The sequence below is a fragment of the Excalfactoria chinensis genome, chromosome 13 (genome assembly GCF_039878825.1).
Source record: "Excalfactoria chinensis isolate bCotChi1 chromosome 13, bCotChi1.hap2, whole genome shotgun sequence".
Lineage (NCBI taxonomy): Eukaryota > Metazoa > Chordata > Aves > Galliformes > Phasianidae > Excalfactoria > Excalfactoria chinensis.
In genome coordinates this window covers 3,039,654-3,171,432 of record NC_092837.1, presented here as the reverse complement: position 1 = coordinate 3,171,432, position 131,779 = coordinate 3,039,654, and the positions used below count along the sequence as shown (strand labels likewise).

Genomic DNA, 131,779 nt, shown 5'->3' with positions numbered 1-131,779 from the left:
ACTGCATTTTGGAAAACAAATAAAGTTACTGAAAGGAAGATTATTTCAGTTTTTGAAGGGAAATTCAGTTTTAGAGGAAAATTTACTAGAAAACTCCAGAAGACAAAGATACTGCTTAGAAATGTCATACCATAACTGATGCCTCTATAAATTGTCAAGAGGGACTCCAAAATAAAAAAAAATAAGATTTTGTTTGAATTTGCACTTGTAAGATAATCACGAAATTAGCAATGACTCATTATAAGCTTTGTCAATGAGTCAGTCAATAAACTTTAAGATTAACTTACCCCCTCGTGTGGCAGAAAAGGTGCACTGCAGCAAGCTTCCTGCTGAAACCTGGACTTCAGGGAGTGACCATACGAGTCATCTGCATCTTTTAGGTGTAGATTCTGCACTTTACTTGGAGGGTTTTAGTTACTTCAGCATCAAACTGCATCCTTGCATTACACAGTGAAGAGGGGGATGTTTAGAACGTACAAATAATACATGTATCATACCACCAACACACGACACTGAAATCTAATATTAAAACTAAAATCCATCATTAACCATATCCAGTGCTACCAAGTAAACTCATATTTCACATGAAGACTAATGAATCAGTTTTGTTGATATTATCAGTCAGTCCTCCTTATTCACATCATTCTGAACAAATATACCAAAAGAAATCACCACATTAAGATTTACATCGCTAATAAACACAAACCCATTTTCAAGCTTGGAACAAGCCAACATTAGCAGCTTCACAGAAAAGCTGCTCCAGTAACAGAGAAAGTCACAATACTCAAAAAAGCATTTTAAATTTCCCCCTTCATGTTTCATTTCTGTATATAACCACTAGTGACTCATACCTCACTAATTCCATTAGGTTGGCTACAGGGACAAAAAGGACTCTAGAACTTCTCAACCCTCTCAAAGATTTGTCAGCATATCTAAAACTCCACTCTGAGGCATAATGTGAAAGGATGATTACTAATTCCCTATAACTTAAGCAGTTCCATTACCTCTCTAGGTTTATCATGTTGGAAACATGACAAAACTCAACCTAAAGGGAAGACGAGCAGTGCAACAGACAGATAAGAGTCTAGGATGAGTGCAGGTATTAGATCAGTTTATTATGTTTACAGTTAAAGCAAATCACACATCTTAAACCAAGAAAATACCTCAGTCTTCTTTTCGATCCCATGACTTACAGAAGCAAATGCTTGGGTAGTAAGTGCTAGTAACCAGAGCCAGATGCTTCTTTTCTTAATTGTACAACAAGCAATAATACATGATTGATTTTGACGAGCATTATATATTATTGGAATTCCTTTAGCTTATAACTGTGAACAAATCTGATCAAACAACAGAGGTTTAAGCCTCTAATTTTTTTTTTTTAACTGTAGAAAAGTATAACTGTGGAAGAAACTATCTGACATTATCAGATGTGACAAATACCACCAGTAACTTAAAAGTAGACTTCTTATTACAAATAGGAATATAGAAATGCAGCATGAAAAAAAAATTACAGAAAAATCTGTATACTACACATTTCAATTCACAAACTGTGCAAAACATTATCACAAAAAAAACATACTCTACTTCACATCAACTCACTATTCCTTTCCACTGTAAAGAAAAGAAAAAAAAAAATCTTCATCAAAAAAGCAATTAATAACAAATATTAAACAGTCTTATATAATTCTTCCCAAACCAAAAGTCTCAGCATCTCCTCCAGCAATACATACTCCAGAAATCAGGGCTTACGGCACAGCTCTATACAAGAAAGGCAAGACAAGACTACAGACATTCATTTCAGCCTCTATCTGGCAGTTCCTTGCAATGCTCTAAACCCTTGACTTCAGAAAGCAATTAAAGACAATTGCATTCCACCTGATCCTTCTTTTCCACTAGCCACATTCATGAGATTCTTATCTCTTATAACAAGAGCATAGAACAGCATTCAGACGTCAACCTTTGTAATCAAAGATACGAACTCTCAAACTCAGAAGTGCTTTGTCATTCTTCCAAGCAATCAATTTACTTTTTATTTTGTTAACTTTAATGCAATCTCCTTTCTATCCACTTAATGCAAAATATAGAAAAACAACATACTGTACAATGCTGTCTCTATAGTTTAGCTAATCTGATAAAGTGACTTAAAGTGCAACTTAAAATCTGAAAGCTTTTTTTGTTGTTGGAGAAACTCATTTACAACAACATTTTAACATACTGTCAGCAGTTGAAGCTAGATTATATTTGAATAACCTGGGCTGGTGTTAACTATTTTTATGTACAAACTTTTACATGTGTAACAAGGATGTTTTGAGAAACAACTGCATACAACTTCATGACAAATAAAAGTCTTAATGAAGTCCAAGTTATACCCAGCTTCCCATAAAGTTTGCTTTACTCAAGGAGAAAAGTTTCTCTTGTATTATTCTGACCACAGTAAAAATACTTAAAGACAGACATGGGGAAAAAAAAAAAATCTTCAATTTGAATGAGACATTTAAACTGGAGCTCAGAGAAGCTCAAGTTGACTGAAGTATGAAGCACTTGTAAACCAGACTTATTTTCAGTGTTAAGTACACTTAATCTATTTTCTATTTGATATATCATTAATATTCTTGAATATCTTCCTGTCTTGCTACTAGAGGTTCTCAAGATAAAAAAAAATCAAATATGAAAATAATTTTTCACATTTTGTTTTAAAAAAATCTTTATTTGCATAGAAAGTAACGCCCTGATTCTACTTGTTTACCCATAAATGAAGAGTGTTTACCATGTTGGCATCATATCAGGAAACCACATTCTTCCAAGGTGCTTGGACACTTCCAAATGAAGTCGATCTAAGCTATAATCATTATCTGGAATCAGTACCTCCTCCATTATAGAAAGCTGTGTGAGCCTACCTCCGCACACCTTCACAAATTCAATAAAACCCCTGCAAGTTACTTCACATTCCCCAAGTCCCATTGCTGTTAAGTTCTTACAGCGCTGAGCAATCTGAATAAGTTCATCATCCAAAGGTTGAAGTCCATTAGCGCACACAACCAACTCGATTAACCTTGGGCAATTCAGGCCAATACGACCTAGCATTGCTTTGCTTACTGCACGACCAAAGTAAAGGTGTGTAACAGGGGTTTCCTCTCTGAAGAAAGCATCAAATTCTTCTTCATATAGGAAAAAATACATCACAATGTTGACTTTGGGGGAGTGTTTAACAAAAGCGTCCCAGCTTTGCTTTTTAATAGTGTGAAATTCAACCTGTCCAGGATTTTCACTCACAACATCTATGCGAAGGTGTTCAAGGTCCACGTGTTTTTCACTTGAAAGCGCCAGCAACAGTTCATCACTCAGTATGTAGTAGTTCAAAGCCAGCTCCTTAAGTCCATGACACTGGTCAGCAACGCAAAGAACTCCTGAGAAACAAAAAACAAACTACTCTGTGAAACAGAAAGTGAACATAAGCACAGTAATGTGCTGCAAAGCTCAAGCAAGCACTATGTCTACCGGCTTGAATGCTCATGCCTATAACAAAAAAAAAAACCCAAACAACAAAATATGATAGAAATTCAGAATGTCCTTTCATGGGGTTCTGGCCACAAATAGTTAACAGCAACATCAGGTAAGAACCAGCCAAACTTGCCACTGTTCCCTTCCCCAGAGCTCATTCTTCCAGCACTTATCTGAGAGCTCTATTTAAATGAACGTCAGCAGCTAAGTTTAACAGCTAAGCTATAACAAAAACTTCCTCTGAGCTAAGACAAATAACACACCACTCTTCATCTGCTGGAACAGGGTTCACAGATTAAATTGCCTTTTGTGGCTGCTGGATACTGAATACAGGAAAAAGACTAAATCAGCATTCCCCTTACTTTGCTACAGGGTTTCAGGAGAAAGGAAATTGAGAAGGGACTCAAAGGTCCTTTGAGCTTTCCATCAAGCCTGTATTTTCTAGAGCCTTTCAATAGACTCAACCATTTGCCAAACAATACTTAAATGAGCAAATTCATGGAACTAGATCTGGATACAGAAGGACACTAAAGAAACTGAAAGACTTTCACTCTTTTACTACTAGTTTTGAAAATTTACTTACTCCTTCTGTTTTTATCAATACAACTTTAAAACGTTAACATTTTTTCTTGCTCAGTAAGTTAAACTCACAGCACTTTGTAAAACAGTTTGTTTTCACATCCCTCAACCCATCAGTAACTAATACATTCATCTGGAATTGTGCACATATATTCCCACAAAACGTCAGTTAAATTTACAAGGTTGCACATTCATATAAACTGTCTATATATGGTACATAAATAATTGTTTCAAAAGTAGGTCTTAACTACTGTTTTATGTTGCTTTTCTACTATATTTTTCATGCATATTTGCTACTCACCAGCAGGTGATACGTGAGGACAGCTGCTCATTTTAAGCAGTTTTAGAGTATCGCTGTTGTTAGCAACAAGAACCTTCAAAGAAGGATCATCAAGTGGTGTGTCATCTATCTTGATTGATGATAATGACTTGGAGTTTACAAAAACTACTGTCAGTGCTGAAGCGAAGTGAGCCTGTTTGGATGAATTGAAAGAGGGGGAAAAAAAAGTCCTATAAAAAACTTCACCAAAACTTTAGGTTTTTCAAACATAAAAACATCAGAAATAATTACTACTTAGGTAACCCCTTTATTATGTAAAGAATATTTGCTCATCATTGTTTAAATTATTTTTTCTTGAAATATGGTCTCCAAATTATGCCTTATTAAAAGCAAAAGAATAGAGTACCTTAGAGACATTCATGAAGCTTGGTTTTGCTGTAGAAATCAAACCCAGTGTCTTGATAGAACAGTTCACCAACTGAGAAAGGATGTTACAGGCTGCTTCTGCTGACTCAGTACTACTATCAACCTATAAAAGCAATTTAAAAATCATGAAGTCATTCTTTGCTATATTTCAGAAAATAGCATCACTGACAGCCAAGAACACAAGGTCCATGACCACTCAAGCTGCACTGCATCAGGCAAAGACAAGAAAGGAACAATAGTTAGAAATTCCAAGACAAGAAAGACTTCAGGAAGGTCAGTAGTAAACAAATATTCCCAAGTATGATTTTAGCTGTTCACAATACGAACAGACAGCATAAATCCAGGCTTTTTTATCAAATAAGCTCATGCCTATCCAAATAACTGTAACTAGTACCAGCAGGATCAACAACAGTACATATGTATTTTAAGTACAATTTCCAGAGTTTTAGAGCAGAAAAAATGTTGCGAAGGTCTAGGCATCCTCAGCAAACTAAACCATTTTGCCTGCATGGGGGAAAGCTTTGCATCTTGAGTAATGAACTGATTCCCCATTCATCTGTAAGATCAGTGAGGAACTTTGGACAAATCACCATTTCATCTCGCGTTCCTCCTTTTTAATAGTTGAGATGACAGACAGCTTCAATACCTGAAGAAGTGAGATGTACTTTTAAGTGCCTGGAAAAGGGCACAAGCTGCAGAAACAGACATTAGATTGCCAGTTCATTATCATCTGTTACCCGATGTGCAAAAGTAATAGATATTTAATAACTTATCATCCACGGATCTCCAAATGTCAAACTCCTATCACTGCTGATAAAACGCAGCTTCAGATTTCTATTCAAGCTTAAAGCATCAGTTCTTTCTTCTGCTTTTCCTTCACAGATACGACCACCTCCTCTTAACAAGTGGCTATAAACTATTAACAAAGCAAATGCAATTTCAACTATTATCTTCTCATATAAATTATTAGTAAACCAACGACAAGTAATCAAATTAAATAAGAACAAGTTTATGCAGTCCTGAGACTACTAATATAACCTTCCTTTAAACCAAGGTTACTGTTACTTCATTACATCCTTACTTATCAAGCACATGAGTACCTGAGTATACATGGATAACATCTCTCCCCTGCTCAGATGAATTTTAAAATCTCAAGTTGTTCTTCACAGTACAGACAGTTTTGCAAAATTACACACATAAGGCTTCAGTTCGCTACCTCCAATTCATCATGTGTAAGAAATGTTTATCCACACAACAAATCTGCTGAGTTCTTAAAACTGCCACCTACACTGGCACAGAGAAACTCCACAGTATATTCTGAAAAACATAACTCAATCTTCAGTGCAGTACCACATAACGTTAGATCTTTCCTTACTATGTAGCGACTAGAGTGTAGAAATCAGAAAGAAACAGTGAGCATGTGTGAAAAACAAGTTGTCCCAGCAGCTGTCTTTTTAGATATAACACTTTCCAGGAATAACACCTGAATGAAAAACACATCTGACTTGATTCTCTGTATGCAGAGAAGCCGCATACATGATGCAGAGCAATGTGACAAAACAAGCTTCCATTCATCCAAGACATTACCTTGAAGCTGACATACTGCAGATGATCAGCGTGCCTCTTGATAATCTGCTGAATTAGATCAGGATGAGTAGACTTTAAGTAAGAAGTAGCTGGCTGGTTGAGTTCAAATTCAAATCTCCTCCAGAGATCTGGGATGTGAAAAACTTCATTCCACCTTCGACAGACGGACGATGCCCTTGCTCGATCTACCAAAGGTAGACACTGGAAAATGCGCAGAATAACATGGTGTGGAAGGCTTCCCCAGTCTATTGAGCCATGGGGGTCAGACTCACTAAAGGCCGACCCATAGAAGCAAGTTTTCTGTTTTTTGTTTTCCTGTGATGTTTGAGGAACTGCATTTTCAACCATAACATCCTGCCTAGCTCTCTTCATCATGAAGGTTTCAGGCACTGAACCAATCCAATGTATTCAAACTGTACAAGTCTCTTGAAAGTCCTCACATATAGTAGATCTCTAGAAAAATAAAGAAATTAGGGAAGACAGACAATAAAGACAGGGAAAACACAAAAGATAAATAAACCATGTTACTAACCTACCATTTCTGCCACTAAAAACTCATGTCCATGTGTTAATGTCTAGCATATAGACGTGAGCAAGGACCTTGCTTCTCAACACCAATTGTTTGCACAAATTATACGACTTCATTCTGTTACAAACAAATTAAGAAACAAGTTTCCTAATTTTGTAGAAAAAGTATTTAAGAGCAATTTACTTTAGTAAGAGCAAATTACATACCTTGAAGCTAATCTCAGACTACAAGAACTCTATCATCTACAGAAGCCAATTCCCAAGAACTTCCTATAAGCAAAAACAAACTTTATAACACGTGTGCCTCCAGAAGAATTCAGTTCAGTAGTTTTGCTCACCTCCTTCACAGACTTCTTAAAAGACAAAAAACCAAAACAGCTGCCAAACACAGAAAAGGTCTGCACAACTAATAGCAAAAACATACTGCAGAGGCTGCTCAGCAAAACAAGAAGTGAGATTCCCATGCTGGCTTTTTTTTGGCACATAAGACAGTGATCTCACAACACAGCAAAGTGCACTACTCCACCAAACAACCTTTGTCATCTGAACTGAAACAGAGATTAGAGAAGAGCAGGAAGAGTTTTGATTTCTTATTCTGACACCAGGCAGCCTACCTAAATCTATTCAAGACTGAATTCTACTCTGCAGTTAATCCTCAATAACAGTTTTAACTGTTTCAAGAGCTGCTCCAATTTACACTGGGGGCTGAGGACCCTTCCGCAAAGGTTCTGCTAATTACATGTTCAGCCTGATCTCTATTTGCAACCAGTCTGAAGGGAAACTTTGCACTACTTTATCATGCATTCCTCACAAATCAACAGAACACGTCTATTTCTAATTGAACTGCCTTTCTATGACAACCCTTGCAGCATGCTTTCTCTGGGATTCAACTCAATGTTATATCTCCCCTCTCTTTAAGCATTAAATAAAGAAACTTTAAGAAATAAAATTGGTTCTAATTCTTATTCCAGTTCATTCAATTTTTTCCAATGCATTTCCAAACATGCCCAGCAGAAAGAAAAAAAAAAAAAAAGAGCAGCAATAAGAATAAAGATCTGGTAAATTTCAAATATTCACAAATTCAGTCTGATGTTCACATTTTGTTTTATTCTATCCCTCGTCTTGAGTTCTTTGGTTTGTCACAATTCTCAGGCAGCTGTAAAGTCTACTGACCTCTACTGACCTGCTCCACATGGCTTACATACTTTTTTGCTCCTAAGGGCCACACATCACAGCATGAGTGAGGCCTTCAGAGATCGCCGCTCCATGCACACAGGAAATATCCATCTCATAACACTACACTAACCCTTGGCCTCTACCCAATGCAAGTCTCTGCTCTCTCTGAGAGGATATTAGAAATCCCATATACCTGCATTATCTTGTGCTTAAGAAGAGTACAAGCATTTGTTCTTAGCTCTTAAGAGAGGGCAACTCAAACACTGTTCTGACTCTAGTATATTAAATACCCAAAATGTAGAAGTTAGATGCACTGCATGTATTTGAGATTGAGGGTGGAGGTTTTTAGTATCTCATATACTATGAGTATTATGACAGGAAAAAATAACACAACCCAGGAACACCCACCAAAAGCCAGACCACCTTGTCAAAAATTCTGCTATCTTCCACAGCTGACACATCCTGATCTGTAGGCTACAAATACAAGTGTAACAGTCCACTCTTATGAAAAGAAAGCACATGCCTCCTTCAAGAAGTGGGGAAGGAGAACCTACACAACTTAGAGCTGTTTATATGACCAGCTTCTCTAATACTTGACCTAACAAACCATCTCAACCACCAAGGAATTTATTCCAGCAGTCTTCAGAAATTTTCACCTTAGTTTCTTCACGGCTACATTTATGACAGAAGCAAGGAATACCCACAGAGAAATAAGCTACTAACACTGTGTTTTATTTAATAACTGGATCTGTCCTTCCCTGAATAGACACATGCTTTACATAACAACTGGGAAAAGGCTGCAACTCAGAAAGTGATGAGTGGCATGCATACATTTCAACATACCCTGCTTCAAAACAAAGCAGTATTTCTACATCAGTACTGCTTATGTAATGAAGATGAAAGCTCAGCATGAATAAATACTTTGCTACTATCTAATTATCATCTACATGATAATTCAAATTGCTGTCTATGTGACAACATTTTATGACTTTTGAGATCTTTAAGTCACACAGAGAACAGGCATTCCAAAGTATTACAAGTGGATGTAGTAATCAACAGTTACATAATACATACTCTCTCTTTCAGTTACTGGTAGCTGAGCTAAGTTTAGTTTGAGTCAACTACCTTCTAATTTTTTCCCTCCTCTCTCCTTTGAAGACAGTGAAAAGAACAGCTACTTTCTAAAACTGGGGCAGAGGTAAAAAAAAAAAATTAAACAAATACTGCTGCCTAGAAGCATTTCTATGCTTCTGCTATTCTGATGCCTATCTATAAGATCTCAGTAAAATGTTAAGTCCTGAAAAGAAGAAATAAGTTCACTTCCTTTTTAAAAACCTTTTTGAGCATCACAAGGTGCAGCTTTAGCTCCCACAAAGAGGTTCTGACATAGGAAAACTCCCAGAAATGCCACCACTCCCCCAACCCAAAGGCCTGACTACAGATGAGATTCAGTATATCCAAAGAGCTAAATGATGTGACAAGGTACAAACGGTACACATAATACACATATTCTCAGCAACAGAAAACAGCCACAATTTGTCCTTGTCACTACATCCCTTTAAAACTGGTAATTCTGCAAGTTTTATTTTTAGTACTGCAGTACTTTTTAGTACAGCAAAATTGCATCTTGCAAAGTAGGACAACGTAAAGTCAGCAAGAAGTTCCACGAGTTATCTACAACAAAGTTTTCACCAAACACGAAGCCCTAACATTCACTGTGAAGTTGTAAATGCCCATTTTGTTCTGAGTACCTGAATGAGGAAAAGTATGTGAGATTATGTTTGTTTCTATTTCAGAACTTAATTGAAGTAAATAATAGCTCCACGTGACAATCGGGATGGTAGTCAATGAGACATTTACATGCACACATACCTCCAAAGAATGTGGAAGTTCCTGTCAAGTTACCAGCACCTTTTTGGTATCTGAACATCCATCCCACTGTTGAGTCATCCTGTATGTGTGCAAGGATTCCTTAACCAGAAGGCAGGGATGGGTCCCAAAAGATGAACTGACCTGCGAAGCCATTGACCAAAGAAACAAAACTGTTCTGCAAAGTTTGGGAGACCCATGGGAAGGACTACGGTCAGTTTTGGAACCAAGACTGAGAGGAATAGTACACTTTGTGCTGTAAGGCAGATATGGCAGCAGAACAACAAAAGTGGAAAGGAAATTAGTTCTACCAAAGGTCATCTAACAACTATCATTTAACTAATGGAAAGATGCATGTGTTAGCATAAATCTAGATTTAGCAGCACCTACAGTTTTAGCCACATCAGTGTTTCTATGCAGCAAGAAAACACTTCTGAATTCTTGATTTGTATATTTTTGTAGGAAGTTAGGCATCTAGATAACAAACATTGTGGTGTTTTTTTTTTTCCAGCTGTGGACAATAACTAAAGATATAACTCTCTAGCACTGTAAAAGTTAAGGACTTTTGGTTTCAAATGCTATTCAGTTGTACCGCAAAAGTGTGCTTACTGCATCAATGTAAACACAACAGTAAAGTTATCATGGCTAATTAAACTTTATATGCAAAAAAAAGACACTGATGATGTATGAATATACTCCCATCTGCTCATACAAAAAAGACACTCTGAATAATAGTAAGAAAGAGTATCTTGGTCTGCTATAGGAAGGTGTACCCAAAACCTTCAAAACCTTTTATCCATTGGACAGTATTTGAAGAAATTTCAATGGAAGGTCATAGGAACAGCTACACCCACTTGGTTGAACTATGCTAAGTTTGAAATGAAAATGCAGATTTAAAAACTGAACAACGTTACAACTTTAGGATGCTTTTGAAGTTGCATCTTCAACCAAAAATGAGATTCCTAGTAGATTTTTAATGCTAAACTTTCTAATTGTTATTAAAAAAAGAGACATCAGGCTTTAGATTCTCCTGAGTCATAAGTAATAACATCATCTTTTAAAAACAACAGTTAATATCAGCCTTATAGTTTAAAACAGACACGGTACATGTTCTAAATACAAACATAACAAGAGAAGCAGTCCCTATCTTTTAAGCAAAACCAAACTCAAATGCTAAACACCTTGCAAATAACGTTCAACTCACACACACAAGAAAATCAAGACCTGTATAATCATGTTTGTAATTAGAGTTGATCTACATTTACAGAAGTGTGTGCACACCTGGAGAATTTTGTAATTTACGGTGGCCTTGTATTGCACATAGATTCTACAGGTACTGCATGTACCCTGCTAAGCACGTGCCTTCTAACAACTAACCATGTGCCTCCTAACTCCGCATGGCACATACAAATCACATTCATTTGCAGAAGTGCTTTCAGTATCTAACACAAAAGGTAGATTTATAATGACATGTGAACAAAACACAAACGACAACTGAGAGAAGAAAACACTGGATGTAACAAAGATTTTGTGCAGAAGTTTAGTTCAGAGTAAGCTTATAAACCACATGGAGTACTTCAAAGTAGCTTTCTTACCTGAAGAATGCTTCCAAGTGACAACAGGCAAGAAACGAATGAACTGATGTAGCTGCAGCCATGGGGCACTCTGAACCATCTGTCTGCTTTCCTCTCCTGTCCAGATGAAATGCCAAAAAATGAAAATCTTTTTTAATTAAAACAAACAACTAATAATACATCCCATACAAATGTAATAGGAAAGTACAGATACCGATTTAAACATTTTCTTGCTTACTAGAATGGTTTCTGAGGAATCAACTTAACCCAAGGAAACTTGTCTCACATTACAAATACTGTTACTGATAGAACTTTGAGGTCAGGTTAAGCACAAAACTGATGTGAAACAAGTCTTGCAACTGCACTTTCATTGTACATTGTCAATAGTTCAGTGTAATCAGCATGCTTTCAATATTTGCATTATGGTTACTATTAATAGTGACTGACAACACTGCCTGTTATAATAATCTAAGAGTTGTGGAAAACAGGGAATAATAAAAAAAAAAAAAACAACCCAGAAAATGCTTTTTCTGCCTTCTTCTGTTTCGTGGCAAGGCTGACTATCATCCCAGGGATCCATGTGACAGATGACCTAAATGCAAGCATTCCCTTCTACCACATGGCACAGCTTCCTACCATCAACCATGCCAGCAGCATGAAGTCACCACCCAGTCCAACCCTTGGCACACAGACACACAGCAAAGAGCACTCCATGAGCTGCAGTCCATCAATAACAAATCACTCAGCCTGCATCCTCCTCCTCCCTGTTTAAAAGTTCTCAGGAAGCAGCGACAGACTGCCTCACCTAGGAGGTCTACCAACTACCATATCAGGGCATTTATTTTAACAGCCCCTTATATCCCCTCATTCTGCTTGTTTTTAATACTTGAAGGACAGAGAAGTTTGTGTTCCAGTGTCTTTCACCATAAGCAGTCACTGAAAGCTTTATACCCAAGCACTTCACAGATCTGATTCCTACAAAAACACGCTCAAAACTGAACCCTTCTCACACAAACATTTTGATCGTCATCAGGATAACAAAAAATAAAAACCTACCCTTCTATCTATGCTGAACTCTGGATTTTAGTATTCTGCATACCACAAAGATTTAAACTTGTTACTTCTAACAGCTGAATCTTTCCTACTAACTACACACTAAGTAATTGCTCACAAAGCAAGCTCCTCTCCAGCAGAGCTGCTCTAGCTACCCAAATTATTACTATAGATAAACAGCAGCAGCAGAGTTGAAATACTTGATAAACTGATGAGGTCCAGCAAGTCAAATCACACCCCACTTACACAGAGCAGAATATCAAATACAGGTGCACTCGTTTACACAGCTGTTTTCCACTATAAACTCTTCTGACTTCAATATACTGCTGTTGCAGTCAGTTGCACAGTGACATGTTATCCTACCAAAACAAACCCAAATCCACATTATCAGCAGGGATCCTGAAAAGTTCAAGTTCAATAGCTGTTTCTTCAGCTTCTCCTGGTAACAGAAGCATAAACTTCTACTAAAACTAAGACTTGCAGAATCTCCCACCATAAGGGGTCCCAAGCAGGGGATCCCAAGAAGTGGTAGGCAATGGCTCAGTTAAGCCAGCAGCTGTTCACAGTTTCCCATGCTAAAATACCAGTTGCAAAAAATAAAGAAAAAGAACCCATATCACACATTCAGGTCACAAAGAAATAACTGCTTTCTCAAATTAGATCCCACCTGCAGTTTTTTTTTTAACACCAAGGCTCAATTGGACTTGAGAAAATAAAACACCATAAAATAGATTTTTAATAAGAGATGCTAGGAATAAAAACTGGAGACCGGTTTATAGATCTACCCTTACCAGCTGAAATACCTGCCATGTTAATAAAGTCTTCTGGCAATTGATGGGAATGTGATCGTTCTCAGACCGTTGGGGCCTGCCTAGGAAACGAGAGCAGCTACTGCATGCAGGCAGTGCCAGAGAGCTGCTGAGACTGGTGACGCAGCGAAGGGCTGAACTGCTGACTACTGACAGAGTACAGAAAGGAGATCAGAAACGTATTTTAAGCCTAAGACTCCAAAGATCCACCCACCGAGTGCAGCGAAGTCCAAGATTAAGCCTTTCCTTCATTTAGGACACAGCAGTCTTTTTTATGGGTGGGGGCAGGGAGCATTTCTGCTTCTGAGCTGGATTGGTTTGTTTAATCAATCCTCATCTTTCTCAACCTCAGCTGTCTCTTCGGGGACTTATCACTTTAAAATACGCTTATGACAAAGCCTTGGAGACCTAAAAACAACAGCATTTGGTTGTATTCGAGCATCTGCATTAGTTCTAACTGGAGAAACACAGCTGTATTGCCACTTGAGCGCTATCTAGGTGGCAAAGTCCAGCTATGCGAGTTCGACTACTGCACCGCTTTAAAAATAAAGCAGCTCTCATCTGAATATCCGAACACCCTTCTTCCCAACTGCGAACAAATCCCAAAGCTTCCCTGGTTTTACTCAGCGACACATCCAGAGCCCCACCGCTCTTTACAGAGCTCTCTCCCGCAGTCTCGCAGCTCCTGTCAGGCTGCTGCAATAACTCCGGGCGGGCAGAGGGCAAAGGCCTGAATCCCACGCCCCGCCGTGAGGGCCAACTGCCGCCTGGAGACGAGGGTCCTCAGCAGGCCCGGCCGGGGACCGCTCCTCACGCCCACTTCCTTCCCCTCCCAGACGGAGTCCCCGCAGCCCCCTTCCCCTCCCCGCAGCTCACCGCCTCCTCACGCGGCTCCTCGCACGGGCAGGGTGGTAGAGCAGCCCCAAAGCTCCCAGCCAGCCCAGCGCCCTGCCCACGCCGCCGGCCGAGGAGCGGAGGGAGGGGAGGAGCCGACGCGGGCCCGGCCCTGGCACAGCACACAACGCCAGTGCGCAGGCGCGGCTCCAGCCCCGCCAAAACAGCAGCACGTGACGCAACGGCGCCATTTCAGGCCCGGCGCGCTTCGCCTCGCTGTTAAAATGGGCGGGCGGGGGGCGCTGGGGGGCGTTCCCTGTGTGCCACCTGCTCTCTGTGCTCTCCCATTTCCCACTCTAAAGCAATAGGAGTATTTATTTCTCCCAGCTGGGGGGGATACTGAGATTCCTCCACATGGAGAGACGTGGCTCCCAGAACTGACAGGAGGTGCGGCCGCCTCGCTTGAGGCTTTGGATTTCTGCTGGCAAAAGTGCCCCTCTGATTCAATACCTAAAGTGTAATAAGCAGCAGGTTTTGTTTGTGCAGATGTACAGCATCACACTAATCAGCATTCCTTCGGGATCACTGCAGCATCTGAGTTATCCGATGTTTATTAATGGCTGCTACAAAACGCTCAGGACGGATCTGGCTCTTGCACGGTGCAATAATTAAGCAATAATAAACCTCTGTAACATCATAGAGATAAGACCAAACTCTGAGTTCTGGTTCAAGTCTGTTGTTCCTGGTGTATAAACTGGTCCTGCTACCAAAAAGCACTGTTAGCTCTAGAAATACCATCTGCTGACAGTAACAGAGGATGGATTGTAAACAGAGATTAATGGGGATTTGTAGCTCGTATCTAGATCGGCCAGTCATGGGTTTCTTGGTGCAATGCCAATAGCCTTTGGGGCTGCTGCACGGGAACAGGTTCAAACATACTTAAAGATGGATATCGATAAAGCTTTGAGACTGGGTACATGAGTTTCTTCTTCTGATCTAATCTAACTTAAAACAAAGGGGTGTGTGTGCGAAGGGGGTGGGGAGTGATACAGAATCATATGCATTTTATTACACATAATTGCAATAAAATGCTTGCAGATACGTATGGAAAACGAAACACCCATCAGTTCTGGATCTGTCAGAATTGCACAGAAATGGGCGCACACCAGCAGCTTCTACCTTCTGTTTATCTTCAGGTATAAAGCAGGTGCTCTGCACAGAGCTGCTGCGTGTGTCCCCAGGTATTTCATCTCCTGCTTAAGAGGCAGGAAGGGATATATGCCCTCCTTCTCTGACCCGATGACTGAGTTGCTCACGTCATCCAACTGCTCAAAGTGGGGCTTAGCCTTCATCCTGCAGTTGTGTCTCCTGAAGGCAGATTTACAGAAAGATATTCTGCCCTCACCTCAAGCTTACGATGCTAATGGGAATATTCTCCCCAGTGCTTCTTTGTAATGTACTCTGTGGGTGCTTTAATCAGCAGCGATATTCCCCATAACCGAAGGGTAGTTATGTTTGCACGCTTGCCTTTCTGAATACTTGAAAGATCACATTGGAGGGAAAAGGCCAACAGTGCCAGGCTTTTGGTGAAGATTCACAAAACAACCTCCTTGCAGCAATAAGTAGATTCGTTTGTAGCTGCTCAGGCAAATAAGTACTGCTTTATTGCTCTTGGTTTGAAACACTTTAGGAAGACTCATGTACTGGAAACAGCTACTTTACTGCCATCCTCCCCTTAAAACCCAAACACTCAAACTTCATACAATCAAACAATGCAGTTCTAGCGATTTAAAACTGAACTGAGCAGGTTGAAGTAGCAACTGGCAATCATACTCAAAAAGTAGGTTAGTATGTCATGCTTGCTGTGGGGCTTGTGAGCTCCTACAGGACACCAGCTGCTTCACAGGCAGGCAGTGAGAGACACTGCCTCAGGAGCAGAACTTACCCAAGCTCTGTAAATGTTTCCACATTGAATCTGAAATAATAACGAAAGCAATTGCTTATTTACATAAATAGGCACAAATCGTTAGCAGCCATTATAACCATGTTATAATTCTACCTTTTTATGCTTTGAGCAATTGAAGTACGTACATTCTTCTCTCATTTTTTAATACATATACTGCTTAAACCTGTCTTTCAGAAAAAGCTGATAATGGGTATAAAAGTATCCACTATACTGCAAACAGGGCACCAGAAATCTATCAATAGAGGAATATTGGCCTGGCAAAGAGGACAGACCCTGAGCTTCAAGAGAGTGAAGTTCCAGCTGTTTAATGAATTATTGGATGAGATCCTCTGGGAAACTGTTCTTAGGGACAAAAGGAAGGGAGCAGCTCTTTAAGGACGCCTTTCTGAGGGTGTAACAACTCTCCATTCCCCAGCATAAGAAATCAAGTGGAGTAAGCAGGAATCCAGCATGGCTGAACAAGGACCTGCTGGTCACAGGGAGGGATGAGAAGGAAATATACGGACAGTGGAAGAAGAGATGCGTGGCCTGAGAAGAATGTAGGGCTACCATCAGTCATGTTTCTATTGATTCTTCTTTCTGTGCTACACAAATGGAGTAAATGGCCACTAAACAACAACAACAAAATCCAGAGCTGTAATTTAACCTGTTTCTTTGCCCTGCAGGGATCTGATGTTTAAGCACATCTCGTTGGGATTTTTTCTTCGCTGGTCCTGAATTTGGGTGTCTTTTTTGAACTTCCAGGAGCTGCTATAGCATCCCTTGGTCACAAGAGGGACGTCGTGTATTATCTGCAGGGTTCATTTTTTAACAATGAGAATTCTGCAGCCTAATAAAGGGGATGTGTTTGGTTATGTATGTGCGTGAGGCTAGTAAATGTGCTTATTAATCTGTATATGCACTTACATACACATAACTTTCAGTTACCAAATCAGGGGAATCATTCGTAGAAATAAGTAACAATAATCATAGCTTGCAGAACAGCAACAAATACCCTTAGAATGGCCTAAAAACAACTTTTTTACACTCCTGTGTGCTCACATTCACAATTTGTCTCTGTAAATCTTGAAGCTAATATTACCTGTTGCTATCAGGACTCACCCACATCATGCTCCCTGCCAACAGGGCCTGACTAATAGGGAGCTTTTTGCTAGCCAAAACTTAACCCTATGTGAAATTCACTCCTGAATTCATAGCAAACAAACATCCTGTAAAAGTAAACTGCCATGTCTGGCCCCAGGGTATGCCAGGTCCCTTGCACAGTTTCATTAAACTCTGCCATCTCCAGCACACATCCCAGTAACCCTTCAGTTCATCCCAGGTCTGTGAACCAGTGCAAACTCGCTGTACTGTGCCAACAGGTGCTATGTGACACAGTAATTTATAGTTCATAGAATCATAGGGTTGTTTGAGTTGGAAGGGATCTTTAAAGGCCCAGATCCAGATCCCCTGCAGTGAACAGGAACACCTGGATCAGAGCCACTACCTCTCTGTGTAACCTGTGCCCCTATCATAAAAAACCTTTTTTCTTATAACCTATCCAAATCTCCCCTCTTTTAGTTTGGAACCATTTCCCTTCATTCTATAAGAGCAGACTCTGTTAAAGAAATCTGTCCCCTTCCTTCTCATAGCCCTCTTTAAGACTCTCCAGGGCTGCTCTCAGGCCTTCCTGGAGCCTTCTCTTCTCCAGGCTGAACACACCCAGCTCTCAGCCTGTCATCACAGGGGAGGTGTTCAGTCCCTTGGACTGATTTTGTGTCCCTCTTCTGGACATGCTCCAACAGGTCTGTCTCTTCCCGGTAATGAGAACTCCATATCTGCACACAGTGCTCTAGGTGAGCTCTCACTAGCACAGTAGGTGGCTGTGCTTCTTTTGATGCAGCCCAGGATACAGCTGGCTCTCTAGACTGTGAGGGCACAACTGCTGGCTCATGTCCAGCTTGCCATCCACCAAGTACCACTAAGTCCTTTTCTACAAGTCTGTGGTCAGTCCTCTCGTCCATCAGCTTGTATTGATAGTGGAGATTGACACGATCCAGGTGTAAAATCTTGCATTTGGCTTTGTTGAACTTCATGAAGTTGGTTCTCCTGGGCCCACTGCTCAAGCACTAAACATTCCTCCTGCCAAAGCCACCTATATCCAATTTAGAGAGAAGGATATTATGGAGAACCATGTCAAAGGCCTTACTGAATTCCAGGTAGATTCCATCACTGGCTCTTCATTTGTCCACTGATGTAATTATACCACCAAAGCAGGCCACTGGGTCAATGAGGCAGGACTTGCCATTGGTGAAGGTATGCTCATTGTCTCATATCACCTTCCTGCCTTCCATGTGCTGTAGCACAGTTTCCAGGAGGATCTATTGCATTATGCAGTTGCATCATGTAGTCCTGCTTGGTTTGGCTTTTGGATTTGTCATATCTATTTTGCACATTTTCCTTGTTGTTCTCAGACATTGTGACTTCTTAGATGCATTCAGGTTTTCTGTCTGTACAACTACTGCCTTTCAAACGCAGTTGGGCTACATCCTGAAAAACATCCCCTCCATACCTGTGGCTGACAGCACTGATACAGATGCAGTGGAGACTGAGCCACACATCAGTGATGTGTTGCAATGAATTTGAGGCCTGTGAGAAAAGATGAGTTATCAGGCACCATAGGGCTGATTCCTAGAGCTCTATCGTAGATTGTGTTTGGGATCTGGAAGTAGATGTTTGGAGACATGCACAAGTTTCCAGAGGCATGAGTTGATTCTCTTACACTGATATTTGGACTATTCTATGAAAGGTATTATAAGCAGGAGAAGGTAGCTTTCCTAATCTAAGTTTGCTTACCGAACCACCGATCATGTGATTATCTGTCAGGTTTGATATATGGTTTTGAAACTTGTAAAAGAAAGCTACACATAATTAATCATTATCTATAATCTGCACATCTGAGTTATTAAACAATCCAATTGCACCACACCTGCATATCACTGTTGTGTTTGTATGACTTGTCAGGATGAGAAAGTTTGCACGGTCTGATATTGAAAATCATGAAAGCCTGGGACTGAACAAAGAAAAACTACAAATTAGAAGGGTAGACATCAAGCCAGGTGTACAGTGGTGAACATGCCTCGTGTTGTTAGGACAGCACTTGGTAAAGCACAAACACAGGCAGAAAAGCATCGAGGTGAAGACTTTCTCAAGGCTGTTTCTTTTCACTGTCAAAATATTTTTGGGATTTGATGCTGCTTCTGGAATTGATTTCTGGCTTGGTAGACTTTTAGATAAGCTTTACTGGTGTCTGTGTGGGTTTTTTGTTATAAATGTAGCCAAATTACGGGACTGAACGGTCCTTTTTGGGAAAGAGTATGTGGTAGGATGAAGTTGTTATTCTCTGAGTATGGGTTTTGGTCACTCTAATGCACATTTATTAATCTGCAGTAAATGGTCTTCCAAACATTTTCAACAAAGGTTGATCAGGAACTTTGGTAGGGATGATTGTAGATCCACATCAACAAAAGCAGGAAATAATACCAACACGTGGCAATAACAGAATTTCATTTCTTAACAGAGCTAGAAGGGTGACAACCATGGAACTATTTGGCAGTGTTTTGCTGTTTAAAGGACATAAAAAATGTTGTATTAGAACTCATTAAGAACTCATTACAGAGCCAACATATTTTTTTATCAGATGGTACTTCTAAAGAGTGACCGTTATGCCAGGTTTTCTTTCATATATGTTAAGAGGATTAAACATGTCTCTACAAGTGACATCTTGGTGTTGATTGAAAAGGTACCTCTAAAGAATTCACTTAAACCTGGGCTTTGTGGGCACAGAAATTGACGAGTGAAATTTCACATTTTGCTCCAACTTACTTAGCTGAGGGCACCCATGAAAGTGTAGACCTGCTCTTCTTACAGATGGAAAACCAAGGGCTATTTTTTGTTGGTCCTTTACACCTGAACAGCCACACAATTGCTGAAGCTATCTGTGTTCAAGAAAATTATCTCTGGTAGGACATGTCATTGTAATAAAACATTTCTGATACCAAAAACCTGCCAGACCAGGCTTTAGTATAGTTGAACACCTGAAGGTGCATCCCTCATGTATACATTCAAATAGAGGTATTCTTCACTCATTATTTCTCAATTCTTTGTATCAAATAAGTACCAGATAAAATCATTGCCCTACTGTCTGCATCCATGAGGCTGGCATTCACCCACACTGCTCCACTTTGCTGGTAGTTTCCTCTCATGCAAGGGGATTTCTCAGTTAACTACTTGGGAAACTGTGGTTCCAAGTTCCCCACAGCAAGGTTGTTCCAGTGTCAAAGACCTTTCCAGCTCCTGGACCTCTCTCGGAGACAGCTGACAGAGGACAGAATACACAGCAGTCATTAGAATCTTCTGCTCTCCCAATCTGTCCCAAGGATTGCCTCAAAGACAAGCAGGTGGTAAGGTCAGTTTCAAACAGTAACACTGAACAGCAGCTTCCATCTGAGCCAAGGAGCCTGCTAGATTTCTCTGAACATTTTCGCATCCCATGTGAAAGGGCATCCTATATTGAAATATTCAGAATGTGTCATCTCTATACACTGCTTTTCTTAGCTGCACACAGATAAGTAAGAGGGTCATGGCAAAAGCTGCTTAAAATTATGCTTTTCTTGCCCATCTTGTTCTCCGTGGCCCATCAATACCAGAGACTCTGCAAGGAGCAGGGATGCCATGCTTTAAAGCATTTAATTTTCCCTTTCCAGTTACCCAGAACTGTTCTGCAGCATTTCCTGCATCTTTCAGTGTCTGATGAAGGGAACTGTTGGGTCTTAAATGCTGGTTTTCTTAAAATATCCTGAGATTCACCAGAGCTCTTGGTCCTTAGGGGTTTGGGCCTCTAAGTAGATGATAACAATCAAATGCATTTTTGCACTTTTCCTCTCTTGCAAACACCACAGTCTTTATTTCTAATGGCAATACTGGAGTGCGACATGTATGGCAAAAATACTCTGTATCAACAGGAATGCTTTAGGTCTTTGTGTTTTCCTTTCTCTTACATTTTACTTAGCATTGTGATGTCAAATGTATAGGAGAGCAGAACAATGAGGCTGAGACACTTTTTCTACCATGGAACATTTATATATCTAAATGGCTGATTTATATCCTGCCTGAAGTCGGTGTCATACAGAAAATCTCTCCCACAGGCTGCTCGCAAAGTCAGAAGTAGGCTGATCATTATCTGCATCTCTTAAGTCATGATTTGCCTCTTCTTTTGTTACTTTACAATTCCAATTTTGTGGGGAGTCAGGGGAAACTCCCTTCACTCCTGGGCTTTTCATTGACCTATTACTCCTGGAAAATAGTTATTCACTCTGAAAGTTATCGAAAGAAAAGCCGAAGATATGAATGCAGTAAATAAATCTAAGACATCTGTTTTCTTGTGAAGCTTCTCGATGATGGCTACGATGACATGACTAAAAAGGAATCTCACATATATTTTACACAGATTTTTTAAAATACGTTCTTATTTGCTATCGCTTTATTCTACACTGTAGCCTTGTGTAAGTGTTGAATTTTCATAGAATCACAAGGTTGGAAAGGACCTACAAGATCATCCAGTCCAACCTTTTTCTCGTGTATTACTACACTGCTAGATTCAAGATAGCAGAAATAATTCAGACCCATTACTCTTTTGTAAACATCTTCGATTTTTAAGGGCAATATTTGAATCAGGAAGAAAAACCATTGTGTCAATCCAGGTGTTGTGTTAGGGAAGCATTTGGCCTCTCTTTCCAGCCCTTCCATCCCTTTGGGTGCTGAGCCATGCAGATGCTGAGCTATAGTCCTTTCTGTGCCCCAACAGGAACACCATTTATCTAGTATCTCTGAACAGTACTATGAGCATTCAGGAGTACCTGCAGATGTTTGTGTCAGACAAAAGACTGTGGTTTGAACTGACTCATGGTGTGCAGCTTACAGCACACGTCCATGAAGATGCTGTACTTTGTAGATAGTGACTATGTTGTTTTCGTGAGAGATGCACATAAAACCCCTGGAAATCTTCTATTCGAAATTGAGAAAACAGATCATACAAATACATAAAACTGCTTTAAAATGCGATGTAATCTACTGTGGGAAAGCCCTTGAATGGCAGCCCAGTGCCCCTCCTTCCCCTGCTATTACATGTACCGGACTTGTTCCTACAGGGGTGCAAGAGGCTTAGAAAAAAAGCCAAGATCAAGTCACCCCAAAAGTACCTTCTAAAGCTATGTTCTCCCATGCTTTGCCATTGGAGACAGCTTAATAGGTCTTTGACACTGCTAGTGTCTTGGACTTGCCTGGCAGCAGATCATGGTGCTCTGTAGAGGGTAGGACACTGAAGACAGCACAGAAGTTTTGAAACAACCGTGCTACTACATGAATACCCAGATTAAGGTAGAAATTACAGCCATGGCACTGCAGATCTTGTGCATGGGTATCTGGATGGCTGCTGTCAGCAGCAAAACCTTTCGAAGAAGGTGTTGTGCACTGACTGGTGTCACGGGACTGCAGGATTGCTTCCTGCAGGAGAATTAAGTAAGTGCTTTCAAAACAGGTTTTGACAGTCTGGAATAAGGAATTGATCTGTACATTGCCAACAGTTAACTCTAATAAGACAGAGATGCCAGAAGGAAGATGTAATAGGTTCAGAGATAAGGCAGGCACCCCTGTTCCTGAATCCTCAGAATTCTAGGGCTTCTATCTCAGAAATCCTAAAGCAAATTGGAAACTGATGGTGAGACATGGAAGCAAGGCAAACACCGATCTGCACATGTTTGACAATGAGCATGCTCTTTGCCATGGGCACCTGGATGGGTTTGAACTGTTAATTGGATGAAGAGTTCATTCCTAAAATCAGGGTTGGTTTCTCATTGTAAAATCGATTACCCATTGTAAAACTATTCAACAATGTAACTTATCTTGCAAATCTTGTATATCAAACCCCTGACCCTCTTCACCTCCACTGTCTCCATGTCACTTCCTTTCTATCAGAGAGAGTAGTACAACACAGCCTGCTAGAGAGCTGTTAGACAGAGATCATTGAGATAACAGAAAAAGCTATTTGTTACAGTAATTAAGTACCTCAATTGATCTGTTTTCTTTTGTTTTTATCTGGCAGTTTCACAACTCTGTCACAAACCAAATGAGAAAGAGAGGGAGAAGGGGCCTGCAGGCATCTGAACTTGGAGCAGAGAGGAGCTGAGCGGATAGGAGTAGGCATTCTGTAGATGCATCTTCTGATATTTTGGCTTGGCTTTTTAAATCCTTTGCAAGAGTTTCCCATTGCCATACTGCAGAAGTGATTTGACTGGACACTGGTTTGCCTTTTTGCCTCAGTTCTGTTGAGCATATCTGAGCTCATGACATTAGAAAGATCTCCAAAGCATTAAGTATGTCCTGAGAAAGAAACAGTGAGCCACAAGTTCCAAACACGTGAGCCCATTAAGAGCTTGTAGTTCACCATAGGTAATCCTCTTGCTTTGTATGTTAAGATATTCATGAGTTCTTCACTGCTTGAATGAAATAATGAAGCGGCTATGGGCAGGAAAGTCTGCAGCCTTGCCAGAAAGAAGATAAGCTGCTTACTCATGGTGCACAGATCATATCAAAAAGTAGAACTGATGTGAATAGAAAACACAGAACTTCTGTTAGTATCAGAAGTCCTCAGATGTTTTGGATGCTATACAATGGTTAGAATGAAATAAAAATGGCTCATGAGAACATTAACGTGCACAAATGGAAGCCTTGGAGTTCTGCAGCAATGAAGTACTTGAGACAGGGAGGGAAATGGGCAACAGCTCAAGTTCTTCAGAAGCACAAATGCATTTTGCTGTTCTATCTCACATGAATGAAATAGTTGGACTGGAGCTTTGCAGAAGCACTGCAACACCCACTGACACAAACTCGGATGTTCAAACCTTTGACCGAGTATGAAGCACTTAAAATGAAGACTCCCAAATCCTGCTGTTGCTCACGTAAGCAGCTTTATTGATTTTAACAGTTGTTATTTCTACCTTTGAATTTTCAGATGGGCAATAAATACAATAAATAATATTTCCTTCCCCGCTACTTGTTGCAGAATTTCACCTTATTTAACTTTCCTTTAAAACAATTAAGCTCTAGATTTATGGATTTCCTGATAGGTTTTCAGGATTTTTTCCAGAAACGTCCTCACGGTTCCCTTGGTCTTGTACTCGCATTTTTTTCCACGTGTCAGACTCTGTGGTCGAAGGAAAAATAATATCTGGGTTATGAAAGGTTGTACACAAAAAGATGAAGTACTTAGATAAAACAGCAGGGTGCAGAGCTGGGTGAGAGCAGAGCCCTGTGGCTGCTGCGTGGCTCTGATAGCATCCCCCTTGCTGAGCTCAGTGCTCGCTTCAAGGAGCTGCAGCATCAGTCTCTCCTCTGTCTCACTGAATCACTGTTTTGCTCAGAATGTAAATAAAGGATGCTTCGCTGCCTCTGAAAAGGATCCTGTGGATCCAGGAGCTTTTCTGAGCATCATCTCAAGTTCAAGGATGCCGCAGGTCGGAGCAGTGTTTGGTGCCCAAACATCCCTGAGGAAATTGCAGCTTCAATTAGAACTAATGCTCCAGAAAAGGATGTCTATGCCTGCCTGTCCTGCACCCTGAGGCTTCTGCACATTTATTCCACACTTCTACATCAATAATATCCAGGGGGAAGTTCTTTACTATGAGAGTGGTGAGGTGCTGAAACAGCTGCCCAGAGAGGCTGTGGATGCCCCATCCCTGGAGGTGTTCAGGGTCAGGTTGGATGGGGCCCTGGGCAGCCTGGTCTACTACTAAATGTGGAGGTTAGTGGCTCTGCCTATTGTGCCTATATTATGCAGGCAGCAGGGGGGTTAGAGCTTCATGATTCCTGAGGTTCCTTGTAACCCAAACCATTCTATGATTCTATGATAATTCAGTGTAGAGGTATCTTCTGAGAAGAACAGAACAAACAATTTAAAGTAAGCCCCTTTCCCATAGTTCTGTGATTAAAGGTGCTGATGCTAACAGGGTTTGGAGAAGGCAAGAGGACACAGTGGCACAGAGACCTCCTCCTTGTTTCCCATGCCAATGTTAACAGCTTTCTATCACCTCATGCCAGTTCCAGCTACTACATCTACCTCCTGCCTTAAAACAAACAAACAAATAAATAAAGTATCTTAAACACATTTTGACTTAAACAGCCGCAAAATACTCAAGTTATAAGAACCCTTTCTCTTGCAGAAGGTAGACAAAGACATATAGAAAAACAAGAAATGTCTTACTTCACAGAGGTTTCTATCCCGTTGAATCTGGAAGGACTGATTAAGCAGAAAAAGTTTTATGTTTGAAGTCATGTTGTGCTCCAGCATGTGCTCGGTTCCTTCCACAAAGCATGCCAGCTCGTGGCCAGGCTGTTAAATGAAGAACATATAAGAAATAGAGATAGGAAGTGGCTAGAATGCATTTGGTGCTTATCTATAGCAAGAAGAAATGTGTACGTCTTTACATGGCAACACACTGCACAGATATGTGACATGCTCTGGGTTATCCTGAAAACTGATAGAAGAAATCTGGGTGGCTGTAAAACACCCAATCATAATGTGTACAGTGAGGCTTACAGGAGTAGAATGGGGCTGGGAGAGACCCAGAACTGCCACCTGTGCACGGCGTCCCTGCCCTATAGGTCTGCAAAGTGTTTTGGCACCTAATCACAGCACAAGGTCTGTGGGAGATTTCCAAAGCAAGAACCCATAGCTTTGGGTTTGTGAGCCCAGGCAGGACTTTGGCCTGATGTTTGCTTCTGGCTGCAGCAATGCTAAGAGGACATCTGGCAGCTTCCCCACCACTATCCAGCAAATGCTGTGCTCAGCCACGACCAGTGTGTTAAATACTGTCCCCATTAATGAAAGCAGAAGTAAATAAGAGCAAAGAAAATAACTAAACCCAGTGGTAACCTCAGCTGGTACTGTTTTAGACACATACAGTAGCTTAGAAACCAGACTTACCTCAGGGATGGGAAGACATGAACAAGGCTGAAAATGAAAAGAGTGAGCATTACAATTCTGCACTGCTAGCGTTCAGCACACAAATACATGTTCATTTAGCTTCATGATATTCTCAAATCCAATGTACTCACAGAGGCATCTGTCTCCCTACATGGGCAACTTCCTTGAGTTTTGTTCTGAAGAAAAAAGATAACAAGAGAGAAATCAGTATGTATTATCACATGCTCTGCAAGCACAAGTCTTTGCAGAATGAAGGTGATCAGCAGCTACTTACAAGCAGACTCCTTGTATTGCGGATAATTTCGCTGACTTGGCAATTATGTGCTTGCACAGAGAGGAGCACGCAAGAGAGGAGAATGTATGACAGCATGCTGGCATTCATGTGCAAGTCAGACTGATGGGTGGCAGGAGAATAGGAGGCCACTCCTTTTAATCAAGTCTTCACAAAATTCCCATTCTCATATGGAAAAACCCAATTATAAAAGTGATACCAGGTGCCCACCTTTTTTTCCCATTAGCTTGGACAGCATTTTAGAAAAGTCAAACGTGGAATTGAGTCACCTACTGTTAGTGACTGTTCTTTAGTACTGTGGAAATTCACCAATGCTCCTCAGAAGTGATAAATATGAACACGGTGATATCACACCCCAACAGGAAACAATGGTTTAAAATCTACGAAAGCATTTTTTTTCCTCAGATGTGGCTTTTGCCTCTTGTATTTATGTAAATTGTGGTTCCATGAAAGCAAAGAAACAACTGTGTTCCGCATTGCCAACGTTCCTGAGAAAAATGGGCCGCCTGCAAGCTGGCTCTCTCCAGAGTTCAAAGCAGGATTGTCCCAAAGGAAGCTGCTAATGCTGCAGGAATTTATCAGCCAGACAGAGGAACCACTGGAGCTGTGCAGCCATGCACACAGAAGCTGTCATTCCAAATATCAGCTGCTGCATCAGACAGCCCTTAGCAGGGTCCACCCATGCACTGATGTGCTGCCTCCTTCCCTTTTCCTTTTAAGCAGAAAGAGTTGACAGATTTGAGACTTTCAGTCTTCAGACCCAGCTGGATGACTCCTAGAACTTTCTGTGGCCGCAGGAGTCTTCTTATCCCAAGAGTGTATGGCAGCCCTTTGATTTTCTCCTAGATCTGTGGGTCTGGTTGTAAAACCTCTCTCCTATTACATCTCCATCTGCTCCAAAAGCCTCAGCCTTGAGCTGCTCAGTTGGGCTGAAAGATGAGCACCGCTTTCTCTGGAAAATATCCTGGAATGGGCAAAAAGAAACAAAGGGGAAAGAAAAAAAAAAAAAAAAAAGAAAAAAAGAAAGGAAATAAATCCTAAAAGCAGTTACCATCACCGTATCTCTTCCCAACCCCACTGCTCCCTGCCTTGCTTTGATGCTCTGGCAGCGCTCTGCTTGTTGCACAAAGGTATACTGCAGGAACAGAGGGTGTGCATGGGGCACTGCGAGGCGCCGGGCTGTGTGAGCAGGGGTAGGTTTTCCTTCAGGCAATGGGCATGCTGCTCTCTAGTTCTTCAGCCAGTGAAACCCCATGGCAAGAATGGGAACAATTGGTTCAATGCATAAAGCTCCATGCAAAATAAACACTGCATAATATTTCTGGGATCCTTAGTATCTCAGATGGCTGGAAACACTATTTTTCATAGTTTCAATGGCAGAATCTGACAAGCATCTCTGATTAAGCCAAAGCTGTGCAAGGGATATGGGGAGAACAGGGTGAGGAGGTCTCCTAGCAGCCAAGCATGGCTACTGCTTCTTGGTTTTAAGGAAAACGTGTCCATTTAGCAATCACATTTTTTCCTGTAGAGGATGCATTCTGTGTTTGGAAGGATTTTACAAAGCTGATCCACTTAGCAGGGCCCACTGATGAGGCTCTTTGCCTGAGGAAAAATATTGCAATACTGCTGTCATGCCTCGTAAGCGAAAATCATTGGTGTCATACATGATATGCAAGATATATAATTAAGACCTTTCCCTCCATCAGTTGTAATTACATTTGCTAAACAGACAACTGATAAGACAGCTTCTTCCCAGGCCCGGAGAGCAGGAGGACAAGGCGTGTGTGTGCGTGTGCTGATGGGTCAAAATGAGAACTTCAGGGAATGAGAGGAGACAGCTGGGATCCATCTCCTTAATACAGCAGAAGCTATATTATATATATAGTGCCAGCACTATCTCTGCATCTCTACATCTCCCCATCTGATTGCTTATTGAGATCTGGCTCATGCTGCTGGTGCTCCAGGGAAAACAGGTCACCAGGGAAGCTGTAGCTGCAGTGAGTCAGAAATCACTGGGATTGACCTGGCATAGAAAGATCTTTGCATGTCATGACTTCAGCCATAGTGGACTGAGCACACGAGTGGCTGGTACTGATGGTGGCTTCTCTTGAGAGAGCTCAAGTGCTGTGAAGTCTGTGGTGTTGTAGTTTAACCCAGCAGCAGCTCAGCACTGTGCAGCCTCTCACTCACTGCCCAGTTGGGATGGGGAAGAGAATTAGAGAGGAAAAAGAGGAAGAATTCATAGGTCAAGATAAAGACAGCTTGCTGGGTTTTAGGTAAAGCAAAAGCTGTGCATGCAAGCAAAGCAGAACAAAGAATGCATGTGCTGCTTCCTATCAACTGGAAGATATTCATTCCCAGGAAAGCAGGGCTCATCACAATTAACAGTGATGCCATGGCTCCAGACATCCCTCCTCCCTCCTTCTTTCCTCAGCTTTTACTGCTGAGCATGGCACTTTCTGAATAGCTCTGTGGCCACTCTGGATCAGCTGTCCTGGCTGTGTCCCCTCCCTAGTCCTTGTGCAGCCTCACCGCCGTTCTCATCAAAAACCCAAAATCTGGCATCATATGTGCCTCTATGAAAAGACAAACAAACCTCAAACTCTGTTCTAGCCAAACCCACGACACCTGGAAACAAATATTTGCTGCCATCCCAGCAAAAGAACAAGGTTTGTTAGACACAATTTTCCATGCATAGCTTTCCATTTCTTATTTTGCTTTGATATTTTAAAGTTCTTCAGCTATGGCAATGGATTTTTATATACATATTGCCATCTGTATGTTAAATGCAGTCAGCAGTTTACTCGTTGTCTTGGTGGCTGATCTCCCACTGTTCCTATCCTTAAATTTCTCTTTAATTGATACAGAAAAATACAAAGCAGAGCGAAAATTCAGATTGTTTTGCACAATAAATGAAAAAAGAAAGAGAGAAATATGGAAAGAAAGCAGTAGCCAGAACGCTAACCTCAAATAGCAGCAGGTAGGAAGGTGACTATTGAGCCCACTTCCCTGCAATGAACCACAGACTGTAACCCTCAGGTGGCCTATTGCCAAAAGGGAGAGCCACCACAATTAAGTCTGGTCTTTCTGAAGCTTTTTGTTTTCCCTTTGAAGCTTTCTGGCTTCAAAATTCAAACCGAATGAAGAACTGAGTTCAAAGGCGTGTTAGCCCATAAAGAAAACTCCTACATCACCATTGGGAAACCAGAGTGGTAAGTAAGCCTCTTGTTGATGCGCAGATAAATTGGGGTATATTCTCTTCTGATGTACCTCTTTTGAAGGTGGGTAGATTGACTGAAAACGCCACACAGATCTCCAATTTCACACTAATATTTCAGCTTGGCATTTATCAACCTCCAGACCTTTTGAATTCTCATGAGAGAACCTGTAGCTCACTGTATTGTTTCCAAGAAACCCTGTGCAGGGGATACGGGGAGGAGTTGGTTTGGTTATTCTTTCTTTATGTGAATAGAAGATTCCTTGTAAATGAAAAACACTCAGATAACACATGAGCTTATTTTACATTTGCTGTGCATGCTGATCAAGATGTAAGATCTTGCAAAGACCACAAATGAAAAGATGCAATGAACAGTTTCATTTTCCAGAGACGAGCTGTTTTGGAGGTGGTTTTTTCCCCTTTCTTTTTGATAATGATGACATATTGCTGTTGGAGAAAACAAAAGCTAAATCGGGGTCATTTCAATTCCCCAGTGAAAGTGCAAACCATGCTTTAGTAATACCAATATTGCCTATGACAACGAGATGTAAAAGCCCAGATGAACTCAGGGAACACTTCGAAGTATCAGCTCAAGGGAGGCAGCCCTGAAAGCCACACACTCAACTTTGGGATGCCCTCAGGACACACATTAGCTCCTGTGGGCAACTGAACCCCTATTCCTCAATTAACTTGAAACTGTTTCAATTTACTAACCAAAACAACTCATGATGCTCAGGAGCTTTGAGAGTGAGGAGCAAACACGCTGGGGCACACCCACAAGGGATGCTGAGAGCTGGTAAACCATCCACATCTCATGCAATACTACAGCCACCAGCACTTTCCAGGGCTTTCTAACAAAGGGAGCCAAGCGTCCTGTGCTGCAACAGTGTTTACCAAGAGCTGAGGCATCTAAAAGCAGAAAGCCCAAAGAGCAGCATGCCAGCTGTGCTGGGCGTGGTGCTTAAGGCAATTGAATCTCACAACCAGCAGCAAGCAGAGGAAAGCAGGAGCAGTCAACAAATGTCACCAGATCTCTGTATTTTAAAGTTTCAGCATCCTCATACCAGGACAGAGAAACATGGCAGAGCTCTCATATCATAATCTCACTCACCCTTCCTTGCACAGTCCACAGCTGGGTTTTGCCTGGAGGAATGCTGAGCACAGGGCTTCACTCCATGCCTGTGTTTGAGCCCTCTACCCGCATTACAGCTTGCTTTCCACACTAGAAGCATTGAAAAACCACCTACTTGATGGAAAGGCGGTGATCACAACTTAATAAAGAAGTCAGCACAGCTGCTGGGTCACACCTAGTTGCGTGAGTAAGGATAGGCTGGCCCTCTTCCACAGCAGTTGGCAGGATCTTCTACACTATGGGCAAAATATTTTACATTAATACATTTTGAAACACGGGAGAACAGACCAGTGCAATCCATGAAGATGAGTTGTCCTGGTGCCGTCACAGCAGATGTGGCTGCAGGTGGGTGCCAGCCTCAAAGCACCAGGTGCTGGCAGCAGGACAGCCCCAGCTGCAAGGTTCTTGCTTCTCCAAACCATTCTCTTCATAATCCCAAATTATCCCTTGCTTTTTTAATAACCCAAGGAAGAGCTTCATTTTCATTCCAGAGATTTGGTGCTTTGCCAAACCGTAGCCTTAGAATTTCAGCTATGCTAAGTCAGCATTTCTTGTTTCATTCAGTGTTTTACATCTGCTGTTCTCAAAGCTCACGTGGTACCTTTGAAGGCTCCTTAGAAGACACTTTCGTTCTGTCGTATATCTATGGCTCTTTCAGGTTTGCTCGACTCTGGAGCTGTTGTGGATCACCCTGTTTAGCAAAACTGTTTTGGAAATCACCACAACTGCTTAAATTTCCTCACTGCATGGTTTAATTCTCTCCAGATGCCACCTCTCAACGTAGACCTTCCATATGACTTATCTAAGTTGGTAGTGAGCCATCAATGTGTTCCTATAGGAAGATGTATAGGAAGGTGGCTTTAGAGAAAGGAAGCGGTTCCTGTGCAGTCAATATTTAGCAGTTTGAACTTTTTCACACTCATCTCTTTGGTTCTCACATTTTTTTTTCCTTCACAGGCACAAGAAAAGCACTGACCTTCCTTTCTTCCACTAATTTGATGGAGTGGGAGAAAAATCTTTACCATACCAACCTCTACTACAAAAGAAAACCTCAGCTAAAGCAAGTAGATAGATGATAGAATCTGCTGTCCCCAGCAGCTGTGGGGACACAGAACCAGGGGACACGAGAGGAGGTGGCCCTCTGCTTCCCCCCACCTGAGCCTGATCCTACCTCATACCCCGTGGGCACCATGGAGCTTCTCCCAGCACTCAAGACCTTCCTGCAGCCCAGGGCTGGTGGCCAGCAAAAAGGGCTTCACTCAGGGAAATCAGTTCCTGTTTGTTCATTAATAAAAAGGAGAGTGGGGGTAAGGAAAGGATTGGAGGAGATAAAATATCGTTACCTTTTTTTCCCATTGCACTGAGTAGAATATGGACTAGGAAAAACAGCTGAACAGCCTGCACCTTGTTAAGTAATATGTGGTGTTGTGAGAGATGGAACACCACCAGCAACAAGAAAATTAAGCAGTTACAGACACACAGGTCTGAGTATTCTGTACTGCAGGCAAGAAAAGCACAGAAATAGATTATCCCTGGTCCCTCCTGTCTCCCTTCCCATTTCAGTACTTAACTGCTTTTGTGGTAGCAATGTGGGGCTCTGGGAGGCTCTGTGCACAAGCTGCCAAGCAGAGGGAATGTCCCCTACGGCCTGCGTGGGCTGGGGGACGTGCCACCAGTGCTGGCAGAAGAGCAGGTGCATAGCTGGTAATTCAGGGACAAACCCACCTAAACATGCAATTGGTACTAAAGCATGGGATGTGAAACAGCTAGAAGAATCCCTTAGAAATCCTGTTCTCTTTCAGTGGACGATATCAATATTATCTCTCAAAAAATAAAGCATTTGTGCACTGCGTGCATTGATCCGGCAGCTGAGCAGAACCCGATTCCTGCATTGGACGAGAATGCCATCAAGTGGCCAGATGCAGTCGCTTACTTCCCACTTCGCATTAAGCTTTTCTTGCTTTCCTTTCAACACGAGCTCTTTCTGCCAGCTCCCGCCTCTCACCCACAGAGCTTTGCATTGGTAAATCCTGAGCACCCATTTCAACGGTGGTTTTGCTGGAGGAAGGATATCAAGGAAAAATCGCCATGCATCACCAACACAGAGTGAGTGTCCAGAGGCACTGAAAGCCTCAAACCTGGGCAGTGTCATATAGGCACACAGCTCATAGCAAACCTCATCAGTTTAATTCATTCAACAATCCATTTCACATAAGACAGGCAGATAAATGACAGTTTTCTTTGCACTAAAAATACGGTCCCTAAGAATTATCCCTGGAGACATAAGGCATTACGCATCTAAAACAAGTGCCATGCATATACATTAAAATAGGTAGCATGGAAAACTTGACTCCTTAAATGTAGCCTGCAACAAATACTTGGGTGAAGGCTCATCAATTTTATATACACTGTTTATCAAAAGCAGTTCTTTGTGTTCTTGCCAAGCTGAAAGGCATTATGAGCCTCTTTGCCTATGAGGTCTGAGATGAAGCAACCAGCAGCTGTTCCTCATGCTTCTTCGGGCTGCTTCTGGGTGAAGCCACACTTTGGGTTGTAATTCAGGCCCCAGCAAAGAGGAGCCCAAGATGCTCTGGGTGGTCAGGGAGCCCATTTCCAAACACTGCTCCAGGCCTAAAGCCATAGGCAATTTCTGCTGAGGTCTACAAGTCCTGTGGGCCAGGTCCTCCATGCATTGAGGAACAGGGACATGCAAGCTTCTTCCTTCTCCTCCTTTTATGAAGGAAATCCGGATGGCTGTTTTTATGAACATCTGCTGGGCTTTATCCACTGCTCCAGAGAGTAGAGGAAACCCATGCACTTCCTAGAGGACAGTATTGTTTTAGATCATTCCACCATGCTGCACGCCCCTTGTGGTCCTTCAGCTCTCCTGCTGCTGCCACTAGAGTCCTCCTGGCCCAGCAGTTCTGCTTGTTCTTTTGGCATCAGTAGCTCCATGCTTAGGAAATAAAGAGTGGAGGTATTCACGAGCACAAGGAGAAATAATCATGATGTAAGAGGTCTTCAGATGAGCTGAAAGACTGAGGTAGACCAAAGAGAGACACGGGTGCCCCACAGTCATCTCTGTGGGATGGCAGCAGAGCTGGATATCTAAAGCTGGTCTTTGTATTTGAGGGAATACAGCTTGGGACAGACTTTGCATGCTGTAGAGAGACACTTCCTTCGGTGGTATCTGCTCAAGAGTGCAAAGCAAGGCAGAGTCAACAGGATTTGGCAGCTGGACTGTCCCATCTGCAAACTCAGGTGCTCTGTCAAGTACCTGCACGTGCCTCTAGCAGGCCCCTGGAGAGCTATGCAGAAGTTCAATCAATAGGCAGTCATCTATGTGAAGTGAGTCTTATTGCCTTCTGAAGAAAAGGAGCAGCTTAGAATCTGAATTTAATATCTTGATGTTCCCCAATTTAATTTGTATCTTAGATAATAAAGTGAAAGTCATATCTTTACAAGGTAATGTGTCACACTTTGGTTCAAGTGGGGAATTCTGTGATGCAAAATGGGAGCGATCATTCACACGAGTACAGCCATCTGCTTCTTTGATCCTGAAAGCAAGTTGGGATTTGATAGGAGTCCAAACCTTCCTAAACAATGCCATGCACCCAAAGTGCTCATCCCTTCTCTTTCCAGAGCAGCAGGTCCTTGTTCACAGAGAAGAGCATCATGCAAAAGGCACCAACTCAACTTATATCCTGTAGGGTCATTTTGGGTGCAGCTCATCTGTGCAGGTAAGGGAAGTTGTTCTTTTGGCTCAGTGAGAAAAACACCATTAGCAAAAAAGTGCAGCTTGCCACAGGAATTAGTAAAGTGCTCTAGACAACAGAGTGAGAGATTTACAACTAATAGTCTTTGGATTTGGTTGAGCTGGTGTAGGTTTGGAGCCCTCCAGGGTCCAAGGTTGAGCAGAAGGGAAAGCAGATGCCATCCCTGGGTGCTTCTGTAATGCCAGGAGTCTTTGGTGAAAGCAGCGAGCTCTCACCACCCCCAGGCTGTTGGTTTGGCTCAGGAAAGGAGGATGCTGGTCAAGTCTTCTTGGCAATGCTTTAGAAATGAGAGGAAAAGGAGGTTTATGAAGTATGACATAAATTATAGTAGACTGCCAAGTATAATGTGGAGTTTTTAGCTGGTTAAAAAAAATAAAATCTGTAATGAGATATTGTTAGAGCTGCTCCCTTAATCAAGGCTGGGTTAAGGAGTGAAAGTAAGACTGTGAGCTGATAGTCAAGATGCTTTGGAAAGGCTTATCTTCACCTCTCTGTGGATGGATCAAGAGAGGAAAGGATACCGTGCACAGGCTTTAGTCAGAATGATATTTCACAACTCATACAGTCTTAGACAATATTGTGCTTTCAGATGATCTTTTCTGATTCACACCAATCAGGAAAATCACAACAATCAGAATAGATTGCAACAACATTCCAGCAAATCTGAAATGAAAGCAAAATCCCATGGATACGGATTCTGGCACTCCAAATCCCACAGACCCAAATCTGAAAAACATTTGACTACCCTGGTAACATGAATATCCTTATCCATGTAAGTTACCTGACTTCCAAGGGATCTCGACAATTGTAATTCCATGTAACTAGAGGGTCTTTATGCACTGACCTGGAAGTCAAGGATTGGTCTCAGTTTGGTCTCTTTTCATTGCTTTGAGAGTAAGTTCATAACCAAGAAACATGGCTGAACTCGTTGGAAATCCTCGCACTGCATTGATAGTGATGCCCCTAAAAAAGACCTGTACAGGGGATGGAGAAAGGTTAGAGCATAGGAATATACTGGCTATTCCAAGAAGAAAACAATGAACTAAATCATTGTGGATTTCTGAAGAACCATGGTTTCCTCAGGATATATTCTCCCACTGCCAGTCTTTGCTGAAGTATGAACTGGAGGATTGAAAAGCAATGGTAAAGTGGCCTGTTTGGCATCAGTCTGCTCCATATTCATTGTAGACAGACCTCCTTCTGTATCTGTCAGCACGAGCTAGAGGCCTCATGCCACTGATAGAGAGCAAAGCTCCTAACTTGCTACAGTTCCTTCCTCTCATTGCATGCACAAGCATGGGGGTGGGATCGTGTAGACCCCAGTATACAACAAGAAAGCTGCTGCTTTTACATAACAAATGTCCAAGTTTCTGGGATTGAGTCTTGGAGTTTGGTAGATACTTGTCACTGGTCTAGTATTTAATGTGGAGGCTGGTGGCCCTGCCTGCAGTGGTTGGGTAGGAGCTTGATGATCCTTGATGTCCCTTCCAAGCCGAGCCATTCTATGATACTATGAAGACATTTGGGAACTGAAGAAGGAACAGCACGTGAGCTGCCACCATTCAGAGGCTTTGGAGTAAAGGAACAACTTGTCCTTCTCACAAAATCACCCCATTAACCACTCCGGCTAATCACTGCAGACCAAACACCAGACAAGAGAATTAACATTGGCAAGGCAATCTCCCATCCAGACCTCAGAGCTCCCACATGAGACAGAATCTAAACGTGTTCACATTTTTTAGGATGGAGTTCACAGTGTGAAGTTGTGCTGCTTGAATAGTTGGGATATTGCCTGGTTTTCCCACAGTGGGTTTTTTGGTCTGGAAAGACAGAATTTTCTGGAAGGAAATTCATATGTTATAGTATCCATACAGTAACGTGAGAGAGCCAAGTTAAGTAACAATGAAGATTTATGAAGAAAAGCCCAGAGGGGTAAATTTTTTCTCATCGCAGTGTACACACCCGGCTATAAAGAAAGAAAATCGTTATATGTACATTTCTGTGTGTGACACTGAGAATGCTGCTCCTCAGTCCCAGCACAAAAATGTTCAGGCCTGGGTTTACCATCTCCCAAAGTACAAAGTGATTTTTTCTTATGATGGAAAGGTCTTATCACACCACTCAGCCCCACTGCACGCCCTGTCCAGGTGCCAGGAACAACAGAAGCCAAACCACAAGCTGCTCAGACCCCAGGCAAGAACACTGAACACTTGAATTAACTCTAATTATTCAGGCAGGACAGCAAGCATGGAGGTGAGGATGACACTCCCTAGCAGCTCTCCAGGTGTTGTGCTTTACAGCAGTGTGACTCCCTTCATGCAGCAGCCAAAACCAACCCAAGCTGCAAGCTCCTCTGACAGCTTGTGTAACGTAGAGGCATGCTGTCAAATGCTGAAATCCCACCCGCTTGTGATTCTGTAGGTTAGTTTCCTTTCTGCAACTTGCCATTCTTTCCTCAGCGTATGAAAACTAACACTTTAGAGCTGAAAGCCCACATGACGTTTTGATGACAACTTAAATACAGATGGAATTCAATATCAGAAGAGACACCACTTCCCATAAGCACGCATTGGTGGTGCAACAAAGCTGCAATCTCTGGTTCTCTGCCACTGACATCTAATTGAGACAAGGTTTGCAGACAGAACAAACAACTTTTATTACACTACTAGATAAAGTCGGAAAAAGAATGGTGCTTTTTGGCGCACAGCTCTTCTTCACATTGGAAACCGAACCAATCCTGATTTAAGACCATTTTCTACCTCCGAATTACAAGAAGTCAAATGATTTCTGCAGTTAAGAACCATGACAACAGTGTTCCTTTAATTTAGTACCACCAAGGACCATGACCCCTGCTCACCCATTTTTTCCTATCTACAATGCAGATTATTACTCTTGCTCTTGTGATTTAGAAAGAATCCATGCTATAATTACCTACTGCCACTATTGTAATTGACAAGGAACTGCCTTTAGCTGTCTCTTAACACCACAGATGGCTTTCTAACAGCCATTGTATTTCCCAGCTAACAAGCAGATACCTGACACCCAGATTTTCCTTCAAACAGCACTTACTTTGAGACCTTCCTTCTGGTAGCTCTGCAAGATGCAGTCGAGAATCCCCTTGTATTTGTTTAGATAAACTCCATCAGCCTGGAGCCGACTTTTCACAACATCCATTGGAGTAGCCGTCCCCCAGGAAATGGCTCCTAGAAGAATACAGAAGCAAATCCTTTCTTTATCCCAATACATGTACCCGGGCTTTGGCCACGATGTGGTATATGAACAACTTCTCAGTATTTCCTCGGCTGTAGGCCAGCAAATGGCAACGTGATGCCTCACCTGCTGCATCATGATGGGGCTCTCAGGGCATTCACCCCGCTCAGGTGCAGAAACTGCATTTCTGGGAGCAAAGTTCCCTGTTGCAGAAAGAAGCACTGAGATTTTGGAGGGTTCTGTGGATAATCAAATGCAGGCAGCCCAGCAGGCAGAAAGGGACATGGTTTGGTGGAAACAGACCAGCAGAACTGCAGAGAGCTGCACTCTGGGGCCACGTCAGGAAATCTGAAGTCCTCAGACAATACCTTGAGTTGAGAATAAGAGGCTGTTTCTTCCCACACAGCCAGGGATAGGATCCATACAGCTATCTTGTCATTCCTGTACTGAAACCCTCAATTTAAACCGATTAGCCTGCAGTTAGATGGGACATTCTGCCTCTCTCAGCTCAGTGGTGCTTCCAACAGAACAGAGCTGCTACGTGTCAGTCTTGTACACGTGCAGCAAATAATCTCCAGTTGTTCCCACTTCCCCAGACACATCACGTTGTTCCCTTGCAGAGAGATGTCCCGGGTTATGAAACTTCCTTGCATGTGACTGCAATATATGGCACAGCTGGACTGACAAGAGCAAGTCCGGACCTACATGAGTGTTGGGGCATATTAGGGAAGCTGTCCAGATGGGCCATGGCTCCATTTATTTACAGTAAAAACAGTGAAAGTGGGTTTTAATCATTACTTGACCTAAAGATCAATCTGCCTTTAGGGATCTGCAACTTAGAAAGTGCTGATCAGTGGGCAGGGAGCTTATGAGTGAACTTGCACACATGGGCACGTCAGGGTGCACATGGCAGCCATCCAGGCAGGTGTACACAGGTGTCCCACAATAGACCTGAGGGGGGAAAGATCATCAGCCTTATGACCCCTCCTGACAGGCAGCCAAAAGTTGGCCCTGGATCCCAGCCCTGGGACACTCCTGTCCTTGTTTGGCCAATGCTGTGGGGCAAAAGGCACTTACCTGCAATACCCCCTGCAAGCCAGATGGAAGTAGGATTAGGGGAAATGCATCCGTCAGGGGTAATCCAACCACAGAAAAACGTGTACGGGATGAAATACAGGCAGTACCCAGGAACATCCCTCAGCAGCATCGCTCCCATGCCTCGATATATCCCTGCTATCCCTTCTTTCTGTAGCACTGTCTTAAAGCAGTGAATAGGGCCTCGATAGACAGGAAAGCCAGGAACTGTGGGCTTTAGTTTAACATCGGCTAAAAAAAAAAAAGAGAAGAAAAAAAAAGAAAAAAAAAAAGACTTTTTAAAAAAGATACAACATTTACAATATAATAGCTGTATCACTACAGCTCCTTGCAAAAGCCTCCCACCACCCAACAGACAGAGATCACTGCCATCCTCTTTGGGGAATCACTACACTGGGAAAAATCAGCTTTTGGAAAGAAGGCTTAGGTCTAGTTTTAATAGACGTCTGGATGCAACAGAACAATTTTTCTTAGATGCAATTCATGCATCCCAATGCTTATGTATTCAGTGGAACTTCCAAATGACTCGAAGGCTATGTGCCCGATTTTCATAGGTTTCCACATCTGGTGCCAAGATGCACCTCTGAACGCCTTGACCTCTTCAGAACCTGACCCTTCCAATGCAGAGGAGTGAGATGCTTTTGGAAAAGGACTAGGTTGCTAAGCTGCAAGGAAGCTTTTAAAAACGGGCATGGTGTTATTTTATCAAAGCAGCCATGGTGCTGTTGGTGGGCTCTCCAGGAGACCCGGCAACTCTGGGCAATGGGAGCAGCCACAGAGGCAACATAGTTACAAAGGGAGACATATGGATAGAAGAGGGTGCCTGTTGGAATACTGGCAGATCTGGGAAGCCTGCATGAGAGCCAAGCATCCCTGTGAAGTGCAGTTGGCATCCCTGAGAGATACATCCTCAGATACCCCCCATCTGCACAGAAACAAGAAACTGCAGCAACAGACTCATTAGTTGGGAAGGTAAAAAATTGGCCTGGAAAAGAAAAAAACTATCCTGAAGAAGAAGGAATTGGCCATAGCTATTGGTGCTGCAATTCCCACACAGCTGTATGTGGTAGCAGTGGCAGTGGAAGGCAAATCTACATCAGGATCCCAAATACACGGAAGACGTGCAGAACAAGGAAGAAGGAACACTCGCCTTCCCACCTGTGCTGTATGTCTGTGTTTGCATCTGCAGCCTGATCTTCACCAGGTCAACAGGTGTGCCAATGCCGACGGAGATGAACCCAGCCACCGTGCTGGCAAGAGCCACATCCACCAGTGCTGGTGCATGGGATGCATCCCCATGCCTCAACTGGCCCAGCAGCCTCTGAGTGTTGCTGAAGACACCAAACACCACTGAGCTGTAAACAGCAATGCTGGCCAGCGGGAACGACATGCCTTTGAAGAAGCCAGCCACCTAGATGGGAAGGGAGGAGGAGGGATGAGGGCAGCTTGGCATGGCTTGCAGCCCAAAATCTGCAAAATGCCACCAGCTTTTCCAGCATAAACAGCCAAACCAATGCAGGTATTACAGCCTGACCCACATGGAGATGTGCCATTCATCACATCTATCCCCTGCAGAGATCTGACAGCAGGAGGAGGCTGCAGACTCCCCTCTTTCATCCAGCATTGGATGGAAGCACAACAGCTTTACTGGCCTTCATGTAACCATTGGTATCAACACAGATTTTGTATAATCACTTCATGTATTTATTTACTTGTCTTTCTGCATTTCCTACCAACACGTTTTAAGCAAGATAAACTACTTACAGACTCATTTCTGTACACAGTAAGAACGCAGTTGAGTGTATTGCCATATCCTTGTCCGGCTTGCAAGCGAGTCTGCAAAACACATTCACAAAAAGCAATTAAAACACCACACTTCCAGCTGGGTGAAAGCTTGTGCTGTGTAAACAACACGTACTTTGCTTTGAGAGCGCATCCTCGCTTAGCTGTAAAGAAAACAGAGCAATAAAACAAGATATATGTGCATCCACTCCCCTTGAACTTTGCCAGAAGCCAGACTCAGCAGAAGGCTGATGCTTCCTGTAACATCTGGAAACAATGACTATCAAATCTCCAGCCCAGAACAGCCACCCCAGCATCACAGCAAGGCACTGGTGTGCAGCACCGCTGTCTGCAAGTCTGTGATTGATGGGGATGTTTGGGCACGATGTGATGTGGCACTGAGCAGAGGTTGGGGTGCATTGATGGAGGAGAGCTCCCTTAAGACACTCCCAGGGTGCTGATTTGAAGAAACAGAAAAGCCAATCGGGGCCAAATGAATGGAGCTCCATCTCAGAAATTCTTTACGCTCCTCTCAAAAGTACATCTTTGCATCATTTCCAACAAGGAGATTTTGTTTCTGGCAAGCAATGGCTATAAGCTGTCCAAAACATGCCTACAACAGCTGTGAGAAATGACACAGTCACTATCATTCAACATCCCTCCCCCTTCTCATGTGTGTATATATATAAGCACACACACATTTAGCTTTTCTTTTGCTCACAGGCTTGCAATAAAATAATCCTTACAGTAGGTGATGCATTTTGGGGCTCAGAGGCGTGTGAGGAAATGGAAACCCCATTCTGTTGCTTCAGCCATTAAACCTTTGCACAGAGATCAGAGGTTATTTTTCCTGCAGAACAACGCTTGCAGGAGCCTTATTTGGGTGTTTAAGGCCCAAAGGAGCTCGTGTGTGGGGAGAGCAGGGTGACTGAACCAACCTGGTCCTAAGCCAAATGGGCACAGTCCAAACCTGCATGCAGCCCACAGGTTCCTATTTTGCCACTATGGGCTTGTTTCTATTTTTCTTCTTTTACACAGTAACCAGGTATTCAGACGTTTAAGTTAATACATTTCTTGAATAACTGAGGGCAACTGAGTGTCCTGACCAGGTTTTCTGTGCCCCTGGATAAGCCATGAGCACCTGGCACTGAAACGCTGCTGGCATCCCTCAGTCAGCTGATAACAGCATGCATGTCCCTCAGGAAAATGCACTTTTCTGTTACATTTTAATGAGCACACAAAGGCTCTCGGGTGAAACCCAGAAATAGAACAAAGTCCTGTGGAAATGAATGCAAAGTGGAGGTTAAAAAGTGAGTAAAGGTAAAATTACTCAAGGCTTTGCAAGGCCGGAAAAGAACGATGTTGGCTCTCCACTTCCCATCCCCTACATTTGGAAAGACAGCAATTCTGCCTACTTGGTATTCCCAAGCCATGGCCCAGCTGAGCGCACAAGACGCAGCCTGACACTTGCATTTACAGGCGTGAAGGATGGGCTCTTGGCACCCACAAACACAGTGCAGTGCTATGGGATCCACTATTGGATGGTGCCAAACTCCCCCCAGCCTGGCAGTGAAGCCTGAGATGGGGATGCCAGCATGGGAGCAGAGTAATGAGAGAGTCCATAGATGCCTGGCACATTGTAAGAAGGAGAAATGAAGAAGAAAGGCACCTTCCATCCTCCTCCATGGCTCTGCATGGCAGTAAGCTTGGTTGGGGCAGGCGGTGTTAATGTCTGAATGGAGTTGTCTTCACCAGGGTTGGCAAACCATCTAGCCAGTGTCTTCTTTCTCTCTCAATCCTTCCCTCTGCTTTCCTTGCAAGAATAGTGAATGCTACCTGTCATAGTCTGGGATTCTCATTTCAGCATTCTGTTCTCACAGCATTTCCCACACTAGGAAAACATGTGAAAATATGCCTGGAACTAAAACAAACACAGCACTCTCGCTGCCCCTTGAATGCTTTTCACGTGGCAAAGTTCAACTGAACATTAGCAGAGTTGTTCGGTAAACCCAACATGATGTAAGGCCAGTTTTACTTTTTCATATCAATCCCCACCTGAGGAACCCACAGGTATAAGGCAGCCCTTCATGTAGAGAGGAAAAACACTCAGTTCTACAACAATCTTTTTACCCAGGCTAAGTTCTGCCTTGCAGCAATGGGAAAAGTGAAGGTCCTTGCAGCATCACCCTAAAGGAGGCCACCTCCCCACTTGAGACTTTTGGGGTGGTGATGTGAGAGCAAGGATCAGTGCTTTACCTTGACGGTGTCCAGGGGATGACCCACAACCACACTGGCAGCTCCTGAGGGTGAAAACAGAGAATTAGGAAAGATGCTGAAGAACTTTTTGTGCTGCAATAGGAACCAATGGGCTTATAAGAGGGGGAGGAGAGATTTCCAGAAGAAATCCCATTCTGGGCTAAGCCATAGTGCCCCTTCTGTGGGGCCAGGCAGAAGCACTTATACTTCTTCCCCAGAACATCCTCCTGAACTCATCACCTGTAGAATACAAAGGAGCAACCAGAGATGCTGCGTTCCTACACCCCGTACATGAACCACCTCCATTTCCCTTGCACTTGTATTAACTGCAAATCTCCAGCACCATAAGGGTCAGGTTGGAGTTGGGAAATACCTCCTAGTTCCTACAGCAACACAAAAGAGCCCACAGCTAATGGGGGCAGTATCTTCCCTCCTTTGCTGCTTTACTCTAAGCAGCTTCTAGGGATAACCATCAGGGAAGACTCAGATAAGAGGATCTTGCTCTGTCCCAGTCCCCGGGGTTTCATCAGCCACATTCCCTGTTTCCTTTGAAGAAACCATCTCCCTCCCTGACACCATCCTGCCCACCCCCCCACGCTGCTTGCACCCAAACCCTCTGCTTGCTTTCTCTTAGCTCCTAGAGGGTGAGTGATCCACACACCATGGCCAGGTACGGGATTCTGTGCCTCCCACACAATTTTCAGTGTGTCTGTGGAGATGGTGACTAATCTGTGCTGCCTCCACACCTGCAGGTCTCAGTGCAAACCCACATCCCCTTTGCTGGGCTAACATCAGTCCTTTAGAGACCTTGGGAAATTTCTCACCTGTAAGGTGGTCAGACTGAAAAGAGCACAATCCTGTTAGTCAACACATTATGACTTCACTCAGAATGAAACACCAAAGCATCTCCCCTGTCCCACACCTTGATCTGAGACCACCTTCAGCCCTGTGCTATACATGAAAACTCACACTGGATATTAGGAAAAACACCTCCAAAAGAGCGGTGATGCTGTGGCACAGGCTGCCCAGGGAGGTGAGGGATTCACCATTCCTGGGAGCATTCCAGAATCATAAAGATGCAGCACCTGGGGACATGGTCAGTGGGCATGGTGGGATGGGTTGGGGTTACACTTGGGGATCTTAGAAGTCTTTTCCAACCTGAATGACTCTAAGACTCAGGATGGCAGCTGAGTGCTGGTGGCCATTCATCTGTGATATCCTGCCCTGTGCTCAGGGTATACAGCAATGACACAAGACATGCACAGAGCATTCTGGCAGAGATTCTAGGTATATTAGATCGTCCTATTTAATCTAACGTGGCTGCTCGGGGTCTGTGAGCCACCTCACCCCCCTGTCCTAAGCCTGGAGTCAGCACAAGGCTGCAAATTGCTGTGAGTGCAGCACTCAGCCCCACGCCCTGCCCATCCCCACATGCTTTGCCACCTGTCACATTCAGCAGGAACGTGCAGTTCGGAACTCTCAGACACAGCACAGCGCGAGCGTCCCGACAGCCCTTTGCCTGTCCTTTCTTTTCTCTTATCTCTATTCCTAACAGCTGCAATCAGCATTTTTCTTTTTTTTTTGCAAATCGGGTCATTGCCCCGTCCCTCCCCGCTGCCTGTTTGCTGCACCTGGAGCCCCGGGGCACCGAGGGGCACACTCCGGGGGTGTGCGCGGCTGCGGAGTGCGGGTTGGCTGCGACGGGACCCGGCCGAGCACCGGCTGCTACCGGACCGGAGCCCACGGAGCGGCGTAAAGGCAGCACCGGTGTCCCAGCGTCCCACCTGAGGGTGAGCAGAGCGGCGTGCTACCGAGATGCTGCTGCGGCTGCTTGAACTTCATTACTGCGCCCACGGAACTTGTTCTTTGGGAGCAAAAAGCATTCAACTCCACCCCAACCCCCAAAATCCCCGGTCCGACGCACAGCTCCCACATGCCACGACTGCTCACCCCCAGCCCAGCAGCACTCACCGCCCACCCAGCCGGCCGCGAAGTCCTGGAGCTGGAGGCTGCCCATACCGAGCCGCTATAGAGGGGGACCCTGGGGGGGGTCCCGGCGGGGCCGCAGCGGACGGCTCGGAGCGGAGCCCGGCGGCGGTGATATCACGGCCGGGGCTTAAAGGCGCAGCGCGGCCGCCCCCGCCCTACCACGGGCCCGTCCCGTCGGGAGCGGCCGCTCCGGTGCCGCTGTCAGGGTAGGGAGAGGTGGGGCCGGGCTGGGGCCGATCCGCTCTCGGCTAAGAGGGGTCAGATCCAGCTCTCTCCTTTTCACGGTGGAGCTGTTAGTGCCGGGAGCCGAAAAAGCAGGAAACAGACAGGAGGAGAGGGGGTTTTCTTGAAGGGTAAAACCAAAGATTGTTGGGGGATTGTTCTATACATACCCCCACATTAATGGAGTTCAGTGGTGAAGAGCATCTCTCGCTGGTTTACTGTCCCTTTGAAATCTCCCTGCTGTCTTTTCAGGACATGCACCCCCTTCCCTACTTTGAGAAACTGAAGAATCTCTCCCCAGCTCCTTCCTTCTTCACAGCATTGACAATTTCCTTAGGTCCCTATTCTCCCTCAGCCCTGCCTTCATTGGATTCCAGAGCCCACCTCTTATTTTCCCTCTCTAGTTTAGCTCACCCTCCCCCAATGCCTCCCTGAGCAGAGCAACAGAACCACAGGAGGAACACAGCAGGTTTTGGTGTTTTCATCTCAAACCCTTCCCTGATCATTCCCGGCATAACTTTGACTGATACTGAAGACTGAACTCTCCTTCCTGAATGGAAGAATCCCTGACTTTGAGCCCAGCCTGGCTATTTCACCTCCCATGACATTAAAATCTCATGTGTTATGCCAGAACAGTGTCCAGATGCTCAGCAGCACTTCTGCTATCCCCTTGCTTCTAAACCAGATCATCCTTGTGCTCTCCCTCTTTCTTTGACTGCAGGGAGAATGACTTTGAAGAAGATGCTTTGGACCTTCCCCATCTTATGTGCACATCTGTCTCACCTGTGATTTATGACAGCCCGAAGTGCTTTCTGTTCTGCAGGAGTCAGATTGCCACAGATAGCAGCTCCTTGGGTCAGTCCTGGATGCTTCCTGAGAAGAATGGCATCAGGTTTAGCACATCGCCTTGCTGGAACACTACATTGTTCTTGTCAAAAAGTAGTTTTGTCTGCACATTCTGCTACGTACGTAGGTGGGTACTTCATAAACAACTCCTGAACACCAAAATAGTGTCTAAAAATATAATCTTATATAAAATATAAGGAAACTGTCAGTGAAAAAATTAGCACATGAATTTGCATTGGAATAATCATCATTTTCCACAGAAAGATACGCAACAATTCAAGCTGACCTTACAACAACGTTCCCCTCTGTGCGTGCACACTGGAAACACAATCACTGGGTTGGCTGAAGGGAGCTTTTGTCTACAAACTGCTTACAGGGATTTGATATTAGGTGTGTGGTTGTCAGCTCTGATCAATCTACACCCAAAACCTGAGATGCATCAATGTGCAGAGCACCACGTGCCCCCATGCAGGGGCTGCTCCCCATCCACCCACTCAGCTCTGGGCCGTGTAAATGTCAGAGGTAACACACATAGACTCATCCACTGTTTGTTTCTTCAGATGAATTTGCTTTCTTCCTTTGAGAAGAGATGGGACCCCATATTTGCAGTGATACAGGATATCGTCCTCCTTCTCCACGCACATTTTCTCACAAAGCCAGAACTGGCTGACTGAGCTAATTATTCAGATCACAGCAGCATCAATCATTAATCTCAGCAATTCTCTTTAACACCAAGCAACGCGTTTCCACGCCAGATTCAGAACATCTGCTATCTCAGGCAGAACACTGGACATGATCTTTGTGCTAAAAGCTTAACTGAAAGCAAATGTTAGGAGGGCATCAGCGTAACTCTCCCAGCCTGGAAGAGCAGGATGGGGTGGATGCTGGGAGCAAACAGCGATGCTCTGGAAGGTGTTCCTCCAAACAGACTCAGCAACCTGCAGGGCATTTGCACTCTTCGCAATACCCAAAAAGCCCAATAAATCAGCCCTAAAATGTACACAGTCACTTGTGCATAAGCTTGAAGTGCTTGATATTCACCTGTTACAACAATGGGCAGCTGTATATTTGTCCTCAAAGATACTGCAGGCAAGCAGTGAGCGGAGCAGCTCATTGTTGTCCACAGATAGCATCAGGATCTGTGCATGCAGCTCACAGCTGCCAGAGGCTCTGCTCGTGCTGACGGCACTGTTGTATGGAGAACTGCAAACAGAGGCAGATTTTTGCTGCTCTGAATCCCAGCCTGGCTCTGCAGGAACACTGGTTGGAAGGGGATGAGGGTAGTTTTGGGTTAGGGATGAGGAATCTTCTGCCTCCTGCCAAGAGGGGGAGCAGGAAGGTTGGGTTATCCTGGAAGTCGTTCTTCCTTCTTCCTCCCCAACCAGAAAGCTACTTCTTTGCACAGCACTGCAATCCTTTGCCCGGCTGATGTGCTTCCCACAACAGGTGCCAATGCTTGAGATAAAAGCAAGGAATCCTCCACACCCCAGATGTGGTTCCTGGAGGTAAGCAGTTGGGTAACTCTCAATCACTCCACATGTAACCGCTCATGGGAAATCAAAAGCAACTCAGCTCAGACAGAATATGCTAAAGATGAAAAGGAATTACACATTTCTTGTCCAATCATAAAGGATTTCTGGACTATGATGGATTTCACTGGAAATACTGCTGATCCAAGGGTACGTTGCCTTGAAGTATTTACCTTTTCATGACATATAGTGGCCTACACTGCCAGGCAAGATAGAAGTAAAACATGAAACCTTTCAATGGCCATCAGGGTCTGATGGCAGATTCACGAGCAGATCTGAGAGCAGCGCCTGCAGACCCCCAGGGCAAAGAGTGATAAGGGGACAGCTTCATGGTCTGCATCTGCCAGACACATCCAGGCAGCAGGAAGACAGGTCAGGGAGCACATAGTTGACATAGCTGGCCTGTCCAGGAGCTAATAACCAAGCTCATTTCTATGGGAACATGTGCAGAAGATGAATTAGGGACTGCAAAGAGCAGATGTAGGCATGGAGGATCTGCTATGGATGGCTGCAAAGCTTTTCCCTGCTCTCAAGCTGGGTACATCTTGCTAAATATATTCCCAGGAGGAATTAGGCAGCACAGGGAAGCCTTCAGTCTTTTCATCACCCATTTGCTTATTCTACTCGCTAGTGGAGGTCTCTGACAAATGCCTGATGGACACCAGCTCCTTAAGGACAAGATACCAACAGGATACTGCAACCACAGATAAGACTGAAAAAGCAGGAAGTTCCCCTGGCAGAGGCAGGCATGCTGTGGGCATACTGCTTATGAGCTTAAGTGGAACACTTTGCTCAAAGACATTCACAAGTTCCAGAGCTCTGACTGTAGAACCAACAGGTGCCTGCTCAATCTTTACCACACTCCATAGAGGGACATTTCCACCAGCAGCACCCTTACAGCAGAACATCAAGGCAGAACACTGTTGCCAAAGAAGAGGCCAAGAGAGTGGTTGATGTTCAACCAGCACAGACCTCAGTAATGTGGGCTGTACAACAGTGTGATGGTCACAGGGAAGTGACTGTCTGGCTCTCTCCTGGAAATTGTGACCCCCATGAGCTGCTCTCCTACATGTTGGGCCCTCCACGCTCTCACACAGAGAACTGGGGCATGGAAAAGGGGAACTAGAAATACAGGAGCCACAGCAGGGCTGGCTGGGGAAAGGGATCATCTCACCACTTTGGGGAGGGTTTGTCCATTCAAACTTCTCATTTCCCTTCTGCAGCTGTCAGTGCCTGAGCTGCTGATCTCAGTGGCCTCTGCAAGCAGATTCATCCCTGCAACTCAGCCTGCTTGATCCGTGTACCTGCCCTAGAGTGAGCTGTGGCTGTGAACAAACAGGAACCTACATTCACACATACACACCTGCATTACAGAGATTCACATTTAGGTCAATTCCCATCATTGGCTTCCATGTCTTGTGTTGTGCCAGCCACCAGATGAAGACCCAGCAGGTGGGACGAGCTCCAGCTTGATGAGATCACCTTCCTCCTTCTCTTGTACAGATGTGGTTCTTGGCATATGCTACACCAGTGCATAACACACAGCTTCTCATGCAGGCCCCAGTGGCGACTGAAAATGAGAATAAAAGAGTCTTTCCTGCTGATGAGAGTTGGATATCCAATTCTTTGGAAGAATTAATGCCTGCTTGGAGCTTGGCATATGTAAATGGCCTTGAAATTCTCAATAGTTGTAATCATTTAGTCCTCACATTTAGTTTAATGTGTGTGTGCATTGTCTCCAGCTAAATATAGCTTCCTCCACAATCACCCCTCCAAGCATCCTTCCACCCTTCTGCTTCTATTACGCTCTTCTAGGAAAGGGATTTTGTTACGCTGCCAAGCCCCGCTGGGCCAGGGTAGTGGAACATCATCTGGGAAAGAAGAGCAGGCTGATTTCAAGAGGTGAACACTGCCATCTGCCAGGCAACATCTCTGCCATCAATAATGCCGAGAAGAAGAACAGCAAACAGAGTTAAACTGAGGTCTTCCAAGTTGCAAATAACAATCAGAGGGCTTGAAAGTTGCAGGAAGATTTACATGAGAGAAGCAAACTCCGCTTCTTTGTGGGCAACAGTTTGACTAACCAAGCACAGTGAGATGGTCTCTCATTTATGTTAATGGAAAAGCATCCTTTGTTTGTGTTCAGTCCCACTCATTCCCTGCTCACAGTGTCCTATTTAAGCTCTATTAATTCACTGCAGAGACTTTAGGAAGAATTTGCCTTCATCCTCACTGGAAGGATTCACAGCATCATTGCCAGTGAAAGCACCTATTGCAGTGGTCAGATCCTTCAAGCCATACCGCTAAAAAAGGCTGCTTGTCCCACTTCTGGGTATCTTCACAATGACAAACAGAAGTACCGTGGCACAGCAGCACCCACCATTTGCCCCCCTCAATAATTCACAGTTATCAGTTAGAGTCTTACCACTAAAAAGGCCTTGCAATGCAAGCTTTGAGCCAAGCAAAAAAAAAGGGGGGTTCAGAAAGTCATCTTTCTCAGCCCAAGATAGGAATTCACCCTTCACCAACCTCTTTATGACAGTTATGTGGCCTTATCAGTCAGGAATACTGCAAAGTCCCACAATGAAACATGGAATAAAGCTGCACTGTTAGTCAGGCAGGATGTCTGCTTGTATGTTTAGGGTCCATAAGCTATGAAAGAAGAGAAGCCCCATGGAATCCAACAACCTCTGTGTAGCCTCCTCCTCTCACCCCAACTGGCGTTCAGTGGGTGACTATGTGAGAACCACTCACCTCTGCTGCCTGGATGTCCAAGGAAGGCAACATGCTGCTGTACAAAGCCAAGCCTCCTGCTGAGCTGCAGCAAAGCAGAGCTACAACTGTTAAAACAAAAAAAGCAAGAGAAAGCTACATGCAAAAACCCCAAACCCAGCCTAGACCAGTGCTAAGAACATATAGTTTTGCCCAGTGGCTCTTTATAGCTGCTGCAGTGCTAGCTAATTACCAGCTGCAATCAGTGCCTGATCCACACCTTTCCTCCAATCACTGAGGGAGCAGCAGCAGCTGTTCACTGTAATGCATTCCCACCAGCAAGGAGAGCTGTGTTTTGTTACCTTAGGAAGGCAGACCTACAGGAGAGACTTCAGCCAGGGCAGCAGCCGGTGACCTGGTAATATTTGGGCAGACAGTGCCACCAAAAGGATGTATAACAAACTAAGAAAAAAGAAATCTTCTTTTGGTGCTTTCTGAGCTGTTGCCGTGACAATCTACCTCCCCAGCTCTTTGCTTTGTTCCCTATCAGCTCCTCAGACACTGGGGTGCATCCATCTCCATTACAGCCCAAAAGCACCAGAGATGAGAAATGAACTGGTTGGGCCATTCTGCTGCAAAGTCCTCTTTTAGCTCAGCAGCTAAGGGACTTCCAGCCCAGGCCACACAGTCTTTTAAAATCCCTTTAAAATCCCAATGCAGAGGAGCTGTATCCTTTGAGGGGTTTAAAAAAAGCACGTTCCTCCACATCCCACAAAGCAAAGCTTTGTTCCTTGTGCATCTGATTAATGGGAATACTAACTCAGTTTTCTTCAGAGAAGGTGTTGCCAAGGGGAAATGGAAAATATCGGGGTGCTTTAGGGATCCAGACAAACTGTGCTGGTTTTATATGACTTCACTGCTGGGTGCAGCTCTCCAGCCCAGGGTTCTACGGGAGCATCACATGTGGCCCTTCTCTGTTGGGGCCAAGCAGGAGATGGACCCCCCTGCTGATGCGCTGACAGCACAACTGCCACTTTCTCTGATCTAGAAGCACGAAGAGATGTTTCCTTACATGGGGTAAGGTGGGTTCGCTATTTCCTCGATGCTGGGTTATTGGGCTCCGGGGCTGCAGGGGGAGCTCCTCTGCTGCACTTCCAGCAGCACGGCTCGGCAGGAGGCAGGAATGAGTGCTTCCCTCCTTCACTGTAATCCAAAGCTTTATCTCCTTCCACAGGCACATTCTTGCACTGAGTAATGATAAAACCAGGCTGTGCTTTCCCTTGATTTTCCCTAATTCGGGAGAGAATGCCACCAGGATGACATGCCATCACAAGGCTCACAGGGAGGGTGACATGGGTAGACAGGCAGCGCTCAGCATGGTCACCTCTCCAGCCGATAGCGCCCTGGAAATGCTTTCACAGCACTCACTGAGATCATTTTTTGGTGAGAGCTTTCAAATCCATTTCATTCCAGCATCAGATGCATATGCCTTGCTCATCATCTTGTTTATCATCAGCCACGTGATGTTTTAGAAAGCTGTTCTCTTCCCTTGCAAATCCTGCCACAGTTTTACTCCTGGATGCTCTTGGGTCTCCTCTCATCCTGCCATCCAGCAGTGATGCAGACCACCCTTAGGACTGTGATTCACAGCTCTCGCCTTGCCACACGTGTGATTATTTTCCCCTCGGTGGGTACACCAGGTGCCAGATAGCAGATGTCACTGACAGACTGGTTGGAAAGGGCTGAAGGTGGTGAATGCCCTTTCCAGTCTGGACTGTGACGCTGATATATATGAACACAAAGAGTTACCTTCTCAGGGTGTTTTTGCTTGGTTAGTCTTATTTTGGATTGTGTTATTTTCATATTATTTTCAACATCATTTCTGTGGCTTTCTGCCTCTTCCTATCAGGAAGAGTAATGTCAGAGAATCACAGAACCATTAAGGCTGGAAAAGACCACTGACATCACCTGGTCCAAGGAGTAAACCCAAAGCTGACTGAGCTTTGTGGTGGCTGCTACATGAGCTCTGGGGCAGGAATGGGCAGTGTTGAGTGAGGACCCTCCCAGAGGCAGGCAGAGCTCTGCAGGGAGGAGGCAAGTTCCCATTTCCATCCTCAGTACTGCTTGAATAGAGCATGTAGACCTGGTGTTCCAGTGGCATCTGGATTGCAAAAAGGCTGAAAAGAGAAGCAAGAATGAGAAAAACGCTCACAGGGACTTGAATGAAACACCAGATGACCACTTCTCAAACTGCCCCGGGATCATCCCACTACATCTGCTGTTGTTGCTCAATGGAAAAATGGTGAACAACATGCAAATCATATCAGAAAAGGAGACTTACAGAACCTCTGTGCATAAAGGCAAACAGAAACCTGTCAGCTTGTTTTATTACCCACTAACTGCTGCTACTGCACCGTGCTCCCTCCAGCCCATGCAACCCAGACCTGGGAACTGCACCTGGAGGTTCTGTGTCTGGCTAGGGGGACTGATGGAAACTTCAGCTCCATCAGCAGGGCTGTCCCAGCCATGCAGCACAAGAGAGCCCAAAGGGAATGAACTTCAGCCACTATTAACACAGCAGCTGCACACAGTGCAATCTGTGCCAGCAGCACTGGTGTTGGTAGCATCCCTGGCTGCTCCTCTCCTTCACAGACCCACTGCCAGGCTCCCCACTGCTCTCTCTTCTCTTTGTTTCCGTGTTTTATTAAACCTCAGAGTTCCTTGATAAGCATCATCATCCTGATTTCTGCCCCTTCTTTTCCCCATGGGACAGCAGCAGCAATATTTGAAAAGGCAAAAATAAAAAGCCCATTAGCGTTTGCCTGTTGGTGAGTCAGGAGTGCTGTGGTTTCCCCTCAGCTTCTCTGGAGTTTTCAGTAGTTCCTTCTCCTGTCCATTTTCCGTGATAACCGAGTATGAGAAACATCTGCACCCCATTAGGAGCAGCTTTGGGTACATAAAACCGAATACAAAGGGTAAAAAAATGTTTGATGGCTGAGTCACGCTCTCATCCAGGAAGCAATCTGGCAATCAGCACAGGGTCCCTGGAGCATCCAAGCTGGAAAACAGGCTCGACCCTCATTTCTAGCGCTTCAGTGACGCTACTTACGCTGTTAAGAGCCTAAAGCTGCTATGATTCATACCTTGAGCATGAGGGACTCAGCATCTACTGTGTCACTTAGTGATGTAGGCTTCCTTTTTGGTAAAAATTGCCCAGTAAAGTACTGTCACGGTGCCAACACCTGGAGAGAGGAGCTGTTACCAACTTTCTGTCTGCTGCACCGATCCCATTCACTTCTCATTTGCTCAGAAGCTGGAACTGAGTGCTCAAAATCTGACTCAGCAAGAAGCTTCAGGTGGATATGATCCAGGTAAAGGGGAGCTCTTTGGCTATCCACCCATCAGACAGCAATGAATCATGGTTAATTGAGATCTGTCTGCAGGATAGGTCCTGTCAGGCTCAGGTCACAAATTCCTGCATGGTCACTTTGTAATATTTCCTCAGAGGCCAAATGGACAAGGGATGCTCAGGCTGCTCAATGTAAGCCATGGTCATCAGCGACACCAAGAGGGTAGGATGCAACCCAAAAGTGAGCTCCAGTTGCTGCTACAGGAACCACTGCCCTGCCCAGCTCTTCATTCAGCAGCTTCAGGCTTCCTGTGCCATCACTCCAAACTGAGCATCCAGGGCTTCAATGGATAAGCAGAAATAAATTAAGACAGTGATAGACCAGAGCCAAATGCCTTGTTACATTGCATAGACAGAGGATCATGGCTTGGGAAGTATGGTGATTAATTTGTTTTCATAGAGTAATTACCAATTAAACATTCGGTTAATGATTCTGTATGAATTAATTATAAACAGACTTCAGCCTAATTATAAGGACTCAATGAGATCATTTAATTAAATGTTTATTCTTCCAAAAGTGCTGTGGAAGACTTAGCAGCTGAACGCATACACCCGACTGGAAAATGGCACGCGTTTGACATCACTAGCTGCTAAAGAAGCCTTAAATTACACCCTGCTGTAATTAGCAGCTCAGTGGTGTACCCTTCTCTGAGCTTGACCCCTGTGATCGTGCCAGTGGTTGCAGCACTCAGCCATTCTTCTACATCAGACCTCTTGTCCTGAAAATATTGGTATTGTGTTGCCGTTATTTATTTCACCAGATGAGCGGGCTTAAAATAAGCACCGCTCTCCAGGCTGACACGTGGCAGCACTTACAATGAGTTGAAAATAAAATTGCACATAATGTGCTGCTTAGAAGAACGTCCCCCAATCGCTGCATGTGTACCAGCTGCATGCAGCAGCCGAATGCTTCACAGTTCCAGCTCCCCCATGGGAGTATATCTGCCAGATGTAAGTATTAATGAAAGCAAACTGTGACAGAAAGATGAAGCTTCATTAAGCACTCTTATTACCCAGCTTCAGGTGCTAACGGGGCAGCTGCTTGGGGTGGGATGCTGTCACTTATGTACATCAGTAAGGATGCTTGAAGGAAGTGAGGTCTTCAGGAAGCAATGGACACACTGCTACCCAATGGCTTAGGGAGCAAACCCTACACAGCGACCAAGTGCTGGGTCCCCAGGAGGATTTGTGGGAAGGGGAGGAGCTGGGGCACAGCCTCACAGCATGACGTCCTCATTCAGTGCATTGCCAGCTCCATTCCCCAGTGCTTTCCCCTCTCCCCCAGACCTGCACACATTCCATGCACAGACGGTCCCAACGCCACAGGGACAGCATGGTCAGAGGAACCAGGAAAAGCTGCAGCTCTCGTCCTCCCGTGGGATACGGGAGATTTCACAAACTTTCCCATCTGACACGTTGTTCAAACGCTCTGCAGCTGTCAGAGCACTATTGTTCAGGCTCATATTGTGTTGGAGTTCGGGGTGTATTTTTTTTATCTTTTTTTGATGTCTCAACCATTGCAGAGCTTCAGATTGGGAAAGAGAGGACTGCAGCTCCGCACTGATCGCTGCCTCCCAGCCAGGCCTCTGTCTGTTCCCCCAGCACAGCCCCATCTCCTCACTCTCCAACAAACTCCCTCTCCTCTGACACAGTGCCCACTGCCCTCACCCCTTACTCCAGCTGGAGTTCCCATTGTAGCTGCTTGTATTTCACAGTGTTGCTTAGTACTAGCCCAGGAGGAACATACTTGCACCTTGGTCCAATAGCAAAAGGTTTGTTAATCCTCCCAGATGTTTGCATCCTTTTCCCCCATCAGCCTGCATGCTGCTGTGTTCTGTGCAATAGCAGTTGCACATGAATGCCATGGAGGTGAAGCACAGCCCACCCCTGCACTGCCCAACACGACTCCTCCAACACCAGCTTGGAAGAGCACCACAGACCAGGAGATCCTCTCCCAGGGCTGTCCTGGGGAATTCACGTCTCCATTTAAATTCACCAGTAGCAGAACCTTGCCCAAGGACACCAGCCTTGCTAACTAAAATACACAGCTCATGCTTTCTTTTTCCCATGTGTAAGACCATAATGGCTGCTACAGAAGCCAAAATAAAGACTGCCTAACTGGTATCAGGTGCTGATATTTCTGCCTTCCCTACACCTGCAAACCTCATCAGCACTCATTCCTGGGAAAGGCCAAAGTGCCCTGAGCAGCCCAGGAGCCTGGATGGAGTTAATGAGAATTGGTAGCACAGGGGTAGGGACAGGTAGATTTATGGGGATCACATAGGTCAATGGGCTTATTTGTTCTCTCCTCATCTGTTCCCACCTGTGTCATTATCCAGGAAAGGATTACAGGCAGGACAGCCTGCACCTTCATCTCATCACAGCTTTGCATATCTGAGTAATGATTGCTCTGGGCAGAGACCTCACTTGGATTCCACATACATTCATACCAGCAAAAATTGAGAGAACATCTATCTAGATAGATGGATATCTGTCTGTTTAGACAGATACAGATCTGTGTTTGTGGGCCAGAACACAACAGTTGCCAACACTGTGCGTATGCCGGTTCCTGTATGGGAGGTATGTGTTCCTTTACCACTTCAAGGTATCCTCTCAGTGCTCCCTGTAAATAGGTTTGGAATGGAAACCAGCTTGTTTCATGTCCATGAGTCATTTCCATCCCTGCCCATTGCTTTGCTGGAAAGGGCCCTGTGTAAGCTCCTTTGTTTAACGCCTGGCTCTGCTCCACTCTGGTAGGTGCTCCTTGTCAAAAGCGTCATCTCAAACAGAGCTCCAAGTAAAGTCATTAAGTCATATATGCCAACATAATCAGGTTTTGGAGAGGGAAGAGAGCTCAGCTAGTCACAGCCGCTGGGGCAGGAGGCACTACTGACACAGCTGAATGGTGATGAGATCATTTTCTCCCTAAAACAGCATCTGGAGGGGTTCAGGTTTATAGCAAGTGAACATTCCAGATGCTGCTTTGCACCAGGTGGGGAAACTGGAAGCCCAGGCCCAACCTGGCTGAGGCTGAAAGAGTGTTCTCAAAGACTTTAGGATGCTTTGGGTCCAGAAATTAAGGGCTGAAATGCTTGACTAGAGAAGGAACCTTTTAGCTGATTTCAGAGAAATTCCACACCCTGCGCTGTCTGTGTGAACCTTTCCACTAACTTTGAAGTCAGCTTTTCCCCAAGGGCACGCGGATTAACAAACACTGTGACTGAGTCCCATTTCCTCCTTTCCAAACGAAATCCAACACATCAGCGATTGAGAAAGAAGAACCTGCATTGTAATAAATCCCCACAGTTACGGCCATCACCGCTTTTGTTATGAAAGCGCATCTTTTGCTGCGGTTTGTTTGTTTTGTTTCATGAATTAACTTTGTGTATTCGCGAGATTAAAAGCTTAAATGGGATCAATGAAGACTACACAGCGTGCATCAAAGTAATTGCGGATTGTTTTTGCAGACTCCAGAAGAGCAGTAATATTGAAGTGCTGAGGGTTTAGGGCAATAATTATGAATTTTTCAAATAAAGAGATGAAAGGAAATACGGTGTCAGTACACTGGGCTGAACCCAATGGTTTGTTGTTTCCAGCACACTAGGACCTCTCTTGGGATGAAGGTACACCATGTCTTCTTAAAGGCAGCAATCTGATCCTCCAATCACTTTGAGGCAAATCATTTGCTGTCCGTGTACAGGATGTTAACTATGTGGAAAAGTAATAAAGCGGTGTAAGCCTCAGAGAGAATCACAGGAACGTCCAACGCTGCCTCCCATCCTTTCTACCTTGGAGCAAAGCTGTATGGAAAATATATTAAAATCAGGAGTTCAGCTCTGCTTTCCAGATGGCATCATATGATATGATATTTGCTGGCATTTGCTTAAAACTAGACTCTTCTGATCCAGAAGGGTAAAGCTTGTAATATTCTCATCTTCCAAATCCTTGATTTCAGATGTTTGTCGTTCCCATAAATTACCACGTACAGCCAATAGAAAGCAGTTATTTTCTACACAGTGGAAATAAGAGAGATTTGTGGATGTGGTATTACATAGTGTGAGCTATTTTAATATGCTGAATGTATAGCAAAGCTGAATTTAATATTCTCAGACTAAATCACACCCAATTCCAAGGCAGAATTCCTTCCCTTCTCTGCTCTGTTCAATTCAGAGAACCCCAGATATTTGGCATGACCTTCTTTCAACGCACCCAACACATAAACCTTTGTATTTAAAACCACTTCCACACAGCCTGACTCAGTTCAGCCAGAGTTTTTATTAATTGGGAAGGTGATGGCTGAAGAGAACCAGTGGCTGGATGGGACGATGCTGTGGTGTGCACCAGGCAGGGGCTGTGGATGGGGAAGCCACACCAGTTGCCTTATCTATGTTTCCAACGCAGCCATCTGACACTGGGATGTGTTGGCACCAACTCAACCAAAGAGATCCATCTGAGATTACTGTTACTGACATGTAGCCATCACAGAAGCACTCGCAAACACACTAAATAGTTGGACTAAGTGGGACCATTTTGAAGAGAAGTTGTCTGCGCACGTAGCAGGAATGGGAAAAGACGTGTTTCATCAACTTGTGTGGTGTCTGAAAGAGGTGATATAGTTGGCAGTAAGAAGAGTGTGTTGCAACGTTTCTCAATTGCAAAGAAAACACTGAGCCATGCTTTTCTGGACAGATCCTCATCTGGTGTAAATCAGTGAAGCTTCACCAATGTCAAGTTGCTCCTGGATGCTGTTGTCAGGTCTTCCAGAGTCAACACTATGGAAGCCCATAGTTGCACATATTAAAGTAATCAGGAACATTTTCATTACTGACTGCGCAAGTGAAATGAAGACAGACATAATGGAAACGTGTTCAAAAAATTTTACTGACAAAGGTTTTAAATAAAAATGCTTTTTTTCTCTTGTGTACGACTGTTGTCTAACAGATGCCATTAATACAATGGAAGGATTGTAGTGGAGGGGAGAGGAAATGTATTTCCCAATTCCTACTGGAAATTACGTCTCCGCTTAATTCCTCCAAGCAGCTTAGATTCAAATAACTCTTATTTCTTCCCGCTGGCCGTTTCCCATGGCTGCACATCCCTTCTGCATTGGCACTGTCGTTTCACAGCTGTCACACATTCCCATGAACAACAGATCATCACTGGCCCTGTACAATGCATACTGGGGGACCTGTAGGTATGGATTAAAGGTAAAAAGGACATTTTCAATTTGCAGATTATTTGCTGTCTTTGTGAGTGGATTAACTATCTTTCATCTTTGTAAAGATGGGAACTTGCTCTTCTTTATCTGTGTGGTCACCTCTCTCATTTGGTCTTGAATGCAGCTGCACAAAACGTGTATCCATACCCCAACCAGCATGGCAGAACATGGGTTCTTCAAGAGAATCAGGGATCATCTCATCATTCTGTGCCCAGCATGAGGAATTGTGTGTTACCAGGAGGGCTCACTCTGACCGAGAGGTACTGGTGGTTCCTCTGCTCTGGGCCTGGAAGGGAGCAAGTTCTCAAGCAAACCTCCATCCTTCAGGGTTAGCCACAGAAAAACACGGTTCTGAACTTCACCCTCCTCCTTCTTCATGTTTTCTAGAGCAAGTTTTCCCCAAGTCAGACATTTCCCTACTGCTTTTTGCTGTCATTACAGAGTCCAGCTCCTCACTTACTGTTTTAGTCAAAGGGAGAAGTATATTTATTCCATATTCATACAGATGCTCATGTGGCTGTAGCCAGTCTCTGCCTTTTGCTGACAAGCTTGCTGCTTTGTTCTCAGGACACCAAGCAGCTGGCACCAAAATACCAAGTGTTTTTGTCTTCTGCCCATCTTCCCTCTTCATTCTCCAAAATTTCTGTCCTGGTGGAAAACCTGTCACACGTTGCTGGGCCAATGCAGAGCTCTGCTTCTGTTCTGTAGTAAGGGACGTATCCACTGGAAGAAAAGGGCTGGTCCAGGCCTGGTGGTGTGGTGGGAAGGGAGAAGGATGGAAGGCAGCTTCCCAAGGTGCTGCCTCCTGAGAGCTGCTGGGATGTTGGCTCTACATTGGCCATGGAAGAACATGGCTTCCTCTCTGTCCCCAGAGCTGGGTGGGTGGTCTGTAACAAACACATACAGGAGCTGAAGTACAGGTACATGGAAGAGTGAGGCTGACACATTGGAATGATCATTAGAGTTATGTACCCTTCAAGGAGGGATGAATGCCACCTGTGAATGCCTGGGAATGCTGCCCAATAGATACCTACAGTCACGGGGAGAAATTTCCCTTGCAATTTACCTTCTCAGCATCTCCACCAAGCTCCGCACATCCACCTTCTCCTTCATCTTCCCAGTTGCTTTCAGGCTTCTCTCCTCCTGCATTTAAGTCATATAAGAGAGGTTGGACAAACTGCTCTTCATTTGATCTGTAATATGGAAAATATCCTGTGGAGATGGCTGAATAGTTCACATTCTCCTCCTTCTCAGAATAAACCTTGCTGTCATCAAAGCGTTCTTCTGTTTCTGGGTTGATCTGCAAGGCAAGGAGGAAAGATGGGCCCATAAAGACCAGTTCCTCCTCCCACCTCTCTGCTACAGTCTGCTTGAGATAAACAGAGAAATTTCCCATCAAAGCCATTTGTGATGGAAAATTGGGTCTTCAGCTGAAACATCTGAAAAAGAGCCTACTTGCACTGCAAATATTTGCAATTTGTTTAAAAGCTTATGTTTCAAAAACCAGTTATGATGTAAGAAAAAAGGCAGCTCTTTCTGAGTCCTGAAACACTTTCCCAGGAAGAGTTTTCAGTAAAATCCAAATACAACTTAGCCTCTGTATTCTCAAGCAGTCTTTAGTAGTTGACACAGGCTCTTTCACGTTCTCTTTGTCCTGATGAAGGGTCAGAATGAGTAGAATTCAGAAATAAAAACCCAATCTCCAACCCTTCCTGTTTGATTTTTTACTCTTGTTTGGCATAGCACAAACCATGGCCTGCAGAGACAGCACTTGTACCTGACCGGAGGTTAAATTTACCGATTGCTTGTGTTTCCTTGACAGATTCCAAACCAAAGTCATGGCACCCCCACGGTTGATTTAGTTTGGTTAATGGTCTCCTGAAAATCTTGGTAGATCAGCGGTGCTCCTGAATGTTCCAGAAATGGAAGAATATTGAAATTTCAGTAGAGTCTTAAAAAAAGTTGGTTCGACCCTCTTTTCCTCCTGATATTTTCCTTTTGGATTTCCCATGCAACCCAAAGAGGCACGTGCAATTCAAGGCCTTGACTGAGCTTGGGTTTGATGTTTCAAATCAGCTCCCATTTTATTAATTGAAAAGTCCATTTATCAAGTCATCACTATTACAAGACCTCATCTCCTTGAAAAATATGGTCATATTATAGCCACGTAGTCACAGTACAGCCATATATTCATAGAGTCTCCATGTTTTTTTTAGTATTTTCAATATAGCTTACAAATACCTCATTCAAAGGGGCCTTAATCTAGGCCCTACATCTACATCTGGGTAACATAAGTGCAGCCCAAGGGCTCCCAGGGGAGAGATAGAAGGTATTTTTATGGTTACTACGTACCCAAGAAGCATCAGAAAAGAGAAAGCCTGCGGGTAGAGCATCATCCCACACCCGTTTTGTTCCCTTGGTGATGGGGTTCCAGGGCAGCATCACAAAGTGAGTGGGACTGCTGTTCCACTCCTGGTTGCTTTTATCCATATCAGAGAGGAAATAAATTACTGAGATAACCCCTTATAAATGATCATTTTGGATTTATGATTGTATTGCATTTGTCATACACATAAAACCCATCTTTTAGAAGAAGGTTGGTTCTTTCCATTGTTGGTCTTTTTCCCATAGTTTTGGCTTTGTCAAGTGGTTATCAACTATAACTAGAAAGAAGAGATAGGAGATACACTACAAGATCCCCAGTTTTACCCAGTCAGCACATGCTTAGAAGCCATCATTTACTCTGGAAACCTTTAACATTTACACTGCTTGCTGTTCAAATTCTTAGATGAACAGCCCTCATCTAAGAGGGAAAAATGAGGAAAAACTCCACTTGAAAGCTCCCACATGTTTTAAACCACCACTAACGATGACAGTGTGGGCATTTCATTCCTTGGCAAAAGGACTGCATCTCTTGGTGAAACCCATCAGCCCGTAGCTGGGTAGGGGTGGATGGGGCTGATGAGAGCTTACTGTGGTTCTGAGCTTTCTCCACATGTTCTCTTGAAAGTGAAACAAGCACTTTTTTTTCCCCCAGGTTCCAAGAATGGTGAGTCAGGGTGACTTCACCAGCACAGAGCACAGAAATCATACGTCTGATCTGAGAGGAAATCTGTATTATGCCAATACATGTATGAACTTTATCCAGGGAATGTGCTAAATAGAGACTTCAGATAATGGGTTGCTTTTGTTTTCAGTTCCCCCTGGCTATGAAAACTGTCCTCTCCATCCCTTCAGTGACCAAGCAGCTCCTCAGGACCACTCCTCTACTGCTCTCTGCAGCCCACAATGCCCACTGGATGGGCAGCTAAAGTGATTCACATGGAAGGATGCATTTCAACAGAAGCAGCATCAGATTCAGGCATTTTTTTTTCCCCACTGACATACTAATCGCTGCAAAGGCAGTGATCAGTGTTAATTTCCTTTTGCTGTGACAGTATAATGCTGCTCTCTTTAGCTGATACATGCAAAAGGAAGAAGGGATTGCCTCAGTTGTGCCTTTCAAGGCATTTTCAAAAGCTGCATATTTCCATACTTACATAAAAGTACTTACTATATCCTGTAAATATACAGAAACACACAAAGACTTCCTGATACTTCACATTGAAATAGTTATCATCTCCTTTCCTTCATTCAGGTTGCAATTACTTTCTGCTAAATGACAGATGACTTTCCTTATTGCCATAACAGCGTGCGTGTACTTCAGTGTTTAACTGGCAAGTGTGACAAAGTGGAGCGCATTCTCTAAGAATACATTAAAAAAGCCCATAAATAACTGAGTCACTGAGAAATTCAGAATACGATTCATCCTCATATACCATTCAATCTACTTACCAAAAATTCCAGAACTCTAAAGCATAGGGATGATTGTGAATAGCCTGAATTATTATTTGTCCCATTTATTATTCTTGTTGCTGCCTGCAGAAAAACGTGGTTTATTATAATGTGATTTCTCAACTGCATCAGGGTGATATAGCAGCAGCTAATGAAGTGTTCGGGTACCGACAACCCCGGCTTCATTGGAATTCATGACCACAAAAATACTGCCAGAACTAATTGCTGTCAGGGGCTGCTTATGCATGTGCCTTAGTTCCATTGCCCAAAAAGACAGAGCTAATGCCGGTACAAGTGAACAGAAAAAAAACATCAAAGGGGAAAGGAGCAGCCCCTGAGCTCCCATCCCTGCAGGTGCATCCTTTGCATTGCGTGCCCATGGGATGTGCTCATCCCTCAGCCTGGCAGCTTCCTCCAGGAGCCGGCGCTGCTGCTGTGTCCAAAGCAGGCTGAGGATTTCTTTGTCTTTAACTGAAAGGTAGCATCTTTCTGCAGAGGAAATTCAGGGAGAACGACTGAGCAGGGCAGGGTCTTAAAGAAAAGATGCAGAATCTCTGCTGCCTCCAGCACACTCAACTTTAGGCCTCTTCTCCCAGGTAGCAGCAAGAGTACGAGAGGGAATAGCTTTAAGTTGCATCAGTGAAGGTTCCAGGCTGGGTATTAAGAAAAATATACTCTCAGAAATGATGGTGATGCACTGGCACAGGCTGCCCAGGGAGGTGCAGGGGTGGTGTCCCCATCCCTGGAGGTGTTCAGAATGTGGAGATGTGACATTTGGGGATGTATGGTGTGGGTTTTTGGAGTGGGGTGGGTTGGGTTTGGACTTAGGGATCTTAGAGGTCTTTTCCAACCTTAATGATTCTGTGATTCAATGATTCTGTTCTGAATTGCCAGTGTGTGGGAAAGGTGTGGGCTTTGGGCCAGAGAAGAACCTGGGATGTGATAGCAGAAGGCAGAGGTGAGCACCAGAGCTACCTGAAGGGATGTTCCAGCCTCTCTGCACTCCTTGGTACGCCCCACTTCCTGCTCCCCTCGCACCCACCCCCATGCAAGGCACAGATCCTATGCTCCAAAACAGATGCCCTCTCTCTGAAAAACAGACCTTCTTTCTGAGCTGGGAATGCTTCTTTCCAAAGCATACAGGAAGGAAGGGAGAGGAATCTGTGAACACAGCCGAAGTTTGTGAAGCAGGGACTGCTGGAGGAGCTTGCTGTACAACTCAATTTGCACGATGTCTAAGCACTCCTCTTTCAAAAGTCAGCCCAAGCAGATCATTTCAGATTCCCCTTGCCAGAATCCTTGGGATAGGTCCAAGGGAATGATCTTGACTGCTGCAGGTGGGTTATGGATCCTCTGGGAGGTGCCTGAGGTGTCGAGGAGTTCACTAATTATGCTCATTAAGTCTTTCAGGGGAAGGATGCTCTCGGCATAGCAAGTCACGGAGCTCAGAGCAGGACACCTTTCAGACACCTCCTGATGTGAGCAAGGTGAAGAGGGTCATTTCTCCTTGCATTTCTACCTTCTGGAGTCCGACTTTGCTCTGGAGATCAGTGGGAGGAAAGCTGTCCTTTTTTGGAGCCTTCCAGCATTTTCCATAACAACTTCCCTCCAACTTCAGACCTCTGTGACTTGGCCAGTTTCATTCAACAAAGACAACTTTTATTATCTTACTGAAAAGCCTGGATGTGCTGCTATGTCGTGCTTGCTACATACACATTTTTAAGCATTAGTCATGCCACAACATCTGCTTTTTATTGGTAATTACACTATCCACATTTTAATAAGAGGTAATTCTTAAATTTCTCATAAAATATATACGGCTCTAGGGAAAGAAGGTGAAAGGTTTTGCAAGCCTCTCACAGCCACAGGACCAAAATGAGTGGAAATAAATCCTTCCCAAGCAAAACTTGTACAACCCCTCATGGCAGAACATCCAGGGATGCCGTGTGATTTGCCGTCCCCTTTTCTCCTAATTGTTCACGCTCTGCAGAACAGACCTGCACAGTCCGTGTGCTGCAGCCCTTCTGGGTGCTATTAATTTGCTCACAAATAGAGAGCCGGTGCTAAAACTGCCCATACATGGACACCCCCTCCTGGGTGTGACCTTCTTGGAATTAGCGTGAAGGGGGTTCTGCGAGATCAGGTCAGAACTGGGGAGCAGTAAAAGTTTTAAGGCTGTTTCCGCATGTTGTAGACACCCCAGAATTGCAAATAGGTGTCTGGATTAATGAACCGAAGCTTGTTTTCTTATTTGTTGTAAGCTCAGTTGAAACAGAGTCAATACAGAATGGCTGAAAAACGAGGCACAGTGTCATGGTGCTACAGCAGAAGATGGCTCCATTAAAATCCTCCTGTTCCCTGTTTCCCCCTCTGTCTCTGCAGGTGAGTGCTGCTGTGCTGTTCTGGTCGTGGCAGAATTTGGCTCTTTGATTCCTCAGAACGTTTCCAAGGATATTATCCAGCCATTCTGGCAAATCTGACACTTGACAAACGACACTTCTGCAAGGTCATCCTTAAACCTTTGAGAAAATGGGGAGCTTTCTCAGCTGCCCCTGCCCTTCCCTGAATGCCAGCAGCCAAACCCATATGGAGCATTGTGGGCTGAGCTCGTTGTTGATGCAAATGCATACGACTAGTTTTGATTAAAAGCAAAATGCAGAATTGACTCAAACTGCCTTTTTGTTTGAAAAGCTTCAAGCTCCTCATTATCATCAGGCTTTCTTTCAGGGCAGGAAATTAGAATTTCCATGAAATAACACTGGATGGCACAGGGTAAAGTCAAAGAACATGAAAGTTCCGAACAAATGGAAGGATAAATGTGCAAAACAAATTTGGGGACACTCAGCTAAACATTTGGAGGCACGTTATGGCCCGTGGGTTGTTTAAATTATGCTATGTGTATAAATCAGCCATGTACACCAGCGGTGGACTTGAGAGCTCTTTTCCATACTCACAATTACTCATAGCTACGCAGTACATAATTACGGCATTCAATAGGCAAGAAGGGTTTGTATTGCGGTGTGCCTGGATTGAGTGGTTTTCATGTGAACAAGGAGCTCATTCCAGAGTCCAAAGAGACTTTATGCAACCCCAGGGCTGCTCAGCAGTGCTTGGGAACGCGGTGCCAGGAGGGATGTGCTGAGCACAAGCAGCATGCAGGTGGGCCAGCACCGACCTTCCTCCCTGGGATGTTCTGGCTCATCAGAAAACTCTCACACCAAGGGAAACTGGAAAGTGGCAACAGCTTTCTTCTGTCTTTCAACACCAGGATGAATCTGGCAAGAGAATCTCTTCATTTTTATGGGGCTTTAATCATAGCGAGGGCTGGCAGTGGTCCTCCCAAACGAGAGCGGTTGGTGTTTCCCAGCATAGGAGCAGGCTACTCTGTGTGCGATGTTACTGAGTGGTTTCTTAAGTTTCCACAAGGAGGAAAATAAAAGGAAGCACGTTTTTGCCAAAGACTATATTAAAAAGTTGTATTTCGGTTACAAAGAAAAGCTCCCTGGAATTAGAGAATTGGGGAATTGAAATTGCTTTGTCCCATGCTCCGTACTGCAGATTTTAATAACAAAACCAGTTATTTCCTTGTGTTTTCCTCCTGCCTTCTCAGCTCTGCAGCAAGATTGTGGCACTCAGGTCAGGTTTTTCAATGAGGATAGGGAGAAGTGGCTTTAAGACATTGTTATGCAAAGGATATGGTGTCTCTGAGCAGGTGGGAGTCTGCAGATAGGTGACCACTGCTTCACTCTGCTCACACATGGCATTACTGGAAGAGAGGTTACCTCTGGGACATATGCTTTTGATTCCAGAAATATTTGCAGAAATTAAACTCTATTAAAAAGCTGAAAGTAATTAACGAGATGCCGATTAACCCTGTAAGCCTCATGGAGGCATCAGGACCTTACCTCCATCCCCAAGAGGAAAGCACACTCTGGTTTTACCTTCAAACATCTCTTCTTGCTCTGGTGGATGAAATGGGATTCACTTCTCCCCCACTGTAAGAACAAGGAAACCAATTATTTTTACTCTGTTGTTGTTCCACCACAAACAACACATCACAGAATCGTCAAGACAGCCCCAAAAGGAGGAAAGGTATTATAGCTGTCACTACATAGGAACTCTAAGAAGCTTAAAACAGAGAGAAGAGAGGGAAGATGTACAGGGGATTGGCACTGTAAGGCTTTCTTAAAACAAACCTGACTCTGCTTTCATGCTGGTAGGTGACAGTAGAGAGAAAACTCCATGTGTGTTTAAAAACAGGTCATCTTTAAGAAATGTTATGGAAACCTTGAGTAGACACGAGCAAACAGCCCTGCGGCGGTCATTTGTCTTTGCTGTCAAGAGGAAAATTAAGGCTCCAGGGGAAATAGAGGCCAGGTTTGATGGATGCTTGCAGCAGGAGACAAGTGGGTCAGCATTCCTGTCTGCCATAAAGTCGTGTTCTTTCCCAGGAGAAAAGTTACTGCACAAAGAATACACCTGTAGGGAGGAGAGAGGGGATGGGAAGAAAAAGAGTGGAAAGGCACAAACATTTTTAAGTGTCTCTTCTGGTTTGGTACTGACAGAAATTACACTTCTTCAGAAAAGAAAACTGCATTCCATGAGCTGGGGGCTTTCTGAGGCTGGCTGAGTGTATCTGTGAGCAGAGCACACACATCTTCATTAGCTTTAGCAAACAGACCTGTGCAGCGGGTGTCCACACTGTGTGTTTTCAAAGGGATCAGTCCCAGTATGGACCGACCATAAGTGACCAAGCACTAGAGTGAGCGGGAGCACATCATCTCCTGCAGCATCCTCCAAAAGCCAAAAAGCCATCCAGTTTGTGTGCTGCTGCACAGTGAGCCAAGGGAAACACGCTGCAAGAGGAGATGATTGGGGTATTTGCTTCCAGATTCCTGGTCCTGAGAACAACACTGATGTAGTCACATCTGGATATGGTACTGATGGGTTAGGACAACCTTCCTCAGCCTAGGGGGAAAAGCCTATGGGAGACTCAAGGCAGTCAGATGGTAGCTCTGACTGGCGTGCTGCTGGCTGAGAGGGACCTCTCTGCTCCTCTCCATCCTCTTGTTAACTGTAAAAGTCCACATGACAGACAATACTGTGCTGTTTAAACCCAAAACATCCCTCAAAAAGGAAATGGAACTTCTATTTCTGTTTAAATCAAAACACAAGAAAACACTGCCTCTTAGATGTCTTCATAGCTCTTCTAGATCAAGCATCCTGTCCATCCTCTTAACACATACACTCACAGAGGACACCTAATATCACAGATCCATTTTAAAGGACGTGCACATCCAAATCAGCTCTCCAATGTATACATTTCTGCTTGAAAGCAACATTAGACTCCTGCTGGCATCCTACTTCAGCCAGGGAAGATATAGAGAATCATTCTGCTAGTTTTACTGATTTTGTGTAGTTTTGTTTTCTGATCAGATTTATTTCAGCCATAAGACATTGAATCTGGTGATCGACGTTCAGCAGATTTCAGCTGAGCAATCTATAGCCTTGGGTTAATAATATGTTTAAATATTATGTACAGATTTTGTGATAATATTCCAATATTGATAACTGCCAGTGCTGGAGAAAAAGCCACAGGAAGGTTCCAACTCTTGAGACTGTCTTAAATGTTATTAAAGGCTTTCAACTTTGTAATTAAATTAGGGTTTCTTCATCTATTTTTTCTATGTTAGCACTGAAGATGTACTGAGGTCTTTAAACTGACTTTTCTTAAGGGCTCAGGTAATTACGGGCTCTGGGAGGGTGACTTTACAAAAAGCACAGCATATAATGAGACATGCTAGTAAGCTGCAGAGTTTGGCAAGCACAGAGATCTCTGGAGAGACTCAAGGTGTTTATAGACATTTCAGCCACCATAGATCATAAGGACTCGCCTTTAACTTCTCAGTATCTGCAGCTGTTTCAGAGCAGGTACAGAAGGTTCTGGTGACACAAGGCAGGGCTGCACTGAGAGTAGTGTCTGAGCACAGCATCCTCTCCATCAGTTAATCCCCAGGAAGGGACAGGCTGCAAACCTCCCCAGCACAGCATCCTTAGAAACATTAGAAAATTAGAAATTATACTTCTGTCCATCCTGTGGCCTTGAAAAGGGAGGAAGAAAGGGAAATGTTCTTGGGGTTCCAGAACTCCTCCACTTGTACACACTCATGGTGGGCTATGAACCATAAGTTGGACCTTCTGTTCATGCTGATCCAGTTAGCCATTCCATTCGTTTTAGGGAATATATTCTCCACTTGGCATTCAGTTCTGAACATCCGGGAAGAATGGAATCATTCACACTTGTAGCAGCTCTGTAGCACTGTGTCTGCTTGGAGCTTGGACTCTTTTTTCCTCCAGCAAACTCAATGGTGGAGCTGGAAAACAAGTTCACAACTGTCCATGGTGCCTCTGGGATCATCTCAGGCTTGGGTTTCTAACACAGATGCTCAACCCCTATTCACTACTTACTGCAGCAGTGTCTGCAAGCAGCTCAGTTACTCCAGATTTCAGTGTAAGTGACCTCTGGTGTTTGTCCTTCTGCAAGGACCCCAGTATCCCTTGTGCCCCTACAGGGGAGGATGTAATGTGCAGGAGCACATTCCCAGGCCCTAACAGCACCTCCCAGAGCTGTGCAAGAAGGGAAGGACTGGGCTGGCTTTCAGGCGTCCCTCCTCACCCAGGAGCAGGGCTCAGAGCACATTTGCTAAAGCCGCTTCTGTGTTTTTCCCAAACTCCCTGCTTAATACTTCCAATATGATTCCGAAGGAAAACGAATCCTTAAGCAAGGGTCAGCATGCAAACTCTTAAGAGATCTCCACGTGTGCACCCGTGTCTTCCCACTTGCTGTCATGAGGGACATCAACAGCCACCATCATTTTTGCCCGGCGGGCTTTGACCAAACTTATGCACAGTCCTCCTGTGACCGAGTTTGCCCAAAGAGGTGGCTTAAGGAAAAGAATTAGAGTTCACCCACGCAAGGCTCAAGGGAAATCTGAATTCACTTTGCACAGTTTCCTTGATCCAGAAACCCCATTTCAATATTCACACTTCTATGATCCAGCACTATGAAAATCTGCTGTTCGCTTTACTCCAGCGAGCCGTGCAGGGCAGCATCATCACACTCCTGAGTATTATGAAAAAGAGATTAATTTTTCTTAAGTCACAGATACATCTGAATCTGTATTAAAAGCCAATGACAAAACCATGCGCTGTTGGAAGGAGCCAAGTCAGACCATGGTCAAGCTAAGATCTGCAGATACACCTTTAGAATCAGTGCTGGCTCCCCTGTGATGACGGGCTGTCAAGCTTGAAGCAATGCTCTGAGCCTGGAATTTGCTCTGCAGGAGCTGTGGTTGGGTTTCCTTTTGTTGCTGTTGATTTTGCAATGCCATAATAAGTGTTGGTGAATTTGCAAATCATAAAAGCTTGAACCATGGGTGGGTGACTTCATCCAAGGACTAGAACAAACATTTTTGGTGTCAGCCCATTCCAGAGGGATTTTCTGTGTTATAAATTAGAAGATAATAATAAAAAAATTAGCAAAAGAAAGCTAAACAAACAACATCTGTTTGGAAGCAGGCCCTAAACCCAAAGTGTATAAATGGTGTCCAGACAAAAGCTTAGAGACAGGGACAAAAAAAAATGCTCAGCACAAGAACTGCAGGGTGATTTCTGACTATTCTGCTCGCAAGACACTGCTTTTCATCCAGCCACAAGGAACTGACTCTTCTCAGTGATGAGAAACATATGACTTGCAGATCCACTGCCACACTGACCTGGTGGGCATGAACAGTCCCAGAGATGATGAGTGGCACCTTTGGGACTCATCCCTACTGACTGTGCAGGGGCTGCAGGTTAGGGAACATTTAAAACTGTTGAATTAGGAAATCACCCATGGAAATCTGAACAAACATGAGATAACATGAGAATAAATATCCAAAGAAAATGCTGCAATTCTGTACAGCCACCAATAGCCTCCTATCAAGGAGCTGTAGACACACGCAGCCCTCAGCTGAATTATAAGTATTAATGTGTTTGAAAGGTATTTGCCCTTTGGACAGCCATGTTTTTGTTTTGAGCTTCAGAAACATAAATTACAGCCATTTAAAGCCCAGGCTTACATTTTACTTCAATGACGTAAATGAGTTCCCGATTTTCAAAGGCCAGCTGTCCCTTACAGCAAGAGGTTGCAATTATATAAAATTCTTTTATTGCATGGAGGTATTTTCAGTCCTTTAAGTTTATGTGCCCCAGGTGAAGCAATATAAACAAACTATGGCTGTCGCAACTGTGTTAATAATGGAAACTGCATTTGGGAAGTTTTAGGGATAAAACCTATAACTTTATACTGCTAAGGTGTCAAACCTTTCAAATGTAAAACAGAAGTGCAGCTGTGGAAGACCTCAAGAAAGGTTTGTGAAAAGCCAGCGTTCACAGTCTCCTTACATGTAACAAAGGCAGTAGCTCCCAAGCTGCAGTCATTAAGAAGAACTGCTGGAAAAAATAAGGTTAAGAATACATCTTAATGGATCTGAGTTTTTGGTGAGCTTCAGATACACAGAGTTAAATCCACTCCAATCCAGCCACACTGAGATCTGTATTTTACAGATGTGCGTGTAATCTTAGCCCATGGCAGCAAGAAAATGCTGAGGTACAGGATGAGCTTGGATGTGTTGAAGAGGAACACTACAGTGGCTCAGGGAGCTGCTCCTCAGCCACAATGCTTGAGCTTCCCACTGTGAATTTCTAGTCCCCTGGCTTAAATGGACTTGTCAAAAATGGACTGAACCAGGCAAAACAAATGTTTTCCATACTGCAAGAGTTGGGTTGGCTTGTTTGTTTACTTTTCCTTTTCTCCAGCCCCACAGTAGATGAGAACTGCCATTGCCTTAAAAGTACTCTTTGAATACTCAAAGCCAACAAACCACATCAAAAAGTACCGATGTGTCTATGGATGGCTCTGATTTTCTGCCCCTTCCAACCTGAGATCATGGAGCAACAGCCAAGAGAACATCATGTTCTCAGCTGTCCATGCACCTGGAGCTGAGCTTATTCTCCTGTCTAATCTGAACAGTGTAGAGTAGTGGGGAAGTGAAGGGAAGCTCATAAATCAATGGCCACGATGTTTAGGAAGGCACTGAGGGCAGCAAGGAGAGGTGAGCTCCAGCAAGGCAAAGGCTTTGAGGCAGAGGAAGGTTTGGATGCAGCGCACGTCTCATGCTTGGTGAGCTGACAAGGAGGAGAATTAAACTTCAAAGGCACCCATTGCACAGCTGATGACATTTAGGAAGAAAAGGGAAATTGTTGCTTTTCTAGAAGATTTACAAATGCCATCCGTATCCACGGGTGTAATTTTCCATTAGGGAAAAAAGAATATCTTAAGTAACATATGGACCATGCAGTAAAGAAGTTACCATAGCAACCAGCTTCCTAAAAATCCCTACATATGTATACAGAAAAAAAATGCATGTAGTAATTATAGACGCATGTCTAAAGTCATTTATAAGCCTCATCTTCCTAGCAATATTTTTTCCTATTAAAAATCAAATTCATGCTTCCAACACCAGCTTACTGCGCTGCCTCTTGAACCTGCAAAGTCAAAAACCTCACGACTGACAGTCACTGACAACAGAGCAAAATCTAATTTAACTAATTCAAAATATGTGCTTTAAGCATTAAAGGATGGTTATAGAACCAGAATGAACTGAGATCTGGGACTACAGCTGAGATGACATTTAAGTTCAGGAAATGTTAGATGTTAAAAATAAACAGATGAAAGGGTGTGACCCTCAGAAAAGTATTCAAGAAAAAAAAGGAAGGGGAAAAAAGGTGAATTACCAGGGCAGGAAGGAGGTCGGGGTTTCCATTCCCTATGCACTGTGGTCCTGGTGTGGGGATTGGTGGGACATGCCATAGATCACCTCCTCTCATAGTCCCAGTGCTCCCATCATGGCAGGCTCAGGGACCTGCATTTCTCCTGTGTTACTTTTTGGCAGTGTTTGAATGGATCTTCAAGACTTGGTGGCTTGCCCCAGGATGTTTCCACATTGCTTCTATTTTCCATCATCAGGAACCAGAGGTCTGCCTTATTGCCTGCTGGTCACCCTGGAAATTTAGTGAAGATGGATTTCTTACATGTCCAAGCCCCGCTGCTGAGAGAAGATGAGGATATGGGGTCAGTGCAAAGAGAAGACCTTCTGCAGACACAGCTGGCTGTGGGATGGGAGGCCACGAAGGAATTCAACCTTGTCTTCCAGATCCTGCTCTAAGAGATGCGGTGAGGAGACATTGCGCCCTGGTCCCTGGGGCACAGTCATGTCCTCTCAGCTGGCCAGAAATGGGGAGGATTCATCATTAATTAAACATAAATTTGGCAGCCTGATGTCACAGTCCTTGAGCTGACAAATAGGAAATGCTGAAGGTCAGCTGTAAATCAGCGCTGGGGAATGTGTTCAGCTGTACACAGAGCCCCAGGTGGGGCTCAGGTCTCCTTTTGATTTATCTTCAGCCAGCAAACAAATCAATGCAGAGCTGAACAACTGAGTGGGTTCTCCCTACCTCCTGGTGCTACAGAAAAACCCTCAGTGTGGTTCTACACATGCCCCAACCCAGTGGCATGGAGTCTATTCTGTTAAAACTCTTTCTTTCCATCACACCTGGCTCCCATCACTGTGGGTGAGATCTGGCTCTGGATTTGCTCTGCCAAAATCTGAGCTCCTGCTCGGGGGATGCTGCAGCCCCGCTGCACAAACAAGGCTCTGCCATCACAGCAGCAGCTGGTGTGAGGAAGACACTCACTTCCTTCATAAAACAAGTCATCTGAGGTGTCAAGTGAGTACCAGCCCACTGCTGGGATATTTCACAGTCCCTCCATCCTCCAGTTGCTGTTCCTTTCCCTGGTCAGAGCATTGCCTGTGTAGGCTCTGTGCAAAAAGAGCTGCATTTCAACCTTTGACACCTTCCGTGTCTCCACATGCATACCTTTAAAGCACCTACAACTGCTCATTCCTTCACCACTTCAAGACAAGCAGTCGGTGAGAAGACAGAACAGGGAGAGGCCCAGCAAATGTGTCTTCTGAAGGAATGCATGGTTCTTAAAGAGACGTTTCTCCTGCTCTGAACATTGACAGAGAGCTAATAACAGTCCTATGTCCCTGGAGCACTTGTTCTTGATGAGAGCTATTTCCATCATGAGCATCAGCTCTCTCCCTCTGGCTAATTTGTGGCAAAGTCACTCAAGAAGAGATGCAGCCATGGCTCCTCTTACATGAGCAAAGCATTATTTGTTCTCCCTGAGTGGAAATCAACACTGTTAGAGACCCAGAAGAAGACCTGGGCTGAACTTAAATCCTTTCTGTAGTGTGAATGGACACTTTCTTTCCAATATCATTGAGCTCTACTTTTGCACAGACATTTGATTCCAACTTGTTTCATCAAAGGCATCTTTGGACCTGAAAGGTGCTACCTATTTTCTGCAGTGCTGTAAAACTTCCCTTCTGCCTGCAGGGAGGAACAGTTTTCAGCCCAGATGAAAAATCATTGCTTTTACTTATTTTCTTCTTTGTAGGCAATAGGGGAGAGGCCTTGATAGGCAATGAGGAGGCAACATCTCATTTGTCCAAGACTGGTGTCCTACTGATGGAGAGGAGGCTTCAAGGGGTGATGGCCAAGCTCAAACTTCCAGCTTACGGGAAGGTCTTTCCACCTTGCTGCTTTCCCCAATGACCAGAGATGGCACCCAGTGCTCCCCCACCATCTCCCTGCCCCAGCTGAGCAGAGGTAGCCTTCCCTTGGCAAGAGGCAGAGCAAGGCACAGTCATGGGGAGGAGAGCAGCCCATCACAACATTCCTTCCAGCTCACATTTTGCCATAAATGAAGAAATAGATGGTTTTTAGGAAACACAGAACCACATTCACATGTCATGGAAAGGCCACACTTGTCCCTCTCAAGGGGACTACAACTCCACCCTCCTCTCACTAAGAATGTGTGGTTTTATGGACGATGCGAAGTTACGCAAACACTTCTTTGAAATGGCCATTCTTGCTCCTTATGGGCATATAATTTTGGTGGCCAGACACATAATATTTTTTCGTAATTATTTCTCTATAAAAAATATCCCTTAACACCAAGAACTTTATGTGTCTCTAGGACTCTAACCAAGGAATACCAGTTCTGAATAGGGCAGAGCCCAGCAGTATTTTAACATCTGGCAACAGCAACTAAAGCCAGCTATGAGAAAGGGGCAGGGAGCAGAGCTTTAGGGCTGGCTGGCTGAGTTCTTACCATGCAGTAGGCATCCTGCTTGATCTTCTATGAGATAATTCTCCCTCAGGTCTTCAGTTTGGCACCTGTAAGAAGTAGAGGTAGCAATAAGTATATCGCTGCATCACTACTTTATTGTAAGACAGGAACAGTTTGAAGGCACAAAGGCGCAGGTGCTGCACAGATCCATATGATACAGAGGACTGACACAGGAGGGCCTTTCTGCAGACACAGAGATGATGGCTTTTTATAAAAATGGTGACCTAAAGATGAGCTCCACTCTCTGCACGTAGCTTGCCAAATGCAAGACTTGAACATTTTGTTGTGTCTGCTCAGCATACCCCAGTTTCTCTTGCTGAAGGGGAGCTTGCCAAGGCTGATGCTGTGACCCACAGGCTGCATGCTGGAGGGCAGCACACACAACCTGCTGCCTCCTCCTGACCCGCTGGGCAGGGTCTGTCTGCCCCCAAAGCACAGGCACTGACAGACATGCAGGTGATATCAGGTGTCCTGGAGCACGCACTTCATCTCCATCCAAATCAGTGCGGCAACGCCTGTCACCACTGCTGGCACCCATTCAGGAGTGCATCTTAGGACAGATCTCATGCTCTTCTGAAATGAGATTTAAGCACTAACTCAGGCGTCTCCTTGAGCTAAGACACATACACACATGGTGATGGGGCACAGTTCACATGGCACAAAGCCTAGTGGGGAAGTTTCCAACAATCATGTCTTCCCCAGGCTCAAATCCACAGATTTATCCCTCAGGCTTGTAGAGATACCGCTCATGGGACACATTGCTGTGACCTTTTCTGAGCTCTCCCCAGGCTGAAGAAGCTGGGTTTGAAAAAATGTCATTTGCCAAATGATTTCTTAATGGTTGTGTCTTCGGGTAAATTTGTCATCCTTATAATCTACTGCAGAAGAAAAGTGGAAACACAGAAGTCTATGATTTTTAATGTCCTAACACTTATTTCCGTGCTTCAGTTTTTATTACAATTATGTTTGTGGCAGAAAACATTTCTAAGGGCCAACATCTAATGGCACTTTCAGCTTCTAGCACATTTTTAATTAGTTCCAGAGAACACTAAAACCATCCTTTTACTGCTGCAGAAGTGAAGAAAAGCATCTGATACCTGAGGGTGTAACACTTCCACTCCTATTAGAAGTGAACAGAGGTGAGATACACTTTCCTTCTCCTGTTTCCCTTGTACATGGTTGTGATGTTCCTCAGCTGATGATCACTCACACTGGATTCCTCTCTGCACACATCTTGGTGAGAGTGTTACAAAAGCCAATCGATCCTTTTAAGGCTGGCAAGTACGAAAAAAATCTGCTCTGTTTTTTGATCGGAAATGCTGAATATGCATCTCTTGCAACATCCAATCACACACCCATTTATTTACCCACATCTGTATTGGGTTGTCCATTGACGTGCACCACCATAGCTCCAGTGGCAGCACAGTGATGTGCAAACCAGCATCATTGGGTGGTCTGGATCTCGTTCCAAGGCTGCATGTTCTTCCACATGACATGTGTCCTTACTGAGCAACATCCTTTAGTGGGCACAGTGGGGATGAGTTGACAGCTGGACCTGATGATCTTAGTGACCTTTTCCAACCTTAATGATTCTGTGAATCTGTGAAATAAAACGTATAAATTATCCACTTAATTAATGATCCCTGGATTTAGCCCCTCAGAACTGCTAATAGCTTGCATCTACTTCTTGCATTACACGGCACTTATAATTTTGGGAAGTTCCACCATCCAGTGAGCTGGGCCACATTCTGACACCTCCCTAACCTTTAGAGCAAGCAGAATAGATAGACCAGGTGCTATTCTTTAACTGTTGCGTTTCAAGAGAGAAACGTTGTGTGAATTGCACGTCTTGAAGAACAAACTGAAACGTAAGGGCTGAGAGAGAAAAGGCTCCTCTTTGTGTTCTGAAATTCCAATTAAACAACACTTCCCCAGCCCATACCTGTTGGGTAATCCTTATGTTTTCCATCTCCAACGCATCTTCATGATTCCTGAAATGAGTGACTGGTTTTCGGCTGCTTCCCTTCCTGGCAGACAGATCTCACATGCTGGCTGGGGATGCTCCAGCACATCTGTGCAGGGCTTTCATCTGGCTCTGCCCTCCCCTTTCATCTGCTGAGAGAAGAGCGCGGGTGTTGGCCTGGCTGCACAACAGAGCAAAGGGAACGGAAACCCGCGAGTAAACAGCTCCTCTGTGCTGCCCTCTGATTACCTAGCAGGGGAATATTATGATCGCTAATATTACAAATTAAGATGTGGCCATTATAAATAGAGCAAATGCATATGGTGTTCTCAGAGATGCATAATGCAGACATCACATCTTGATTGTATTAGGTAAGGCTTATGTCTATAGACGGCGCGTTTGCTCACAAGCAGCAATTTGGGAAGGAGCTGCCTGGACCAGGATGTGAACTTTGCTATGAGGCTCTCTCGTGGTGCAGAGCCATTTGCTGCAATGTGTGTCCAGACGTGCTGGACTTGCTAAATAAGTTTCTTCCCAAGTATGCGGATTGAGAAGGATGGTGGGAGGTGAAAACACCAAATGTCTTACTTGGTAATCTTGTCTTACCATATAGGTCAGGAAACTAGGGACTAACATGGGGATAAAAACAGCAAGACTCTGAAGACTAAACATCCAGGATGAGGAAAACGTATCTTATGCTGGCAGTAAGACAAACAGATTAATGTAAAAATGTAAGAAAGGCTGCAGTGGGCCAGAAGGAAGGTGGAACTGTCCCAGGAGTCTGTGGCCAGCTGCAGCCAGCACTGCACATCTGAGGACCACAGAGACCAGACTACCGGGACAAGGCAAGCCTATGCCCCACTGGTTTCCTTTCCCAGCTTGAAGATTATTTATATACACAAATATACACATATATATATAATTATTATTTTAACTCTGTGCTTGTTGCTTTGCATCATTCCTTTGCTCCATAAAACAAACTAAATTTCTTTGCTCCCCCGAAACAAGTGACATCTGGGATCATTTCATGTGCAATGGCCCCAAAGGAAGGCTCCCATGTAGAGTACCAACCCAACATGGTGACAAAGCCCATGCACAGCATCCCATCACATCCACGCCTCATTCCTCTCGGCCACTCACAGAGGGAGGGAGCTGTGGGACACAGGGATGGCAGCATTAGTCACCTCCACACCAAGGCCCCTGGAGCCATTCTGTGTTTGTGAAATGTTTTGATGAGTGTTTGGTTTCTATTGGTGATATAAATCAATCTCCCTGCCATGGCACTGGTTTTCCAGAACAAAGAATTCCCAGAAAAGGGGAATCCTGCTGCTGGCTTGTATAACACAAATGTAGGTTCCTGCTGACCACATGATATTTCCAGCACTGGATTTATTTTTTTACTGCAGGATGCAACCAGGATGCTAATGAAAACAACACATGGAAGACCTCTGGATAAGCCCCAGTGTCTGCTGAGGAGCACATAGCTCTAGTCTGGAGCCTAAAGCAAACACAGATGCATCTAAAACAATTATCAAAGATAAACAACGTGTGCCTTGAGAAGGAAAGGAAGGCTGCCCCTGTCCTGTTGCACTGCCAAAGCTCCCAACTGAAAGGTGAACTGTGGGCAGTACGACCAAAAGAAGCGAAGCCAAATCTCTGATACTTAAACTGGACCTCTTCTGGCTGGAGGGGACCGAGGAGCAATCTGTTTCTCCTGATGTGAGTGCTGTGGGCAGCCCCGGGCTAAAGTCTCCACAGACACCTTCAAAATGTTTTGAAAGCTTTAAAGGGGAATTTCTGTAGAGGAAAAAAAGAAAATCTTTCTTTTAGGATGGATGACAACAAATAGCAAACATTCTTCTCAGCTACAGAAGTGAATTTTTTATGTTGCTCTTTGATGAGCAAATTTCATTCTGATCACAGGTGATATATTACAAACATCCATAAATCATGCCCAAGCAGACAGATGAGGAAAAAAAAATGTGATTTTCTTTTTGGCAATTCACTCAGTGGAGAAACAGATGACTGAGCACAAGAGCACTGCAAGGAAAGGTGGTGAAAGCAGTCCTCAGCCCAACAAAAACCTTTCAGACCAGTTTCATGCTATCCATCGTGCTGGGTGGCACACATTGCATGATCTAACAGAGTTCTCCCAAGTTACTAATATGGGTTTAATCATATTTGTTGTGTCTGATTCCTGTAATTTGTCAGTGGAAGGCACTAAGGAATTATAAGTGGATAAGAAATTATTTGGTTGGAAAGTTGGGATCTTTTTCTGCCCCAGAATATCTCTGGCAAAGTATAAAGCACTTTTCCATCAGTACTGGCCATCCAGTAGGTTCTCATGAAATTTTGGTTCGTCTTGTGATATTTGTCAGCTTTCTCCATGGAAAAGTATATTTTTGGACAGGCTGTAGAAATACCCAAGAATTCAGAACACAGATTTCAACATCCCCCGGCTGCAGGAATTTGGGATTGACAGCAGATCTGTTCTCCAGTCTACACAGCAAGATGAGGCACCATCCTGCAGCCGGAACCTCCCTACCTTCACTCTTGTTTCCGACACCCAGTAAACACAAGAGCTGAATGCTCAGCCAGGTGTAACCCTGCCCCTTTGTCATCAGTTCTGACCTTCCCTGCACAAGAAGAAATTGAACAGAATGAAACTTGGGAGACGGGGGAGGAGGTAGAAATCATTGCTACATTCATTGCTGGACCACTGATGATGATTCACCAAATTTCCCCAAGCCTCAAAGCAATAATTCTTGAAGATAATCCAGTTATCTTTTCTACTAATCAAGCTTCATTTATAATGAAAATTTACTGATTCTTTCCTTGTGTCAGGCCCATCTCCTCTCCAGCCACTCACCCACAAATGCAATTGCTGACTAGGGAGCAAAAAAACAGTCTGCCCACTTGATTGCTATCAGCAAAATCTTTGCAAACTTTTTGTTGGCGAAACCATGTAATTCATCTTGCTACAAACTTATTCACTGGGAATTCAGGAGGAAAAGGTCTCGGTGACAACAAGCAGACCTCGTCCTTTCTGTGTAGACACACAACCAATGTGCGTTCCCACTTCGTTTCTGTCCCACTCAGAGCTGCAGAGTTCCACGTTTTATTTTTTAAGTAAGCAAAATGATGGAGCCTTTGGAAAACCTTCCTATCCCCAGTCTGTGGTGCCAGGGCTTTACACGTCTGTTTATTCTGCCATTCCATGAAAACAGTGATCCCATCACATCACGCTGGGAATCTCACTTTCATCAGAACTCAGAAAGAAAGAAAGAAGCAATTCTCCAAGAAAGCTGTAAATACTCTGAATTAACAACACACTTCAGAGGTTTTTCTGCTACACAAAGTAGTCCTGACTTAGTGAGCCTGCAACAATTCATCCCAAGTGTCATCGTAATTCCAAAGGGAAATCTGAAAACCATATACAAGTCCCTTCAAGCACCACGTCAGCTGCCTACCCTCACCATGATAGATACTCAGGTGTTGTCTGCTTTCTGCAGCGTCTCTTATTGCTGGATTTCAACAACAAAATCGTATTTACGATAGTGAGTGGAGAGAATAGCAATAGGCCTCTGTAGGTTTGGGTTTAGTTGGTGTTTATTATGGGCAAACCAGAGAAGAGAGTGGTTAAAGACACCCTCTGGTCACTATGGCTGTGCTCCTTGTTGGTTGTTTATATGATTTCCAAGCATCAGATTTTTGCACTGAACATTTTTTGCACTGAAAGTTTTCTGCACTGGGTGCCTGAGCCCTGGGGATATCTTTCAGTTGGGGTAGAAATTGTTCAGTCATAGGACAGGACAGGACAGGGGCTCCGCTACACACAGGCAGCACTCTCTGTGTGACAAAAAGAGGAAGGACCTTTCCAGGTTCCCAAAGCAGACACTTGTTCCTCTTTCATCTAAATTAATGAGACTTGAACATCCAAATCCCCAAGATTTGCTAATGCCCCAAGTGCAGACACATTATGGCCTGACTTTGAATACCTGAAATAACTGAACATGAAGAGCAGGAAAGTGGATTGAATAGACACATGCTCTCCTCATAACATTAATAAATCAAACAAATCTCTACTGTACTCCTATCCATGAGCTTCAGCACCGTATAGTTTCCTTTAAAAGTAAAAGAAAAATAGAAAAAGAATTAAATCTGTTCAAATATTTAGGTTCCTTTCCTCCTGTGAGTCATGCTCAGATGATCTTCAAGGACCTTTCCTTCTCGCTCTACCTCACATGTTAATCCAAATCTCCTCTCTTAATTAAACTTCTACTCTACACGAGTCTTTAACCTCTGTTTCCGAGTGACAAAATCAAATGCAGTTCCTCCTGATAAGGGAAAACTCATTTCTGTTTGATTGACATGTTTAATTAAATACCTATATATTATTTCAATTGCTAGGTTATTAGCAAGACAGCCACTCTGAGGCTTATAGCATGTGCATGGGGAAGAGTATCTAACAACGGAGCTGCAAATGTTTTTCCTGTTCTCTGATTTCCCTCTCCACCACACCAAGCCCTGCTCCAGATATATCTCTGTTTATGCTGAAAATTGCCATTAGTTACCAAAAGATGGCAACTGTATCATGAAAAACATCCCCTCCACATTCCTGAGGCTTCTCCATGTTCCGATGCTCCTCAGCATTGCAACACAGTCTGTGCTGCCAGAGAAAGTGGAAAAACCTGCCGTCTGTTGCCAATAACCATTATCTTTCTAAAGCCATCAAATGCCCAGAGAATGCCGTGGCCATCACAGACAGGGGATTATCTAATTAATTCAAACTTCATTCCTTGTGAATCACTGCTCATTTCAGTTGCAGCCTGGAAACAGGCATAGGAATAATCATGTGCATATGTAAAGCTTCAGTGTGAAGGATTTGTTCTTGATGCTGTTTTTAATAAATCATTGGTGAACATTAAGCAGTGGCAATTGACTCTTTTTTTCCCCCAGGTAGTTGCACTTTGCTCTGTTAGACTGTTATTACAGAAAACAACCAAACTGTAATAGAAAGGAGCTAATAGGTCTTTCATCCACAATACAACCGAGCCTTCTTCCCGCTGTAGCGATGCTTTTTGTGGGATATGAGTCACTCATTAGTTCTGTAAAAAAATAGAGCAGTAGAACTGAATCATATGAAAGGTATCTTGGTAATGGTCTTGGTGACAGGGTATATCCCCAGCCAAGCCTGACAAATTCCACTCTCCTCCATAAACCACATAAAACAATCTCAGACAGCAGAGATACTCAATAACTCTTTCGAAGAGCAATAATATCCTAAAGCTCCTTATCTTGACAAAGACATTGTCACGACATCAACGACTGCAAATTATTCATCATACTCTAGAAGATCTCTGTAATTTTTTTTATGCATCTTAGGAATCTGTTTATTGTTTCCCATCAATTGAAGGAACGCTGATCAGTATGCACTAACTAGGATCTGGTTTTCGTGTGGTCTTCACCATGACTTTGACAGTGTACAGAAATGAGGGATCCTAATCGCTGATCAAAGAGACGGAGAGCCTCTGCTACATTTCCTGGGCTCATTTCTGACAGTCATGTTGAAATCAAAGCATCAAGCCACAGGTTTGTGAAAGCAGGAACTGAGTGGTGAGTTTAATATTGTGTGTCAGTAAGGATTTGTTCAACTCATGCATCCTGACATGGACTGGCAGAGAAAGGAAGCATCAAGTCCAAAAATATTTTTGCCCAACACAAACCTTCGAGATCTCCTTCATTTTTTATACACTTATTTGCAGGACATCTTAGCCACAGATATTCAGTTTTGATTCTCATTAGGCACCTTCATGAATTTGCATCCACATGATGTTGGTATGTGACTCTAAGTCCATTTTTATTTCACCTAATCTCACTTTTCACAGTTGAACCTGAATTCAATGCTAGCAAATCATTCAGATATCACAAAACTAAGTGGGCTTCCACCTTCCTTCTGAAATCCTAATATTACTGTGGTCTCAGGGTTGCTCCTTCACATCTGTACACGCCATATAAACACCATATAAACATCACAAGCCAAAAGACTCTATGACTGCATTTAAAAAAAAGTTAGAAACAAAAGCACTGATCATTTGTAGTCCCACAAACAACAGCCTCGACACCCAGACATTACCAAGGCTTTATCAGAGATTTCAGGTATAATGCTCCCCTTAAACCTAACAAAAGCCAACAGACCCCTACATACATCACCACAACAGACTTCAAGATGACCCAGCTGCTCAATATTCAACTTCCAGCTTGGGTTATTTATACCACGACACATTCCCCCATCCCATAGGTCCACTAACTTGCTGCTGGCTTCCTATTTAGCACACAACCTGGGATGAGTCATTTGGTCACTTAGAGCATGAGCAAACATGCCATGCACATGGGGAAAAGCAGGTTATTCCCTCCATGCTGGAACAAACCCTGAGCTCTTGCTCAGTACCATGAGCGATGAGTCGTGTGAGAGCGGTATCAGACACGATGATCAGTGAAAACTGCATCCTTTCCAACATCCTGTTATTTTACCCACATGGTGATTTACTGATGTTACAAATTGGGTCTGGCAGGTGGAGTGCTCCTTGCTGCTGGGAGCTGCCAGGCGAGCAGGTGTCTGGTTTCAGGCTTTAAGAGGTCTTTTGTTTACCGTGCTCGGATATCTTTTCCTTTTTGAAGGTACCTTCCCTTCCTTCACGGCTTTGTTCTCCTCTTTGCAATTCATATCTTTCCTTTTTTTTTCCCTTTCTAATCTCTAATTTTGGAACATACCCACATTTGACTGTCACTGGTATTTAAACAACTTCCTAATCTCTAGGATTTCCTCTCCTCTGTAAATCACCTTTAAAAACCCAGCAATCCCTTATTATTTCTGCTTTCATTTTCATTGCTTCATCTATAATAAGCAACATGGAATCCAGAGAACATTTAAGACCAATTTCAATTTCAATATGAAAACAAACAAAAAAGCCCCACATTTTGTCAAGCCCAAAGGAGGATTTGTGCCAGAGAGAGTATTTGTTCTCTCTCTAGTAACAAGGTGACATGATGCCAGTTCAGACTATTTTCACATGGGGCCAGGAAGGGCTCATTTAAATGGCCATAATATTCATTCAGCACATCTTTCGCAGTGCCCTACATAAATCAAGAGCTGCGTGATGTCTGCTGAGAAGCTTCCTTCCTCCCAGGGAGATTGGACCGTGCTTATTTTCACAGGTAGAAAGAAAAGAGACCATCTGCTTCACTGTTTTATAATCAGCTTGTTTGCCTGCCTGCAGCCACTGCAGCAGGCTTCCAGCATGCCCCCAAAACCAATGGCTGCAGGGCAGCATGGGTGTCTGCAGCCTTCTTGGGATGGGACCAAAGTCTGCCCCTACATTCTCTAACCCAAGAGCAGTCTCTTTAGCTGTGAACGTGCTTGATGTTGTTTCCACATATCACAGACTCCAAACTGCAACAGGTGGGGTGAGAAATCAGCAGAGTGGATGTGTCACAGGGAACGGAAGGGGAAAGAAAGGGTTGGCAGTGAGCTGCGTGCAGCCTCCGCAGAGGTAAGGAGCCCAGCAGTGCCAATAATTGCAGTAATCAAAGTAAATCACATCTTGCCTAAATGACATTTTTCTCCCTGTACGTGACAACAGAGATGAATTTTCCGGTTGCATTTGAAGATGACGATTTCAGAGGTTTTGCAAGAGGATTAGTTACACGTTTCAGCTGGAAAAGCAGCTCATGTGGAAAAGAGGAATTCAGAGATTTCCTAAGATTCTGAAGAACACTGTGAAGAACTAGACATAAGTCAGAGGGGAAAAAAATGGAGCTCCCGTGACTACAAAATGGATTGTGGATATCTTGAGAAGAGCAATTGTGCTTTGAAGTCCAACACGAAAACAGAGGTCTTTATCTCAATGATGATAATTGCACTCAGACGCTTTAATCAGCATGCTTCAGATTGAAGCAGATGGATGCAGAGGGCAAATCTGCAAAGGATGAATTATTTATTTTGGGTACGCTAAAACTTTGCCTCCTAAAGGTCATCAAACTTCCAACAGAACTGACAAAGTTTGCAGCATATGTGAATGCAATTAATCTTCTCATTAGCGAGAGGCAACGTTTTCTTTGAACTTGATATGCCTACTAGGAAAACCAAAGACAAAAACAATAACAAAATCATTGATGGAAAAGTACAGCTGAAGAGCATCTGTTTGTCTTACATCAGTGGTCCCGTGCAATTGCTTACCGAAAAATGAAAATAGAAACCTTAGAGCTGAAGGATGTGTTCTGTTCTGCCCAACAGGCGTTAATATTTGACATATGTACCAGTTTAATAGGTTTATAAAATTAAAAGGCTACAGATCAAGCAGCGCTTATCAGTTAGCATGGTGCTTCTTCAGTGGCTGGCGAAGGGACTTCAGTGTCAAAGGCAACAGAAGTCATTTTCAGTCCATACCAGAAATCAGCACTCAACAAATAAGAAAGCAGTGCTGCTGTTCATTACTGACTTCATTAAGGCCACTCGCATAGGTCAGCTTAAACACATGTAGGAATGGCTTTTAATGATCTCCAATACTTTGAATTTAAACCAGACATGGGTCAAAACCAGGTCATTATCTTGAATTTGCCCATCTACTCTCTGAGCAGTGGATAAAAGCACTGATTTCTGAGGTTGTGTTGGGGCTGAGACATCGTATGGCCATCGGACACGGAGCGCAGGGGGCATGGTGAAGGAGCCAGGTCCTAAACCTGGCTGATTTGGGGGAATCCCACCTCTGGGAATGGAGGTGTGTTTATGGGCATCACCACCTGTTCATTTTTTATTTTCAAAGCACTTTGAAATACACAGCTGATAAATGCTCCAGGTAAGTTGTATGGCACAAGCTGATCCCCATAAACCGCATTTCTGCCACTTTTACTAAAGAACAGCTTAGTTTTTTTAGTAGGCAGGTGCTATTTTAGAAACATCCTATGTGATCGCTTTTGCTGTAGGAAACCCTTAATCTATTTGCAGTCCCTCAATCAAGAGTTAAATGAGCTAATTAGGGATTGGACGGGACTTATTCCAACAGGCTCCTGAGCGCATTACAATAAACCCAGCACTCAGAACGTTTGACATCAGCAACTGCCTTAGAGAAATCCTTCACAGAGAAAGGAAGAGAGAAGAAAGAAGAGCGGCACAGCAGGGCCAAGGCTCTGCTATGTGGAGCCATGGAACGTGGGAGCTTAGAAATGCAGAGAGCATTTTCATGCCACCATCAAATCAAGGATGCTGTGGGACTGCTGCACCTGAAGGGGGCAATTAATTTAATCAAATAACTGATAGCGCTTCTTAAAATTGCACCTCTCCTCTTCTCTTCCCAGGTGAAAAATCAATAGGAAATTACTGCCTCGTGTACTTGAATATTAAAACTCAGAGATTCATGTAGGATAGGAGAAGGACACGAGATCCTCGCAGTTATTCAGATGACACTGACACTCCATTTTGGAGTTAATGACACAGAGCTGAGTTGATTTTTATTTCTGGAGTTGGGCCAATCAATGGTTAATTCTGTGACTCCAGAAACAGCACAGAGCATTCAACGTGCACAACACATTTATCCATCAGTACCTACTTCTCTGCGGCACAGAAACACTCAACTGTGCGATGTGCACCTCTACCAGTACCACAGTGGTAACCCAAGGAGTGGAAGAACGGCCCTTGGCTTAGTGTTGTTTGCTGGTGTGGGCTGAACAAAGCAAACTTCACGTGCTAGGTGCTTTGCAGACATTTTCTTCCTTAAGAGAAGTTTGTAATTGAATGACCCTGGGAAGAAAAGGGCCTTTGAACAACATACTTAATGAAATTCTACATTTAAATTTAAGCACACACGCACAAATCATTTCTGAATGTTTACTTCATTCAACAATGGGAAAATCCCCCTTCCTTCTCTTGGAAGTATTACCTTCTAATGGGTACCAGCAGATTCCCTCACAGCTATAATTTTTTCCAGGATTTTCCTTCCTTCAAACACCCACAGTGCTCCCTGCTCTGTGCAGCAGTGCCAGAAACATGCCCTGTGTTCTCTGGGACAAACTGCAGAGTGGTTTCAGTGGTTTCAGCAGCATCCACAACATCCCGACTGGGGATGTGAGCACCAAAATCACCCTCATGCAAGTGAGCTGGGAAGGCAGACTGACTTCATTCATAGCAGAGAGAAGGTTGGGAAGGGCAACAGCCAGGACGAATTGTTTCCATCCATTTAAACAAAGTAATCTGCTCCCCTCAATCCCATCCCCATCTTCCTGGCACAGAAAGGACATTCCCATGTATTGTGTGAGACACTCAACCCTGTGATATAAATTAAAACTAAGGATTTTTAACACCATTTTGTTGCTCAAGTCACCCCCAGGTTTTATCATCATCTGATGTAGTTTCTTTCTAATGAAAAAATTCTTCCAAAATCACTTTTAAAATCAAGGCTATCATTGACTAAGAGCCTCAGTATGGAAATAGACTGCAATTACAAACACCTGAAAATGGATAACTGGAAGTTACTGGCGCAGTGTAAAGGATGAATAAATGTATGGGAACCTGTGAAAGCAGGAGGAAATAATGAGGAACTGTGAATGCACACCCCAGCAGCACACAGAAACAACTTCTTCTATCTGCTAAGCAGATGCAAATCTAAAGTTACACAGCTAAATCTGGGAAGAAAAGAGGCATTCCCTGCATGCAGGAGCTCTATTCCCAAAGCTGGGAGAGAAGCAGCCACCTGAACATCACTGTCTGTGACCTGACATCAAAAAAGAACAGTATAAACACCGCCTGTGCACATTACAGAGCTTAAAAGGCAATAACTGAGTTAGTAATCTAGTTCAGCTGCTGAAGTTCTAAGCACTGCAAGGAACTCAATTAGTCACTGGCTCCAACAGCCAAACAGACTGAATGCCAGAGTGGAAATATTTGACATTTTCTTAACAAGTTGAAAACTTCCAAACCAAATCCTTTTGGGGTAGACTATTCCTACTGAGCTGCAGACCTGCACTAAGAGTATGGGGGTAGGGAATCTCAAACCCAAACACTGGAAAAAAAAAGTAACAAATCCCACGTCATGTCCAGGAGCTGCCATCCAGGAGGGTTTTCCACTTGGAGGAGGACCCTGGGTTTTTGGCAATTTAAGCATGTGTTCTACGCTACCTTATGGTGAGGGATTTACAAGAAAGGGAAAACATGATCCAGCTTTTAGGGAAGCACTGAGCACTGCAGGACTCTCCCCAAAATGAAGACCTGAACCAACTGAGCAGACACTGATTGCTGCAGGATTTGGGTGGTGGGAAGCATATGCCCATGTTGGGTTCCCATACTTGGGAACCAGCTTTCTACCCCAGCTCTGTTCCCAGGAGACACATTCTAAAAGCAGAAGAGGAGTGCCAAGAGAAGGGACAAACCTGCAGCTCGCCCCACTGGATCTTAAGGAACGTGTGGAGCTGAGAACAGGATGCTCTGCCAGGGCTGTGATATCTCATAAATTACTAGGTTTATAACAACTTGGGATACACTATGTCAAGCAGGTTCCTTGCCCCATCTATGGGACATGGTGTTCTCCCCAAAGCCTCGAGTTTGCCAGCTCCTTGCAGAGCAGCTTGCAGCCCAGGCCATCAGGAGAGGCTCGTTAGCAGGAGGGCTGCACTCAAAACATATTTCCTGGAAAATGATGATTCCCACATGGTCCCAAACTGCTGGAGAAGCTCCCACTCACGACTTACATTCTCCAACCACGCTCAATGTCTTCAGTATGGGTCGCTGAGATTTTGGTACCATTTTCCAGGAGCAGAAAGAGCCCAGGGAAAGGCTGGAGGGGAAGAACCCATCTGGGAGGGGCTGCCTTTAGATTGACCTCTGCTAGGAATGAGCAAAGGTAGGAGAGCAGGAATGGAGGAGAGGTGGGACACAGCAATGTGGGAGCTCACTCTCCCAGCACAGCTGCAGAGATGCCTCCTCGCTGTGAAGGTGACAGGGGGAAATCCACAGCTGACATGTGCATTTTTCTGCTGGAGTATTTCATGTCTTTTCTCAGGAACTGGGATGAATTATGCAAAAAAATAATAAATAAATAAATAAGCAGAAAATAAAGAAAATTACAGATTTTGTTGGCAGATATTAGACAAATAGATATTTATATAGAAGAAAAAAAAACACCAGCAAGCTTCCAGGGGACAGCTCTTAGGAATGACCAAAAAAAAAAGGTCAACAGCTGCTCCTCAACATCTGTACTGCAGTCGTGCTCTAAAAAGATGAGTAAATGACCAGAATAGGAATTTATGAGAGCTCTTCTGCTCAAGCCTGAGTCTGGGCACTGAAGGAGCCCAGAGTGGCACCAAAAAGCAGTCACACTTCTAATCTATGTGTGTCCATCTAGAAAGGTGCTGAACCCAAACACAGCTGAAGCATGAGATCCCCAGTAACAGCTCAACTCATTTTGGTAGTGCTGAGTCAAGCCAGCTCACCCAGAGATAACCTGAGGTCTCATCTCTCCAGCACCATGGGGTCTGGGAGTACTGTGCTGTCAGTTCTCAGCCTGGAGCAATGCAATCACATCCAATCCTTGCTTTCTCTGACCACTTGAGTTTCATAGTCAAGTACTTGAATTGGATCACCTGGTGGCTCAAAACCAAAATACACACTCCCTCTCCATTTCCTTGCACATCAATAAAGCCCATTTCTTAGCAGTGAGGGCATGACTCCGTGATTCTGGATACTTACTGTTAGTGTCTGTTCTGCTGACAGCAGGGCCAGAGGGAACCCTGTGGCCCAGACTGTTTGTATTTTACACACCAAGGCCAACAACTATCTGCAAAACATACTGATGTGGCTAAATCGATCCAGCAGAACTTGGAACTGGGCTGCATATCCCCCCCAGAGGATTTCACAGCATTGACATCAGTGTAAATAATCCAGTTGAGTGCTGCTTTGGCTCTCCAAGTTGGCCTGCAGGTGCTGCTGCAGCATTCCCCCCCCCCCCGCCCCCCCCCCATATCTGCAGCTGGGGGGCTGGAAACTTCTCCCCAGCATTGAGAATAGGGCCATAGTGGGATCTGCATGTAGAATGGGACCTGCCCATGGGCACAGCCCCAGCTGAACACACAAGTAGCCCTCCCGAATACCTCATTCCCACCCCCTTCTGCTTTAGTTCCTCCTTTAAATCCATCAATGTCCATTTTTAATAAGCATCCAAAGGAGCTGAAGGCATCTTTATTCCCCTGTGTGCTTTCTCTTTCATTACAGAAGTAATTAGCAGCCTGCCTGTTGAGATGCAATAAGACAAATGTGCTGAGGACTGCAATTTAATCCCATGTCAGGTGAGCTAAATTAATTAACACACTAAGGAAATTCAAACAACAAATACACACCGAATCCAACCCAAAGCAATATGTAGCAGCCAAGAAATGCCTTCCTATTAGCAATGGGAAAAAATGTCTTTGCTTGTTCTAAGAAGATTTTCAAAGACAGACGCATATATTCAAATAACACATTCACATTCATTTGGCACTATTTCCAAGAAGAGTTAAATACATTTCTAAAATTACCTACATATCTCAGTATTTTCTAGAAGAAGTACATCACTTTAATATGAAGCAATACCTTTTTCCCTCCTTTGTGAAACTGATGAGAACTGAGGGAAAAGACCTCATCCCTTGAAATGCCTGGAAACCATTTTTTTTTTCAATAGCAGCTTAGATCAGCTCACTGAAAAAGCTCCTATATCTTAGATCTGACTCTCTAGAGATTGCTCTTTGATTTCATTAATTAAAAATGGGGGGATGAAAAACAGACTATTGAGTTTGCCTCAGAACCTCAGCTTGCATAAATCAAAGAAGAGCCATAAAAAGAGAATTGGAGCTGCAAACCTGTCCCATTTTTGCTAGAAATACGTGCACTGGAATGTCACATACACTCTCACACACTAATAGCAGTGTCATCTTAATGCTGCGAAATCACACTTGTGAGCTGCAGTCTCCAGTGTCACTTGGGTAAAAGGATTTCCAAAGCCCACAAGTTCTCCAGACTCTGAAGGAAAGCAAAGGGCCCTTTACACATTTATTTTTGACTCCTCTGTCAATACCAACTAGCTGTGGCTTATCACATAACACAGCTGGCAACCACCCAGCACTGAGGGAAACCAACTCAGAAAATCACCATGAACGTTTCTGGGCTGAAATGATGCGTTTTGGTAATGAATATTCTAAGCTCCTTTGACATTTGCAGCACTTGTTCCCAAGGTGGAGGTGGATTTAAAAGACAAGTAGAGGATTCCTGAAGGGTCCTGTGTCTTCCTGCAGTTAATCAATTCATCTCCTTTGGTGCTGTTTGATTCCCACCAGCTGGAGCCCTCCAGTGATTGGCCATGGCTGAGCTGTGCTGCCCTGTCCATCCACTGCCCACCTGGATTTGGCTCTGTTGAATGAGGCAACTCCTCTGATTTCGGGCTATTTCTCACTATTCCTTCCAATTTACATTTTGGAGTCTCTCCTGTAGCATTCCCATTTGCTTTGGAAAACCTCAGTCGGCCCCAAAACAAACACTGTGTCTGATATCCCACAGGCTAAGACACCAAACTTCTACTCGTTGTTTGCATCACTGTGAATAAGGACATCTTTTCTCCTCTGTATCTTGAGATTAGAAACTATATATAAATTCAGGTTCCTACAATAGCCTTCTAATCAAAGAAACAGTGACCAACATGCCTCAGTTTTCCATTTTTCCCCTGCATCATGAGATCAAAAAGAGAAGACAAGTGTAACAAGCTCTGATGCAAAAATCCTAACCATATCTGCACAGACTTTGCCTCATATTGCACACTTGGCCATAATTACCACTTTCCAGATCTTCCAGGCAGAACACTTGGCAGTCTCCAAGCCTGGTAGGAAGCAGAGTTCATGCTCACAAGCCCACACTCCCTGCTCCCACTGAGCCTGAAGCTCTCCTAGTTTGTCACAGTACGTCACCAGAAGTAGCAGCGGAAGGACTGGGAGTGGGAGAGGTGTTTATGTCTGCTGAGCCTTGAGCAAGGCCAAAAAAAGAAAGCAGCTACGTAACTGGAGATGTTCCTCCCACAGAGATGGGAGATATTCCTCGCTGCAATGTGGGAATCATTTAAATGGGAAGAAGAGGTCCTCTATGAATCTTTAAGGTTGGAACCGATCTCGTATTTCAGCTCTGTAATCTAGGACCATTAAATATTTATGCCACTGGGATCCACACAAAGAAAATTAATGCCTTTCCAAGTGAAAAGGATCAAGCTGGGGGGGAGGTTAAGAGTAAAAGAGAACAAAATACCAAGTAGGATATTATTTCCATTTTTATACTCAGCTCTCCTTCTGCTAACGTGTTATTTCACCCTCGATACCTCTGACAATACCAACTGCTTTGATCCCAAAGGCTTATTTGTTCCCTAAGTCAGCAGGTTGGCAATAGCTTAAATAAACTCCAAGAGGTTCAAAGCCCAACAGAGAAAGATAAAATATACTTTAAAAAGACATGAAGTCAGGAATGCATGTGTTCCTTAATGACTGTCCTGGAGGCTCTCTCACTTCTCCCCCTCCCTTCTCATCTACCTTCCTTCTGCTTTCTGGCTTAAATTAGACTGTAAGATCTGGATGGTGGACACATCCCTCCCTGTGCGTGCACACAGAGGTCCGTGATCTTTATTGGAGACTCTGCTTGATTGTGGGACTGATTTTCCATCCGTTGTCAGGGGCACCTCTCTGCTCCATCGACAAGTAGTAAACCAAACAAAGGAGAAAGGGCAGTTCACATGTGATGGATTATTTCTCATCATCACACTGCTCGTTTCTCATCTCCAGAGGCTTCTTTGAAAATGCAGGGGGAATTCTGTTCTCATGATAACGCAGTGGAGAGGCTGTGGACAGCAATAACAAGCCCAAACAAGTCATGGAAACTAGGAAGACCGATGCTGTACGCAACTTGATTTATTACCTGTTGTGTTTTGCTAGTGGCAGGATTGCATCTGTCACTGCCTAAAAGAAGGTATGAAGAGATGCCAAGCAAGTGAAATATCATACAAGTTACTGATTGCCTCAAAGATATGGCCCCTGGAGTTAAAAAGCAACTTGTCCCATGTGTAGGTGTGGGGAAGGAGGGACAAATACAGTACAGAGGATTGTTTTTCCTTTAATGTAAAGAAGGAATTTTATCTGTGACAGCAGTGAGATCAAAGCTGTGTTTTGCCCAGAGCCCTTCTCACCTTCTTTCTGGTGAGTGATCCCAATAACGTTTCCTTCACACACTGCATATATCCACCCTACTCAAGACATTCTCAGAAGCCAAATGCTAAGGACATGAGCAGAGAGCTTTGCCAGGATCCCTGGACTTCAAACACCACAAGTGAGGCTGTACGATTTAAAAACATGAACTTCTCCACCGCTGTTCTGTAAAACACCCAAAGAAGGACAACGCTGCAAGGAAGCTGGGAATGTAACTTCCCCACTAAAAGGAGGAAAACAAACAAACAAAAAGTATCACTAAACATTATGTTGGCTGCCAGTGCTTGAGCCCTACTTGATCTGCTCCTGGCTCAGGATCCAGCCACAGCAGCAATAGACAAGGGGTGGGACGTGGCACTCCATCACCTCCCCAAGCACCCTCTGACTGTCTGCTACAGAGCACGCTGTCCTTCTTTCAGAGTTTGGGGACTCTGGTTTGACTTAGGATAAGATCCAGCTATTTTCTCATTGGCTAATCAAGAAGAACTCTGTGTTTTGCTTACGATCAAAACATGGATTATTAAATTATAAGCATTTGCAATTCAAGTAAATTGCCTTTATGGAGAGCATTTGTTCATGTTCCTGCAGGAGGGCAGCATCTTCCCTTCTCCTTCTGACACTGTTTTGCTGAGTGTGACCACTCAATCTCACTACACAAGACTGAAACTCCACACAGAGTTGCTTATTCTTGCTCCCTGAATACAAGAAAGCTTAAAAGCATCCATCTGCTTCAGATATGGGATTCCTTTTTGACAACCTGGCTCCCCATCCCAGACCCCAGTTCAGGTGAGAGCAACTGTTCTGCCCACTTGGAAACTCTTTCCTTTGGACCTCCCTTGGTGCCCGCCAAGCAAACAGATCTCAGTGTGCTGTTCTGAGCCATAAAACCCAGTCCACTTCTGCACAAAGCCCTACAAAAGCTGCAGGACAGTGTATATATACACATATCAGTTTATTATCTATTGAGGGAACAGTCACAAGTTGGCCTAAAGTCACTGCAGCCACATTCTTTCGTGCAACCTGCCTATTTCCAAGCCTCCTTAAAAAACAGCCTCTGACCACCAACCATATAAACCCTTCTGCACGTCAAACTAAGCCTAACCCTCTTCTTCAAGAAGCAATTTTTGTAGTTGATCTTAATCCAAGGCCTTCCAGCAGTAGAAAGTTACTGTGTATTAGAAACACATGTACATCTTTGGGAGACTGTGCCCAAAAATGCTGAGAACAACAAACATTCTCATCTGACCAGTAGCCACAAGTTTTGTTGTAAATATTTATATAGAAAAATCTCAGGCACAAAATCTCTGTTTACTGCAGAGCAGTAACACTCAAAGTCAAGGAATTTAAGTGTATGCGGAGTGTTTGTTAGCTGAAAATCTGCACTTGAAGTCCGAGTGACAAGTCTTGGGTTTAGTTACAGTCAGCTTGAGTCTCCCAGGCTGAATTCAAGGGCTCCCCATCTTCGGTAGCAGTGATGAGGAGCTCTCCTGAGCCATTCCCCCAAGTTCTGGACCAGCCCATACGGACCTCATTGGCAGGGGTTGGAGATTCAATTTGTGTGTGTGTGTGGGGGGGGGGGGGGGGGGGAAGGGTGTATGCACTAAATTAAATATGCACAAAAATAATGGTGGGCTTTGCTGGCTTCTCTCCTTTCTTTCTTCAGTCTGTAGGCAAGCCCTCTGCTATGTTTGTTTTAAACAGGATAGCCAAGGAGCAATGTAGCAGGAAGGTAAACACAAGCAGCTTGCCAACCATCACTCAAAGAAGAGTTAAGGGTGAGAGCTCACCCCACAGATAGTCAAATGGCTCCCTGCACCAGCCATGTTTTTCTGTCCACTTCTGGGATCCCCCCTACAACACATTGCTTTTGCAGTTCCCAGCAGCAGACCTCCAAGCCATGGATATGGGTACGTGCTGAGGGAGGGAGGGGATGACCATGTGTGGATGGTGACATGCTAACAGTCAGTTGGGCTGACTTGAGCTGAGAACTGCATGAATCAAGATGTTAGACTTTAACACATACAGAATTAATGGGGAAGGGAATTCTTTTTTAACCCTTCGGTTTCTGCCAGAGAGTTCCTTCGAATAAATGAATTCCCCCGAATACTCTTCACGGGGAACAGTCAGCTTGGAAAGAGAAGGGAAAACACTGATGAACAGCTGATCTCACACAGGGACAGGCTAAAAATATTAATCCCATTTCCAGTGCATGAAAAACAATGAAATATAAAGAACTTAAAATAAGCTACAGCTGATCAAACCTGGAATATTTCACATTATATGTAATGAGGAGAGTTTGCTGAAGGATTTAACCTTTCCCCAACGCACCCTGTACTACCTATTCAGTTCCTCTATTTCCTTTGCTTTTCATAATCTTGATAACTTCCTATTTTGGATGCAAAGTAACAAGTAATAGTCACTCAGGGAAAAAAACCTGTCAAACACAGGAGAAGACTTTATTTTTCCCCACTTCTTCTGCTTAATAACTTTAGGAATGCGGGTCGAACAATTTCTTTCTCTACTTCTATTACATTAATGACACGTGTAGGTTACAGAAAGCTCCATCCCCAATATTCCCCCACATCTTTCTTTTTAAAACCACATGAAATTAAGACAAGGTTTTAGGCACACACACCCCTGAGCCACTGATGTTCACTGCCTGGCACAGGTGATGCTTTGAAAAGCAATTTGAGAAGCTCAAACCAGAAGAATCCCCACACCTGGGGCACCACCAGCCAGCCCACCTACACCATGGTCAGCATGTTGGTAGGCCACCATGAGTTAAACCCTTAAAATCATGCTTAAAAATTAAATCCCACACTCAGAAGAAATTGTTTCCTCTTTCTCCTTGAATCATAGAATCACCAAAGTTGGAAAAGACCTACAAGATCCTCCAGTCCAACCATCCACCTATCGTGCTGCTCTACTCATCTTTGGTTTCCCCTGGCCAGGAGGCTGTTGTAAGGGTAGGGAAGTGCTCCCAGCTGTATAAAAGCTGCCCCTTTTCTACTCTCTGCTTACAGATCTCGTGCCTCATGCTGATGAAGAGGGAACAGCTCTTGCATTCCTCTTTCCCACAAATCTTCCTCAGCTGTGGTGGAGTGGGAGCTGCACAGAACCATTCACTGACTGCCCTCAAAGCTGGATTTACAGTTACTGGGTAATTCAGTAACTCTCGATCTGGTCCTTGAGAAATGAGATCTGGCCTGATCCTCCTTTGGTGGCAATAGGATGTTAATGAAAGAACTACATCAACAGCTCTGAAGTTGTCTCTGTGATTTATGCAAGAAGTTGGCGATAGATGCAATTACAGTAGATTAACTTTGGCATACCTTCAGCAAGAAAACAGTATCACAGGGCCAAATCTTCTTCCAAAGATAATCTCTCTACCGTCTTGCCTGAGTTTCTATTTGTTAGGCTTGGACTGACAAACTTTACTTCAAAGAATGTAATTACAACTTAATTTGCCACTAGGATTTTTCAGGGCGATATTATTCATTGCAAGGGAAAGTAAGTTTACTTCTCATTGAGCTTAAATACGAAGGTTAATTTTCTTCGAGCCAGAGGATTTTGATTCTGACTCGATTTCTATGCATTTGGGGCAACCAGCACAGCTGTGAAAACATAATTGCTATTAGAAATGTAGGGCCATTCGTTCTCATTTTCAAAATTGCTCGCTCTTTTGTGTGCTTCCCACATCCCAGCTTTGTGAAGTGGCCCTGATTAGCTGCCCCAGGTGCCAGCCTGCTGGGCTCTTTGCTACCTCTGCCTCAGATGCTTCCAACCACTCTCTGCATAGCAAAAAATAGCCTAATTACAGACAACAAGCTGACCCAACAAATTGGCAGAGGGGTCGGAAAGGGAAGTGGAGAGGTTTATTCTTCCCATCAGAGTGCAGAGGAATTTTGCCTGCAGGCAGCCCTGGTGAGATACTGAGGATGTGCAACTCCATGCACCAATGAGTCCCCAGCTCCAACCCCCGCTCAGAAGGCTGGAGAGCAAATGAATGGCAGAAACCCATAATTTCTGACCTGATAATATAACCAAAGGTACAGTAGCAGAATCCCTGGACCCTCTCTTCTTGGAATACTCCAAAGAGAAGAGAGACTTTTCTCCCCAAAAACACAGAGGTGAAGACAAGCCCCCATGCAGGCACCAATGCCTGGTGAAGCACAGGGCAGTGTCCAAAGCCCCAGCCGTAACAAGCACATAAATTAATCCTAACAACCCCTCCTCCAGCCCACACTCCGGGGGCTGCTCGAGCAACACTTGGGGCTGCAGTGAGCACAAATGGCTCTTTGACACATCCCAGCAGATGTTACTCATTTTCTCCTCATCTGACTTAAGTTTTGACTCCATTCTTTCACTGCTCCCAAAGCCTACTGGTTGTCCTAGAAACCTCTCCATGGGCAATGGGCTGTGCTGGTGGGCCATCCCACCCGACTACTTTTCATCCTGGTTGTACTACATCCCCCGCTGAGACTCATCTACTGACCATTTCCATCAGTGCACGGCACACTGAGGTGGTAAAATGCCAGATGCCTCATCCCTCTGCACAAGGACTTAAAAATGCTTAGGGACATTTGCAAAATTGCATGGAGGACAGTCACAGCAAGCAGCACCAGGTGCTCAGTGGGAATGTGTTTTGGTTTGGGTGAGTTTGCCTGCATGTAGACGAACCAGCAGAGCTCAGATTTGTTGAAGGTACCAACTACAGAGCACCCGCTGCAGTACATCACTTCAGTATTAAATCCCATTGGAAACTGCATTTTTCAGGACAAAATAAACATAGTATTCAGCTCCGAATTCTTTCTGTTCCTTGGTCCCCCCAGCTCTGCATGAAAATCAAAACATCTCCTGCACAGCCCTGAAAGAGCGTGGGCCTGACTGCTTTGACTGAACAGCATGAGTAGGAGTCTGGAATGCACTTGATACCTTCCCATGAATTATCTTTTAATTTATTTTAAGGATCCCAGAAGAACCTAAAAATCCTCAATAGGTACTTCATTTTTTTGCCATGTCAATAGTTTCAGCTGTATTGCACTCGGTCAAAGAAAAAGATAATACGACCAAATTCTTGGAAATGAATTGCTGACAATACATGTGCATGTATTTTTACTCAAATCTATATACCAGTTGTGCATTGCAAGACACAGAAGTCCCTGACCAGTCTATAACTCAAGATAAATAACATTCCCCATGGATCCTACCAGTTATATTAAGCACACAGATCACCTAAAGTCAGTTGTCACCGCCAGCAGGAACCAATCTAAAATAAATCAGGCAAGAGAGCCCCAGTGCAGTGCTTGGATCCCAGGGTGAAGGGGAAAGGGGCTGTTCAGGGGATGCGTGTTCATGCCCAGCTTTGTCCTTGGACCTCCCAGCTCCAAGTGGTCGGGACCTGCCCAGCCCATGAGGTTCCCAGCACTCTTTCAACTATTCACAACTCCACAAGAAAGATGAATATAAACTTCATGCATTCACAGGGAATGCAATGCAAATATTAATGAGCAAAGGGTCTCATTCTCCATTCACTGAACAACTTTAGAAGAGTCCCGGGTAATTGAGTAGCAATGTAACAACAACCACCAACATTCAGTCTATATGTAACTCAGTCTATAAGTAACATCATGCTAGGGCAGAGAAGCTTACCAGACCACACAGTGGGGTTTGCATTTGTACGGATGAGAAATACATATATATACGTATATATATATATAGATAGATAGATAGATAGGAATACCTTTAGGTAATCAAACCTCAGAACGGTAGGGGCTGGAAGCTGCCTTGTCCAACTCTGGGATTGATTTGTGAGATTTGTGGTTGCTCTTTGCCATAAGAAATGAGCCCGTAAATGACAGGATTTATGAGCATGCCTCTGAGCTGTCAGAACCCTGCAGCCACAAGCCGAGGGACGGCACGCACTGTGTTCATCCGTGATGTATTCCAGCAATTAAAATACCAAGCAATACACTGTGGCAGTTCCTTAAAGAAAACTTGTAAATATTTTGTAGGCAGCAGAGTTGATATTTGCCCTTCTATTTCTTCTCCCTTGGCAAACCCAGCAATTACAGATGCTGGGAAGGTAAAGAGATCCATGCACAACAGGGAGAGGAAATTACCATAAATACAGCTGCTCCACTCTTCTACAAGCATTGCTTTCCAATCACAGCCCTACAGCACCGTGCCGTGCCCCAGCTCAGCTCCCCTCTATAGAAACCCATCACATCGTGTTGCTGTGCCAACAGGGATTCTTTTTGGCACATCCATTCACCGCTGCTGTACCCACCCCACACAGCTGCAGCTCACAGAGGGGAAACTGTGTTGGCAGAGCCCAGCCCTGAACACAACGAATTGAAAGTGAGTGATTTCCCCAAACAGAGGCTGGGGAAGATCATCTGAAACAAAACAAATCAAAACAACTTTTCAGCAGGAAACAATGGGACAGATGTAAGAATATTTATTACTGGAAACTGCTAAACATGCCAATTAATTTTGAAGGGACTTAAATGGATTAAGCTATTTTATTTTTTTTTTTATTTTTTACTGGAAAATGTGAATGGGTCATGAATCAGAGTAATACCTTTAGCAACGTTGATGTGTTGTCCTGGAATTTTGTTCAGAAATCAAAGAGAAATTCTGAAAAATCCAAACCAGACAATGATCTTTCTGTCGCATTAATTGCACCAGTGCCCTGCACCACCCCAGAAATGATTCACTTCCATCTCTCCGGGGGCTAAAACTAAGCACAAAATCATGGTGATTTCTCACAGCACCCCGAGGCCAACAGGCTCATCCTGTGCCTGCAGCCATCCAAGCGGCTGTGACCAAAACCCCTCTTCCTTAGGGAAAACTCACAGCACTGACCAGCCCCAGACCTTGCAGGGATTTCTCTCCCACCAGCAGAGACAGCCCCTTCCTAAGAGCAAAACACAAGAAGTGACTTTCCAGTAAATCGAGGAAAAACAACTTCATTTTTCCAAGAGGCGCTGAAATTTGTCCATTGTAAACACTGGTTTTGCAAAAGGACGCCTTTGCTCTCCAGAAGGACTCTGCTCAGCTCTACTCGTTATCACCCCCTTCCCTTCCTTTCACATCTTATATAGCACTCCATGTTATCTTACGCAAATTTGTCCTGTTCCTCCCCAAAATAGTATTATATTTAGAGAGGTTACAAGGAGGCACAAATAAAATGGTGGTTATTTAAAGAGTACGGGATAAATGTGATACACACACTCCCCTAAATAGAAAGCAGCTGGAGGAACACTAACAATGTCAATGTTATGAGTAAACTCCGTTTCCCCATAGAAAACTATGGAAACAGAAAAAGTACCCAGAAAAATCCACTTTGCTTAAGCTGAGACTTACTGCTTCTGGTTCTGGGTATAGCTGCTGCAAGAGAAAGATTGCTTCACGTTTCCAAGCTTCGCTATTCTGATCGAAGCAAGTTTCATTCTGTTTCCCTCCCTAACATCTTAAAGACCAGGGAACTGTATTTTCTTTGGCAGATTCATAGCAATTGTGAAAATATTTTGTCCCTAAATATGAGCAGGTTTTCTCTTCCACAAAAGGACCTAAACCCTTGAAATGTTGACCCATTTATGCAGACCATATAGCACAACTCCCATGTTCTGATATTTAGCGGGAGCTTTGGCACTGTAAAGAACCTGGGACAAATCTTTGTGGACAGACACGTCCAAAGTCCAACCCAACATTCACCAGTTATCTGTGGAGGTTGAGTCTCCTGCATGGCTAGCTTAGAAGTGTGACTGCCACTGAAGGGGCAGCCAAATCCCACCAAGGGGGTCCTTGAGAATAGGAGAGAAATGCCACCAATTCAGTCTGAGCCCTGCAGGCAGGCTCTTCTCTATGTAAAGTCATCACTAAGTCCCAAGCAATGGGAGCCATCCTTGAGGAATGGGTTAAAAAAACCCTCCAGTAATGAGAAGCAAAGGGCCCTGGGGCACTTCAGCTGCTGAAGTGCAGGTGTCACTTATGGAAACCTCACAAAACACAATCTCTTCCCTACCACCAATACTCAAGCCCACGAGGAATTCTTCTCACACTTACAACCAGATGCTGCAATCAACACTCAGCAAGAGGGGGGAAGGACCCACCGCATCCCTCCAGCATGGGACAGATGGAGCCAAACCATGCTCCAAAGACACCAACAAAGCCACCCTCCCTGCAGCCACACAGTGCTATGGGATGGGGACTGAGGAGCAGCAGCTGGACCTGGCCTTCCATGTTCTACAGCAAGTAAGAAGCTTTCAGGTGGGTCTGCTCTTATTTATGGGCAGCCAAACCTATTCAATTATATCACCTCCTCACTTATTAAACTCAAATTCATTGACTATGAGAACCTTCTCTTTTTCTGGGCATGGCTCAGCTGCAGAGAACACAGCCACAGTAGCACACTGCTAACAAACACCACTGTGAGCTAAGATTCAAATTAGCACTGTGGTAGAGGCAGTTGTAGTAGAGGCAGCTCCCATCCCATGTCTTAAACCAGATACACTGCCAGCATCACATGGAGGAGAAGGAAAGGCCAAAGGCTCCCACTTCCCATTTGCCCCACATGGTGCCCATAAAACACAACTCCTCACTCACACCATCCCCAGTTTAGGAGAGGGTCACATCCCCCCACTAAAAGAGCATGCACATGGTGGAAAAGCCAAGCAATGTGATACTCCCTTTTGGCTCAGTCCCCAGTGAGGTCGTGTTTTACTAAATTAATAATCTATTTAGATCTGTTCAGCTTCAGCTTCTTAAGAAACTAATCCAGACAAGCCTAAAAGTACTAATAACATTTCAGTCTGGGCTTGAAGAGAGATTAGGGAACATTTATTTAGCTTCCAGTATTTTCTCATTGCTCTCAACTTTTCCTTGCACCAGCACCTAAATGAGGAACTATGAGGGGAGGGGGAATGTAGTAGAGTTTGTGTTGAATTGAATTCCACTAGGAAAAAAAATATATATAAATATATCAAGGCAACCTCAGTACAATTGATCCACTTAACATTCAGCAGAAGAAATACAGAGGAGCACACTTAGCTCTGCACGCAGAAAATTGGGGTTTTATAGCTCCATATTTCAAAACTACTGCAATGAACTTCTTTAACTCCAGCTTAAATCTCAGCTCCCAGCACAGCTGCCGCTCGTAGAAAGCTGTTGTGCTTGAAGTTTCCTGCTTTGATTATTCCTTGGGCTCGGTGTTTGGGTTATTTTGGGGTGTCTCTCAGCATGAGCAGGTGATAGAGACCAACACCTTACCTAGATATTTTTTTTAACCATAGAATGGCCTGGGTTGGAAAAGACCTTGAAGATCATCCAAGTTCTAACCTCCCTGATGAGAAAAGCATTTCCAACCACTAAATCCTGCCACCTCTGCCTCCCTGTCCTTGTACCCTTTGATTCCCTCCAGGAAGAAAAGCCAGGCATGTGGGCTGGAGAGAAGCCATGGCACCTGCATATATGTCAGGTTATTATTGGAGTACCATGAGTCAGTGCCTTGGGAAGCAAAAGTTGACTTGCCCCAGTATGAGAAAGGCTCACATTAATTCAGGGTAAAAAAAGCTCTTTGAATAGTTTGTGACCACTCACCCTGTTTCATTAGGGTATGGGGGCACTGCTGTTCTGCAGACAGGGAGAAGTGAGGAGGCAGCAGCTCCAGGAGCACAGGGACACACAAAGAACAGCACCATGGGCACCACTTTGGGCACAGAAGCAGGAAATATTCTGCAGAGCAGGAAAGCACAACCGACGGAAGAAATAAGCCCTTAAGATATTTCAGTCTTTGCAGCCCCCATCTTTCTAAAGGCAGCCTCCAGGCAGAGCCACAGGCTGTAATACAAATCCCTGCATGCATAATACAGCGGTGACAAACTGCCTGCAGCCTTCACAAGAACCACAGAATCATTAAGGTTGGAAAAAACCACTAAGACCATCTAGTCCAACTGCCAGCCCATGCACACCATGGTCAGTAAGCCATGACCCTGACGCACTGGAGACAGCATTTGCTTCTTTCTCCTGGAGGCTGCAGACAAAGCAAAGGGCAGTATGCTGAAGGCTACCATAAGCCTCTACCTGCTCCTTGTTCCTCTGTGCTCCCCCAGTGACCATAAACCTGTGAATTCACACCTAACATGTAGCACAATGACATTTGCTGGAGACACACTACATGCAAAACTCAGCTGCCCTGAAGTGTGACATTAGGGTGCTATATACCCTCAGCTGTTTGCTGCTGTGTCCAGACTTCCCATAAGGAATGAAAGGAAAGTTTACAAGAACTTCAGCATAGCTGAAAATGCCATTGTGCGTAGTCACGGGGGTGAGGGGTGGATGGAAGTGAATGCTTAGCTTGAGCTGGACCAATTTAAGAGGTTCTTAAGGAAAAATGCATACAATGAGTCAAGTCAGTCGTGGCATTGCTCAGAAGGGTCACACCAGCCAGCAGCTAGCGTGACCATGGACACGGCACCAGGCCAATGAAGAAGGCAGACATACCGTGCCTTTTCCCCTTCTTGCAGCAAGCCATAGCCGATAGCTTCATTTGGAGCTGTTTACATGCTAAAGGCATTGCTCTGGGTACAAACATGTCTAAAGACTGTGTGGGCTGCTTCTCATGCTCAGAAAGTGCATTTTGCTACTCAGGAGCCAATCCAGCATCCCATTTTCACTTCCGGAGAGCAGTTCCCAGGCGACTCTCTTCCGCTGACCTTCCCCAGTGAGGAACACCGCAGGCCTTTGAAGATGCAGCCAATAATCCCAATTCTCCTTGGCAAGGACCAACATCTGCAGGGCGGCCGTCCCACCTGGTGCTCACAGAGCAATGGGGTGGGCTGCACAGAGCTCCTCCCAGGCCAGGCACAAAATGCAACTGGAGAAATTGGAATATTCTGACTGTAAGGTATCAAAACAATAGGCATAGATGCAGGAAGCAGAGCGCTGGCAAGGCTTGGGCTGCACAGAGATGGCCTCTGTGCTGTTGCCACTCACTGTGTGCAGGCTTGGTGAGCAATTGCTGTTTAGGAGCTTTCTTTTGTGTGATATTCTTTGCATTTGGGGGAAGCTTCAGTTTTGGAGCCTGTTACTGAAACCAAGGTGTTCTTATTGCTGAAGCACCCCAAAAAGCAATGGGAATCTCAATACGGCAGGGGGAGGACTGCTGCACAGCACAACCAAAGGCACTGCTAAGTGAAAAGATGAGCCCACCAGCACCGCCTGGAAGGGAAACCAGTGCCCAACCAGCAAACACGTGCAAAGCACCAGAGATACAAATGCCAATGAAGAATTTATGAAGGCGAAGGAGTTAATTAGAGAGACTTCAGTCTTAAGAAACGGTGACAGTAGCACAGAGATAAATCATTCATTTTGGCCTCCGGCAGCACCTGCCTGCTGTCAGCCAGCTGGTTGAGACCTGAGACCAGGCTTGTGTGTCAGGGCAGGAGCAAAACCCGACTGTGTGTGCACAGGCAGACAGGAGCTGGCAGATGGCTGCAAGAACCCGAACCTTTGCTCACAGGTACCAAAAGGACAGGGCAAACACACCAGGCCAAGAACACAACAATCATTTTTTCAGCCTCCAGTGCAAGTTTTTTTGACACTGTATGGAGTGGTGAAGATCTTTTTGTCTATGTCAGTGTTAAGCATCTGCGATGCCTCTTTGATAATGGCCTGGAGAGGGAGGGTGCGTGCTGCTCAGCCCCCATGAGATGCTCTTACCCAGTTGATGTTGAGGTGATGGCATCCCCCATCTCAAACCATGACCTCATATAGCAGCATCCCACTGCTTCCATCTGAGATGGGCCACTGCCTCCCAAACCCCTGCAGAGGATCACAACTTAAAACAAAACCATCTATCTAGCTCTGCTAAAAATATAAGAATATTTGATCCTCCAAAGGGAAAATTTCCCAATTCACTATATGAAATAACCCCTAAAGTGGCATTTCCTTTGATTTCTCATTTCCTTTTATTTTTCCATTGGTCTCATCACATTCTCTTGGCTCATCTCATAGAGCAAAGCAAGAGGACAGCTAATCTGTTTTCCCTCTGCACTTCTTAATATCCTCTTGATTGAAATTCACATTAACTCTTAGGTACCCTAAACTCACAGGACATCCATAAATCCACATCCACTCCCATAAAAATCAGCTGCACTGAAATTTCTCCACCAAGTCAGTGAGAGCTGGGGAGATCTCAGGTATGGGCCAAGCATACCTTACTGTGAAAGGATAGAAGTGCCAACCATTGAGCGTTTCTACATTGCCGGTTAATTCAGTACTTCTCAACTTTGTGCAACCCCAAGAGTCATTTCACTGCATTACTGTGCCTTTGCTACACGAATACAGTTTTGGAATGATAGAATCTTAGAATCATTAAGGCAGGTTCTTTTTAGACCACTAAGATCACCTAGTCTGACCGTGGACCCATCACCACCATACCCACTTGGGCACAACCCTCCCCTGCAGGATTAAGGCTCCATTCTGCTTCCAGATCACCTGAGCAACAACTGCCTGCCTTAGAGCCAGCCAACTGCCAGGAGAGGCTGCCAAAGGCTCTAGGAAATAACTGTGAGCTGGACACAGCTTTGTCCCTGAGAGAGAAGGCGGTGGAGCCCTAAATTTAGAGCATGGAGTGGGGGGCTGCATAGCAGCTTTACAAGCCCTGTCCCTTCCCTGTGCTGCTGTGCAGCCCTACAACATCGTTGTGTTCAATATTTGTGCATTTTATCAGACCCACCTTATTCTCTTGCTGATTTCTCATTTAATTTCAGCAACAAACACCACTTCTACTTCATCACATCAGCTCTCCAACGTGCCATCCTTGCACAATGTTATGATGGATGGCAGCCTACTAATCTTCCATTAAACATCCGAAGTCTGCATCGTTAACTCATTCATTTTGTTTATCTTTAAAGACGTTACACATGCTTTCCATCCCAAGGGGTGAAAACACTCAGCATATGAAAAATACCCATCATTACCAAGACACAGCTCAGCAGAAAATACAGAGATGGGCAGCACCTAAACTAGCTGCAGCAGACAGGGATAATTAAGCTTGTGATGGCTTTAAATGAGGAAGAATTTCATCTAATACCTTTAAGTCTCCATCCTGAATAGTTTTGTTGCCACAGTTAAGGGGCAACGGTAAGCAGTAAGGAAAGCAATCAGTCCATCCTTGGATTTCCTCAAAGAGAACAGAACAGCCCAGAGCTTTGCAGAAGTCCCTGAAGAGCTGCAGCAGAAAAGTCCCAGAGGTACAGCACAACAGGTCCGGAGTGATGATGGATCACCTTCTGCTCTTTCTGCTGCCTTTAGTGGTGGTAAATAGCCCTAGGCTGATGGGCTGGCAGAGGACCCGCTGTCTTTTCAGAGAAGTGGCATTAACCAGCATGGAGGAAACTGCCTATAGCTTATCACACACAGCAGTGTCCTACCCTATCCATAAAGCCGTTCCACATGAAAACATGACAGGAACAAATTGACCCAAACTACCCCTTCTACACAGGAAAAGAGCTGTGAAGTGCAAATCAGGAAGGCACAATCTGTTTACTGCCCTGGGGATGTAGGACACATTTCCCCAGCCATAGGACAAGAGGTAATGGCCTCAAGTTGCACCAGGGGAGGTTGGAAAAGTTTATTCTTTTAAAGAGTGGTCAGACATTGGCACAGGTGAGCATGGTGGTGTCACTGTCCCTAGAGGTGCTCAAGGAGCGTGCAGATATGACACCTGGGGACGTCATTAGTGGGCATAGTGAGAACAGGATGGACTTAATGGACTCAGAGGTCTTTCCCAACCTTAATGATTCTATGAGATGTTCTCCATCCAACCCACGTGTTGCATCGGATAAGGACAGCCATACAGCATCCTGGTTCAAGTACACAGCCCAGAGCCAAGAATTAAAACCATTTAGGAAAGGGAGAAGGGAACTGAACCCCAGTGCCATCCTAAGCAGGGTACCAGCAGCTGCCTCGTTTGCCAGTCCAACTCGTTTCATGACTACATGCAAAAATAAATGCCTGCAATGGTTCTCAGCTCAGAGAACTGAAAGGACTGTATCAAGGCAAACTGTGCTCTCACACAAAAACAAATGGTAAGTTGTAACAGACAAGGAAGTGAGTCAGTAGGAACTTCAAAACAACTCACTATTTTCTCAACATAAAACACCACAAAAGGTGGGATTAAACCTTTTGTTTGCATCTCAAGGTGATTCTCGGATCACCTACCCGAAGCTCTGGGCTCAGCTTGGCCGTGCTATTGAAACCCCTTTAATGATTCATGATGACGAGCTTCAAAGAGCTCCCACACACAACAAGAGACCAACTCGTTCTGATCTCAGCACAAAACTCCAGCTTGGTGAATAATTCAGGTCTGTGAAGAGAACTGTCTTAAAACTGCTCCCAGGAGAAGGAGCAGAGTCTCGAGTTTAATCTCATAATGGAAATAAAAAATAAAAAGGAAAATATCAAAAGAAAGCAGTGACTGCAAAAACAATACGAGGCTTCTTTTGCAAAATTCAGCCGTTGTGAAACTCCACAGAAGGGAACGCAGCTGTTTTCCCTGAATTATGTTTCATGTTTCCCGAGACAAAAGATGAAATATAAAGCTTTGACTTTCAACTCGCGATAGACAAACACATAAAGGATGACACAACTACTGTGCATTGCTATGGAGGCATGAAAAGGGCTGTCTGGAGCAAAAGGTGGAAACACAGCTTTGCCCACATCCCTGACCACATCCTCCAGTGAGGGAGGAAAGCATCACAGGAGCAGCTTGCGACACGCTCCCAGATCTGTTTGCCCAAATCTGAGGCAATCTCCACTCACCTCAAGCCCGGGGCTGAGTTTTCTGCTGGCTCTGCATCTCACCCATGTCACACATTGCATCTGATGCCAAACACTAAGAGGCGACACGGCCCCAAAATCTCAAGAAGTTAACTGCATCATCCAGGAGACAACTCTGTACAACACACAATTCATCTGTGCTCCTTAGTTCTGAATGAGTGAGAATGTAAGCCTGATTCCTGCCCCAGACTCCTGAATTGATACCCAGGGATTGTGTCACACTGTCACATCCCTCCAAATGCTTAATCTCCTCAGCCAGATGATGAGGAGATTCTTAAACACAGCGCTTTGACTCAACAACAGTAAATAATATCAGCTTCATGGTCATAATGCAAATATTTTGCTCCTTCTCAACCCATGTATCTTTCCTTTCCCTTAAATCCATTACCAAACCTTCTTCCACCTCTGCGACTGTCATTTGGAGGTGGAGCAGGTGTCAGAAATAGCCAGACATGGCTGCCAAAATCTGCCACTCCACAGCCAGACACACCTTTGAGCTATCAGAAATAATTACTGTCAAGGTCAGCACGTGGCACAGCCAAACTGCTTGGGCACACAGCATGCAGTTACCATTCCGACGCACATCTCATACACATCCATTTCACCACGTAAATCAGAACTAAAACAGCATTCTGCTTATTACGTAGCTCATAAGATTGGCTCCTCTGACACTTGTTAACAAGAGTCATATAAAACAAGAGGATTCATTCCTGGAAAACTCAAGAATTGCCCTTCCTGCAGCCTGTACATCAGTTTCTCAGTTTGGGGGATGTTCAAATTGCCAACGGCTAAAGCTGCACCCAATTTTTATTAGTAGAGGGGAGGGAAGATGGTTTTCCCTTCCCACAGCCCTGTCTCAGCCCACCGCTGCTCACACACACATACACAGAGCAAGCAATGACCCCAGGCTGCAGCAGGGCTGGGATGTGTTTAAGCTGTATATCCCAATGCCCTGCCAGCATCCTCCCCACACAGCCAGCAACTGTTCTGGGATCTGCCTTTTCCAGTCTCCTTCAGTTTTTTTCCTTCCTCATGGGAACAGGGTGCTGCCAATGCCTTTCAAAGGTTTGCCCTGAGCTCTCACCAGGCCGCACCACAAACCTGCCCCTTTAGTTCTGTTGCCACTGAATAATACCCAGAGCAAATCTTTCCCACCAGGATTCAATCTTAGGAGCTGCTTTTAGAACCAAGCAGCCCAAATACCCAAAGCCTAACAAACACTCCCACACCTCCACACACCGACAGCCCTACCCAGAAATGCGCTTTTTTAACCCCAAAAGCCCCCTGCCACGTCCCCCGGTTCTCCGAATCAGGCTGTTCCCGGCGTGTCGGCACGTCCCGCATGAAACCCAGCTCTTGGAACAAGGCAGACAAACCGCCTGCGTGCAACGTGCAGGCTGCGTGTGGTACGGCTGTACTCACTGCCTGCCAACACCCGGCCGGGAACGCAGCGGGGCGGCCGCTGCCAATGGGAGGAAAACGGCCGGGTGGGAAACTTCAAATGGAAATGGGGCTGAAGGCGTGTAATGGGGCAGGGAGCGTGAGGCAGGGCTTCCCTAGCCAGGGGTATGGCTCGGGTCGGTTTGGGTTTGTGTGGGTATGGGAGCAGGGTGCTGAGAGTAGCCAGGGTCGGCGAAGGTGGTTATTAGCACCACGCTCTGAACGCGTCATGAGACTGGGGACCCGAGCGCTCCTCACCCCCTTCAGCTCCACTGGCAGAAGTGTGGAATTGGGATGCTGAGGATGCTCTTATAGCAAAAGTGAAATCACAATCAGCTTCTGCGAGGCAGAGGGAACACGCTTATATTCCTCAAAGTTTCTGCCCGTTGTTACCTTCGCAAAAAATTCCTGGAGCGTTTGCTCGAGCTACCCTAGAACTCTGATTTCCTGAAATACCCCATACGCCAAACCCACCTAACACCGCCCTCCGGAGCACGGCGTTAATCTCACCATCCATTTCACCCCATTTCCCTCCTCTCCGCAAATCGGAGGTGCCTCCCGCAGCCAGGTGAGCCCCCTCCGACCCCCATTCCCAAAGCGGGCACCCGGCAGAAGCCCAACGGGGCCGCGGCCGCCGCGTCCCCCCCGCCCGCCCCGTCCCTCCCCGCCGCCCGCCTCTCCCCCCGGGGCTGCGGAGCGGAGGGAGCCGCGCGGCCCCGCATGTTAATGAGGCGGCAGCACGGGCAGCGGGAGCGCATTTAAAAGGGGACGAGCGGGGGGGAACGCGGCAGAGCTCGGGCAGCAGCACCGCCCGCAGCCGCTCCTTCCCACCTCGAGTACAGGAACACAAGACCGAACCCCGCTGCGTGCGCTCGGGTACCTGCCGGCTCGCCATGAAGCTCCTGACAGCAGCCTTACTTCTGCTGTTCATCGCGATGTGTTTGGCCAGTGCGGAAGGTAAGAGGATTTTTGCCTATTCTCGTTTAAAGCTCTCTCCAGGGTGCGTTTTTTTTTTTTTACCCCCCACCCTATTTTCCTCCGAAAAGGACCGTTCCCTGCGTGTCACCCTAAGTACCGTATTGATTCCTCAATGGGAGGTAGTCTTGAGATATTTTTTGTTTTAAAAGGTAAAAGCAAAAATACAAAGTTGCATCCTCATAGCACACCCAGCGCCCCAGCTGCACCCCGTGCCCTCGCTGCTGGGGGGGAGGGGGGGGAGGCACAGCTCGAATCTCCCCCCCAAAACGAATAGCGATTTGCACAGGGACGACAGAGCCAAGTTAGAAGTGCACGAATCCCACTGCGTTTGCCAGGGTGCATTTTCTGCTGTGCACAAAACCGGCGGCTAAAGAAACGCTCGGCTTTTGTCTGGCTGCGAATGCACCGCAGCATCCGTGAGAAGAAAAAGGACTGAAAGTGCTCCAAACTGTGAGAGAGACAAGAGCAAAATGAGAAAGGAGCCGAGAAGGGCATTTGCTTTTTCGGTTTAAGGTGAATTCCTGCATTGCCGTTTCCCTCCTGCTCAATACAATTATATCCAATCCCAACAGGTGCACTTCACAAAGCTCTCCTATTTACCGAGCTTCAGAACTGCTCTAAAATACATTTCTTAGGGAGCTGCTACCTGTGGCAAAGAAAACATCACTCTTATTAAGCACAGCAGCAACACGAAACGCGGCTTTTCCCCTCGGTGCCTGGCAGAGCGGGCTGCAGCCTGCAAGCACACACGGTGGGGGGGGGGACATCGGGCACACCGGAGGGTGAGCAAATGCTTTCTCTTCTAGGCGTAAAGTGCAAGTGCTCGAGGAAAGGGCCGAAAATAAGATTCTCTAATGTACGGAAGCTGGAAATAAAACCGAGGTACCCATTTTGTGTGGAGGAGATGATTATGTAAGTTTCCCTTCATTTTATTTTTTTCCCCTTTCTGTTTTATTGTCAGCTGAATTCTATTTGCTTTACTCTGCGAGACCTTTCTTTGCTCTTTGCTTTTATCATTCTCTGGCATGCCAGCTCTGGGGAAAAAAGTCACTTGCTGTCTTCTCCAATGCAATAAATGTGCAATTCCGATCAAGAACTCTGCTATCAGTTTTTGATGCTCTTGCCTGCTCGAGGGATCATATGCAGAACAGGTAGCAATAAAAGGAGAATAAGTTTGAGTGAAAACAGGGACCAAAACCACGTTGAGCTGCTTGCTGTGAAATCCAGAACTATCACCAGAGTTTTTTGGGATGAGCAAAGTGAGAAAAAGAGCAGGATTTGCTTCTGCACAGAGTTTCATCCCAACCAGAGTCGTCAAAACGACACAGCCCTGTGTGCTGCATGGGATCACCCAGCACAGAACTCTCCTCCAAGCTGCACTGCCAGCCCTGAGCGATGCTGCTGGAAGCCTTGGAACAATGTACAGCAAAGCAAGGCAGCCACAGGGATTAACAGCATCTCTGATGGAGCAGTTTCCTTCCCCCCCCACCCTCCCCATTTTAAATATGAGTGATTCACAGGGGTTCTCTGTCCTGGCTTGGACAACTTCCAATGCCCCACAAAACCCCAGCACATGGAGCTGGATAATGACCGGAGTAACTGAGAAAACTGCAATGAGATTGCCACCTACAACAGGGATAAAAGGGTCCTGAGTGCAACTGCACACCCCAAAATGCTACAGACCAGTTCACTCCGGTGTTCACTCCCCATTCACAGAAAGGACCTCAGCATCCTGCCCTGCACCATAAGATCCCCAGGGCCCCATCCTGCCAGTCCCATTCTGCCCACCCTGCCTGCACAACCATCGTGATGCCTCCACAGCTGAGCCCATCCCTGCAGAGATGCTGCCCAGGGCAGCAAAGCTCTGTGGCACAGGACTGGAGATCTGCAACAGGCTTCCCCACATTGACAACATTGTCCCTGTGAGCAACCGAGCCATGCTTGGCAGCCAGCAGAGGGGAGAACACCACGTGTGGAATAGATTTCATTCATGCAACTTCTCCTTTTCCATCAGGAAGCTGGGAAATCCCCAATGCCTGGGTTGCTATCCCAGCAGAGAGCTATGCAAATGCAAAGCAATGCTATTCAAGCCCACAAAACTTCAGCAGCTGCTGGGACAGAACTGTCCCATCACTCTCCCATGCTCCTGGAGACACCCATGGGCCAGTAACATGCTGCCATCGCTGCCTTCCCAGCCACCCCACTGCAGCCTGAACAAGTTCAAATTAATATTCAGAGCCAAGGGATCTGTGAGTCTCCGGCCGCGGCACAGAAGAGCTGAATTCCTGCAGCCCAGTGTTTGTTGCTGTGGTGATTGTTTAAAATGAGTTGATGAAGCTGCTTTCCCTCCTGCTTTCCTCAAAAGCTCTTGTACCCCACACAAGTGAAACATGATAGAAACGAGGTCTGGCAGATTAGGAGGGGTGTGGATGCAGTTTAGCAAAGCCTCAGGTGCAGGGTGAGAGCTGAACTAAGTCCTAGCCCTGGTTAAAGCCTACCTGAATTCATGGCACACCAAGTAGGAGGCACTTTTCCTCCCTCTGGAATTAAAAAAAGAGGGAGTTTTAACACTTTGTCTGAAAGCAGCCATCCCTTCTGTGCATCTCCAAGAGGGGAACATATCTGGTGCTTAACACAGAGCTGGGGAAGTGAATATATCAGGGACAGTGTTGGCACAAGGACTCTCAGACACACAAATGCCACATGGGGAAGCCCCCTGGAGCTGTAAGAGACCTGCAGCATCCATCCTGCTCAGCCTGTCCCTGCAGCACACCCAGACAGGTCAGGAACTCAGCTCCTACAGTCTCTCTTCCTAAGCACATGGCACTAAACCTGCCCAGCAGCATGCCTGCACCCCAAGGTGGCATTGCCCCACATACTCCTGCTGCCACCACCCAGGGCTATGCCCTCAGCACCAAGAACCACAGGGATGTCACACAGATCTACACTTGACATCAAAGCAACGCATCTCAGCCAAGAAAAATCTCTCTTGTATGGTGCACTTCTCAGATGAACAACTGAGAAATGCACCGTACATCTCCTCTTCCTTGCACTGCAGGGTCAGAGTTGTCCTTCAGTCTCTTCTGTTTCTCAGAGGAGCTCCTCTCCTCCCGTGATGCATCTTGGCTATCACTTTCTGGAAATATCCAGTGTGCTCTGTCATAAGAGAAACTCAAACCAAGATCTGGCATAGGTCAGTGCAGATGGTACAGCCAAGGAGGTGACAGCTGGACAGAGAAACATCATGCCAACCTCAAGCTTTCTAAAACCTGCATGCTTTGTGTCTTCACTAAGCTTGGTTTCACCGCCTTTCTCATGTACTGATCCCCAGGGGCTGGCTGAGGTGGCATCAGTGATCCACAGGTTGAAGCAGTGACCCCTCTCCCTTTCCATCCTCTGCAGCCCAGAGACTTTTGAAGGCCATCAAATGTTCTTCTGTGCATTGGGGAAGAGCTAAGTCCTCCCAACAAGTAACCTGAGGATTACACCTTGTTTTCTATGACTTTAGCTTACCCTTGGTGGGGGGAAAGCAGAGAAAGGGAGCAGGAATGCAGGGTCATTGAAAAGGAAGAAACTGAGCCCATTGTACAACACTGAAATGGGAAACGCAGTGGGACCCTCAGCTGAACAGACAGCAATCAGCAGTGTTTCACTTCCCACAAGGGTGGAAAGTGCAGCAGGGGGTGTACTGGGAAAGCACATGAGGCATTCTGGTTGTGCCAAGAGATGCTCAGCTCCTTTCTGAACCAAACCATGCCAGAAACCTATTATATTCACAGATATTTCTGGTTTTCTATTTGGCTATTCATGTTTCTAGAAGCATTTGACTAATTCTATTATAAACATCCTGGGTAAACTGGAAACCCTCCGCTTTTTGTGGATGGTATTTACTGAAAATGAAATAAAGCCAATAAAAAACTGTAGGGTTTCCTCAACCACCAAATGAGCAACTAAACTGGAAAACCACTTTGTGTTGAGCCCTGAGAAGCACTAACAGCCCACATCTCCAGAGAGCCAACATCTGGAGAAGCAGTGCCAGGGTTCACACATCACCTTGATTGGGGCAGAGCCTCCAAGGCAGCAACACTGAGCAACCTGGGAGGAAACCTGGAGTGCCAGGCAGAGCTCTGCCTCGCAGCAATGCTCATCCTGGCACTGAGGGGACACCAAGGCAGTGCTGCTGACACAGGCACACTGATATGCCTGCAGTCACAGGAAGATGGAGCCCCAGCTGCCCTGCTGGGATCAGCAAGCACCCACCCATGTGCAAGTGTTTAAAATATGATTGAGTAAGGAGGAAAAAAAAAGATCCAGGTTTGATCTTTTCCCCTTGGATGCAACGTTGTTGAGCCTAAAGGAACCATCTCTTCCTGCAAAGACCTTGCAGCTGCCCAAATGAGCCCTAATTAAGCCAGCTATTAAACTCAAAAGGAAATACCTAACAGGCAGACAGAGCAACCCCACTGATTAAAAATAATGGGGACGTCTTCATCTGGTACAACTTAGTCTGGCTCTGCAGACAACATACTGAAGTGCACTGATTGATAACAGCTGAAGATCTGCTCCAACGTTCTTATAACTCAGGCAGCTGCCATAAAACACAGCAGGAAAACCTCCTGCTGCCCCATCACTGCCTGGGTGAGTGCCCTGAGCAATTCACGCACTGCCCTGCAGGCAGAGCTGTCTGCAGTGCCCATAACTTTCACGCTTCCCTTGCAGTGTGACCCTGTGGACAAAAGTGAGAGGAGAGCAGCAGCACTGCCTGAACCCCAAACGCCAGAACACAGTGAGGCTGCTGAAGTGGTACCGAGTATGGAAGGAGAAGGGCAGGTAAGAGAACGGGCACACACTGCCAGTGCTGCATCCAGCATAGGGGATGCATTTCATTGCCAAAATTATAAGTAGAAACGGATGCTCATGATACAATTTCTTTCCTGCCACATGTGCTGCTTGCTTCTATTTTAGCATTAGGCTGTTATAACTATAAATAAGTCGTTATTTTCTGCTAAACTCTTTGTCAGCTGATGATCTTGGCTATTTGCATGCACTCACCTCCTAGTTACAGCTAAAAAGCCAAGATGAAAGGCCAAATTACTTCCTCGCAGTCATAAGGAAAGCAGTCAGCAGAGCTGGGGTTACACTGCCCTACTTTATGCCACGCACTGCAGTTGCAAAACTTCAAAATCTACAACTCTCAATGCCACAGGTCTTGGCCAATGTTAACTATTGCATCATTCCCAGGGAATGCTGAGAGGCACTGCTACCTTTCCCCTTGCAAAGACCTATGTAATTGATGGCAAGCCATCAGGTTTTGTTGGTTGTTTAGGTTTGTTTGTTGGCACAGCTCCTGCCTGCTGCTCAGGCTCCTCCACAGCCCAAACTAAGCGCAGCAAGGAGATATTTCATACACAAAGAGCCCAATTTATTTCAGTGACTGAGTTTAAGCAAACAACTGGTCAGCACCTTTTGGGCCAGCTGTATCAAACCCACTGAGTTACCCTCCAGAAAAGGACAGGGGATTTAAAGGAAAACAGCACAAGCACTGCTTTCTTCCCCAAAACAGCACTGCCCCTGCTCTGTGTAAGACCATTTTCACCCAAGGAGCTTGAGCATGTTAGAGTTTGCAGCAAACAAGGCTGCCAGGTTTGCTCCTCAGGGTGTAAGCTAGAAAACTAACAGAGAGCCTGGTATTATTCCAAAGATGACATACTGTTAACTTACAATCCATCCTAATGCGGATGTACAACTATGATTTACTTCATGCTCACATGTAAGAGAGGGATTCTCCAGTGGTTAAAGAGTACTATTGGATGTGGATTTCCCCATTTTGCATGTCACACTCATTGCAGCCAAGTGCATCAATAGCTTTCCAACTTACTTAAGCAGAGGCTAACACTCTGGCTTCTGGGTTTTAATTATTTGGAATGGAGTTGTTTCCTTCGTGGCTTAAATAGTTTGCTCTCTGCTTTCCTCCTGTGCAGGGTTTATGAAGAATAGGAGGCGGCGATGCGAGGAATGGAGAGGACTCCCTTGGCTGGCGTAGGACTGGGCTCTGCAGAAGATTATTTCTCTCTCACAGACATAAGACACAAATTCTATATTATTATAAAGCACTTTTTACCAAGGGTCAGTTTTTACATTTTATAGCCGCGTGCAAAAGGCTTCCAGATTTCATGAGCATCTGTTGCACTTCAGATTTCACACCTGCCTGCATCATACCGAGGCTGGGGAAAAAAAAGAACAACTCATGTTTGGCATTTTAAAGAGGTTTGGTTGGTTTGGTTTTGTTGTTGTTTCCTGCTTTTTTTAATTGTTATCATTCATACTTCACTATGATCGCAATTGAGCTTTATAAGCTCACTAGACAATGTTTGTAAAGTATTCTCCAGCTGCGTCCCTCAACCCCCTTCAGCAACGGGGAAGCCTCAGGGCTGAGGCTGTTGGTCGTGTTGGCAGCCCCCAGTGGGGCAATGCTGGGACAGAACAGGAGCTGGGCGAGGTGCCACCAACACGCGGTGGCTGTGGTGCAGAAATGAGGTCCCTTGGCTCATCAGCAAGGGAGTGCGAGCACCACTGACGTACCTCTTCCTTCACAGACCTGGGGTCTTGCTGCAAGGTGAAGTGTACCACCCTTCCATCTAATTTTCCTACTCTCAAGAGCATTTCTAGGTCTTTTTTTTGTTACTAAGAACACGTTTAATTTCTTTCCTTCCTCCACCTGAAGCTCTCACACAAAGTTTGTGGCTTCAGTACTCAGCCATTTTCAGCTTCAAGACTATTGTGTATCATTTCCTAGATTTGTAGCAAAAAAAAAAAGCCTTTAAAAGGCACCTTTTTATGAAAAATACAGTAGGGCAAACATATAAATACCTACGTTTTAGTCACAATACAACATATTCATTATTTCGAATGTAATACTTCAATGTTAAGCAAAGCATTCCTCTTTTTAAAAGTAACAAAACTACCTTTTCGTTTGTAAATACACTCTAGGAAGTCTCCCTATACTATTCTTTTCTGTATAATGTTCTGTACCGCTAAATTATCGTATGCTATTTAAATGTTTGAGATACTTAGAAGGTTGCATGCAGATTTCATATTTCTTTCTAAGACAAATGGAAAAAAGTAATAAAAAATATATTTAAAAAAATATATATATGATCATTTCTCACAATTTTCCTTCAGGAACCCCAACCATTTCCAATCCCTTATTTCAGTGGGCAATTTTGTTGAGGGTAAAGCATTAAACTGGAGGCTGATGTAGAGTGGAGGCAACTTGATAACAGCAGGATTAGGAGAGCAGTTCTGCTGCTGTTTAATTCCCTTTTTCATTCCAGGATTTGGACTTCACCTAAACACTGAGGAATCCTACTACACAAACAATGGCTGTGTCGTGTGTTTATGGTAGAGTTATGTTAAATATAAACCAGCCACCCAGGGTGTATATAAAAGAGTAATATACGTCTAAAAAACACCTCAGCTAGATGGGGGAAGGCTGTAACCAAAGGGCTGTGAGCCCCCTCCTCTTCTCCTTGCAGTTTCAGCCCTTGCACCCAACACACCTCCCACCCCTCCAAGGTTCAACGCACAGAGTGATATTCTCAAACCCTGTGGATCTGAAAAGAAAAGCAGCAGGTAGAACAAAGAGGTTCTACACGCATTAAAGCCAGCCCTGCCCTGAGCAGCCTCAACTCCCACAGCAGTATCTGTGCTGCCTGAGCTCAGCAAACTGTGCCATATCCAGGCAATGCCTGGTCTCAGCTCAAGAGGTTTCTCCAGTTCAGACAGCAAATAAAGCACACACACACTACATGTATATTTACTGCGTTGATATTCCTGCAGAGATGGAGAACAGCTCTATCCCGCACAAGGATGCAGCAGTACCTTCCTAGTAAAATGCCCACTCCACTTCCCTTCCCCTACATAGAAGCCACACATCTGTCCTTTGGGACTGAAAATGAGGCCCCACCACAAGGGTGAGAACCTCTCCAGCATCCCCACCCCTCCCTGACCTCTGCCATGGGTATCACCTGTTCAAGAGCTGTTCTACCAGCTTTTATTTTAATAAAAGCACAAGGCTGAAGCCAGCAGCTGCAGCGAGCTGACACAATGTGTGGGGACCTCTTCAGCAAATGCACTACATGGGATTAGTAATATTATACAGATCCTTTCACCACTTGCCTTTCACTTGCTCGTATATGGTCCAGGTTAGCAGTGGACAAAAAGTTTATTAAGCAGCAGTTGGATGCCATGTGTGGGACTGCACAGTCCCACTGCTGCCATGTCCCTGAGCTCCTAAATCAATTAAACATCAGGCTTGGCCCTCACTGATCCTCACTGGCAGAAACAGGAACAACTGAGAATAAAGCCAGCACCCTGCCCAGGGTCACTGTGCCTTGACATGGTGAGCAGTCTCTGTGTAATCCAGCGTGATTCAGCAGGCTCTGCTATGAGCCCCCAAAGCACACTCCCCATCAGGTCTAAAGAAACACCAGTCACACTTCCTGCTCCCACCCCCTCTAAAGTCATCTTCCAGAAATGAATATCTGAACCCAGATGTGCACAGCATCCAAGGACCTCACTGACTGCAATGTGCTCAGCATCTCAGGCTGAGTTCAGGTTCTGGTCCAGGGGGCTGGGCAGCCTATTTCACAAGCCTCAGTCACACTGACTTCATTTCAGTACGGCTTCCAGTTTCAGCACTCTGTAGCATTTCCATTGAAGCACTCATACTGGGATTTCTGCTTGTTGTGTTTGCTACCTTCAGAGGCCAGAGGTGTGTGAATCCAAATGGAACTGTACGAATTTCTGAGGTTCTCTTTGCAGATTTCACTGCCCTGTCAAACACCGTTATTCACCAGTACCCTGCCAACCCCAGGTTACTAAGAGCTGAGCAGCCCCTGGGAGGCACTCAGTTTGCCCAGAAAAGGTGCACCAGATATCCCTATAACCACAGCATGGTTTAGTAGACGTGGCAGTGACATATTGGCAGCTGGACTCCAATTTTAATTGTCTCCTCCAACCTTAATGATTTCATGATTCTAATTCTCCCCCATGGTTGCCCCCCTTGCCCACTGCCCTAGTTAGCGATGCCCAACCAGTGCCTAAGCACCCTGCCCAGATGGCAGTGCCACAGCAGCTTTTAATTCACAAGAAGCACTAATATGTTTAACATTCAGCACAAAACTAGACGTTTATTTTTGTATTCTTTTCCAAGCACCGTCACCTCTGTTAACCTGCAGGACACGAGACAAAGCAGGGCAGGACCCAGGGGGGGAACAGGAGCCCAAGTTTAGCACTTTCTGGCCTGGGCCAACAGTCCCAGGTGCCGTGCTGGAGGAAAGCAGGGCTGAAAGGACACCTAGTGGCAACTGAAATCCTCTCAGACAGACCGGGGATACCTCCAAAGCCCCAGGGCTGCATGCAGGATAAATCAGCTCATTGCAATGCTGCTGATGGGAATGCTCTGCAATAACGTGCATTTCCTTACCCAACCACGGGAAGCCCCTAAAGCACAGAAAACACAGCTGTTCTGCCGTGTGGTATCTTTGGGGATCACTTCTCCAAAGACACTTATGCACAGTTGTTAGGCAGCAAATGCAGGATGTGCATGCTCAAGACACAGTGGCCAAGGGGACACATGGCTACCACCGAGCCTACAGAGCCACAGCCATCCCACCTGCACAGGGCACTGAGGGACTGCACAGCACACCCCAAACCTTCAGCACACAGGGTCTCTGCCCCACACGGCCACATGCCAGTCTTGCCCTCCTGCTGCTGAATCCCAGCCAGACCCAGCCCAGTTGATGTTCTCCAAGCATTTTGCTGGTTCATATCCTTGGACCTGTGTGCTGGACTTCCCAACAGGGACACAAAACCACATATGCACACTATCACCCTGAATGCCTCAAGAAGATGACTTGCTCTCTCTTGCTGGGTATAAGCAGATAATCATCCATACTCCAAAAGAAAGCCTGGAGGGAACGCTTTACAAACATGCAACATGCACTACCATTTATCTTATGAAGCATAAGCAACATGTTGCATTTCTGATCCTTTTGCCAACCTCTGCAAAGCACTCATCTCCCCTTTGATTTTTCTCTCATCTTTTGCCTGTTTACATTATCAGCTCTTTGGGCAAAGGGCACCCAGCCCACCAGGAGCTGCTCCAAGTACACAGGTGGGATCTGGGAGGGACAGATGACATGATGTGACACAGGGTGACAGGCAGCCAATGCCTGAGCAACCATCACATCTGGGCTTTTGTTTTACTTCCCACTGAACAAAAAAGGTTGGCAAAGTCCTTTTGGAGGAGCTTCAGATCCTCTTCTCCCCTCCCAAGGTGGGGGGGGAAGGAAAACTTCTGGTGTTTGCTTGAGGCTGATAATTACAGGAATTAACTACGATTTATTCCCATCATAAATCTTGGGAGCAAGAAAAGAGTTTCGAGGCTTGCAAGATTTGCTGGATGGCAGAAGCAAAACAGCTCTAATTGCCTTTCTTCGTTGTGTGTATTTAAGGATTCCCAAGCAACAGATCCCTGCATCCTTCCACGGTTAGAGACCTGCAAGGCAAAGCGGGGCTCTGTGCAGAGCCACCAATTGCAGCTCTGTTGGGTTACCAGGCACTGTGTGCTGCAGCTGAACACTCGGAGACTCCCAGAAAAAGAAGCTTAAAAAGGAAAAGAAATGCTACCACAGGCTTAAAAAAGAGAGACTACGGCAATTTTGAGCTCACTTCTAATCCCAGAAGCCTCATGTCTTTGCCCCCCAGGAATTTTGCCTCATTATTGACCATTCATTTCCATTACCTTCATTATTACACCATCTACATTTTACCGTGGTGTTTACTCAACCTTCCTCTCTAAGTCCTGAAGACTTAACACTTCTGCAAATACATTAGCAAAACTAACCCCACCTGGAGCTCTTTAACCCAGCAACTCCAACTCAGGCATCACTTCCCCCCCAGCAGGAACCAGTTTGCCAAACGTTCCCCCTCCTTCTTTCCTACAAAGCAGCAGGAATATTCCGCCAGGGAAATGAAGCTCTTCACTAAAGTAATCAGCACTAAGTGGTGACACCTGGCCTCAAGCAATGCCACCAACCCACAGGAGACTGAGCACCCCTTCTGCTCAGGCTCTGCAAAGCTAATGGAGAGCAGGAGATTATTAAGATCACCTGTGAATCTGAAGGCACCTGCAACAGGAATTTAAAAAGAAAGGCTCGTTGGATTTATCATGCCCGTGAAACTTCTAGTCTCTTAAATAAGGGAAAAGAGAATAGGATGCACAAATAGGAAAACACAAAACGAGCATCAGTAACGATCAGAACAACAGTAGCTGCCCTCGAGGGTTTTGCATGGACCATTAGGCTGCTGTGATGTCCCAGTCCCAACCCAAAAGCTCATCCCAATCCTAATGGCACATGGGCACAACCACAGCTGCCAAAAAGGGTCACTGCTTAAAGTCTTGTTTACTTCTATCATACGAATTGACAACTAGGGCTGTAGAACAAGCTCAGGAACACAGAGTTGAAACAAATTGAAAGATGTTGCTTTCCCCACAGAAAAGCATTCACCCTGTTTTACTAGGAGTACAACCTGTGTCACAACGACCCAAAGAGCTGACCAAATGCCAGCTGCTCTGCTGTAAGGGCAATTCCAACATTACAGTCCACAAGAGAGGAGAGCTGGGTGTACAGCTCCAGGGGCTGGACAGGACCTTGAGCCCTGTAACAACTTGCTGCAGTGACTCATCACTCATAAATAAGATGTGGAGCTGATAATGCTTTTCTCTCATCTGCCTTCCACCTTATCCTTCTTTTTTTACCTCCTTCATGCAGATAATCCTTTGTAGAATTCACTACATGCAACAATTCACTACAAGCCACAACAAGAACTTGGCTGAACCACACAGTAGATATCAAAGGGGAGTTTTAAAACGGCCATAAAGTACCAGCAGTCGTAAAACATTCAACTTCTCACGTTTCGAAATAAAAACTTATAGGATTTGCCACGCTTACCTGAAGCAGACTGAAGGGCTTTCGCCAGCTCCGCCGCGTGCAGAGCAGAACCGTGAGAGGAGCAGCAGCTGGGTAGAGACTGACACCGTGTGGCTACTTCTGGCCCTTACAAACAGGGAAGGTTGAGCTCTGCCCCCTTTCCTAAAGGAGGTTGTGGGAGGAGTGCATAAATTAGGAGCTCAATCCCCAGCACCTGGAGTGTAAAACTCAGCTGGGCTGGGTTGAGCTGGGCTGGGTTGAGCTGGGCTGGGTTGAGCTGGGCTGGGTTGAGCTGGGCTGGGTTGAGCTGGGCTGGGTTGAGCTGGGCTGGGTTGAGCTGGGCTGGGGTTTACTTGCTTTACATTGCCTTGGGTTGAGCTGAGTTGGTCGGTAGCAGATTAACAAAGATAAATAACAATAAATGCTTTTTCTTCATCATCATCATCTTCTTCTTCTTTTTTTTTTTTTTTAATCATACATCACTTATTTACTTATTTTTAATTAAAAACCACCTCTTTGGAACAGGGTCCATTTGCATACATATTTAAAGCTCTAATACAAGTAATAAATAAATAAACAAATAAAGCAACCTTATGAATTATATTTCCCTGCTATCTTGCAGCCTGGCTCCCTTCCTCGGTTTGCACAGCAGGGTTAGATGGTCAGAGCCTTTCCTAGCTCTGACAGCTGCTTTGGAGCAGTTTTGGCTGCACTGACTCCAGAGAAATTATCTCTAATTCCCAGCAGAATAAGTGGAAATAAGATCAAGCCCAGCAGTGCATTAAATCTGCTCTGAAAGAAGAATCAATCCTATGGGCTTACATCCAAGAGGGTTAAAACCAGGGGAAGGCTGCAGTCTCAAGGAGTACATTCACTTCACAATTAGCAATTGCACTTATTTTGCAATTTTCTGTGAAAGTAGAATTTATTGGAATTTAATACACGCTTTCATTGTAAAAGAACACAGCATCCCTGCAGCAGAGGCTCAGCGGAAACACATCAGCCAAGGCCGTCTCCCCTCATTAGCCAAGGGCTGTGCAAGTGCATGCAGCCCCTGGAAGAAAAGCTCACCTGGGACGTTTACTTTTCCTTAACCATGTTCCTACACCATCTTTCTAACTCCCTCACTGTTGTAGTTAAACATGGTGGGAGGTTTTTTGTTTTGTTCTGGGATTATATGTATGTATATATATATATATATATTTATATTTAATTATTATTTCATTTTAATATATACCCAGAGATATCATCACTGAAAGAAACACGATTCCTCTGTCAGTGATGGAGAGCAGCACTGAGCCCCCCCAAGCTCCCTGCAGCTCCTCACCCTGACAGTGAGAGGATTCAAGAGCTGAAGATGGCTAAAACTATGTTTTTATCCCTGAAAAATGGGGGCATAAAAAGATACGCTGCACATCTAGTGCTAAGGTAATGGACTGCAAAGCAATCCAGTTAAATGGGTAGCCACAGGCCATTTAAGTCAGTGCAAAGCACTCCTTCAAATTCCAGAAAGCAGAGCAACTCTACAGGTTATTTAGCATTTGCTTTTGGCTAAGATGAGTAAGTTTTATTATTTTATATAGGCAATAAGGCACTCTTTGAGTGTAGTGTACACATGTTCACTCACGTGTCTGTGTGTGGATGCACACATGGGGCTGCTCCCCAGCCTGGCCCGGGCAGGAAGCAGGCAGTGCTCTGGTGAGTGCAGCCCCTGTACAGACAATGCCAGGGAAGGGATTATACCAGGGATTAACATCTTCAACTCCCTCACCAGACCTTCCGACCAGAAGATCCTCTGGCCAGCAATCATCCCACAGTCTCTGGAACTGTTCGGTCCCAGATTCAAACCTGAGTTCCAGGTGAAGTGAATGAGAGCTGCCTCAGCCCCTCACCCCAAATCCTCAGCTCTGGGGCTTTTGTCCTTTTCTTTCAGCCATTCTCTCTGTTTCTCCCGCCGTGACCAGGAGGAGACCCCATGAGTGCTTTTCTTGTCGCCTGCCTCCTCCTAATTCCGGGTAATTTATCCCGTATTAAAATTCCCTTAAGGAAGAAAGACCCAGAACCCAACACCTGCTATGCAAATGGCAGCAAATCCCCAGCCCCACTGCGGGCGGTGCAGACCTGTGGCTGCCGGTGGTCCTGGGGCTCCTCGGCCAGCCCTGTGAACCCAGCCCAGCACTGAGGAGCCCAGAACACTCCAGGAGCTCAGGTGTGCATGCATCGAACAGTTATATTGCTTCAGGTGTTCACGGATATCTTTGATGTAATGAGGGGAGAGGGAGAGGGAGAGGGAGAGGGAGAGGGAGAGGGAGAGGGAGAGGGAGAGGGAGAGGGAGAGGGAGAGGAGAGGAGAGGAGAGGAGAGGAGAGGAGAGGAGAGGAGAGGAGAGGAGAGGAGAGGAGAGGAGAGGAGAGGAGAGGAGAGGAGAGGAGAGGAGAGAGAAAATGGGAAGGAAAAATAGAAGGTACTGGGAAGAAAGAGGGAAAGATAAGTAAAGAAAAAAGGGAGGGAGGGAGGGAGGGAGGGAGGGAGGGAGAGAGAGAGGGAGAAGAGAAAGGGAAAAGGATATAAAGAAAAGCTGCTCCTAAACAGAATGATTATAAAAGCCATAAAAGTTATAGAAGGAAACTCAAGTATCCCAGCAAGCACTTAAGGTTACTGCTTTGCACATTTGCACTGCAGCCAATGAATTTCACCCCTCTTTTTTTCAGATAAGTGTTCTAGCTCCAATTGACAAAATACAAACCAACAAAAGGGGGAACTGTGGGTGGGAGAAGGTGGATAGAGAAAAAAAAGAGAGAGAGAGAGAGAGAGAGAGAAGAAAGACTTTTTGCACAAGAAGGTGGAGAAAAGGGTTCATTTCTTGGAGGTGACATCCTAATTGCATTTCTCCCAGAGGACTGAGGAAGGGCCGGAGGAGCGCACCCAGCAGCGCAGCCCAGCGGTGGGGCTGCCCCAGTGCATGGCCCGGGTTGGGCTGTGAGACCCTTGGGACCACTCTGGGTGCAGCCCAGCTCTTGGGGTGCCCGTGTGGACAGCAAGGATGGCATCACCATGCTGCTGTGCCCCCGGGCCCTGCACCCAGCCCTCCAGCCCCAAGCTTTATTCCCATCTCCCTTTAACATTGAGCATCTATTTCCCAGCGCCGAGTGCTTGATGGACATTCAGGCTATTATTTGGGGAGATGGATTGTTTGGCTGAAGGTGCATTGTTTGGGCTCCTCATAAAAGAAACAAGTTAAACGCTGCAGCTACCACACACAAAAATGATTCCTTCTGGCCGTAAAACCAGTGGGACAAGGAAGTGGCTGTAGGAGTCAAACATAATTGATGCTCAGAACGATGTTATAAATAATCTGCGCTCGGTCCTCTCCCATGTGCTTCAAAACCACAGAAAGTGGTGCTTTTTTTTCTTTTCTTTTTTCTTTTTTTTTTTTTTCTTTATCTCCCCTTGAATTCAGGAGCATAATACCCCGTGAGCACCAATAATTGATGTATGTTATAATTCTTCATTACCCTATCGGTAGTCTGGGAAAATTAGAAGAAAAGAAAATGCCAGAAAGTTATGGTAAAACTTAAGATGCGACAGAAGTAGCTTTCTTTGCTCATGCTGTGAGTGTTTGAATAAGAAGAATGTCCCTGCACTGTAACAAGCTAAAAGAATGAGGAAGACAAAGGATTTCACGAAAAAGGTTTAGATAGAAGACAAGGCAAGTGAAACTGAAAGGAAGGGAAAAAAACCATTTACAATGGAACAATGCGTGTACTAATCGCTTTGATATATTATACAAACCCAAAGACCCAAAACATTGTGTAATTATTTATAAATGACTTCTCCACTCCTGTGTATAATACCGAAGAAAGAATAAAACTGCAGGCTACTCTCTAAACTATTTCTAAATAGACCTAGCTCAAAAGGAAGCAGAAGTGTTTGAAAAAAAAATAATTAATGGTTGATTTTATGGTTGTCTCATTAAAACATTTTAATTACAACAAACAAAATACATTTGTGCTCGCAGGGAACAATCGTTTACCTACTCCCCCCACCTTCAAAAAAAGGAAAAAGAAAAAAGAAAGAAAAGAAAAAGATAGAAAGAAAAAGTTGTATCACATGTTTGAAACCTGAAAATAAAACCTCCCCATTATTTTCACAGAGCCTCCAGAAGGGGCTGAGCCCCTTGCATGGGGTTCTGGAGTACGACCCCAGCACCCAGCAATGCCCTCAGCACACGTCCTGAGGCTCTCCACTGCTATGGGAGGGTATGGGATGGGTCAGGTCCTTCCTAAAGAGCCCCAGAGCTACAGGATCTCACCTGGGAAGAGCTGGAGGATTTACCAGCACCTCTCTGCAGGCTGTGAGCTACAACAATTGGGTGGGTATCTCTCCAGCATTAGGTGGGTATCTCTCCAATGTTGGGTGGGTATCTCTCCTACACTCAGTGGGTATCTCTTCAGTATTGGGCTTGCGGTGCATCAACCTGGATATTCCAGGTGTGAGGCAGAGCGACCTTCCCTTCAGTCCTTCAAGTTGAGATTTGTGCTCCCAAGTTGATGCTTCAGCCATGTTGTGCCCCCAGATTCGCACTGAGCACTTTCTGTAGGCGGCTCTGCCTTCTCGCTCCAGCCACGCTCACAGATGAGCACAAAAGCAGTGTTTTCCTGGTTGATGCTCCTCTCAACATCAGTTTAAGCCCTTATGTGCTGACGTAACAACACTTAGTTTGGTGAGTTATTGCACCTGTGTGCCTCTTAAACCTAAACCTAAATAAATAAATCAAACAATTTTTTTAAAGCACCTCCAATGTGTCAAAGACATCTTCCAACCATGGGAGCAGCTTTACTGTGAGCCAGGCAATTCCCTGCTTGGGAAGGAGCAACACTAACACTGCCATAACCATCACAGTCCATGCTGGAATGCAAGGCTGACTTCTGGCACAGAGATCTGTTCAGCTTCTCTAGGCACATAGGCTGCCCAGTCATGTCCCTGCTGGAAGCAACGCACCTGAAGAGCAGAGCTGAGTACTGCTGCACTCAGGAGCCTTTCCTTCACCTTCCCAAATTCCCCATCTTTCTGGTGTCCAGCCACAAAAAAGACCCAACACACCCCCTGGGTGGCATCAGGGCCTCATGCTTGAGGTCGTCCATCACCAGATGAACACACCATATGGGGATGGGCCCACAACACTTCAGATCCAGCTCTGTTTCTGTGAGTTCTGCACTCAAAAATACCTCTTCAAACTTTCCTCTTTAAGAGCAAAGTGTCCCAAATCAAAAGGACGATGTATTTGTGGTTATCCTCTTTGGAGCTCTAACAATGAACCTAAAAGCATCTACAAGCCTGGCTGAGACTAGTTGCGCTCATGTCGAGGCAGAGGAGATCGTGTCAAAGAATAACACTCGAAATACGGCCATGAGCAAGATGCTGGGAACACACACAGTGCTCTGTGAAATCCAAGGTCCTGTTTCATTTGGGGATATTTTTCCTCCCTCCAACCTCAGAAAACTTGGGTAAAGTTTGGCAGCCACCATCCCCAGGAGCAGGCACATAAGGTGTAGGGGCCATTATCTGCATTGGCTGAATAATTTATCTGCAAAATTAGTAGACTGGCTGCGATAGAACGGGTTGAATTATTCATCGGGAATAAATTATCCAAGATATTTAGCACTTCTTTCTGTTTGCGAAGGCTTCCTGAAACAATTCTGGTTCTGTGAATGCATTCGTTATTCATAAGTAGGCAGTGAATAGATTATGCAAACAAATTTCAGCCTATGGGTTGTTTGTGAAACATTCAGTGAGGCTGGGGCTATTCATGGCTGTGACTGATCACGGAGACACATGGTGCTCTCTCCCCTCCTTGATTGGAGCACAAACTTTTAAAACAAGAGAATAACAAATGACAAACTGCAAATGATGGATAAGGACTAATGAATAATGCGCTTTCACTGCGAAACCCAAAGACAAGTGATGGGTTGTGCCAAAGTCTGTGAAACTCTGGGGAATCATAAACATTTTAATGAATAAACTATTGACTGCTCCAAGACACCTAAACAAAAGACAATAAAAGTGTTGCAGACAGCACCGGAGTTTATATCGCTATGTGCAAAGTGCACATTAACAAAAGTTGAACATTTTTGACCATATGCTTCCATAACCTTTAGATTTGAGCCCCTTTGACTTAACCCTGCTCTGCAGTGAAGCTCTTTGCCTGCCTACCCCACTAAGCCATCACTTCGGGACACGAGCGGCTCAATGAAGTGGATCTACTTAGTGCAGGGAGTCATTTAGGTGCGCACTGGCCCTAAAACCATCGGCCTAATTGCAGGTCTGGTGATGGAAAGGGCTTCCAAAGAACAGCCAGGCCTGGTTATATTGCTGTTATATTGCACATTTCAGGTCTGTATACCCATAAAAAGTTACAAAGCACCAAGCTCAGCCACTAGAAAACTATTTCTGTTTTGAGGCTCGTTAATATTCATCACCCAGGGCCTTGCAGATTGCTCACTTCTGCGAGGAATCCTTTTAGCACAAAGCAGATTGTTGGTGGCGGTGAAGTCAAAATGCTGAGATAAAGACTTACACTGTCAGTTCTCTCTGTTCGCCAAAGGGGAAAATCACAGGAGAGGGAAGGAAGCTGCATTTAACATACAGGGAAATTACGTCAGTAAACATGAGCTTGGGCACAGAAGCCTAAAAATGACTGCTGATAGGCGGTGAAACTGAAAACCATCCAAGGAGCCGAGTACCTGAGTGCTGACAATGGGGCAGCACTGATCCATGGGATGCACTGTGCCAGATGTCAGACCTGGGGAACGCATCGGCTGCTTCCCCAGCGATGTCCGAGGTGGGGATCCGTGGGCACTTCATGCGGATTAGCAGCAATTATGTGCTGTTTTCAATGGGAGCAGCACGGCTCTTTTTGGTTGTTCGTTTGCATCTGTAGACAAAGAGTTGTCAGAGTTGTCTCTGTACACCGACAAACGTTGAACTTTATCAAGGCTTAGGCTGGAAGGGACCTTAGCGTTTAATGCCATTCATCGGGCACCAAGATGAATAGCATTGGGAATTTTTAGCCCTCTGAGTACCTGTAAAAACCTTTTCAAAGTGAAACACTCAAAAGCCCAAGTGCCCGTAGGTATTTGGAGACGTAAGAGGGAAAAGAATAACTTTGATTCTTCAGAATATTTCCTGATGTTAAACGTGAGTTTCCAATTTCGGGCTACATTCACTTTGAATGGAAGGAAAACCCCGAGAAGTTCTCAGACGGGGTCTGCATGGAAAAAGTAATCATCGGAGCGCACGGGGCTCATCCTGCGGCAGCTCAGACTCACCCCTTCTATCCCAACCCCTTCTCGCCACGATTCCAACCTCCGCAGGCGAAGGGCCAGAGCCCGAGGAGGAGGGAGAGGGGGGAGAGGTGGGATCGGACCGCTGACCCCGCCACCCCCCCGCCTGCCCCCGTCCGCTTTGTCCGGCCGCCCTCGGGGGACAAAAGCCCGAGATGTGTGTGTGTGTGCGGGGGGGGGTTGGGGGGGGGGTTGGTGCGCGGCAGATGCGCGGCTGCCCGCGGTAATTGCGGGCACGCTCCGGAGGGCGCGGCGCACGGGGCCGACCTGCCGCCTCGGCGCGGCCCCGCGGGGCGGCCACGGGGCCATTGTCCGCCCGCCGCTATAAGTACGGGCTGCCGCGCCGTCGTGTGCCAAAGCCGCCGCTCACACGAGCGGATCGCTGCCCGCAGCACTTCAAAGACAACAGCGGTCGCGTGTCCCCCCCCCCCCCCCCTCCCGCCCCGCCTTTCGCCGGCGAGCGCTTTTTTTTTTTCTCCCATTTTTTTTTTCCTTTTCCTCGCGGACCCGCAGCCGCTTTGCCTTCCCCTACAGCGAGGAGCTCCGCTTTCTCCTCTATTTATTTCTAAACCGTTATTGCTTAACCGCAGCCCCAGGAGTGCCTTTCCATGTGAGTACGGGGGACACAAGCACCTGCGCGGCGGTGCGGCCGTGCCAAGCACTCCCACCCTCCCTCCGTACCTCTTTGGGTTTACTTTCGGATATTTTTCCCCTCTCTTTCCCCCTCCCCTCAGCACCTTCCCCCCGCTACCCCTGCCGCCCACTGACGGCTCCGGCTTCTCTCCCGCAGGATGCCCGCGGAGGCGGCGAGCAGCGGCGGCGTTTCGGAGCCGCCCGGAGCCCCGCGGGAGCGGCGGAGGAGACGCGGCCGTGCGCGGGCGCGGACCGAGGCTTTGCTGCACACCCTTAAACGGAGTCGCCGGGTGAAAGCCAACGACCGGGAGCGGAACCGCATGCACCACCTCAACGCCGCGCTGGATGAACTCCGCAGCGTCCTGCCGACCTTCCCCGACGACACCAAACTCACCAAAATCGAAACCCTGCGCTTCGCTTACAACTACATCTGGGCCCTCTCCGAGACCCTCCGTTTGGCCGAGCAGTGCCTCCCTCCTCCCCCCGCCTTTCGCGGGCCCCCCGCGCCCCCCAGTCCCGGCAGCGACGCCGGTTCGTGGCTGTCCAGCGGTTCCCCGGCCGCCCCCTCGCTCTGCGCCTCCGCCTCCGGCCCCAGCAGCCCGGCCACCTCCGAGGACTGCGGCTACGTCCCCTCGGACGCCCTGCGGGCCTTCCGCGGGCTGCCCCCCGCCGCCCCTGGCGCTCCCTGCCGCTAGCCGTGCCCGTGCGTGTCTCCGTCCCCCCTCTCCGTATCCCGTTGCACTTTTCAGCCCCTCCCGCCCCCCAACCCCTCTCTCCGGGGTGCTCTTTCCCTTCGCCCCCCCGCCTCGTTTTCCATACGACTTGGAAAACCCGGCAAAGAAAAGCGACAGATTTGCTGCCGCAGACGAGGTGAAAAGTCAATTTTACAATTTGTAGCTCTCCGGCGAAGAAAAACGAGCATGAAAATTTGGTTTGAACGCCCTGACAATGCGATGAAAAGGCTTAGGGGGCCGATGCGGCCCGGGGCGCAGCACGGGGCTCAGCGCGCTGCCGCCCCCCTCTCTTAGTTCCCCCCCACCCCCCGCGCCCGGGGCGGCTCAGCCCCTCCCGGGGGTCCCAGCACCGCGCCCGATGGGACCCTCACCCGACGGCCTCATGCATTATAGATGCTGACCCCCGGCGAGGCGGTCCTGCTTCAGAGCGGGAGCACACACCGGGTATTGAGCCACTGGGCCGGTTTAATTTATTCAAGATGTTCATTCATATGAAAATTGTATTTTTGTACATAAAGAGCTTTATTCTATTATTATGCCTCTTATCAAAGTGGGGTTTTTG

General features: G+C 45.1%; 4 protein-coding genes and 1 long non-coding RNA gene across 8 annotated transcripts; 2 read left to right on the top strand and 3 right to left on the bottom strand.

Annotated features, from left to right (window-relative positions):
- Window positions 1-1,091: 1,091 nt before the first annotated feature.
- On the bottom strand, window positions 1,092-14,381 carry LOC140258347 (F-box/LRR-repeat protein 21-like). The gene is given in 7 exon segments (XM_072348551.1): window positions 1,092-3,407; window positions 4,382-4,553; window positions 4,767-4,889; window positions 6,374-6,760; window positions 6,763-6,826; window positions 11,542-11,637; window positions 14,259-14,381. Coding segments are annotated over 6 exon segments (1,452 nt in total). The 5' UTR covers window positions 11,604-11,637; window positions 14,259-14,381; the 3' UTR covers window positions 1,092-2,763.
- Window positions 14,382-27,274: 12,893 nt separating this feature from the next.
- Window positions 27,275-45,464, bottom strand: SLC25A48 (solute carrier family 25 member 48). 3 transcript variants are annotated; one of them, XM_072348622.1, is made up of 8 exons: window positions 44,935-45,070; window positions 42,964-43,007; window positions 40,690-40,761; window positions 40,084-40,336; window positions 38,908-39,156; window positions 37,690-37,823; window positions 35,465-35,594; window positions 32,666-34,897 (listed from the first exon to the last, which is right to left on the bottom strand). In XM_072348622.1, exons 1-7 carry the CDS (start codon window positions 44,978-44,980, stop codon window positions 35,472-35,474), a joined length of 921 nt encoding a protein of 306 aa, XP_072204723.1. In that variant the 5' UTR covers window positions 44,981-45,070; the 3' UTR covers window positions 32,666-34,897; window positions 35,465-35,471. The 3 variants fall into 3 exon arrangements, with proteins under 3 accessions (XP_072204724.1, XP_072204723.1, XP_072204722.1); XM_072348621.1 differs by lacking the exon at window positions 44,935-45,070 and adding an exon at window positions 44,748-44,902; XM_072348623.1 differs by lacking the exons at window positions 32,666-34,897; window positions 35,465-35,594; window positions 44,935-45,070 and adding exons at window positions 27,275-27,459; window positions 45,345-45,464.
- Window positions 45,465-66,627: 21,163 nt separating this feature from the next.
- Window positions 66,628-122,662, bottom strand: LOC140258408 (uncharacterized). 2 transcript variants are annotated; one of them, XR_011905251.1, is made up of 6 exons: window positions 122,529-122,662; window positions 76,966-77,138; window positions 76,121-76,623; window positions 75,006-75,070; window positions 66,919-67,201; window positions 66,628-66,717 (listed from the first exon to the last, which is right to left on the bottom strand). It is a non-coding gene; the product is annotated as an uncharacterized lncRNA (long non-coding RNA). The 2 variants fall into 2 exon arrangements; XR_011905250.1 differs by lacking the exon at window positions 66,919-67,201.
- CXCL14 (C-X-C motif chemokine ligand 14) lies at window positions 110,258-117,627 on the top strand. Its single transcript, XM_072348531.1, has 4 exons — window positions 110,258-110,490; window positions 111,318-111,423; window positions 115,231-115,341; window positions 116,493-117,627. The coding sequence occupies exons 1-4, from the start codon at window positions 110,427-110,429 to the stop codon at window positions 116,506-116,508; spliced, it is 297 nt and encodes a 98-aa protein (XP_072204632.1). The 5' UTR covers window positions 110,258-110,426; the 3' UTR covers window positions 116,509-117,627.
- A 7,725-nt stretch (window positions 122,663-130,387) lies between the features above and the next one.
- On the top strand, window positions 130,388-131,231 carry NEUROG1 (neurogenin 1). The gene is made up of 2 exons (XM_072348566.1): window positions 130,388-130,460; window positions 130,641-131,231. Coding segments are annotated over exons 1-2 (540 nt in total). The 5' UTR covers window positions 130,388-130,458; the 3' UTR covers window positions 131,179-131,231.
- The last annotated feature ends 548 nt before the right edge of the window (window positions 131,232-131,779 follow it).

Excerpts from the sequence above, each read along its gene's own strand:
- SLC25A48 (XM_072348621.1), bottom strand. The coding sequence starts at position 44,898 with ATGTGGGAGCTGTGCGTCGGACCGGGGATTTTGGGGGTTGGGGTGGAG. Across the intron at positions 43,008-44,747 it reads GCCGCTCTGCTCACCCTCAG|GAGCTGCCAGTGTGGTTGTG; the intron begins GTGGGACGCTGG and ends TTTCACCCTCAG. Across the intron at positions 35,595-37,689 it reads ACCAGAAGGAAGGTCTCAAA|GTCTTTTTTAGGGGCATCAC; the intron begins GTAAGTGCTGTT and ends TCCCCTGTACAG.
- CXCL14 (XM_072348531.1), top strand. The coding sequence starts at position 110,427 with ATGAAGCTCCTGACAGCAGCCTTACTTCTGCTGTTCATCGCGATGTGT. Across the intron at positions 110,491-111,317 it reads GTGTTTGGCCAGTGCGGAAG|GCGTAAAGTGCAAGTGCTCG; the intron begins GTAAGAGGATTT and ends TTTCTCTTCTAG. Across the intron at positions 111,424-115,230 it reads TGTGTGGAGGAGATGATTAT|TGTGACCCTGTGGACAAAAG; the intron begins GTAAGTTTCCCT and ends CTTCCCTTGCAG.